The sequence below is a fragment of the Heptranchias perlo genome, chromosome 7 (genome assembly GCF_035084215.1).
Source record: "Heptranchias perlo isolate sHepPer1 chromosome 7, sHepPer1.hap1, whole genome shotgun sequence".
Classification (NCBI taxonomy): domain Eukaryota; kingdom Metazoa; phylum Chordata; class Chondrichthyes; order Hexanchiformes; family Hexanchidae; genus Heptranchias; species Heptranchias perlo.
In genome coordinates, this window is record NC_090331.1 from 97,679,294 (window position 1) to 97,823,472 (window position 144,179).

At 45.3% G+C, this 144,179-nt stretch overlaps 1 protein-coding gene across 1 annotated transcript; it reads right to left on the reverse strand.

Annotated features, from left to right (window-relative positions):
• Positions 1-205: 205 nt before the first annotated feature.
• lancl1 (LanC antibiotic synthetase component C-like 1 (bacterial)) lies at positions 206-59,083 on the reverse strand. Its single transcript, XM_067988155.1, has 9 exons — positions 58,803-59,083; positions 54,529-54,646; positions 48,002-48,209; positions 43,170-43,317; positions 39,233-39,376; positions 23,812-23,994; positions 6,129-6,305; positions 5,103-5,175; positions 206-379 (listed from the first exon to the last, which is right to left on the reverse strand). The coding sequence occupies exons 1-9, from the start codon at positions 58,884-58,886 to the stop codon at positions 303-305; spliced, it is 1,212 nt and encodes a 403-aa protein (XP_067844256.1). The 5' UTR covers positions 58,887-59,083; the 3' UTR covers positions 206-302.
• Positions 59,084-144,179: the final 85,096 nt, after the last annotated feature.

The window sequence follows — 144,179 nt, forward strand, 5'->3', positions numbered from 1 at the left end:
CTCTGGTTTCAGAATAAAGCCTTGCACTGGATTTACAATGCAATAATACATGCAAGACACTGTTTGCTGGTACGGGAGAAAACAGATTTCTTTCACTGACATTCCTCTTACAAAAACCTCAGACACTGCAATGTAGCACTTACTGAAGTAGCAGCACTACTGGTAGGTTAAGTGAAGCTACTCGTCACAAACAACCTCTCCAGCAGCATCTTCTTATACATCCGTAGTTGAAAACAGAAACATGCATTAGCTGGTTTACTGGAGAGAGCGATGCCTTAGTGTGCACTGATACCATCCTTGAATTATACTTCAAACGCAGGGAACTTAGCCTTTGTGGGCTGCAGCAAGTCAGCAAGGAAGTAAATAGTTCCTGCCATTCCTTAAATGAAATTAACAAAGATTATTTAAATTTAGTAACTGATAATCAGAAATGAAACTGCACACATTTACCGCCTTTGTACACTTGGTCTTGGCCACTCAGGCTTGAGGTTAACAAAATCACTTGCAAATATTAGTGAAAGGAAACATTCATCTCAATTCCTTGGACTACAGATGAACCCAGCTTTCTCTCTTTCATCCGAGTGGGTCACATTGCAAAATGTATTGAAAACTCCTGTTAGGCTCGGTCTTTGGCCAAAACCATTATAAAAGTGTCAACATTTAGCTGCAGTAGCTGTTAAATCTATCATTGGTGCTGTGATTGCAATTTATAATGTTGCAGAACCTGTCACTATAATACCCAGCACTGGAACTGTATCACTGCCCTTAGAGTCAGCATGTGTTCACAGGCAGTTCTAAAGAAAAGCCGTTGGGCAGCAGTGCAGAACAAATGTTCATATTGAAGCATCTCTTCATGGTATCAGGAATTTTACATTAAACCTCGGAGGACATCCTGAGAGACAGCACTTCAGCACCCCCTCCAACCCTGCACCTAGACACCTCTCTATAGGGCGGGCAGTCAATACTCTAGTGTAGTGTGTAGTCTGTATAGCGGGCAGTCTGTATGGGTAGTTTGTATATTGGTTTCTGTATAGTGTGTAGTTGGCATAATGTGGTCGGTAGTCTGGTGTAGTCGGAGTAGTGTAGTTGGTAGTCTATTGTAGTCGGAGTAGTGTAGTTGGTAGTCTAGTGTAGTCGGAGTAATGTAATTGGTAGTCTAGTGTAGTCGGTAGTCTAGTGTAGTCAGAGTAGTCTAGTGTAGTCGGAGAAGTGTAGTCGGTGTAGTGTAGTTGGTAGTCTAGTGTAGTCGGAGTAATGTAGTTGGTAGTCTAGTGTAGTTGGAATAGTGTAAATGGTAGTCTAGTGTAGTCGGAGTAGTGTAGTTCATAGTCTAGTGTAGTCGGAGTAGTGTAAATGGTAGTCTAGTGTAGTCGGAGTAGTGTAGTCGGTAGTCTAGTGTAGTTGGAATAGTGTAAATGGTAGTCTAGTGTAGTCGGAGTAGTGTAGTTGGTAGTCTAGTGTAGTTGGAGTAGTGTAGTTGGTAGTCTAGTGTAGTTGGAGTAGTGTAGTCGGTAGTCTAGTGTAGTTGGAGTAGTGTAGTCGGTAGTCTAGTGTAGTCGGAATAGTGTAGTCGGTAGTCTAGTGTAGTTGGAGTAGTGTAGTCGGAGTAGTGTAGTTGGTAGTCTAGTGTAATCGGAGTAGTGTAGTCGGTAGTCTAGTGTAGTCGGTAGTCTAGTGTAGTTGGAGTAGTGTAGTCGGAGTAGTGTAGTTGGTAGTCTAGTGTAATCGGAGTAGTGTAGTCGGTAGTCTAGTGTAGTCGGTAGTCTAGCGTAGTCGGAGTAGTGTAGTTGGTAGTCTAGTGTAGTCAGTGTAGTCGGCGTAGTGTAGTCGGCGTAGTGTAGTCGGTAGTCTAGTGTAGTCAGAGTAGTGTAGTTGGAGTAGTGTAGTTGGTAGTCTAGTGTAGTCGGCGTAGTGTAGTCGGCGTAGTGTAGTCGGCGTAGTGTAGTCGGCGTAGTGTAGTCGGTAGTCTAGTGTAGTCAGAGTAATGTAGTCGGTATAGTGTAGTCGGAGTAGTGTGGTCGGTAGTCCAGTGTAATCGGAGCAGTGTAGTCGGTAGTCTAGTGCAGTCGGAGCAGTGTAGTTGGTAGTCTAGTGTAGTCTGTAGTCTAGTGTAGTCGGGGTAGTGTAGTCGGTAGTCTAGTGTAGTCGGAGTAGTGTAGTCGGTAGTCTAGTGTAGTCAGAGTAGTGTAGTTGGAGTAGTGTAGTTGGTAGTCTAGCGTAGTCGGAGTAGTGTAGTCGGTAGTCTAGTGTAGTCGGAGCAGTGTAGTTGGTAGTCTAGTGTAGTCGGTAGTCTAGTGTAGTCGGAGTAGTGTAGTCGGAGTAGTGTAGTTGGTAGTCTAGTGTAGTCGGAGCAGTGTAGTTGGTAGTCTAGCGTAGTCGGAGCAGTGTAGTCGGTAGTCTAGTGTAGTCGGAGTAGTGTAGTCGGTAGTCTAGTGTAGTCGGAGCAGTGTAGTCGGTAGTCTAGTGTAGTCGGAGCAGTGTAGTTGGTAGTCTAGTGTAGTCGGTAGTCTAGTGTAGTCGGAGCAGTGTAGTTGGTAGTCTAGTGTAGTCGGTAGTCTAGTGTAGTCGGGGTAGTGTAGTCGGTAGTCTAGAGTAGTCGGAGTAGTGTAGTCGGTAGTCTAGTGTAGTCGGAGTAGTGTAGTTGGTAGTCCAGTGTAATCGGAGTAGTGTAGTCGGTAGTCTAGTGTAGTCGGAGCAGTGTAGTTGGTAGTCTAGCGTAGTCGGAGTAGTGTAGTCGGTAGTCTAGCGTAGTCGGAGTAGTGTAGTTGGTAGTCTAGTGTAGTTGGTAGTCTAGTGTAGTCGGAGCAGTGCAGTTGGTAGTCTAGTGTAGTCGGTAGTCTAGTGTAGTCGGAGCAGTGTAGTCGGTAGTCTAGTGTAGTCGGAGCAGTGTAGTCGGTAGTCTAGTGTAGTTGGTAGTCTAGTGTAGTCGGAGCAGTGCAGTTGGTAGTCTAGTGTAGTCGGAGCAGTGTAGTCGGTAGTCTAGTGTAGTTGGTAGTCTAGTGTAGTCGGAGCAGTGCAGTTGGTAGTCTAGTGTAGTTGGTAGTCTAGTGTAGTTGGTAGTCTAGTGTAGTCGGAGCAGTGCAGTTGGTAGTCTAGTGTAGTCGGAGCAGTGTAGTCGGTCGTCTAGTGTAGTCGGAGCAGTGTAGTCGGTAGTCTAGTGTAGTTGGTAGTCTAGTGTAATCGGAGTAGTGTAGTCGGTAGTCTAGTGTAGTCGGTAGTCTAGCGTAGTCGGAGTAGTGTAGTTGGTAGTCTAGTGTAGTCAGTGTAGTCGGCGTAGTGTAGTCGGCGTAGTGTAGTCGGTAGTCTAGTGTAGTCAGAGTAGTGTAGTTGGAGTAGTGTAGTTGGTAGTCTAGTGTAGTCGGCGTAGTGTAGTCGGCGTAGTGTAGTCGGCGTAGTGTAGTCGGCGTAGTGTAGTCGGTAGTCTAGTGTAGTCAGAGTAATGTAGTCGGTATAGTGTAGTCGGAGTAGTGTGGTCGGTAGTCCAGTGTAATCGGAGCAGTGTAGTCGGTAGTCTAGTGCAGTCGGAGCAGTGTAGTTGGTAGTCTAGTGTAGTCTGTAGTCTAGTGTAGTCGGGGTAGTGTAGTCGGTAGTCTAGTGTAGTCGGAGTAGTGTAGTCGGTAGTCTAGTGTAGTCAGAGTAGTGTAGTTGGAGTAGTGTAGTTGGTAGTCTAGCGTAGTCGGAGTAGTGTAGTCGGTAGTCTAGTGTAGTCGGAGCAGTGTAGTTGGTAGTCTAGTGTAGTCGGTAGTCTAGTGTAGTCGGAGTAGTGTAGTCGGAGTAGTGTAGTTGGTAGTCTAGTGTAGTCGGAGCAGTGTAGTTGGTAGTCTAGCGTAGTCGGAGCAGTGTAGTCGGTAGTCTAGTGTAGTCGGAGTAGTGTAGTCGGTAGTCTAGTGTAGTCGGAGCAGTGTAGTCGGTAGTCTAGTGTAGTCGGAGCAGTGTAGTTGGTAGTCTAGTGTAGTCGGTAGTCTAGTGTAGTCGGAGCAGTGTAGTTGGTAGTCTAGTGTAGTCGGTAGTCTAGTGTAGTCGGGGTAGTGTAGTCGGTAGTCTAGAGTAGTCGGAGTAGTGTAGTCGGTAGTCTAGTGTAGTCGGAGTAGTGTAGTTGGTAGTCCAGTGTAATCGGAGTAGTGTAGTCGGTAGTCTAGTGTAGTCGGAGCAGTGTAGTTGGTAGTCTAGCGTAGTCGGAGTAGTGTAGTCGGTAGTCTAGCGTAGTCGGAGTAGTGTAGTTGGTAGTCTAGTGTAGTTGGTAGTCTAGTGTAGTCGGAGCAGTGCAGTTGGTAGTCTAGTGTAGTCGGTAGTCTAGTGTAGTCGGAGCAGTGTAGTCGGTAGTCTAGTGTAGTCGGAGCAGTGTAGTCGGTAGTCTAGTGTAGTTGGTAGTCTAGTGTAGTCGGAGCAGTGCAGTTGGTAGTCTAGTGTAGTCGGAGCAGTGTAGTCGGTAGTCTAGTGTAGTTGGTAGTCTAGTGTAGTCGGAGCAGTGCAGTTGGTAGTCTAGTGTAGTTGGTAGTCTAGTGTAGTTGGTAGTCTAGTGTAGTCGGAGCAGTGCAGTTGGTAGTCTAGTGTAGTCGGAGCAGTGTAGTCGGTCGTCTAGTGTAGTCGGAGCAGTGTAGTCGGTAGTCTAGTGTAGTTGGTAGTCTAGTGTAGTCAGAGCAGTGCAGTTGGTAGTCTAGTGTAGTCAGAGCAGTGTAGTCGGAGCAGTGTAGTCGGAGCAGTGTAGTCGGTAGTCTAGTGTAGTCGGAGCAGTGTAGTCGGTAGTCTAGTGTAGTCGGAGTAGTGTAGTCTGCAGTAGAACTCCCTGGGCTATTTGACTAACACTAACTCAATTAGCCAACTGAGCCATTAGGGGAGCCAAACCTAGCTGTCATGTTGTTAGGTTAGTGACTGGTGCTTTGGTTAACTTTCAACAGCAACAATTACCAGTTTATATGTGACAGAATACCAAATGGTGAGTATTGTGCAATATTCTAATTTCATTGAACATTTCATGATGAGTATAAAGTGCTACAGAAACATTCATTTACAAAACTGAAAAAAGAAAAAATGTAGCCACAACACACTGTACCCAGTTTCATTCCATCTTTCAACTAAAAGTGATTTTAAATGCTGGTTACCTTCAAAGAGAGAGAAAGGAGTGTCTGGTGTTCTACAGCCATGCTTCCCATAATCAAGGCACCACTCTGCAAACTTAAAGCCAAATATCATCAGTAAAAATCTAATTCTACCTTCGTACTCCATGGGGCATATTAGTCTTAAAGAGCCCACTGGTTTAAACCAGAACCAAAGGAATCAGAGTTATACTGGTACCACTGACAATACTTACTCTTGGAGGCAGTTACCAGATCCTTTAACAATATGAAAAACAGAAAATGATTTTTCTGAAAGTGCTTTGTTATCACTCATATACCAGCATTCTCGCCATTCCCAGGACTGGATCAGGAAACCCAGGCAGCAATTCACGCAATGTGCAGGAGGTGCAGTGTTGGACGAGATGTGTTGGAGGATGTTGTGCTGCACCAAATCACTTAGACTATCAATATGTTACTCGGACTTCACCAGTGACAGTTACTTTAATAAAAGTGTGCCGATGTAAAAGAACATTCCAGGCTTAATGCAAAGCAGAACCACGTGATGCTTTTACAGCAGGCCACATGAAAAGGGGCATTTTCACTGGTTAACCGTATTATGCCCCAGAATTTAAAGGCATTTTATCTTTTCCCAATTTATGTCTCCCCATACCACACCATACTCTGCGACTGATGAAAACAGGTAACCTGATCCCAGGCACCTCAAGGACTGGGGTGGTTTGCCTGCCCTCTTTCCCTCCTATAGAAAAGCATCTAGGCTTCCAGTCCAAAGAGACCCATTCTCACGGAGTCCGACTGGAACACTTTACGCTTTAGGAAGCAGGCCGAAGTGTGCCAACTGTCTATTACAGCCACCTGACAACACATTAAGATTGGGACTCTGCATCTGAGAATAAAAGCAACGTCACAGGATTTAATTCATGTCCAATTCCAACATGGTTCACACTGGGCTGCATATTAACTTGTTTATATTGACTTTACATTTTCTTTAATAAAATGTACTGGGTATTGCTAATAGGGTTTCCCCACCAATATATGGACGCTATCACCTACCTTGCAAGCTCTGTACAAATACTTCTTATCTTGAGTAAGATTGTACATGGCTAGAAATCCATAAGCATTCCCGGAAGGCCCGTGGCACAGTCCGTACCCTTTCTTTAACAGCCCTCGGTGCCAAATTACTTCTGCACAGTCAGAAGCATCTTTCAGATATTTTTCTTCCTTGAAAATCTATTGCCAACAGAAAGGAACAGGTTTAACAAAGCACATTCTAGGCTCAATGCAAAGCAGAACCATGGGATGCTTTTACAGCAGGTCATAAGAAAAGGAGCATTTTCATTGGTTAACCACAAAGCCTGGTCACATTAATGGTGTAGGAAATTAGGCATTTTAGCTCCTTTATAGTCTGAGACATTTCCTTTGGATGTTTGAGCACCTCTGTTCCTTTTACTGCCGGTGTTGTTCCCTTCTAATTTTCCTGATTTGCTATTGTAAAACATATGACAATGACAGACAGGAAAAGACCCACTGGTCCATCCAGCCCATCCCACACAACTGCAATGTCTTGTGCATCACAATATATATACTTCCCACCTTCCATCTTGATGCTGCATTTTCATGTCTGGGTCCTGCTGGGCAGGCAGCACTGCTCTGATAGATGGCTGCGGTCACTACCTTCTGCTGGGCAGGCAGCACTGCTCCGATAGATGGCTGAGGTCACTACCTTCTGCTGGGCAGGCAGCACTGCTCCGATAGATGGCTGAGGTCACTACCTTCTGCTGGGCAGGCAGCACTGCTCCGATAGATGGCTGAGGTCACTACCTTCTGCTGGGCAGGCAGCATTGCTCAGCTGGATGGCCATAAGAGATAGGAGCAGGAGTAGGCCATTCGGCCCCTCGAGCCTGGTTTGCCATTTAATGAGATCATGGGTGATCTGATTTTTACCTCAACTCCACATTCCCACCCTTTCCCCTTATCCTTTGACTTCCTTGCTGATCAAATGTTTGTCTAACTCAGCCTTGAATGTATTCAATGACTCAGCCTCCACAGCTTTTTGGGGTAAAGAATTCCAAAGATTGACGACACTCTGGGACAAGAAATTCCTCCTCATTTCCGTCTTAAACGGGTGACCCCTTATTCTGAGACTATGCCCCCTAGTTTTGGGTTCCCCCATGAGGGGTAACATCCTCTCAGCATCTACCCTATCGAGTCCCCTCAGAATCTTATATGTTTCAATAAGATCTCCTCTCATTCTTCTAAACTCCAATGAGTATAGACCCAACCTGTTCAATCTTTCCTCATAAGACAACCCTTCCATACCCGGAATCAACCTAATGAACATTCTCTGAACTGCCTCCAATGCAAATATGTCCTTCCTTAAATAAGGGCACCAGACTGTACACAGTACTCCAGGTGTGGTCTCACCAGCACCCTGTACAGTTGTAGCATGATTTCCCTGCTTTTATACTCCATCCCCCTAGAAATAAAGGCCAATATTCCATTTGCCTTCCGGATTACCTGCTGCACCTGTATGATGACTTGTTGTGTTTCATGTATGAGGACACCCAGATCCCTCTGTACCGCAGCATTTTGTAGTGTTTCTCCATTCAAATAATATTTTGCTTTTTTATTTTTCCTCCCAAAGTGGATGACTTCACATTTTCCCACATTATATTCCATCTGCCAAATTTTTGCCTATTCACTTAACCTGTCAATATCCCTTTGCAGACACTTTGTGTCCTCATCACAACTTGCTTTTTCACCTATCTTTGTATCAGCAGCAAATTTGGCCACAAGACACTCTGTTCCTTCATCCAAGTCATTGATATATATTGTAAATAGTTGAGGCCCCAGCACTGATCCCTGCGGCACCCCACTAGTTACAGATTGCCATTTTGAAAATGACCCTTTTATCCCGACTCTTTGTTTTTTGTTAGTTAGCCAATCCTTTATCCATGCCAGTATATTACCCCCAACACCATGAGCTCTTATCTTGTGCAGTAACCTTTTATGTGGCACCTTATCGAATGCCTTTTGGAAATCAAAATATACTGGTTCCTGTTTATCTACCCTGCCCGTTACTTCCTCAAAGAACTCTAATAAATTTGTCAGATATGATTTCCCCATCATAAAACCATGTTGACTCTCCTTGATTGTATTATGAGTCTCCAAATGTCCTTAATAATGGATTCTAGCATTTTCCCAATGACAGATGTTAGGCTAACTGGTCTATAGTTACCTGCTTTCTGTCTCACTCGCTTCTTGAATAGGGGTGTTACGTTTGTGGTTTTCCAATCCGCTGGGACCTGGCTGAGGTCACTATCTTCTGTCTTGCTTCTATCACCATTTTTAAGGAGGTGATAGAAGACATTCTTGACTTTAATTGTTTGTATAATAGCAAACCTGACAAGTTTTTTTCTCTTCATTCTTTGTCTTTTCTGCAGCATGCACCATTCCCCAGCTAAGAGGTTAAGCAGTGGACCTAGATCCAAGTTTCTGTTTAGGCCACTTTTAAGGCTGTTGCTAGGAGGTAAAGTGGTGTATAGAGAAAGACTTGTCTGTCATTTGCCCTCTTTCACCGTGGACAAGTGCTGCATTTTCATTCTGCACCTGTCCCCAACATCACATGCAAGTTCAGGAGCTTGGCACAAGGACATAAATCCTTGGCTCACCCAGTGTCAGTAACGACAGTACTGGAAACGCTGCACCATCAGGATATCACAATCAGTTTCATGCAAATCTTTCTGAAAGTGTACTAAAACACACAGCAAAAATGTTCTCCAGACTTATACTTTACATAGAATTTAAAGCACAGAATCAGGCCATTTGGTTGATGCTCTACATGAACCTCCTCCTACCCTACTTCATCTACCCCTATCTGCATACCCTTCTATTCCTTTCTCCCTCATGTACTTATCTAGCTTCCCCCTTAAATGCATCGATGCTTTCTAATGTGAACACAGTTTACCGGAACTATGTGGTCATAAGACTGGTGAAGATGAAGGTAGCCCGTTGGCCCATTTGATCTCCTCCTACAATACCAGCAACTGTTTTCTCATTACATCATCTTCAAAGGTTACAAGAGACCATAAAACAAAACAAAAATTAGCAAAGTTTCTGAAACTATAACTTTGAAAGGAAAATGTGAAGTATCAGAATGGGCCTGGCACATTACCCCCCCTGAGGCTTTCCTTTTTAGTTGGTGCTTGATGTTATCAGGTTATGAAACATTGATGTTTAATAGGGAGGCTGCCCCATACCCTAGGATATTTTTGAGAGTAACTGATAACAATGATACAATCTGATTTTACTGAAACTAAAAATGACAAAGCAAAGTGTCACGGTACAGAGTGTTCAGCAGAATCCAGTGTTTTTCTATTAACACTGGATTCTGCTTCTGTAACATTTGACTCAGAAGTAGGTAATAAATTAATATAAACACTAATGTTTTCCAAACACTTTAGATAGGGGTAGGTGAAGTAGGGTGGGAGGAGGCTAGTGTGGAGCATAAACACTCCTGTTGAAGTGATACAAATTGTAACTATATAAAGTCACTGTTTGAAACTGTGGACAGGATCAGTGTTAGGTATTGCACACCTTAGCTTTCACTTCATGGCTGTATTTTCTAAATATGATCAATCAGGACTACAAAGAAATTAATTTTAAATCTGTGCTGCAAGAGTTTTTCTAAAATGTTTCTTATTTGGTATAAATTCGACAAAACAGAATTATTTGAAAAAACTTAATTGGAATTGCAACTTTTGAACGTCTGTTGCACCAAAGAGTTTGAACTTTGAGCAGATAGCATCTAATCCATTTCATAGAATCATAGAAAGGTTACAGCTCGGAAGGAGCTCGAGTCCGCGCCAAATTCACCAGCGTTCTAATTAGTATTTAGATCTGTACCGCCCTTCTAGGCTATTAAGGTATAAAGAATGTACATAGAAGTGAGCTCTGAACAGAAATTAAATTAAAATGAGAAAACAGAAAAAAGCCATTACACCTTGCCTTATCCTTTTTGGTTTCGGTGAAATCAAATCATAACATAGTCATCAGTAATTCACAAAAACTACCCTAAAAAGCATCTCTATCGAACATCATAGCCACTTGGGTCGTTCTGCCATTCTATTAGATCATAGTTAATCTGTACCTCAACTTCATTACCTGTCTTTGATCCAGATTTCCAATCTCCTTTGTGAGAAAAGATACTTCCTGATTTCACTGCTGGACGGCCCGGCTCTAATTTTAAGATTATGTCCCTTTGTTCCAGATTCCCCCACCAGAGGAAATAGTTTCTCTGTATCTACACTATCGAATCCCTTGATCATTTTAAACACCTCGATTCGATCACCCCTCAACCTTCTAAACTTTTTGCAACCTGTCCTCATAATTTAACCCTTTTAGCCCCAGTATCATTCTGGTAAATCTGCACTGTACCCTCTCCAAGACCAATATATGCTTCCTGAGGCCCAAAGCTGAACGCAGTACTTTAGATGGAGTCTGGCCAAGACTCTAAAGAACTGATGTATAACTTCCTCCCCTTTACATTCCAGCCCCCTTGAGATAAAAGCCAACATTCCATTCGCCTTTTTGATTGTTTTTTTGAGTGATTTGTGTACATGAACACCCAAATCTCTTTGTTCCTCTACAGTTCCTAGTTTCTCACCATTAAGAAAATATTACGATTTGTCTCTAACTCCATCATTAAGGTATCATAACGTGAAAACACCAAATATCACAGTGAGAGGAGCCGAGCCGAGCGGAGGGAGCGTCCGATAAAAGGCGGGATTTCAGAGCGCTGAGAGGAGCCGAGCCGAGCGGAGGGAGCGTCCGATAAAAGGCGGGATTTCAGAGCGCTGAGAACAGCTGAGAGGAGCCGAGCCGAGCGGAGGGAGCGTCCGATAAAAGGCGGGATTTCAGAGCGCTGAGAGGAGCCGAGCCGAGCGGAGGGAGCGTCCGATAAAAGGCGGGATTTCAGAGCGCTGAGAACAGCTGAGAGGAGCCGAGCCGAGCGGAGGGAGCGTCCGATAAAAGGCGGGATTTCAGAGCGCTGAGAACAGCTGAGAGGAGCCGAGCCGAGCGGAGCTGCGACCGAGTTCGAAGCGACGTCAGGAATCAGATCGGGACGCGACACAGGGGAGGCACCTGATTGGTGAGTAGGTTCAGGTGAGTATTTCTCCTTATCTGCAGTAACTGAAGTAAAAGGAAAGGGAAGGTCTGCAGGTCTTATAGGAAGTAGCGTTTATTTTTTAGTGAATCAAGGTCCCTAGTGTAGTTAACATTCTCGAAATTGAGAACAATTTAAAGGAGTAAACTCCTTAAAGGGAGTGGTAAGTAGTTTTTCTTTCCTTTTTTTTCTCTTGACATTGTAGTTGTTCTTAAGCTAATTTAAGGGTTAAGTCATGGCAGGAGATCCCAGCGCCGTGTCATGTTCCTCTTGTGGGATGTGGGAATTCAGGGCTCCTTCCTGTATCCCTGATTCCTTCACCTGCGGGAAGTGTGTCCAGCTGCAGCTATTGTTTGACCGCTTGACGGCTCTGGAGCTGCGGATGGACTCACTTTGGAGCATCCGCGATGCTGAGAAAGTCGTGGATAGCACGTTCAGTGAGTTGGTCACACCGCAGATAAAAATTACTGAGGGAGATAGTGAATGGGTGACCAACAGACAGAGGAAGAGTAGGAAGGCAGTGCAGGGGTCCCCTGCGGTCATCTCCCTCCAAAACAGGTATACCGTTTTGGATACTGTTGGCGGAGATGGCTCACCAGGGGAAGGTGGCAGTGGCCAGGTTCATGGCACCGTGGCTGGCTCTGCTGCACAGGAGGGCAGGAAAAAGAGTGGCAGAGCTATAGTGATAGGGGACTCGATTGTAAGGGGAATAGACAGGCGTTTCTGCGGACGCAACCGATACTCCAGGATGGTATGTTGCCTCCCTGGTGCAAGGGTCAAGGATGTCTCGGAGCGGCTGCAGGACATTCTGGAGGGGGAGGGTGATCAGCCAGTTGTCGTGGTGCATATAGGCACCAACGATATAGGTAAAAAACAGGATGAGGTCCAACAAGCTGAATTTAGGGAGTTAGGAGTTAAACTAAAGAGTAGGACCTCAAAGGTAGTAATCTCAGGATTGCTACCAGTGCCACGGGTTAGTCAGAGTAGGAATGACAGGATAGCTAAGATGAATACGTGGCTTGAGAGATGGTGCAAGCTGGAGGGATTCAAATTCCTGGGCCATTGGAACCGGTTCTGGGGGAGGTGGGACCAGTACAAATTGGACGGTCTGCATCTGGGCAGGACTGGAACCAATGTCCTGGGGGTGTTTTTGCCAGTGCTGTTGGGGAGGGTTTAAACTAATGTGGCAGGGGGATGGGAACCAATGCAGGAAGTCAGTGGGAAATAAAGTGGTGACAGAAACAAAAGGCAGTAAGGGAGAGTGTACAGAACATGACCGGACAGATGGTCTGAGAAAGCAGGGCAAAGACCAAGGGAAGTCTAGATTAAACTGCATTTATTTCAATGCAAGAAGTCTGATGGGCAAGACAGATGAACTCAGGGCATGGATGGGTACATGGGACTGGGATGTTATAGCTATTACTGAAACATGGCTAAGGGAGGGGCAGGACTGGCAGCTCAATGTTCCAGGGTACAGATGCTATAGGAAAGATAGAGCAGGAGGTAAGAGAGGAGGGGGAGTTGCGTTCTTGATTAGGGAGAACATCACGGCAGTAGTGAGAGGGGATATATCCGAGGGTTCGCCCACTGAGTCCATATGGGTAGAACTGAAAAATAAGAAGGGAGAGATCACTTTGATAGGATTGTACTACAGACCCCCAAATAGTCAACGGGAAATTGAGGAGCAAATATGTAAGGAGATTACAGACAGCTGCAAGAAAAATAGGGTGGTAATAGTAGGGGACTTTAACTTTCCCAACATTGACTGGGACAGCCATAGCATTAGGGGCTTGGATGGAGAGAAATTTGTTGAGTGTATTCAGGAGGAATTTCTCATTCAGTATGTGGATGGCCCGACTAGAGAGGGGGCAAAACTTGACCTCCTCTTGGGAAATAAGGAAGGGCAGGTGACAGAAGTGTTAGTGAGGGATCACTTTGGGACCAGTGATCATAATTCCATTAGTTTTAAGATAGCTATGGAGAAGGATAGGTCTGGCCCAAAAGTTAAAATTCTAAATTGGGGAAAGGCCAATTTTGATGGTATTAGACAGGAACTTTCAGAAGTTGATTGGGAGAGTCTGTTGGCAGGCAAAGGGACGTCTGGTAAGTGGGAGGCTTTCAAAAGTGTGTTAACCAGGGTTCAGGGTAAGCACATTCCTTATAAAGTGAAGGGCAAGGCTGGTAGAAGTAGGGAACCTTGGATGACTCGGGAGATTGAGGCACTAGTCAAAAATAAGAAGGAGGCATATGACATGCATAGGCAGCTGGGATCAAGTGGATCCCTTGAAGAGTATAGAGATTGCCGGAGTAGAGTTAAGAGAGAAATCAGGAGGGCAAAAAGGGGATATGAGATTGCTTTGGCAGATCAGGCAAAGGTGAATCCAAAGAGCTTCTACAAATACATAAAGGGCAAAAGGGTAACTAGGGAGAGAGTAGGGCCTCTTAAGGATCAACAAGGTCATCTATGTGCGGAACCACAAGAGATGGGTGAGATCCTGAATGAATATTTCACATCGGTATTTACGGTTGAGAAAGGCATGGATGTTAGGGAACTTGGGGAAATAAATAGTGATGTCTTGAGGAGTGTACATATTACAGAGAGGGAGGTGCTGGAAGTCTTAACGCGCAAGATTTATCAAGGTAGATAAATCTCCGGGACCTGATGAAATGTATCCCAGGACGTTATGGGAGGTTAGGGAGGAAATTGCGGGTCCCCTAGCAGAGATATTTGAATCATCCACCGCTACAGGTGAGGTGCCTGAAGATTGGAGGGTAGCAAATGTTGTGCCTTTGTTTAAGAAGGGCGGCAGGGAAAAGCCTGGGAACTACAGACCAGTGAGCCTGACATCTGTAGTGGGTAAGTTGTTAGAGGGTATTCTGAGGGACAGAATCTACAGGCATTTGGAGAGGCAGGGACTAATTAGGAACAGTCAGCATGGTTTTGTGAGAGGAAAATCATGTCTCACGAATTTGATTGAGTTTTTTGAAGGGGTAACCAAGAAGATAGATGAGGGCTGTGCAGTAGACGTGGTCTACATGGACTTCAGCAAAGCATTTGACAAGGTACCGCATGGTAGGTTGTTACATAAGGCTAAATCTCATGGGATCCAAGGTGAGGTAGCCAATTGGATACAAAATTGGCTTGACGACAGAAGACAGAGGGTGGTTGTCGAGGGTTGTTTTTCAAACTGGATGCCTGTGTCCAGCGGTGTGCCTCAGGGATCGGTGCTGGGTCCGCTGTTATTTGTTATTTATATTAATGATTTGGATGAGAATTTAGGAGGCATGGTTAGTAAGTTTGCAGATGACACCAAGATTGGTGGCATTGTGGACAGTGAAGAAGGTTATCTAGGATTGCAACGGGATCTTGATAAATTGGGCCAGTGGGCCGATGAATGGCAGATGGAGTTTAATTTAGATAAATGTGAGGTGATGCATTTTGGTAGATCGAATCGGGCCAGGACCTACTCCGTTAATGGTAGGGCGTTGGGGAGAGTTATAGAACAAAGAGATCTAGGAGTACAGATTCATAGCTCCTTGAAAGTGGAGTCACAGGTGGATAGGGTGGTGAAGAAGGCATTCAGCATGCTTGGTTTCATTGGTCAGAACATTGAATGCAGGAGTTGGGATGTCTTGTTGAAGTTGTACAGGGCATTGGTGAGGCCACACTTGGAGTACTGTGTACAGTTCTGGTCACCCTATTATAGAAAGGATATTATTAAACTAGAAAGAGTGCAGAAAAGATTTACTAGGATGCTACTGGGACTTGATGGTTTGACTTACAGGGAGAGGTTAGACAGACTGGGACTTTATTCCCTGGAGAGTAGGAGGTTAAGGGGTGATCTTATAGAAGTCTATAAAATAATGAGGGGCATAGATAAGGTCGATAGTCAAAATCTTTTCCCAAAGGTAGGGGAGTCTATAACAAGGGGGCACAGATTTAAGGTGAGAGGGGAGAGATACAAAAGGATGCAGAGGGGCAATTTTTTCACTCAAAGGGTGGTGAGTGTCTGGAACGAGCTGCCAGAGGCAGTAGTAGAGGCGGGTACAATTTTGTCTTTTAAAAAGCATTTGGACAGTTACATGGGGAAGATGGGTATCGAGGGATATGGGCCAAGTGCAGGCAATTGGGACTAGCTTAGTGGTATAAACTGGGCGACATGGACATGTTGGGCCGAAGGGCCTGTTTCCATGTTGTAACTTCTATGATTCTAGTGCAGCAGCACATCAGTAAGTAGCATCTAATGATGTACAGCTCTGCCACAAACAGTGCATGGTACATTCAGCCTAAAGACTATGTACAGGTGTGGCAGTATTGGTACCAATAGTAGGAAATATTGTCTACAAGTTAATACACATCAATGTGTAGCAATATGCATCTCATTTGCTCCTTTTAACTCACCCCTCAAACAGTTCCCAACACTATAGTGACATTCAGGTGAAGAAGTCTTCTCCAGACACAACCCAAAGGGCAAAATCTATCATTGTACTGATGGGTTTTTATCTCTGTTCTAGGACATAGGGACATAGGAACAGGAGTAGGCCATTCAGCCCGTCGTGCCTGGTCCGCCATTCGATAAGCTCATGGCTGATCTGTGATCTAACTCCATATACCTGCCTTTGGCCCATATCCCTTAATACCTTTGGTTGCCAAAAAGCTACCTATCTCAGATTTAAATTTAACAATTCAGCTCGCATCAATTGCCATTTGCGGAAGAGAGTTCCAAACTTCTACCACACTTTGTGTGTAGAAATGTTTTCTAATCTCGCTCCTGAAAGGTCTGGCTCTAATTTTTAGACTGTGCCCCCTACTCCTAAAATCCCCAACCAGTGGAAGTAGTTTCTCTCCATCCACCCTATCCGTTCCCCTTAATATCTTATAAACTTCGATCAGATCACCCCATAACCTTCGAAACTCTAGAGAATACAACCCCAATTTGTGTAATCTCTCCTCGTAACTTAATCCTTGAAGTCCGGGTATCATTCTAGTAAACCTACGCTGCACTCCCTCCAAGGCCAATATGTCCTCCCGAAGGTGCGGTGCCCAGAACTGCTCACAGTACTCCAGGTGCGGTCTAACCAGGCTTTTATATAGCTGCAGCATAACTTCTGCCCCCTTGTACTCTAGTCCTCTAGATATAAAGGCCAGCATTCCATTCACCTTATTGATTATTTTCTGCACCTGTTCATGACACTTCAATGATCTATGTACCTGAACCCCTAAGTCCCTTTGGACATCCACTGTTTTTAACTTTTTACCATTTAGAAAGTACCCTAAGGATATAGTATGAAAATTTCACAAACCCTTTATTGCACTTCATAGAAATACAAGTGACAACAATGCAATCACATCTCTACTTGTTAATGTTGAATAATGGACTTCAGACCATTACTATCTGTGCCAGCCAAATTACAGTAATACAAGTCAAGTTTAAAAACAAACAGGAAATGTATTAGTGAAAAGGGTTAATTAATTGACCACTTCCCATATTAGTAGAATTAAGCAACACCTTTTCGCTGAAGTTGTGTCTTTCCAACAGTCGAGGCTGTTACTCATTCTAGATCAGGTTTCTGAGTGAGAAATGCTTCAGGGGAAACCCGTGACCTCTGAGCAGACAGGATGGAACGAAGGGCCTCCTTCTGTGCTATAATCTCCTGTTTTTTTTTGTAATGTCTATTGGGCGCACTGGCCAACACTGGTTGGCATCTTGCACTGCCCCCGAAGACAACACCGATTCTGGATGCTGTTGGAGTTCACCTTCTTTTGCTGCCAGATGATAATCTAAGTGGATGTACAGAATGGGTGCCATTTGAGGACTGATTATCAGCATACTCAAAATTTGGCCCAACCAGTCTGTGTTTGTGTTTATCCGGCAGACGTGAAATATTCCTAATCCCATGTGCTTGCCCTGATCCAGTGTCCTTTTTATTCCCCCTTTTCCTTCAACCAACTATCTAACCTATTCTTAAATGTTGATATAGAGTCTATGTCAATCACTAACTACAGTACTGTATTCCACAGCCTTAAATCCTCTGTGTGAAAAAGGTTCCTCCTGTTCTCTATCCTAAATCTCTTACATTTAATCTTGTATCTATGTCCCCTTATTTTAGACCCCAGAACCTCTGGAAACACTCAGTGTCTATCTATTCTCTCCATCCCTTCACAATTTTAAACACCTCTATCAAATTACCCTTTAATCTCCTGTTCTAATGAAAATAGCCTCAATTTGTCAAGCCTTTCTGCAATTTAAATGATGTTGCTGAATGCCATATCGCAGGGTATAACTGTTTTATGAAAGAGAGGTCAAAAAGGAGGTGGTGTAGCCTTAATTGTCAGAAATAATCTGCCTGCTGTGGCAAAAGATCTTAGTACAGGAGTAGTTGAAGCTGTTTGGATTCGATTAGTCCAAGCCAATGGCCCCAAGTTTATGATTGGCACCTGTTATAGGCCTCGAGGACAGGCATCCCTAGCTGATGAGGGACTTTGTTCAAATTGCTAAGACTTCTAGCCTGGGCCCAATTTGCATTACGGGAGGCTTCAACCTTCCTTGTATTAAATGGTCCAATGGTGAACCATCTACTGTAGTGGGGAGAGTAGCTGAGACTTCTATAAATGATTGTTTCCTTACACAGCATGTTGGTGAGGTAACTAGGGATGAACAAATTCTAGAGGTGGTTTTTAGCAGTGACCCTGGTGCTGTATCAAATCTCCATGTGGGGGAACACCTGGACAGCTCTGCTCATAATAGCACTAGGTTTAATCTTATTGCCCAATCCAAGGCTGCAGCCAATCTAATGCTGGTCTTAGATTTTATGAGGGCTAACGTTACAAAAATGGCTGAAGATCTGGCAAAAGTTGACTGGTCAACTTTACTAGATAAGCAATGAAGTACTGAGGACAAATGGGTTCTATTTAAAAACATTCTCAAACAGAACAAAGCCATGGTTAAAAGAAGGCACATGGTAAAACAAAACCATTATGGTTGACGAGGAATGTAAGGGGCAAATTCGATTGAAACAGAAGGCATTCTACACACTTAAGGCATTTAACTCACAGGAGAATGCAATGTAATGGATCCAAAATTGGCCAAGGGGCAGAAAGCAGAGAGTAGTGGTGAACGGTTGTTTTTCAGACTGGAGGGAAGTAAAGAGTGGTGTTTCCCAGGGAAGGGGTTAGGGTCACTGTTCTTTTTGATACATATTAATGACCTGGACTTAGGTATAGAGGGTATAATTTCAAAGTTTGCAGATGACACGAAACTCGGAAATGTAGTAAACAGTGAGGAGGATAGTAACTCTGGAGGACACAGACAGACTGGTGAAATGGGCAGACACATAACAGATGCAATTTAACGCAGAGAAGTGTGAAGGTGGAAAGAATGAGGAGAGGCAATATAAACTAAATGGTACAATTTTAAAGGGGGTGCAGGAACAGAGAGACCTGGGGATGTATGTACACAAATCTTTGAAGATGGCAGGACAAGTTGAGAAGGCTGTTAAAAAAGCATATGGGATCCTGGGCTTTATTAACAGAAGCATAAAGTACAAAAACAAGGAAGTTATGCTAAACCTTTATAAAACACTGGTTAGGCCTCAGCTTACATATTGTGTTCAATTCTGGGCAACAACAACATACATTTATATAGCGCCTTTAACATAGTAAAATGTCCCAAGGCGCTTCACAGGAGCGATCATCAAACAAAATTTTACAACAAGCCACATAAGGAGATATTAGGACAGGTGAGCAAACACTTGGTCAAAGAGGTAGGTTTTAAAGAGTGTCTTAAAGGAGGAGAGAGAGGTAGCGAGATGGAGAGTTAAGGGAGGGAATTCCAGAGCTTAGGGCCTAGGCAGGTGAAGGCACGGCCGCCAACGGTGGAGTGATTAAAATCGGGGATTCGCAAGAGGCAAGAATTCGAGGAGCGCAGAGATCTCAGAGGGTTGTAGAGCTGGAGGAGGTTATAGAGATAGGGAGGGGCGAGGTCATGGAGGGATTTGAAAACGAGGATGAGAATTTTAAAATCGAGGCATTGGTGGACCAGGAGCCAATGTAGGTCAGTGAGTACAGGGGTGATGGGAGAACGGGACTTGGTGCAAGTTAGGATATGGCAGGAGAGTTTTGGATGAGTTCAAGTTTATGGAAGATGGAAGATGGGAGGTCAGCCAGGAGACCACTGGAATTGTCCAGTCTGGAGGTAACAAAGGCATGGATGAGGGTTTCAGCAGCAGATGAGCTGAGGCAGGGGCGGAGACGGACAATGTTACGGGAGGTGGAAGTAGGTAGTCTTGGTGATGGAGAGGATATGTGGTTGGAAACTCATCTCAGGGTCAAATAGGACGCCAAGGTTGCGAATGGTCTGGTTCAGCCTTGGTCAGTGGCCAGGGAGAGATGGAGTCGGTGGCTAGGGAATGGAGTTTGCAGCAGGAACCAAAGACAATGGTTTCGGTCTTCCCAATATTTAGTACCACACTTTAGGAAGGATGGCAAGGCCTCTGAGAATGTGCAGAAGAGATTTACTAGAATGGAACCAGGGATGAGGGTACTTCAGTTATGTGGAGAGACTGGAGAAGCTGGGGTTGTTCTCCTTAGAGCAGAGAAGGTTAAGAGATTAGACAGGGGTGTTCAAAATCATGAAGGGTTTTTTTCTATTCGTTCATGGGATGTGGGCATCACTGGCAAAGCCAGCATTTATTGCTCATCCCTAATTGCCCTTGAAAAGGTGGTGGTGAGCCGCCTTCTTGAACTGCTGCAGTCCGTGTGGTGAAGGTTCTCCCACAGTGCTGTTAGGTAGGGAGTTCCAGGATTTTGACCCAGCGATGATGAAGGAATGGCGATATATTTCCAAGTCAGGATGGTGTGTGACTTGGAGGGGAACGTGCAGGTGGTGTTGTTCCCATGTGCCTGCTGCTCTTGTCCTTCTAGGTGGTAGAGGTCGTGGGTTTGGGAGGTGCTGTTGAAGAAGCCTTGGCGAGTTTCTGCAATGCATCCTGTGGATGGTACACACTGCAGCCACAGCGCGCCGGTGGTGAAGGGAGTGAATGTTTAGGGTGGTGGATGGGGTGCCAATCAAGCGGGCTGCTTTGTCCTGGATGGTGTCGAGCTTTGTTGGAGCTGCACTCATCCAGGCAAGTGGAGAGTATTCCATCACACTCCTGACTTGTGCCTTGTAGATGGTGGAAAGGCTTTGGGGAGTCAGGAGCTGAGTCACTCGCCGCAGAATACCCAGCCTCTGACCTGCTCTTGTAGCCACAGTATTTATATGGCTGGTCCAGTTAAGTTTCTGGTCAATGGTGACCCCCAGGATGTTGATGGTTGTGGATTCGATGATGGTAATGCTGTTGAATGTCATGGGGAGGTGGTTAGACACTCTTATGTTGGAGATGGTCATTGCCTGGCACTTGTATGGCGCAAATGTTACTTGCCACATATCAGCCCAAGCCTGGATGTTGTCCAGGTCTTGCTGCATGCGGGCACAGACTGCTTCATTATCTGAGGGGTTGCGAATAAGAACATAAGAACATAAGAAATTGGAGCAGGAGTAGGCCAATCGGCCCCTCGAGCCTGCTCCGCCATTCAATAAGATCATGGCTGATCTGATCCCAACCACAAATCTAAAGAACACAAGAAGTCGGAGCAGGACTCGGCCACATAGCCCCTGGGCCCTCTCCGCCACCCACAGGGCATTGACCGATCCGAACTCAGCTTCATGTCCAATTTCCTGCCCGCTCCCCATAACCCCTAATTCCCTTTACTTCTAGGAAACTGTCTATTTCTGTTTTAAATTTATCTAATGATGTAGCTTCCACAGCTTCCTGGGGCAGCAAATTCCACAGACCTACCACCCTCTGAGTGAAGAAGTTTCTCCTCATCTCAGTTTTGAAAGAGCAGCCCCTTATTCTAAGATTATGCCCCCTAGTTCTAGTTTCACCCATCTTTGGGAACATCCTTACTGAACAGTGTGCAATCATCAGCGAACATCCCCATTTCTGACCTTATGATGGAGGGAAGGTCATTGATGAAGCAGCTGAAGATGGTTGGGCCTCAGACACTGCCCTGAGGAACCCCTGCAGCAATGTTGATAGAATAAATAAGGAGAAAATGTTTCCAGTGGCAGAAGGGTCGGTAGCCAGGGGACACAGATTTAAGGTGATTGGCAAAAGTATTAGAGGCGACATGAAGAAACATTTTTTTTTACCCAGATGAGGGGTGTTTAGTATTGAAAAGCATTATTAATATTAAAATAGATAGTAATGTCATCTGGGATAGATTAGGAAAGCTCAAAATTGATAGAGCTTCAGGTCCGGATAATATTCATCCAAGGGTGATTAAAGAGATGGGACAGGTGCTCTATGTACCCCTTGCCCGTATCTTCAATAGTTCAATAGAGTCAGGGATAGTTCCCTTAGTCTGGAAGTTCGCTCATTCAGTTGCTATTTTCAAAAAAGGGGACAGATCAGAGCAGGGGAACTACAGGCCTATCAGCCTGACATCAATTATTGGGAAGATGCTTGAAGAGATCATAAGAGTTGCTCTTTATGATCACTGGGAGAGGGAAAGGACCCATTAGAAATTCACAACACGAAAAAATAGAATGTGCCTAACAAATTTGATCGTTTTCTGAGGAAGTTACTAGGGTAGTGGATGAGGGTAATCTGGTTGACATTGTCTACCTGGACTTTCAGAAAGCCTTTGATAAGGTACCTCACACTAGGTTATTTCACAAGATAGAAATAACCAGTAGAAATTTAAAACACTAGATTAGGAATTAGCTAAATTTCTGCAGCCAAAAAGTTGTAGTTAACGGATGTGGTTCAGTTTGGAGACATGTTACTCGTGGTGTCCCCCAGGGATCAGTCCTGGGCTCGCTAGTCTTCAGTCTTTATTAATGACCTAGACATGATGTTGGGAGTATGGTAAGTAAATTTGCACAGATGGTAGAGGAGTGCAATCAAATCCAAAAAGATTTAGATGTGCTAGGGGAGCGGGTTACATATTGGCAAATGGAGTTTAATTTAGATAAATGTAGTGCCAAGCGTGTTGGTAGGGCCAACACAGAATATACATATCATTTGCAGGGAACAATACTGAAAGAAGTTGAGAGAGAGAAAGATCTTGGTGTTATTGTACACAGATCACTAGAGATTCATGACCAATGTAGAGAAACTATAGCCAAAGCTGACATGATATTGGGTTGTATTAATAGAACCACACAGTATAAATCAAAGGGCACCATTCTGACACTATACAGGCCACTGGTCAGACCACATCTGCCCAGTTTTGGTTCCCCAACATGTGCGTGATATAGTAGCCTTGGAAAAGGTCCTGAGGAGAGCTACAAGAATGATTCCTCACTTAAAGAACCTCAGCTACTCAGATAGGCTCAAGGACCTTGGTCTATTTACTTTAGAGCAGTGTAGACTTAGAGGTGACCTGAAAGAGGTCTATAAAATAATTAAAGGGCTGGATAGTGTCCCTGTTGAGAGATTATTCCAGTTTAACAGGTGGGAAGGACCAGGGGACATGAGTTTAAACTATCGAAGAGTAGGAATAGACTGGGTGTTGGGCGGTTCTTCTTTTCCCAGAGAGTAGTGAGCCTCTAGAATGTGTTGCCGGCTGGTATGGTGGGTGCTGACTTTCTGTTCGTCTTCATGAGGGAGCGGGACCAGTTCCTGACTGGGGCAGAGATCGCATCACATAGAAGGTAAGTATCTTTTACATATAACACTTGATCCGTATGATCTCCTAGACTGGTTTCGACTGCCTGAGGGGGTTGGAGAGGAATTTTACAAAGTATTTTTTCCCTCATTGTCCCTGGGTTTTATTTGCCTCTCCCGGGAGATCACAAGGCTGTGGGGGTGGGAGGTCGGGGGAGGGAAGACGTGTTTAGCCATGATGGTATGGGGCAGGCTTGATCGACTAGCTGGTCTTTTTCTGCCCGTGAATTTCTTATGTTTGTATTTATATTTCCTCAGACCAGGCAGCTTCCCAGTGAATCTGTTCTGTACCCTCTCTACTGCCTCAACATCCTTCCTATAGTGTGGAGCCCAAAACTGCACACAGTCCTCCAACTGTGGTCTTAGTGAGGCTTTTTACAGAGTCACCATTACTTCTGGACCCTTGTATCCTATACCTCGTCACATAACCCAGGATTCCATTAGCTTTTTTTATGACCTCATCCAATGGAGGTACTGCTTTTAATGTCTCGTAAACCTGAGCCCCCAAATCCACATCTGCTCTTCCACATCACCCAATCTTCCACATCACCCAATCTTCCCCATTAGTACTTAGTAATGGGAAAGTACTAATTACGTCTAATTAGTACTTTTTTTTTAAACCAAAACATACCAACATAAAACCACCAATGAAGTCCCCATCAAATCGTTTCTTGTCACTATGGCTTTTTTTGAGGCATGGTATTAGTTTTTAATCAGCAGATTGAAGCAGTGATGTTAAATCAAGGCTTGTGCACATTTCAGGCCTGCTTTTCTCCATTGTGCAAACAGCATTGAGAATAATCAACAAGACAGACTTAATCCATAATACTTGTCCACAGACACAAACAAGAGTACCTTATAAGCTTGTATGAGCATGTAAATCACTCCAGGTGACCCATGACACCAGTGAACCAGGTTATCTCTGGATTCACCTACACATGGAGGATAATTTCCTGATGAAAACTTCAGGTGACAAACATAGTCCACACTGGGTTTCACCAGCTTGAGAACTGCATCTTGGTCAACGCCAAACTCTGGCTAAAGGAGAAAAAGACAAAAAGAGCATAAGAATGTTGCTGCTAAAGTGACAAACTAGAATGGAAATATCCAAGTCTGATTTTCAAGGCCGTATATGTAATTCAGGACTCTGCCAAAAAAATTGGATTGCTAAATCTTTACCCGTCGATTAACCAAGTAAACAGTTGCCAGCACAGATTCAGAAAGGGAAGATCCTGGAATTTTCTGAGTAAGTGACATGCCAAGAGCACTGTGGAAATCTCGAATACATCGCACACCTTGACTTCCAAAATACATCTGACAAAGTTCCACATGAAAAGCAGTGGGAATTCAAGGCAATTGGCTGCAAGTTAGGAATCAGCGGGTATTTATTAGCGGGTGTATGGCAGGATGGGGAGAGCGCTGAGTGGAGCAACTCAGCTACTGCTTTAATTTACATTAACAGGCTCAATGCAAACTGGTCAACTTTGTGAATAAAGGACAGTTGAATCTGAGGAAGCGGCTTGGGAACTACAAAATGAGTTAGACAAAATATATAGGCAGGCGGAACAAAGGCAGATGTAGCTTAATATGGACTAGTGTGAAATATTGTGCACAGAAAGAAAGAAAATGGGTGACACTCTACGAATGGTGTTGAAATGCATTAAGTTGAAAGAGAGCCAAGGGTTTTAGTAGACTTAACGCCTTGAAAAGAGGTGACTGAGAGGTGAGCTTAAAGGGATATATAAAGTAGTAAATGGTATAGTATGGAAAAGATAGCTTTGAAAGACTACCAGCTAAACCATTACAGTAGCAAATGACAAATTTAGGGCTGATCTCGGGAAGCTGTTCTTCACACTAAAAGTGATCAATACAAGGAATGGGCTTCCAAGTGGCACAGTGGAGGCAAAAAACCGAAATAACTAAAAGTGCAGTTGGATGGATTACTGCAGGGTCTTAGTCAATGGTTCAGTTAAGGTGGGGCTGAGTGGCCGCCTTCACCTCTACCTTTGTTGTGATCTTTTTGTGAGCTCACCCTATTAATCATCTCAAACAATATTTTCTACTCTTGCATTTCTTTTTACCATTAGATTTACAACTGGCAAACACCATCTTGATTTAATTATCCCAATAAACTTATGCTCCACTGTAATTTAGTGAGACAGTGTCCTGTGCTAAGTTTACCATTTAGAAAGACAATAGTGATGTCTGTGCATGACGTTCCTAATTGAACAGCAAAGAAGTCACATTCTGCGCTAAACAGTGACAAGCTGAACAAGGCAGGTCACACCTAGGAAACACATACTTTTAATCCGCAAACATAAAAAAAAATCAGAGAGCAAGTTATTATCTTAATGGCAAGAGACTGGAAAGTACTGCAGTACAAAGGGATCTGGGGGTCCTAGTGCAAGAAAATCAAAAAGTTAGTATGCAGGTGATCAAGAAGGCCAACGGAATGTTGGCTTTTATTGCTAGGGGGATAGAATATAAAAACAGGGAGGTATTGGTGAGACCGCACCTGGAATACTGCATACAGTTTTGGTCTCCATACTTAAGAAAAGACTTGCTCTCGAGGCAGTACAAAGAAGGTTCACTCGGTTAATCCCGGGGATGAGGGGGCAGACATATGAGGAGAGGTTGAGTAGATTGGGACTCTACTCATTGGAGTTCAGAAGAATGAGAGGCGATCTTATTGAAACATATAAGATTGTGAAGGGGCTTGATCGGGTGGATGCGGTAAGGATGTTCCCAAGGATGGGTGAAACTAGAACTAGGGGGCATAATCTTAGAATAAGGGGCTGCTCCTTCAAAACTGAGATGAGGGGAAACTTCTTCACTCAGAGGGTAGTAGGTCTGTGGAATTTGCTGCCCCAGGAAGCTGTGGAAGCTACATCATTGAATAAATTTAAAACAGAAATAGACAGTTTCCTAGAAGTAAAGGGAATTAGGGGTTACGGGGAGCGGGCAGGAAATTGGACATGAATTTAGATTTGAGGTTAGGATCAGATCAGCCATGATCTTATTAAATGGCGGAGCAGGCTCGAAGGGCCGATTGGCCTACTCCTGCTCCTATTTCTTATAAGAACAAGCTGCAAATGCTGGAAACTGAAATAAAACCAAAAGATGCTGAAAATACATAGGTGAACCGTAAGCAGCTGAAAAGAGAAAAGATGCATCAGTGAAAACCAGTGACTGCGGAGATGTCCACAAACTGGGCCATACATGGGTTTATTTGAGCACGGTGTCAAAATTGATCTCTCAAGCTTGTTTTGTGGACCAACTGCATTATTCCCAACAGCTGAACATCACAAAGCACTAGCAACAGTATCTTAAAGCAAAATAGCTCCTTTAAAATTGGTTTGCGTACCTCATCAGTAAAGGAACCACCCAATCCAATAAGCCATACAGACCGGAAGTTCAATTCTCTGGCTGTACTGAGATAGCTGATTTCAGCAAGAAGTGGCAGTAAGAACAGTGCAATTGGTGTCTTCACCCCTGGGATAGGGAGGGAAAACTCAGCCATGGTTGCTGCTCTGGATTGTTTGCAGTGACTCTGACTTTAAAGTGTGCATACATGGATGTCAGGTGAGTTTGGGCTTGGCTATGATACTAGAGGGCTGCCAGCTGCTGCAGAACCGTACTCCAGTAACACTCAGCGAGAAGGGAAAAAACTGGCAAAAGAAAGGAGGCACCCATATTTTTCGGCCTCTTGATTTAAAGGTTAAACTCAATAATCACCCTGAAAGGTGAATTCCAAAGTTAGGGATAGGCCCAATAAAACCTGGAATCAGAGTTGCAATGCTTTAGTTCTCTTCAGACGTATACAGCACTTGGCCCATTTGTTGCACATAGCATTTCATTTTCTCTCCGAACGAACAGGCAGTATCTATGTAGCGCACACCCTCTGCTGCCGATGATTGAACAAAGGTCCATTAGGGAGGAGGCACTGAGGATGCAGCTGTTGATGAATGTCACCTCCTTTCAACATTATACTTTGTGAAGACTGTTGTAAACACCTATTTACTCTAACTATTTTATTTATTCCTTCCAAAATGGTTTTACTCATTAACCCATAAAAGCACACATGCACTGAGTTAATTTCATATAATTTTATGATCCAAAATCAGGAAAAAAAAAGATAAAATCCAAATATCAAAAATATAATTATATTGCATTTATATTATGGTAGTAGTTGCTAATGATGAACTATTATCACACTTGTATATGAATACATTAAATCAACTAACTCTCTAGGTTTTTTTTGCTGTGAACTTCCTGTGTATTTCCACTTTCTTCTGCAGGCTCAATCTTTTTCAATGCAATTCTCTTTTTAATGCTTAAACTCAATTGGTATTTAATGCACTAGATGGCAGTCTATTCCACAACTCTTGTGATTAATTGTAAACATAGGAATATAGGAACAGGAGTAGGCCATTTAGCCTCTCGAGCCTGTTACGTCATTCAAAGAGGTCATGGCTGATCTGTGACCTACCTCCATAGAATCATAACAGCACAGGAGGCAGCCATTCGGTCCATTGAGCCCATGCTGGCTTTTTGTAAGAGCCATCCAGTTAGTCCCATTCCTCCGCTCTTTCCCTGTAGCCCTGCAATTTTTTTCCCTTCGAGTATTTATCTAATTCCTTTTTGAAAGCCACGATTGAATCTGCTTCCACCACCCTTTCAGGCACTGCATTCCAGGTCATAACCACTCGCTGCATAAAAAAGTTTTTCTTCATGTCACCTTTGGTTCTTTGGCCAATCACCTTAAATCTATGTCCTCTGGTTCTCGACCCTCTACCAATGGGCACAGTTTCTCTTTATTTACTTTATCTAAACCCTCCATGATTTTGAAAACTACTATCAAATCTCCTCTCAACCTTCTCTGCTCTAAGGACTGGAGGGCTGCTAACGTTGTACCATTGTTTAAAAAGGGAGAAAGGGATAGGCCGAGTGATTATAGGCCAGTCAGTCTAACCTCGGTGGTGGGCAAATTATTGGAATCAATTCTGAGGGATAACATAAATCATCATTTAGAAAGGCACGGGTTAATCAAGGACAGTCAGCATGGATTTGTTAAGGAAGCTCGTGTCTGACTAACTTGATTGAATTTTTTGAGGAGGTAACAAGGAGGGTCGATGAAGGTAACGCATTTGATGTAGTCGACATGAATTTTAGCAAGGCTTTTGACAAGGTTCCACATGGCAGACTGGTCAAGAAAGTAAAAGCCCATGGGATCCAAGGGAAAGTGGCTAGTTGGATCCAAAATTGGCTCAGTGGCAGGAAGCAGAGGGTAATGGTTGATAGGTGTTTTTGCGACTGTAAGGCTGTTTCCAGTGGGGTTCCACAAGGCTCGGTTCTAGGTCCCTTTCTTTTTGTGGTATATATTAATGATTTGGACTTGAATGTGGAAGGGCTTGATCAAGAAGTTTGCAGATGATACAAAAATTGGCCGTGTGGTTGATAGTGAGGATGAAAGCTATAGACTGCAGGAAGATATCAATGGACTGGTCAGGTGGGCAGAAAAGTAGCAAATGGAATTCAATCCGGAGAAGTGTGAGGAAATGCATTTGGGGAGGGCAAACAAGGCAAGGGAATACACAATAAATGGGAGGATATTGACAGCTATAGAGGAAGTGAGGAACCTTGAAGTGCATGTCCAGAGATCCCTGAAGGTTGGTAAGGTGGTTAAAAAAGCATACAGGATACTTTCCTTTATCAGCCAAGGCATAGAATATAAGAGCAGGGAGGTTATGCTTGAACTGTATAAAACGTTGGTTAGGCCACAGCTTGAGTACTGCGTACAGTTCTGGTCACCACATTACAGGAAGGATGCGATTGCACTAGACACGGTTCAGAGGAGATTTACGAGGATGTTGCCAGGACTGGAAAATTCTGTGTCCAGTTCTGGGCACCGTACTTTAGGAAGGATGTGAAGGATGAGGGTGCAGAAAAGATTTACTAGAATGGTTCCAGTGATGAGGGACTTCAGTTAAGTGGGATGGATCGGCTGGGGTTGTTTTCATTGGAACAGAGGAGGCTGAGAGGTAATTTAATTGAGGTGTATAAAATTATGAGGGGCCTAGATAGAATGGATAGGGAGGACCTATTTCCTTTAGCAGAGGGGTCAATAACCAGGGGGCATAGATTTAAAGTAATTGGTAGAAGGATTAGAGGGGAGCTGAGAAGAAATGTTTTCACCCAGAGGGTGGTGGGGGTCTGGAACTCACTGCCTGAAAGGGTGGTAGAGGCAGAAACCCTCAACTCATTTTAAAAGTACTTGGATGTACGCTTGAATTGCTGTAACCTACAGGGCTACGGGCCAAGTGCTGGAAAGTGGGAATGAGCTGGATAGCTTTTTTTGGGTCGGCACAGACACAATGGGCCGAATGGCCTCCTTCTGTGCCGTAACTTTCTATGATTCTAAGGAGAAAAATCCCAGCTTCTCCAGTCTATCCACTTAACTGAAGTCCTTCATCCCTGGAATCATTCTAGTAAATCTTTTCTGCACCCTCATCCTTCACATCCTTCCTAAAGTACGGTGCCCAGAACTGGACACAATACTCCAGTTGCGGCCGAACCTGTGTTTTATAAAGATTCAACATGACTTCCTTGCTTTTGTGCTCTATGCCTCTATTTATAAAGCCCAAGATCCCGTATGCTTTTTTAACCGCTTTCTCAACCTATCCTGCCACCTTCAAAGATTTGTGTACATATACCCCCAGATCTCTCTGTTCCTGCACCCACTTTAGAATTGTACCATTTAGTTTATATTGCCTCTCCTCATTCTTCCTGCCAAAATTTATCACCTCACACTTTTCTGCATTAAATTTCATCTGCTCCGTTTCCGCCCATTCCGCCAGCCTGTCTATCTCCTCTTGAAGTCTATCATTATCCTCCTCACTGTTTACTAAACTTCCAAGTTCTGTGTCACCAGCAAATTTTGAAATTGTGCCCTGTACACCCAAGTCCAAGTCATTAATATATATTAAAAAAAAGTGGTCCCAGCACCGACCCCTGGGGAACACCACTGTACAACTTCTTCTAATCCGAAAAACAACCGTTCACCACTACTCTCTGTTTCCTATCTCTTAGTCAATTTCCTATCCACACTGCCACTGCCCCTTTTATTCCATGGGCTTCAATTTTGCTGACAAGCCTATTAGGTGACACTTTATCAAATGCCTTTTGAAAGTTCCATATACACAACATCAAACGCATTGCCCTCATCAACCCTCTCTGTTACTCATCAAAAAACTCAATCAAGTTAGTTAAAAATGACTTTCCTTTAATAAATCCGTGCTGGCTTTCCTTTATTAATCCACACTTGTCCAAGTGACTATTAATTTTGTCCTGGATTATCGTTTCTAAAAGCTTCCCCATCACCGAGGTTAAACTGACAGGCGGGTTTGTCCTTACACTTTTTTGGACAAGGGTGTAACATTTGCAACTCTCCAGTCCTCTGGCACCACCCCCGTATCTAATGAGGATTGGAAGATTATGGCCAGCACCTCTGCAATTTTCACTCTTATTTCCCTCAGCAACCTAGGATGCATCCCATGTGACTTATTTACTTTAAGTACAGCCAGCGTTTCTAGTACATCCTCGATCAACTTTCAGCCCATCCAGTTTCTCAACTACCTCCTCTTTTACTGTGACTCTGGCAGCATCTTCCTTGGTAAAGACAGATGCAAAGTACTCATTTAGTACCTCAGCCATGCCCTCTGCCTCCATGCATAGATCTCCTTTTTGGTCCCTAATCAGCCCCACCTCTCCTTTTACTACCCGTTTACTATTTACATGCCGATAGAAGACTTTTGGATTCCCTTTTATGTTGGCCGCCAGTCTATTCTCATACTCTCTCTTTGCCCCTCTTATTTCCTTTTTCACTTCCCCTCTGAACTTTCGATATTCTGCCTGGTTCTCACTTGTGTTATCAACCTGACATCCATCATATGCCCCTTTTTCTGCTTCATCTTACTCTCTATCTCTTTTGTCATCCAGGGAGCTCTGGCTTTGGTTGCCCTACCTTTCTGCCTCATGGGAATGTACCTGGACTGTACCTGAACCATCTCCTCTTTAAAGACCGCCCATTGTTCGATTACAGTTTTGCCTGCCAATCTTTGATTCCAATTTACCCGGGCCAGATCCATTCTCAACCCACTGAAATTGGCCCTCCTCCAATAGTATTGGCCCTCCTCGAGTATTTTTACTCGATTGCTTCTTTTCCATAACTATTCTAAACCTTATGATACTATGATCACTGTGCCCTAAATATTCCCCCACTGACACTTGCTCCACTTGACCCATCTCATTCCCCAGAACTAGATCCAGCAATGCCTCCTTCCTCGTTGGGCCTGAAACATCCTGATCAAGAAAGTTCTCCTGAACACACTTCAGAAATTCCTCCCCCTCTTTGCCCTGCACACTATTACTATCCCAGTCTATATTAGGATAGTTGAAGTCCCCCATTATCACTACTCTATGGCTTTTGCACCTCTGTAAATTTCCCTGCAAATTTGTTCCCCTATATCCTTCCCACTCATTGGTGGCCTATAGAATACACCCAGTAGTGTAATGGCACCTCTATTGTTTCTTAACTCTAACCAAATAGATTCTGTCCTTGACCCCTCCAGGACATCCTCTCTTTCCAGCACTGCAATATTCTCATTAATCAATACTGCCATCCACCCCCTCCTTTTTTCCCTTCCTTATCTTTCCTGAACACCTTGTATACAGGAATATTTATTCTTTTTTGAGCCAGGTCTCAGTTATTGCCACAACATCATATTCCCATGTGGTAATTTGCACCTGCAGCTCACCAACCTTATTTACCACACTGCGTGCATTTACACACATGCACTGCAAACCAGTCTTAAGACCTTCTCGTATTCTCTCTTAGTTTCATCCCATCCAATACTGTGCTATTTCTTACTCTAGTGCTGTCTGTCTCTCCCAATCCTTTGTGCCCCTTGTTTCTCCTTTCTAATCTAAGGCCCATCCCTCTGCCAAATTAGTTTAAACCCTCCCCCACAGCACTAGTGATCCTCCCCGTGAGGGCATTGGTCCCAGCTCTGTTGAGGTGCAACCCGTCCATCTTGAACAGGTCCCTCCTGCCCCAGAACTGGTCCCAGTGCCCCAGGAATCTGAAGCCCTTCCTCCTGCACCATGTCTCTAGCCACGCATTAACCTGCCTTATCTTCCTACATCTATATTCACTAGCGCATGGCACTGGGAGTAATCCAGAGATTACTACCTTTGAGGTCCTGCTTTTTAACTTCTTCCCTAGCTCCTGAAACTCTGACCACAGAACCTTATCCCTTTTCTTCCTTATGTCGTCGGTTCCCACATGGACCACGAGTTCTGGCTGTTCCCCTTCCCCCCACAGAATGTTCTGCACCCTCTCCGTGATATCCTTTACCCTGGCACCAGGGAGGCAGCACACCATGCAGGATTCACGTCAACGGTCACAGAAACACGTCTGTTCTCCTGACTATCGAACCCCTATGACTACTGCATTTCTACACTTCACTGTGCCCTCCTGTGCAGTCCTTTGCCCCATGTTGCCATGCTCAGGACTGCATTCCTTCGAGGTGTCATCACCCTCACTGGTATTCAATGCTGAATACCGGTTTGAGTGTGCCACACACCCAGAAGATTCCTGCACTGCCAGCCTCTTCTTACCCTTTCGGATGGCCATCCACTTGCTGTCCTGAACTCTCTATGGCTGTGGAATGTACGATCCAGGAAACCTTCAGCCTCCTTTATGCTCTGCAGTGACTCCAGCTGCCCCTCAAGCTCAGAAACCCTTAGCTTGAGGTTGAGCAACTGGAGGCATTTCCTGCACATGTGGCCCTCCAGGATACACTGGTCAGAAAAATAAAAGCCCATGGGATCCAAGGGAAAGTGGCAAGTTGGCTCAGTGACAGGAAGCAAAGGGTAATGGTCAATGGGTGTTTGTGTGACTGGAAGGCTGTTTCCAGTCAGGGCTCAGTACTAGGTCCCTTATTTTTGTGGTATATGTCAATGATTTGGACTTAAATGTAGGGTGTACGATAAAGAAGTTTGCAGATGATACAAAAATTGGCTGTGTGGTTGATAGTGAGGAAGAAAGCTGTAGACTGCAAGAAGATATCAATGGACTGGTCAGGTGGGCAGAAAAGTGGCAAATGGAATTTAAGAAGAGTGAGGTAATGCATTTGGGGAGGGCAAACAAGGCAAGGGAATACACAATAAAAGGTAGGATACTGAGAGGTATAGAGGAAGTGAGGGACCTTGGAGTGCATGTCCACAGATCCATGAAGGTAGCAGGACAGGTGGATAAGGTGGCTAAGAAGGCACCGCTTCTGTCGACTAAATAATCTATTTATTTATAGGTAATTACTTTTTAGTCTGTTTTGGTTTTTTTTTTGCTTTTCTAAATTAAATTTAGCACCTCCTTCCCCTTCTGCACCTAATTCCCACTCTCACCAAATTCTCACGTTCCCACTCAGTTCACGATCCACTCTCTGCTTTAGCCCACTCCATATAAAGAAGTTATTCCTAAACCAGAAAGGAAAACAATTGCAAATGTTGGAAAACTGAAATTTAAACAGAAAATGTTAGAAACACAGGTCAGTCGGCATGTGCAAAGAGAAAAAATAGGCTAACACTTTTAGTGTGGGCCCTTCATTCTGCCTGAAACTTGCCTTTTCTCTTTACAGATGCTGATGAACCTGCTACTTATTTACACACGCCTCTTCCTAAACTAAGTTGGGCTTGTGGTTATTTTAATTTGTAGGTTTCCAAACTGGGGTCCCCAGGCCACTCGTCTTCCCAAGGGGTCTCCTAACCTCATCAGATTTCTGTATTTGTAGAATTACTAGCGCATTATTTCTGTTGCTGAATACTAAAAAAATGTTTTTTGCAATGCCAGAAGTTATTCTTTAGGTACGTGGCATAGAACCATAGAAAGATACAGCACAGAAGGGGGCCATTCGGCCCATCGTGTCTGCGCCAGCTCAAAGAACAACCAGGTGCCCATTCTAATCCCACCTTCCCGCACCCGGTCCATAGCCCTGCAGCTTACAGCACTTTAGGTGCAGGTCCAGGTACTTTTTTTTTATAGAAGAGTTGAGAGTCCCTGCCTCTACCACCAATTCGGGCAGCGAATTCCATACACCCACCGCCCTCTGGGTAAAAGAAGTTTTTCCTCATGTCCCCTCTAATCCTTCCGCCAATCAGCTTAAATCTATGTCCTCTAGTTCTTGAACTCTCCGCTAGGGGAAACAGGTACTTCCTGGCTACTCTATCTAGGCCCCTCATATTTTTGTACACCTCAATCAAGTCTCCCCTCAGCCTCCTCTGCTTCAAGGAAAACAACCGCAGCCTATCCAATCGCTCCTCGTAGCTGCAATTTTCAAGCCCTGGCAACATTCTTGTAAATCTTCTCTGCACTCTCTCCAGAGCAATTACGTCCTTCCTGTAATGTGGTGACCAGAACTGCACACAATACTCCAGCTGTGGCCTTACCAGCGTTTTATACAGTTCCATCATTACATCCCTGCTTTTGTATTCTATACCTCGGCTAATAACGGACAGCATTCCGTATACCTTCTTCACAACCTTATCTACCTGAACTGCCACCTTCAGGGACCTGTGCACATGCACTCCAAGGTCTCTCACTTCGTCTACCCCTCTCAATATATTCCCGTTTACTGTTTGCCCTCCCTAAGTGCATTACCTCACACTTCTCCGGGTTGAACTCCATCTGCCACTTTTCCGCCCACTCCACCAACCCATTGATATCTTCTTGGAGTCCATAGCTATCCTCTTCACCATCAACTACATGGCCAATTTTTGTGTCGTCTGCAAATTTGCCAATCATGCCCCCTACATTCAAGTCCAAATCATTAATATATACCACAAACAGCAAGGAACCCAACACTGAGTCCTGTGGCACACCACTGGAAACGGATTTCCATTCGCAAAGACATCCATCGACTTTTACCCTTTGTTTCCTGTTACTGAGCCAATTTTGGATCCAATTCGCCACATTTCCCTGTATCCCATGGGCTTTTACCTTTCTGACCAGTCTGCCATGTGGGACCTTGTCAAATGCCTTACTAAAATCCATGTAGACAACATCCACTGCACTACCCTCATCAATCCTCCTTGTCACTTCCTCAAAGAATTCAATCAGATTTGTAAGGCATGACCTTCCCTGAACAAATCCATGCTGACTATCCCTGATTAACCCATGCCTTTCCAAGTGACAGTTTATCCTTTCTCTCAGTATTGATTCTAATAGTTTGCCCACCACCGAGGTAAGACTGACCGGCCTATAATTGTTCGGCCTTTCCCTCGTACCCTTTTTAAACAATGGTACTACGTTTGCAGTCTTCCAGTTCTCCGGTACCTCCCCTGTATCTACTGAGGATTGGAAAATGATCCTCAGAGCATCCGCTATTTCCTCCCTGGCTTCCTTCAATAGCCTAGGAAACAATCCATCCGGCCCTGGTGATGTATCAACTTTCAAGGATTCCAGTCCCTCTAGTACTTCCTCTCTCGTTATGTTTACCTTATCCAATATTTCACACCTCTCCTCTTTAACTATTGTGTCTGGATCATCCCTTTCCTTTGTGAATACGGAGACAAAATATTCATTTAAAACCCTACCCACATCCTCTGCTTTTACACACAAGTTACCCTTACCATCCCTGATAGGTCCCACTTTTTCCTTAGCTATCCTCTTGTTCTTAATGTACTGATAAAAACATCTTTGGGTTTTCTTTAATCTTACCAGCTAATATTTTTTCATGCCCTCTCTTTGCTTTCCTTACTTCTTTTTTTACATCATCCCTGTACTTTCTATACTCCTCTAGGCTTTCTGCAGTATTTAGTTTTCTGTGACAGTCATAAGCTTTTTTTTTCTGCTTTATCTTGCCCCGTATACTTCTAGACAACCAGGGGGCTCTAAATTTGGCAGTGCCATCCTTTTTCTTTGAGAGGATGTGTCTGCATTGTACCTGTAGAATTTCACTTTTTAGCACTTCCCACTGGCTTGCCACTGATTTCTCTTCAAGTAGTTGTGTCCAGTCCACTTCTGCCAAATCACCTCTTAGTTCTGTAAAATTTGCCTTCCCCCAATTTAAAACGTTTACTCCTGATTTAACTGTCCTTTTCTATAATAATGCTAAAACTAACTGAATTGTGGTCACTATCCCCAATATGGTCACCCACTGTCACTTCACCCACTTGCCCATCTTCATTTCCCAGGACTAAATCTAGAATTGTATCCCCTCTTGTTGGGCTTGTCACGTACTGGCTAAAAAAGTTCTCCTGGACACCAATCAAGAATTTTGCGCCCTCTGTGCCCCTCACACTGTTTGAATCCCAGTTGATGTTAGGATAGTTGAAGTCCCCTACTATTATTGCCCTCTTATTTTTGCACTCAGAAATTTGCCTACATATTTGTTCTTCTATCTCCCTTTCGCTATTCGGGGGTCTATAGTACACTCCTAGTAGTGTGACTGCTCCTTTTTTATTTCTTAGCTCAACCCATATGGCCTCGATTGATGATCTATTTAGCATATCATCCCTTTTCACAACTGTCATTGATTCTTTCACCAATAATGCTACCCCCCCTCCTTTTTTTATCACCCACTCTATCCTGCCTGAAAACTCTATATCCAGGAATATTGAGCTGTCAATTATCCCCCAATTTAAGCCATGGTCTTTTGAATACTTTCGTGGGTCCCTGGGAACTGTGTGAGATTTGGTAGGGGTCCCCTACAGGTTTGAAAACTACTGCTTTAGCTTACAAGTTATCTTCGTCTTCTAGGCTAATTTTGAATAAATTACCAGTCCACAGCTACCCGACGAGATCCTTATAACCTTCTAAAAGTAATGTGAGATAGGGAGTCTCACCAAATTTGGATCTTATTCTTTTTCTGAATTCAGGCTAAAATAAAATGGGTGAAGTTACTTGCAAGCAAATCTGTGCTTTTTCTGATCAAATATAAACAAAGTGTATCAGAAAATTTCAGGTCCAATCAGCAAAGTAATAAATAAAATACTTAATAAATAATAAATGTTTACAACTGGTTTCACAAAGTATACTGTTAATATTCATGATTAGCTGCATTCTCAGTGCATCCTTCTCTTGTCCCGTGGAAACAAGCTCATCAATACGGAGAAAATGAAGCGTTCCCTCACTAAACAGTGCAACTGGCTAAATGCATCAGCTAAGAACTGCAGTATGCTGACGCCGATATTTTTAGCTTTGATTAGGTTAACCCTATTTTTGGAATCAATCTTGCTGGAAGGTAATTAGCAGCTTTGATTGCATTTAACCCCAAAATTAGTGGGGATTATTATAATGCTTCATTGCATTGGTGTCACTTTGTTAAATTTACATTCCATGAATCTACTGAAACATCATGATTCTTTACTTGCCTTTATAACTAAGAGTTTTGATGATGATTAAACATTATGGAGTTTTCCCCTTTTTAAAAAGCAAACTTCAGGCTTCCCCTGATAAGGATTTTTGGCTCACTTTGGCCTTGGCTAGGCCTAGAGATTCAGGGCAGGCTGGGACCTCTGGGGATCTGGTCTAGCTCCGTATACCTTTTTGGATCCCCAGAGCCACCAAGACTTATTGATAATTCTGGATTAGAATTTTTTGATCACTATTCCCCCCACCCCCATAATGAGTGTCCAGTGAATTTTGTTGCAATAAACTCAATGTTTTCAGGATTTGTTATAGTGTTGCATTTATTTTAACTGATGGAACTGTTTTTTTTTGCTCTATTTGTTGCATTGTGTTGATTGCTACTTTCATTTTATCTGTAAAATGTTTGCATGTACAAAGTCTTTTAAAAAGTAACAAATGGCCCCCACAGGTTTAGTTCGTTAAGGCAGAGATTAGATGAGCCGAAAGAAACAGCAAGATTCCAGATTTTATCCTGGACTGTGTCAGGTTATCTCTTAGCCATTGGGGAGGAGGGGGCAAGGGAGGAAACATATGAAGAGCAGTAGGGGTGCTACAACTGGCTTCACTTTTCTTGAATTAAAGAGGGAGAATCCAGCCAGAGCCTGCGCTCGATTGTTAACCAGTGACACTTGAAGTGTGCCAATATCAGGTGAGGGTAAGATTAAGCTCAGCTGCAATGCCCCAGTGGTGAAACAGCCCATTGACAATTGCTGTCCAAACTTATAAAGAATGGCGAGGTATTGGAGGGCTACCAGTACATGCCCAGCAAGAGTGCACACCTTCAGAATGGAAAAACAGCAGATAAAGGAGAAAATAAATGGCAAACCCATAGTCTGCTAAAAGTAAGTTCAGACATTGACGCATTATGTCAAGTAGCTGTTGGCAATCATTGCAGAGCTAAGATAAATCAATCATACTTGTTATCTTATGGTCAACTGGAACATATTCACTTGAGGGGGGAAAAATGCAAAACACCTCAGATCCTGGACATCTGAAAACAAAACCAGAAAAAGCTGGAAATACTCAGGAGGTTAGGCAGGGCCTGAGGAAGGGCCATCAGACCGGAAAAGTCGACTGACTGACTTTTATTTCCCCACAGATGCTGATCTTGCAAGTATTTTCAGCCTTTTCTGTTCTTGTTTTTGTATTCATTTAAAACTTATGTTTATAAAGCGCAACATAAATACTTTTGTTTTTCTTTTCACTGTGCAAAGGGAGTGATAAAGATAAATTAGCTCCAGGTACTATCAATTGGAGGAAAGTGCAACATGAGTTTAAATCCAGAGTTTGCATTGTGAAAGAGATTCATGGGATTAAAATCCCATTACACTGTACTCCATCTATAGAGGACAGGGTTTGGACAAAAAGAGTTTTCCCAAACCAACTCCATTAACTGTATGTTACAGTGTATTGACTGTAGTTCCAGGAAATCTATGTAAGTTAGTCACAATTTGACTGTATTGCAATTATTGGCCTTTCTGGCAGTAATGAAATGGTGCACTTAACTGTACTTATTCCAGACTTTAAGGTTCATAATCCGAATCCAACGTAGTAATCTACCAATTCAGCTGTAAAGATAAATCAAATGCAAGCAGCTGGAGATCAATCAGAAAATTATGATGGGTGGCAAGATTGTCGATTTACTGCTTGCAGTCTGCTGTGAAATAGCATTAGGTTGAAGGAGATGTGTTACAGGTGGCTTGCACTGTATTGTCACATCTTTAGTTGGCTGAAAGTGACAATGGGAATCCAATTAAGAACAGAACTGAGTGCTCAGTAACATCACAAAGTCAGGATTTAACTACTTACCTGCATCAAGAAATAATAGATTCCAGCTAAGCCATGAGCTGCTCCAACATAATACTCCTGGTACCACTCATACATCAGTGGACTTTTGGAGGAACTTTTTTTGCTGCCTAGTTTTTCTCCAGAAGTTATAGTAGAATTGCAAATCTTGAAACACAAAAATAAAACAGCTTTACAATGTAATTTCTAATTAGATATGTTTGCACAAGCAAACAGTTTAGTGGAAAGAATACAATCAAGGAAGTAAAACTTTTGCTTAGATGTTTAATGCTGAAACAGATTGGAGGCTACTGTTCATCGTCTAATAGCTACCTGGAGAATGACACTGGCAAATGCTTCCTGTAGATGGTGCATGACGTGTCAATCAGGACCCCTAATATCTTTCATTTTCCACACACATTATTTTCCTTCCATTTAAGTAATGGTCCCCGAGGTTTTTTGTCCCCAACACTCCAGTTCAGTACTTGTTTAAATCCCTCATCTCCTCCCTTCTCTGTAATCTCCTCCAACCCTAAAACCACCCCCCCCCCCCCGCAAACTCTCCGCTCCTCTGTCTCTGGCCTCTTGTACATCTCTCCTGTCCCTTCGCCCCACCATTGGCAGCTGTGCCTGCAGCCAACTAGGCCCACACTCTAGAATTCCTTCTCTAAAACTTTCTGTTTCCCCACCTCCCGCGGTTCCTTTAAGACCTTCCTTAAATCCCACCTTTTTGGCCAAGCCTTTGGTCACCCCTCCTAATATCTCCTTCTTTGGCTGAGCATCTATTTTCGTGATTATGTCTGTGATACATCTTAGGATGTTTTTCTACTTTAAATGAGCAATATAAATGAAAGTTGTTGTTGATGCTGCACTGATGACTAAGTGGGTAAATTTACTGCAGGGTTTACTGAGTCAAAGAAGGTCCAAGCGTGGTCTGTTAACCAACTTGAACTAGGCTAATACTAATGGCCTTAGTTCCCTGAGTTTGGGGGAGGCACTAGGAAAAAGCAGAGGAAAAAATGAGCTGGGGTTCTTACTGTTGACTGTTACAACAACAACTTGCATTTATATAGTGCCTTTAACGTAGTAAAACATCCCACGCAGTTTCACAGGACTGTAATCAGACAAAAACTGACACCGAGCCAAAGAAGGAAACATTAGGACAAATGACTAAAAATTTGGTCAAAGAGGTAGGTTTTAAGGAGCGTCTTAAAAGGAGGATAGAGACGTAGAGAGGTTTAAGGAGGGAATTCCAGAGCTGAGGTCCTAGATGTAAGAAGGCACAGCCACCAATGATAGGGTGAAGGAATTGGGGAACGTACAAAAGATCACAATTGGAGGAGCGCAGAGATCTCGGAGGGCTGTAGGGCAGGAGGAGGTTACAGAGATAGGGAGGGGTGAGGCCATGGAGAGATTTGAACACAAGGATGAGAATTTTAAAATCGAGGCTTTCCCGGACCGGGAGCCAATGTAGGTCAGCGAGCACAGGGGTGATGGGGGAACGGGACTTGGCGTGAATTAGGATACGGGCAGCAGAGTTTTGGATGAGCTGAAGTTTACGGAGGGTGGAAGGTGGGAGGCCGGCCAGGAGAGCATTGGAATAGTCCAGTCTAGAGGTAACAAAAGGCATGGATGAGGGTTTCAGCAGCAGATGGGCTGAGGCAGGGTTAAATAGGACGCAAAGGTTGCAAACAGTCTGGTTCAGCCTCAGTGGCCAGGGAGGGGGATGGAATTGATGGCTAGGGAATGCAGTTCGTAGCAGGGGCCGAAGACAATGGCTTCAGTCTTTCCAATGTTTAATTAGAGGAAACTTTGGCTCATCCAGGACCAGATGTCGGATAAGTAGCTTGACAACGCAGAGGCAGTGGAGGGGTCCGCTGAGGTGGTGGTGAGGTAGAGCTGGCTGTCATCATTTAAACGCGGAACCTGACGTCGTATTTTCAGATGATGTTGCCAATGGGCAACATGTGGATGAGAAATAGAAGGAGACCAAGGATATAGGAACATGGGAACAGGAAGAGGTTATTCAGCCCCTTGAGCCTGTTCCGCCATTTAGTTAAATCATGGCTGATCTGTACCTTAGGTCCATCTACCAGCCTTGGTTCCGTAGATAGATGCTTGGGTGAAAGTGCGGGAGCGGGAAGGGAAGCCACTGCAGGAGAGTCTCTGGCTACGACTGGATAGATAAGAATGGAACCAGGCGAGCGCAGTCCCACCAGCTGGACAACGGAGGAGAGGCATTGGAGGAGGATGGTGTGGTCAACCGTGTCAAAGGCTGCAGACAGATTGAGGATGAGAAGCAATAGTGCATCACTGTCGCTGTCACTTAAGATGTCATTTGTGACTTTGATTAGAATCCTCTCATTGATGTGGCAGGGGCAGAAACCTGATTGGAAAGGTTCAAATCCGGAGTTGTGGGAAAGATGGAAATGGATTTGAGAGGCGACAGCACGTTCAAGGACTTTGAGAGATTGGATAGGCTGGGGTTGTTTTCCTTGGAGCAGAGGAGGCTGAGCGGAGACTTGATTGAGGCGTACAAAATTATGAGGGGCCTAGATAGACAGGAAGTACCTGTTTCCCCTAGCGGAGAGTTCAAGAGCTAGAGGACATAGATTTAAGCTGATTGGCGGAAGGATTAGAGGGGACATGAGGAAAAACTTTTTTACCCAGAGGGTGGCGGGTGTATGGAATTCGCTGCCCGAATTGGTGGTAGAGGCAGGGACCATCAACTCTTTTAAAAAGTACCTGGACCTGCACCTAAAGTGCTGTCAGCTGCAGGGCTACGGACCGGGTGCTGGAAGGTGGGATTAGAATGGGCACCTGGCTGTTCTTCGAGCTGGCGTGGACACGATGGGCCGAATGGCCCCCTTCTGTGCTGTATCTTTTCTATGGTTCTAGTTCTATGGAGAGGAAAGGGAGTTTGGAGATGGGGGGGTGGGGGGGGGCGTAGTTTGCAAGGACAGAGGGGTCAAAGGTAGTTTTTTTTTTGAGGATGGTGGCGATGATGGCAGATTTGAAAGGGAGGGGGACAATACCTGATGAGAGGGCACCATATCATTGGCATGAGGGCCAGGAAAGGAAGTTGTGTGGTCAGCAGTTTAGTGTTATCCATTGACTCCTGCTGGAAAATGGATGCTTGGTGTGTAAAGTATTGGCCATAGATGTAATACACCCCACAGTTAAATAATATCAACATTCATTGTTCAGGTTGATGCATGAAGAATAGTCCTTAAGTGAAACACTGGAGGGATGGCAGTGCCTGATCATGAATTACCGTTTTCGGGAGAGAAAGAGTAAAGAGAAAAAGATCTGAATTAAGTTTCTTGCTGATATCCATATTTGGCAGAGAATAAAGGGGTTAAATCTTTAAACAACATCTGGGATCAGTGGTGACAAACTCTTCACCCTGGTTTTTATCAACAAACCTTCAGTTATTGCACATGCTTTCTACAGTAAATAAAACTAGATTTCTAAGACCCAAAGGTTACAATGCTGGTAAACATTCAGCCAAAGCATACATAATAGGTGCTCTACAAAGTAGTGGATGGCCGAGGAAATAATTCTAGTCACGTTTTGGAAATACATTGCAAGTTCTATGTATTTCCAAAACATGACATTATTTCCTTGTCCATCCATTACTATGTAGAACACCTATTAGGAATGCTTTGTCTGAAGGTTACCAGCATTTCATCACAGCAAAGGGGGTGCACAGAAAAGGAGGCTGTCAGGAATGTAAACTGTCACAGGTTAGACAGCACAAAGAACAACTGACATAAGAGCTGAGATTTTTATTTATTTGTGGACATTATATATTGAAAATAACAAGAAAATAACTTGTAAATCCCAACATCAATAATATGAGGTGTACAAGGATACCATTTTCAGAAAGCATGTAGAGTGGGGGGGGAAAAATAAAATGTTATAATATTACAAAATAACCATTAGAATAGAAAGACATTACCTCTTTCATATACTGCAATGGTATCCTCTCATGGCGAAACTGGTCATTAACAAATAATAATGCATATAGATATCCCATCCGGCCATAGAGCATCTCATCTGGCAGCCTTGAATTCAGTTTCACTACAGATGGATGGAGACGGAGAAGCCTGTAAGAAATACATTTTAAAAATTGCAATATTTGCAAATTGGAATTTGAAAATAGGACTGATTTTTGGACCTTATTAAATCCAAAATCAAAAACAAACCTCCTTCTCTTGCACTTATGTAAACATGGCACAGTCCTTAAATACATTTTCTGCCTTTCTTTTTTAAAAAAAATTGATCATTGGACCAGACTCTATCATTCAAATGAATGGTAGAGTTCTAGATCTAGTTCTGGGGAATGAAGTGGGGCAGGTGGAGCATGTTTCAGTGGAAGAACATTTGGGAAACAGTGTTCATACTATTAGGTTTAGAACAGTTATGGAAAAGGAGCAGGAAAAATCAAATGTGAAAATACTCAACTGAAGGTCAAATTTCAGTGATCTGGCCCAGGTGGATTGGAATCAAAGACTGGCAGGTAAAACAGTAAATGAGCAATAGGAGGCCTTTAGAGAGGAGTTGGTTCGGGTACAGAGTAGACACATTCCCACGAAGGGGAAATGAAGGACATCCAGAGCTAGAGTTCCCTGGATGACTAAAGATATGGAGATTAAAATGAAACAGAAAAAGGAGGCTTATGATAAATGTCAGGTTGCTAATCCAGTGGAGAATCAAGCTGCATACAAAATGTTTCATTCAAAGGTCAGCACCTCTAACAGTGTAGCACTCCCTCAATACTGCATTGAAGTGTCAGCCTAGATTATGCGTTCAAGTCTCATAGAACAGAAAAAGGAAATAAGAGGGGCAAAGAGAGTGTATGAAAATAGATTAGCAGGTAACATAAAAAGGAAACTGAAAGTCTTTTATAAACATATAAATAGTAAAAGGGTAGTCAAAGGAAGGGCTGGGCCAATTAGGGACCATAAAGGAAATCTTCTTGTGGAGGCTGAGGTACTAAATGAGTACTTTGCCTCTGTTTCACTAAAGAGGATGCTGTTAATGTCATTCTCCTTAGAACAGAGAAGGTTAAGGGGAAGATTTGATAGAAATGTTCAAAATCATGAAGGATTTTGATAGAGTAAATAAGAAATATTTTCCATTGGCAGAAAAATTGAGAACTAGAGGACACAGATTTAAAATGACTGGCAAAAGAACCAGAAGCGACATGAGGAAAAAAAATTTGACGCAGTGAGTTGTGATGATCTGGAATGCGCTGCCTGAAAAGGTGGTGGAAGCAGATTCAATAGTAACTTTCAAAAGGGAATTAAATAAACATTTGAAGGGGAAAAATTTGCAGGGCTATGGGGAAACAGCAAGGGAATGGGACTAAATTGATAGCTCGATGAGTGCAATGGGCCAAATGGTCTCCTTTTGTGTATCATTCTATGATTCTAGAGCACAAGAATATACAATTTTCTGAAAGCAGGAAAGTAAAACGACACCATATTAGAAGTTCAAAAAATTGGGAATAAAATTTCTTCCCCTGCACTGGATATGGATTAGGAGCGGAAACCCAGCCCGATGCTTCTCTGAGTGCTCAGTAAACACTGGGAACCCAATCTGAGCTGCCATGTATGCCGTGTAATAAAATTTCCAAGCTGCATAAAAACAACCAGGGCCCCAATATTTACTCGGAGCCGGGAAGAGTGCGGAGGGGGAGGTTCATTGGACATGAAACCCAGAAGTGTAGTTAGCGGGTCGGAATCTGCGATCGCAACTCAATTGAAGGATTGAATTTTTACTTTGGGTTTCGTGCATGGCAGCCAGCCAGATTGATAGGTGTGTTTGGAGGGATCGGAGTCCTTGGGGTTTGTATTGGCCGGGGGTGGGAAGAAAAAGTCGGACACCGCGGCGGACGAGGATCGGACACCGCGGGAGAGGGGCGCGAATCGGACATCTCGGGTGGGGTGGGGTGGAAGGACAGTCGGGCACGGCGGGAGGGGCGCGGAAGGACAGTCGGGCACGGCGGGGGGGGAGGGGGCGGAAGGACAGTCGGGCACCGCGGGGGCAGAAGGACAGTCGGGCACGGCGGGGGGAGGGGGCGGAAGGACAGTCGGGCACCGCGGGGGGAGGGGGCGGAAGGACAGTCGGGCACCGCGGGGGGGGGGGGGAGGGGGCCGAAGGACAGTCGGGCACCGCGGGGGGGGGGGGGAGGGGGCCGAAGGACAGTCGGGCACCGCGGGGGTGGGGGCCGAAGGACAGTCGGGCACCGCGGGGGGGATGGGGGCCGAAGGACAGTCTGGCACCGCGGGGGGATGGGGCCGAAGGACAGTCGGGAACCGCGGGGAGGGGAGGGGGCCGAAGGAGTGTCAGACACCGTGGGGGGGGGGGGGGGGGCGGGGGGGAGGAGGGAGTTGGACATCACAGGGTGGGGGAAGGTTCGGCCAACCATGTGGTATATAAAAGGTAAGCTTACTGAGCCCAGGGAAGCACTCCTGCTCCTCCAGGCCCACAAGCAGTGCAATATAGGCACTCACCTTATGATCCAGCCCTTCTTGCTTCCGTTTCACTGCTGGAGTGATTCACGAGCCCCGGGAAACCCGCGATGGAGGTGTAATCTTAAAATCAATTTTAAAAGACCTATTTAACGTCTCGCATTGACGTTAATTGCTCCGATAACTACCCACCCGCCCTAATTAGGGACCCGCCTCTGGAAAGTAGGGTCCTCGCACGCATCCAAACGTGCCTCTGTTAAACCTGGAAGTGGGCGTGTTGGAGCCAGGTTACAATCGCACTGGAAAAATCATTCATTTTAACTTCCCAACCGTCCCCAACTCACTCGTTCTTGGGGCTTAAAATTTCCCCCCAGGTCTCCAGAAAAGATGAAAATAAAACCGACATGGGAGATTTTTATTTATTGGTGTACATTATATATTGATGGGTTGTGGAGGGAGAAGGAAGTACTTTACACTGAAATGAATCCCTTACTCTCCCCTTTAATAGTGCTACATTGCTGAATTGTTCCAAATTTCAAATGAACAAAGTACAATGACCGAAAAGGTAGTGTGCAGAAGACCGAACGTAATGATGTTGTACAATCGATGTTTCTCAGAAACTAAAGCCAGCTTTGACCCTTTATTAAATCAGAAAGCTTTGAACCATTCATATTGCACCACTGCTATGAAAGATTAACCAAAGAACACACAACTACGCAACTGTTGTAACTGAACAGTCAACATTTGTAAGGATTAAAATCAAATAAGAACCAGCTTTTAAAAAAAAATTCCAGCCTTTAATTCATCAAAAATAATTGAGTGTGTGAACTGCATTATATACAAGCAGCTTGTAATGTACATGAAGATACAAAAACAAGCTGATAATGTCACGGCGATTACAGGAATGTTCTTTATAACGGCCACCATGGTTTCCAACAAAATAAAGTAAAATGTTTGTAATATTTCACTGTGATACAGTTTCCTTAGTAATTTACTAAAAGTTGTTTTTTTTTTTAAAAGTAAAGGGCAGACTTAAAGTATATTTTGGATGTGGTAAATTTTCCATAGTATGAAATATACAACATTAAGAAGCCTTCTTAATGGCGAAGTGTTACAAAATGGTAGGATTGTACCTATCAATTCCCCCATACTTCCCTCCCATCCCACGGAAAGTTCCCAATATCAGCCATGTTGTCAGCGTAAGGCACTAATCTAGCACCCAGACCAAGCCCATTCCTTTCCTACAGGGCTGTTTTGGAAGCAACACTGACAGAAGTTGTCCTGTCACCAGGGCGGGATTCCAAAGAGGAGAAACTAAAAATAACTTTTCCCTTCTGATGGAGAAATAATAACAACTTGCATTTATATAATGCCTTTAAGCATCCCAGGGTGCTTCATAGAAGCGATTATCAAACAAAATTTGACACCGAGCCACATAAGGAGATATTAGTGCAGGTGACCAAAAGCTTAGTCAAAGAGGCAGGTTTTAAGGAACGTCTTCAAGGGGAAGAGGGGTGTAGAGAGTTAGAGAGGTTTAGGGAGGGAATTCCAGAGCTTAGGGCCTAGGTAGCTGAAGGCACGGCCGCCAACGGTGGAGTGATGAAAATTGGAGATGCGCAAGAGGCCAGAATTGGAGGAGCGCAGAGATCTCGGAGGGTTGTAGGGCTGGAGGAGGTTACAGAGATAGGGAGGGGCAAGGCCATGGAGGGATTTGAAAACAAGGATGTGGGTTTTAAAATCTAAGCTCTTCTTTGGTATGGAAACCCATTGTGAGGATCACAAATGCAATTCAACAACTTTCATTTACGTAGCACCTTTAATGTACAAAAGCATCCCATGATGCTTCAGAACTACAATCAGACAAAAATGGACACCGTAACAAAGAAGGAGATAGTAGGAGGGGTAGCCAAAAGCTTGGTCAAAGAGATGGGTTATAAGCAGGGCCTTAACAAAGGAGGGGGAGGTAGAGGGGTTTATGGAGGGAATAGACGGCTGATGGCTGGCCCACCAATGGTGGAGGGAAGAGAGATGCACGAGGCCAAATTCAGAGGTGCGGAGAGTTCAGGAGGGTTTGGTTGTAAGACTGGAGGAGGTTACAGAAATAGGGAGAGGCAAAACCATGAGGGATTTAAACACGAGGATGGCAATTTTAAATTTGAGGCATTGGGGGACCGGGATTCAATGTTGCTCAGCAAGCACAGGGGTGCTGGGCGAACAGGACTTGGTGCAGGTTAGGATAGAGTAGAGATGTTGGGGCTGGAGAAAGAAAACAGACAAAAGTTCAATACAGTTAGGTGATCTTACTTTTACTTACTGGCTGATAAAATTGTCCGATTCTTGAGTTTGCTGCAACTTATGGTACACCACTGAAGCTATAGCCAGCGGGCCTGCATCACCACACAGGAATGTCACTACACGCCCAGTAAGACATTTCAGGCTTTTATTTACATACTGCAGAGCTTTCTGCAGAAAGGATTGATCTCCATAAACATTGTGCAGATGCAGATACAGTAAAGCAATCCCTGAAGGAATACAAATGCATTGTTATAGGCATGCAGTCAGGAGACATTTCCACTGTTAAATGAGCAGGCAAAAGCTATTCCTATCTCAGGAGTCATTCTTTTATAAAGAAATAATATGTTGTTTGTTAACCCTTATTAATCCACAGACAAGTGATCTCATTCAAAGACAATAGGCTCCCTGGGCCACTAACAAGATCACTTGTTCCAAACCAGACTTTCCTTGTTTGAGACATAAAAAGACATCAAAGAATGGACTTACTGCAACTTTGACACATCAATCTTGACTGGTTGAAAATATTTACAGTTGGTTTTTGGCTAATTAAACCTGACACCTTCTTTGACTTTATGGCTCAGCTACTCACTAGATAAACCTGCTGAGCAACCTTGGGAACTATTGTATTTTAAATGATTATAACCTTAATTCTATATCACAAAAAAGTTATATCTGTCATCTGAGTTGCTTTATTAGTGTAATTATACTATTTGTTTTAGTGTCAGTGAATGAGCTGAAGATTTGAAGACAAACTGCTATCCTAACAAAGTTGGAAGTTCCCAGCTATCAGTCTAAAAACTCATTTAACTGCTGTTAGTGCATTTACATTATCATTGAATACAAATATAAGGTCGCGTCTACTACCAACACCACGGTGGCAGTAACACATTTTAGTATTGCCCCCGACAGGATGTGGGAGGACAATATACACCCAACCTGCTGTCTGGAATGTGTCATTTGATCTCGTCATTGTAAGGCAGGCAGCAAAGGTCGAGGGGGTGGCCGTGAATATGGGTGGGGGAGTTTATATGGACGGAGAGATTAAGGGAGGATAGGACGGCAGAGAACTCAGAGGAGAGAGAGCATGATGAGTTGAGACGGAGGTTGAAATCACTGAGGATGAGAGGTCGCTCGGTGCGGAGGCTGAGGGAGGAAAGCAGTGAAGATATCTCAGTGAGAAACTTGGCGTGGTACTTGGGTGGATAGCAAAGAACGAGGATTTTAAAGGGGAGGTGAGAGGGGTGGAACAAGGTGAGATGCTCAAAGGAGGAGAAGGTGCCAGAGGAGTAGGGGGACAGACCAAGGTGTGATTTGGTGATAAGGGCCACACCACCACTGCAGCGGTCTGGGCAGGGGAAGTGTTGGAAGATATAGCCAGGCGGAGAGACTTCATTAAGGGGGAAGGTGTCATCACCCCTCAGCCAGGTTTCCACCAAGGCCATGATATCGATGTAATTATCCTCAATAAGCTCATGGATGGCAAAGGCCTTGTTCACAAGTGAACGGGCATTCTGGAGGGAGACGCAGAGAGGGGAGGTTACAGCTGATCTACTGGCAGAGTCCACAGGGTCAGCGCTGGGAGGGGTGAGTGGGACAGGAAGGAGATTGGCAAGATTAGACCCCAGCGAGCGCGCTGGGCGGGAATGTCAGTGAGAGTACGATGGGGCAGTTGGGGTTTCTGCTCGTAAGGAGGCAGCAATGAGAGCCTTGATCAAACCTTCAGGAGAAGCAGGAGAGAGGCACAGAGGGAAGCTGTAGGCTTATCTAAGAGGGAGTCAAAACTGGGACAGTGGCAGGAGAGTAGGAAGGTCGAGGAGTGCTGAAGGGTTGGGGTAAGAGGCAGAGTACTCGAAAGGGGAGAAATGAAAGGAGGCATGACGACAGGAGAGAGGGGCCTTGGAGGGTAAGGAGGAAAGAAGAAAAAAAGCGAAATAGAAGCAATGGGCTCGGGTCCAGAGTGACAGCCAAAATGCGCATGTGAATGAACACAGGGAAGCTCAAGTTACATAGGCGTGGTTACATAGCAAGATTAGGATTGATAGATCCTGGTAATAAACAGGGAATAGAGAGGAGACAATAGGAGGGAGTCCAGAGTTATAGTCAGAGGTTCCGTGGTGGGATAAGGTTGACGTAAATGGAGTGGCGTCAGTCTGGAGCATCGACGAACTGATGTCCAGGTTCGGAGACAGGTGTGGAGGGCGAACCAATAGGTTGCCTCCAATTCCATGTTCTCTTATTTTTAACAATCTCTCGTGGAACCTTGTCAAATGCTACCAGGTCTGTAAAAACTCCCGTCCTCTGGAGGAGTGAGACCTCCACATTGAGCAGCCTCCCACCTCGCTTTGACCCTGAAAACACTCCATCCCAGGCCAACCCAGCAATTGACTTGTGGGCCCCTTCAAATATGTGGCCCCATGAACAGGCACTGCAAGATCATGTGGGGGACTGTAGCCGTTTCTCTGCGAGGCTGAATTTGACAAATCTACAGCATTGACTATTTTACATAGTATGAGCTGCAAGGTTAGTTTAGTGAGGGCGCATTTCATTCACCGAGAACGGGTGGGGTGACGTCCCTGGAAACGAGGTCACGAGTGGAGCCGGAGCTTTTTAGCATGTGCTGAGAGTGATGTCATCGGGAGGCCCAGCGCAGGTACAGGGGGACATCATGGGATCGTAAACCGGAAATACGCACACTGTCACTAATCACCGTCAAACTAAACACTGTGGGGGAAGAGAGCTGCAGTGACTGATGGGACATTGTGTGTGGGTCATGGATTGTGTTCAGGTTTATTGGGTAGTAAGTGGGGGGTGGGGCGGTCACCTTTTACATTACAACGTGAACAGTGACGCTGCGTCCGATGACCTCATTCGCCGCGCATGTGCCAGGCTTTCCGAGAAATCAACAGCAAAGGAATAGATAATTGAACATTGATTTGTGCAGGATTCCCACGAACTCTAGAACTAGCAGACACAGCTTGAAGATAGCTGACAGGCAGGTTAGATTTAACTACTCTATCTACTAGTAAGGAGGACAGTAACAGACTTCAGAAGGATATAGACACACTAGTGAAATGAGCAGACACATGGCAGATGAAATTTAATGCCGAGAAGTGTAAAGTGATACATTTTGGAAGGTAAAATGAGGACACACAATTTTAAAGGGGATGCAGGGACAGAGAGACCTGGGGGTATACGTACACAAATCTTTGAAGGTGGCAGGACAATTTGATAAGGCTGTTAAAAAAAGCATACAGATCCGTGGCTTTATAAATAGAGGCATAGGGTACAAAAGCAAGTAAGTTATGTTAAACTTTTATAAATAAGGTCTCAGCTGGAGTATTGTGTCTAATTCTGGCACAGTAATTCCACACTTTAGGCAGGGCCTTGGAGAGGCCAGCATTTATTGCCCATCCCTAATTGCCCTTGAGAAGGTGGTGGTGAGCCGCCTTCTTGAACTGCTGCAGTCCGTGTGGTGAAGGTTCTCCCACAGTGCTGTTAGGAAGGGAGTTCCAGGATTTTGACCCAGCGATGATGAAGGAACGGCGATATATTTCCAAGTCGGGATGGTGTGTGACTTGGAGGAGAACGTGCAGGTGGTGTTGTTCCCATGTGCCTGCTGCCCTTGTCCTTCTAGGTGGTAGAGGTGACGGGTTTGGGAGGTGCTGTCGAAGAAGCCTTGGCGAGTTGCCGCAGTGCATCCTGTGGATGGTACACACTGCAGCCACAGTGCACCGGTGGTGAAGGGAGTGAATGGGGTGCCAATCAAGCGGGCTGCTGTGTCCTGGACGGTGTCGAGCTTTGAGTATTGTTGGAGCTGCACTCATCCAGGCAAGTGGAGAGCATTCCATCACACTCCTGACTTGTGGCTTGTAGATGGTGGAAAGGCTTTGGGGAGTCAGGAGGTGAGTCACTCGCCACAGAATACCCAGCCTCTGACCTGCTCTTGTAGCCACAGTATTTATATGGCTGGTCCAGTTAAGTTTCTGGTCACTGGTGACCCCCAGGATGTTGACGGTGGGGGATTCGGCGATGGTAATGCCGTTGAATGTCATGGGGAGGTGGTTAGAACCTCTCTTGCTAGAGATTGTCTGGTGCGAATGTTACTTGCCACTTATGAGCCCAAGCCTGGATGTTGTCCAGGTCTTGTTGCATGCAGGCTCGGACTGCTTCATTAACTGAGGGGTTGCGAATGGAACTGAACACTGTGCAATCATCAGCGAACATCCCCATTTCTGACCTTATGATGGAGGGAAGGTCATTGATGAAGCAGCTGAAGATGGTTGGGCCTAGGACACTGCAGGAGAGATACTAGAATGGTACCTAGGACACTGCAGAGGAGATATACTAGAATGGTACCTAGGACACTGCAGGGGAGATATACTAGAATGGTACCTAGGACACTGCAGAGGAGATATACTAGAATGGTACCTAGGACACTGCAGAGGAGATATACTGGAATGGTACCAGGGATGAGGGACTGAAGTCATCACTTCTTTGCAATAAGTAATATTGTTGAAAATGTTGGATGCCCCGACCATCTTGAGTAATGGTTGTGTTGGGAGCTGGAAATTGATTTGATAGAGGTATTCAAAATCATGAAGGGTCTAGACAGAGTAGATAGAGAAACTGTTCCCATTGGCAGAAGGGTCAAGGACCAGAGGACATAGATTTAAGATGATTGGCAAAAGAACCAAACGTGACATGAGGGGGTGGTGGAGGCAGATTCAATCATGGTCTTCAAAAGGGAACTGGATAAGTACTTGAAAGGAAAAAATTTGCAGGGCTGTGGGGACAGGGCGGGGGAGTGGGACTAGCTGGATTGATCTTGCATAGAGCCGGCGTGGACTCGATGGGCAGAATGTATTGTAACCTATGCACTTGTAAGAAGCTAAAATGAAGAATTGTATCCAGAAAAAAAGTTTGTCAGATTCTGCATTTCATCTGCTTTCATTGATGGTTTATAAACTACAGTCTAGCAGTCATTGCGTTGTGACAACCATTACATTCTGTGAAATAATAGATATGGGAAGAGTGAATTAGGATAAGACATCAGCCAAGGTAACTAATTCAGTGTTTCAGCTGTGTTTAAATATACACTGCATTGGATCCAAACAGTTTCAGTGATATCAAACAGCCACTGACCTACAGCACTGGAAATTAAATCTGTACTGAAAATAATTGTATTTTTACAATCCGTATACTTGAAATCATCTCTTGACGTCTATAAGTCCAGTGTATAACCACAGTTTAGTCAATGGCTGTTGATCAATTTTGTCACAAACCAATTCCAAGGTTATCACAAATGCAGATTACGCAATAAGGACAAATTGACCCCAGCTTGGAGGTTATCTGAAACCTACAGTAAATAAATATGACAAAAGCAGTTATTAACACTGGGCCAGACTGCACTATTTCCAACGTGTTCCCTCAAGTCCAGTCAAATCTCAATGCCGTCACTACCACTGTCATTACCCAGGTCACTGCTACCTACTCTTCCATATAATCACAATCAACTAAAAAAAAATCTCAAAATCAGCAACTCCTATGAACACCTACGTAAACAGCACTAGGACAAACAAAACTGCCATGTTCCTAAACAAATGTATTTTACCTGAAAATCAATGCTGGAAAATTCCCTTTATCAAGTTGAGTTCTGCATGCTGCACTCTGGTGACGCCCATCTACATCCAACTGTTTCTTGTGCACTATACCTAAGCAGTCAATCAGCTACCAGCCAACATTTCTTTGTCCCCTTTCATTGGAGTAGAATTCCACAGGCTCGATTACCTCATACAAATACCCATTCTTCACTAGTGAGCATTGAAAGCTATTCAACTGTAGGGCCATCAGTGCACAGCCAAATCCTGGTTTTAGTTCATCTTAATTTTTTTTAAAACTCATTTATCAAATTCTATATCGCTTTATCCTGTCTTTAGCCAGAAACATAACCAGATGCCTCGACACTATTTACGCCATTTGGCTGAATGACTTTTCTCTGGTAAATTTCTCGGGCCAAAACCCATAATGCAGGACACTACCAAGGTACAAGGCAAGGGCAATCAGGAGTACTCATCAGGTGACACGAAGCATTGGTTTTAAAAGGCAGTAGGCAGAAAACATTGAGGGCGATAAGGGTTTTTAAAAGAGTTTCTGGTCTGGAGAATGTGAACTGCAATAAGTCTTGATTTCAACAAGGTGAGGGTGTACGGAGGAGGAAGAGCATGTAAGCCAGCTGTGTATTATGATTTGCATGAAATAGTTCTATCAGAACTCCTAATTGTTTCTAATTTCTAAAATTATATGTTCCCTAGTTTTTGAATCCTTTGAGAGTGTGAATAATTTATCTGGATCAATTTTACCATTTAGAAAACTTCAATGAGGTCACCTTGAAATCTTCTTTTCAATCAGAACAAGTCCAACTTTTGTCATATTTAAATCACAAAGTGATGTCCTACAAGAAGCTATTTTCAGAATTTAAATATACAAACTTTATTTTCTGGGCTTGCACAGTAATTAGTTTTTTTAGTTGCGCAGTGCTAACATTACCTGCCCATCCAGTGTAGCTGGTGCAGTCAGTTTGATCAGCTTTTATCAGCCCATTTTCCATGTGTTGCAGTAACTCACTGATCTTGCTCTGCAGGTGCTGAATCAAGCCACTGCTTAGCTGTAAAGAATTAAGAAAGTAAGATGTTTCTTCTTTCAGGGTAAGATCATTAGGAATGAAGAGAGTCATCAAGTCCCTCAGCTCACCCCATTGTTCAAGTTCACAAACACAAACCGTTCCGACCATTTTCATCTCTTGCCGTCTTGACAGGAAGCTCGCAACATAATTGAACCATTTCTGTAAATGTGAAAGTAATGGCAAAGAGCCATCTCAAAAATGCAATCTCACTCACTCCAATAATTGACAGCACCAGCTCCACAGCTAAAAATGCTGACGGTTATTGTGAGTTTTCACTCTTCAGTGACCCAGAATCAGAATGTGTGGATTGGAAAATGGTGAGATTTCATAAACTACATTTATATTGTTTTATCTATGGATCTGCTAAAGGGATTATACTTTAACTGAACCATTCAAGACTAGAAGCTCCCAGGTTTGATACTTGCAGATGACAAGAGTTATGGGGAGAGGGCAATGAGATCAGTCTCAGATTGCTCTAGCAAAAAGTCAGCACAGACACAATGGACTGACTGGTATCCTTGTTAGCTGTTCATTTCTGTGGTTCTATCGTCTGTGCTAAGGCAGCTGATTTCACCCGAGGTGGCAGTAGAGGTGCTCAGAGCACCTGAGCTATGGGGGGGGGGGGGGGTGGGTGGGCGCGGAGGAAGAGGAAGAAGTCAGCCTGCTCCCACTATCCCTATATGTGTGAAGAATCTTACAACACCAGGTTATAGTCCAACAATTTTATTTGAAAATCACAAGCTTTCGGAGATTATCTCCTTCGTCAGGTGAGTGTGGGATTCCTTGAACGTTTCGCATTTATATTCAGAGAACAATACCTGGTGATTACAGATAATCTTTCCAACTGCCCGTTGTCAAGGCAATCAAAGTGTTCAGACAGAGAGGTGTTACCTACAGGACCACCGAATATACAAACGGCCAGAACACAAGACACAGAGAAAGAGGGAGAAACATCCGAAAGGAAGAGAAAGACAGACTGACCCGTTGTATTAAAAACAGATAACTTTTATTCGCTGGTGGGGTTACGTGTAGCGTGACATGAACCCAAGATCCCGGTTGAGGCCGTCCTCATGGGTGCGGAACTTGGCTATCAATTTCTGCACGACGATTTTGCGTTGTCGTGTGTCTCGAAGGCCGCCTTGGAGAACGCTTACCCGAAGATCGGTGGCTGAATGTCCTCGACTGCTGAAGTGTTCCCCGACTGGGAGGGAACCCTCCTGTCTGGCGATTGTTGCGCGGTGTCCGTTCATCCGTTGTCGCAGTGTCTGCATGGTCTCGCCAATGTACCATGCTCTGGGGCATCCTTTCCTGCAACGTATGAGGTAGACAACGTTGGCCGAGTCACAAGAGTATGAACCATGTACCTGGTGGGTGGTGTCCTCTCGTGTGATGGTGGTATCTGTGTCGATGATTTGGCATGTCTTGCAGAGGTTGCCGTGGCAGGGTTGCGTGGTGTCGTGGACGCTGTTCTCCTGAAAGCTGGGTAATTTGCTGCGAACGATGGTCCGTTTGAGGTTGGGTGGCTGTTTGAAGGTGAGTAGTGGAGGTGTGGGGATGGCCTTAGCGAGGTGTTCGTCATCATCGATGACATGTTGAAGGCTGCGGAGAACATGGCGTAGTTTCTCCGCTCCGGGGAAGTACTGGACGACGAAGGGTACTCTGTTGGTTGCGTCCCGTGTTAGTCTTCTGAGGAGGTCTATGCGATTTTTCGCTGTGGCCCGTCGGAACTGTCGATTGACGAGTCGAGCGTCATATCCCGTTCTTACGAGGGCGTCTTTCAGCGTCTGTAGGTGTCCATCGCGTTCCTCCTTGTCTGAGCAGATCCTGTGTATTCGCAGGGCCTGTCCATAGGGGATGGCCTCTTTGACGTGGTTAGGGTGGAAGCTGGAAAAGTGGAGCATCGTGAGGTTGTCCGTGGGCTTGCGGTAGAGTGAGGTGCTGAGGTGCCCGTCTTTGATGGAGATTCGTGTGTCCAAGAAAGAAACTGATTCTGAGGAGTAGTCCATGGTGAGCTTGATGATGGGATGGAACTTCTTGATGTTATCGTGTAGTCTCTTCAGTGATTCTTCGCCGTGGGTCCATAGAAAGAAAATGTCGTCGATGTATCTGGTGTATAGCGTTGGTTGGAGGTCCTGTGCAGTGAAGAAGTCCTGCTCGAACTTGTGCATGAAAATGTTGGCGTACTGGGGTGCGAATTTGGTCCCCATGGCTGTTCCGTGTGTTTGGGTAAAGAACTGGTTATCGAAGGTGAAGACATTGTGATCCAGGATGAAGCGGATGAGTTGTAAGATGGTGTCTGGAGATTGGCTGTTGTTGGTGTTGAGTACTGATGCTGTTGCAGCGATGCCGTCATCGTGGGGGATACTGGTGTGGAGTGCCGAGACGTCCATCGTGGTGAGAAGTGTTCCTGGTTCAACTGGTCCGTGGGTACTGAGTTTTTGTAGGAATCCCACACTCACCTGACGAAGGAGATAATCTCCGAAAGCTTGTGATTTTCAAATAAAATTGTTGGACTGTAACCTGGTGTTGTAAGATTCTTTACATTTGTCAACCCCAGTCCATCAATGGCATCTCCACATCAGGCCTATATGTGTGATCATTGAAGTCAGGAGTGGACTTGCCTGGGATGCTCCTAATAGTTCAACAGCCTGCCACCACACACTGTCTAGACTCACAAACCAACAACAGTCACTTGAGTGAGGTACCAGGGTACAAAACAAAATATTCATAAGATGTAATTTTGCATCAAAGTATCAGGTGCAACTGACACAAGAACGGCCCTGCATGTTACAAAACGATCCAACGTAGTTCACATGCCAGCGCTCCCTACTCCAGAAACCACACATTCAGAACACAATACATCTTTGGCTGTTTATTGCAGAAGTTTTCATGGGACGTCATTAATAACTAAATTTTTAAGGATTCACAACCTTCAGCCCATAATTTTTTGGGAAATAATTGAAACCCAACTTCCTGACAAATTTTCATCAATCCCAGACTTCTGCCCCCTCCAACAATCTCTGTACCACTAAATTTATAAGACAAGAGCAGTTTTGCATATAACAAAGATTTTTTTTTAAGACCAATTGTGCGAACCAAAATCTGCAGCACATGAAACCCTACAACATATGCTAGCTCAACACATGCTGCTGGCTTCATTATAGCATAAAACAAAGATTGGTGATTGGGCAATGAGGATTGCTGTATCATATACACACTCTGTGACATATCCATGTCTTTCGTGTTTTGGGAAACAGTGTCAGGTTGTGTGCAGATAAAGCTCAAATCCTCGAATAGAGACAGTAGAATCTGCAAGATCCACCAGTGCATCATTTTAAAGGTGGCTGAGTAAACGGCACACTTTACCCTCTGAAGATCAGGGAGCAGTTAATTCCTGTGCACGTTCCCTGGGAGTCCTCAACATTGAATCCTGACCCCATGAAGTCTCATGGCATCAGGTCAAACATGGGCAAGGAAACCACCTGCTGATTACCACCTACCGCCCTCCCTCAGCTGATGAATCAGCACCAAGCGTAGCAAGGGTAAAAAAGGTACTCTGGGTGGCGAACTTCAATGTCCATCACCAAGAGTGGCTTGCCAGTACCACCACGGACCGAGCTGGCTGAGTCCTGAAGGAGATAGCTGCCAGACTGGGCCTGCGGCAGGAGGTGAGAGAAATAAATGAGGAAATAACCTACTTGTCCTCATCCTGACCAATCTACCTCCATGAGGTTCTCTGGGCCAAAAGGGAGAAAGGGATAGACCGAGTAATTATAAAAATACCTCACACTCCCGACTTGTGTCTCCCTCTCTCCCCCACATCCTCTCCTTCCTCCCTCCGCCCTCTCACTTCCCCCACCCTCTCCTCCCTCTTTCCCATCCTATCCTCCCATCTCTCTCTCTCTCCCCTCCCACCCACTCCTTCCTCGCACCCTCACCTCCCCACCTTCCTTTCGCCCCCCTCCTTCCTTTCTCCCCCTCCACCAACTCCCTCCCCCAACCCCGTCCGTCCCTCCCCCAACCCTCCCGCCTCCCCCTCTCCTTCCTTTCTCCCCCTCCAACCCCCTCCCCCAACCCTCTCTCCTCCCCTTCCTCTTCCCCCAACCCCCTCCTTCTCTCCACCACCACCCCCACTCACATTGCCCGCCGAGTCGAACAGCTCCTCGGTGGAGGCCGGGCCCTCATAGTCCCGGTAAGGGTTTTTGAAGGCTCGCGAATCCATCCGTTCCCCAGGTTGCCGCTATCACGCCCGGTTCAGCTCAATTTACCAGGCCTCTACCACAGCCAGGGACTTGCCGAGTGCGGCGGCAGGAACCCGAGACACCGCCAGCGGGGAGCAAGGCCTCAAACCGCGGTAACCACAGCAACGGGGCTCTCGCTGCCGAGCCCGCCAACGGTCCACCAACCTGTCAATCACAGTTAGACCCGCCCCTTCAGGCAGCGTAACCTCCTGTCAATCACAGTTAGACCCGCCCCTTCAGGCAGCGTAACCTCCTGTCAATCACAGTTAGACCCGCCCCTTCAGGCAGCGTAACCTCCTGTCAATCACAATTAGACCCGCCCCTTCAGGCAGTGTAACCTCCTGTCAATAACAGTTAGACCCGCCCCTTCAGGCAGCGTAACCTCCTGTCAATCACAATTAGACCCGCCCCTTCAGGCAGTGTAACCTCCTGTCAATCACAATTAGACCCGCCCCTTCAGGCAGTGTAACCTCCTGTCAATCACAGTTAGACCCGCCCCTTCAGGCAGTGTCACCTCCTGTCAATCACAGTTAGACCCGCCCCTTCAGGCAGTGTCACCTCCTGTCAATCACTGTTAGACCCGCCCCTACAGGCAGTGTCACCTCCTGTCAATCACTGTTAGACCCGCCCCTTCAGACCGTGGAATCACCTCTCCCTCGCCCGTCCTCTCTCTTCCCGGTCTGAAGGGGCGGATCTAACACTGATCAACAGGTGATTACGCTACATGAAGAGGCGGGTCGAAATTTGTGATTGACAGGTGGTTACATGGCCTGAAGGGGCGGATCTAACTCTGTAATTTACAGTTGGCTTCTTGGACTGAAGGGGCGGATCTAACCGTGTGATTGACAGGAGGTTACACTGAATGAAGGGGCGGGTCTAACCGTGTGATTGACAGGAGGTTACACTGACTGAAGGGGCGGATCTAACCGTGTGATTGACAGGAGGTTACACTGAATGAAGGGGCGGGTCTAACCGTGTGATTGACAGGAGGTTACACTGAATGAAGGGGGCGGGTCTAATCGTGTGATTGACAGGTGGTAACACTGAATGAAGGGGCGGGTCTAATCGTGTGATTGACAGGTGGTAACACTGAATGAAGGGGCGGGTCTAATCGTGTGATTGACAGGAGGTTCACACTGCCTGAAGGGGCGGGTCTAATCCTGTGATTGACAGGTGGTAACACTGAATGAAGGGGCGGGTCTAATCGTGTGATTGACAGGTGGTTACACTGACTGAAGGGGCGGGTCTAACCCTGTGATTGACAGGAGGTTACACTGAATAAAGGGGCGGGTCTAACCGTGTGATTGACAGGAGGTTACACTGAATGAAGGGGCGGGTCTAACCGTGTGATTAACAGGAGGTTCACACTGCCTGAAGGGGCGGGTCTAATCGTGTGATTGGCAGGTGGTCACACTGACTGAAGGGGCGGATCTAATCCTGTGATTGACAGGTGGTAACACTGAATGAAGGGGCGGGTCTAACCGTGTGATTGACAGGTGGTTACACGGAATGAAGGGGCGGGTCTAACCGTGTGATTGACAGGTGGTTACACTGACTGAAGGGGCGGGTCTAACCATGTGATTGACAGGTGGTTACACTGCCTGAAGGGGCGGGTCTAACCATGTGATTGACAGGAGGTCACACTGATTGAAGGGGCGGGTCTAACCATGTGATTGACAGGAGGTTCACACTGCCTGAAGGGGCGGGTCTAACCATGTGATTGGCAGGTGGTCACACTGACTGAAGGGGCGGATCTAACTGTGTGATTGACAGGTGGTTACACTGACTGAAGGGGCGGGTCTAACTGTGTGATTGACAGGAGGTCACACTGAATGAAGGGGCGGGTCTAACCGTGTGATTGACAGGTGGTTACACTGATTGAAGGGGCGGGTCTAACCATGTGATTGACAGGAGGTCACACTGATTGAAGGGGCGGGTCTAACCTTGTGATTGACAGGAGGTTCACACTGCCTGAAGGGGCGGGTCTAACCGTGTGATTGGCAGGTGGTCACACTGACTGAAGGGGCGGATCTAACTGTGTGATTGACAGGTGGTTACACTGACTGAAGGGGCGGGTCTAACCATGTGATTGACAGGAGGTCACACTGATTGAAGGGGCGGGTCTAACCATGTGATTGACAGGAGGTTCACACTGCCTGAAGGGGCGGGTCTAACCGTGTGATTGGCAGGTGGTCACACTGATTGAAGGGGCGGGTCTAACCGTGTGATTGACAGGAGGTCACACTGACTGAAGGGGCGGGTCTAATCCTGTGATTGACAGGAGGTCACACTGACTGAAGAGGCGGGTCGAACTCTGTGATTGACAGGCGGTTACATTGACTGAAGGGGCGGGTCTAACCGTGTGATTGACAGGAGGTTACACTGATTGAAGGGGGTGGGTCTAACCGTGTGATTGACAGGAGGTTACACTGACTGAAGAGGCGGGTCTAACCGTGTGATTGACAGGAGGTTACACTGACTGAAGGGGCGGGTCTAACTCTGTGATTGACAGGAGGTTACACTGACTGAAGAGGCGGGTCTAACCGTGTGATTGACAGGAGGTTACACTGACTGAAGGGGCGGGTCTAACCGTGTGATTGACAGGAGGTTACACTGACTGAAGGGGGCGGGTCTAACCCTGTGATTGACAGGAGTTTACACTGACTGAAGGGGCGGGTCTAACCGTGTGATTGACAGGAGGTTACATTGACTGAAGGGGCGGGTCTAACTCTGTGATTGACAGGCGGTTACACTGACTGAAGGGGCGGGTCTAACTCTGTGATTGACAGGAGGTTACACTGACTGAAGGGGCGGGTCTAACCGTGTGATTGACAGGAGGTTACACTGACTGAAGGGGGCGGGTCTAACCCTGTGATTGACAGGAGTTTACACTGACTGAAGGGGCGGGTCTAACCGTCTGATTGACAGGAGGTTACACTGACTGAAGGGGCGGGTCTAACTCTGTGATTGACAGGCGGTTGCACTGACTGAAGGGGCGGGTCTAACTCTGTGATTGACAGGAGGTTACACTGACTGAAGGGGCGGGTCTAACTCTGTGATTGACAGGCGGTTACACTGACTGAAGGGGCGGGTCTAACTCTGTGATTGACAGGAGGTTCTGTGGATGGACTGGAGAAGCTGGGGTTGTTCTCCTGAGAACAGAGAAGGTTGAGAGGAGATTTGATAGAGGTATTCAAAATCATGAAAGGTCCAGATAAAATATTTGAAGAGAAACTGTTCCCATTGATGCAAGGATCAAGGACCAGGGATAATAGATATAAGGTGATTGGCAAAAGAGCCAATGAGGAAAAACTTTTTTACACAGCGAGTGATTATGATCTGGAATGCACTGCCCAAGGGGATGGTGGAGGCAGATTCAATAATGGCCTTCAAAAGGGAACTGGATAAATAATTGAAAGCAAAAATTTGCAGGGCTACGGGGAAAGGGCGGGGGAGTGGAACTAGCTCTTGCATAGTGGGACTTACTCTTGCATAGAGCTGGCGTGGACTCAATGGGCTGTGCAGTAACCTTTCTAAGATTCTATAAATAGAAAATGCTGGAAGCCCTCTGCAGATCAGACAGCATTTGTGGAGAGAACAGAGAAATTAACATATTGGGTGCGGATGCTGCCACGCTATGGTAGTGAGACGGACAGTCATACTGTGGTAGTGAGAGGGACAGTCATACTATGGTAGTGAGAGGGACAGTCATACTATGGTAGTGAGAGGGACAGTCATACTATGGGAGTGTGAGGGACAGTCATACAATGGGAGTGAGAGGGACAGTCATACTATGGTAGTGAGAGGGACAGTCATACTATGGTAGTGAGAGGGACAGTCATACAATGGGAGTGAGAGGGACAGTCATAGTATGGGAGTGAGAGGGACAGTCATACTATGGTAGTGAGAGGGACAGTCCGACTATGGGAGTGAGAGGGACAGTCATACTATGGTAGTGAGAGGGACAGTCATACTATGGGAGTGAGAGGGACAGTCCGACTATGGGAGTGAGAGGGACAGTCCGACTATGGGAGTGTGAGGGACTGTCATACAATGGGAGTGAGAGGGACAGTCATACTATGTAGTGAGAGGGACAGTCGTACTATGGTAGTGAGAGGGACAGTCATACTATGGGAGTGAGAGGGACAGTCATACTATGGTAGTGAGAGGGACAGTCCGACTATGGGAGTGAGAGGGACAGTCATACTATGGTAGTGAGAGGGACAGTCATACGATGGGAGTGAGAGGGACAGTCATACTATGGTAGTGAGAGGGACAGTCCGACTATGGGAGTGAGAGGGACAGTCATACTATGTAGTGAGAGGGACAGTCGTACTATGGGAGTGAGAGGGACAGTCATACAATGGTAGGGAGAGGGAGAGTCATGCTATGTCGTCAGAGTGTCAGTCATATATGGTAGTGAGAGGGACAGTCTTATTATGGGAGTGTGAGGGACTGTCATACTATGGGAGTGTGAGGGACTGTCATACTATGGGAGTGAGAGGGACAGTCATACAATGGGAGTGAGAGGGACAGTCATACTGTGCGAGTGAGAGGGACAGTCATACCATGGGAGTGAGAGGGACAGTCATACCATGGGAGTGAGAGGGACAGTCAGACTATGGGAGTGAGACAGTCAGTCATACTTTGGGAGTGAGACGAAAAGTCATATTATGGTAGTGAGAGGGACTGTCTACTATTGGAGTGAGAGGGACAGTCATACTATGGGAGTGAGAGGGACAGACATGCTATGGGAGTGATAGGGGCTGTCATGGTATGGTAGTGAGAGAGACAGTCATATTATGGGAGTGAGAGGGACAGTCATACTATGGGAGTGAGAAGGACAGTCATACTATGGTAGTGAGAGCGACAGTCATACTATGGTAGTGAGAGGGACAGTAATACTGTGGGAGTGAGAAGGACAGTCATACTATGGTAGTGAGAGCGACAGTCATACTATGGGAGTGAGAGGGACCGTCATACTATGGGAGTGAGAGTGACAGTCATACTATGGGAGTGAGAGGGACAGTCCGACTATGGGAGTGAGAGGGACAGTCATACTATGGTAGTGAGAGGGACAGTCATACTATGGGAGTGAGAGGGACAGTCATACTATGGTAGTGAGAGGGACAGTCCGACTATGGGAGTGAGAGGGACAGTCATACTATGTAGTGAGAGGGACAGTCGTACTATGGGAGTGAGAGGGACAGTCATACAATGGTAGGGAGAGGGAGAGTCATGCTATGTCGTCAGAGTGTCAGTCATATATGGTAGTGAGAGGGACAGTCTTATTATGGGAGTGTGAGGGACTGTCATACTATGGGAGTGTGAGGGACTGTCATACTATGGGAGTGAGAGGGACAGTCATACAATGGGAGTGAGAGGGACAGTCATACTGTGCGAGTGAGAGGGACAGTCATACCATGGGAGTGAGAGGGACAGTCATACCATTGGAGTGAGAGGGACAGTCATACTATGGTAGTGAGAGGGACAGTCATACTATGGGAGTGTGAGGGACAGTCATACAATGGGAGTGAGAGGGACAGTCATACTATGGTAGTGAGAGGGACAGTCATACTATGGTAGTGAGAGGGACAGTCATACAATGGGAGTGAGAGGGACAGTCATAGTATGGGAGTGAGAGGGACAGTCATACTATGGTAGTGAGAGGGACAGTCCGACTATGGGAGTGAGAGGGACAGTCATACTATGGTAGTGAGAGGGACAGTCATACTATGGGAGTGAGAGGGACAGTCCGACTATGGGAGTGTGAGGGACTGTCATACTATGGGAGTGTGAGGGACTGTCATACTATGGGAGTGAGAGGGACAGTCATACAATGGGAGTGAGAGGGACAGTCATACTGTGCGAGTGAGAGGGACAGTCATACCATGGGAGTGAGAGGGACAGTCATACCATGGGAGTGAGAGGGACAGTCAGACTATGGGAGTGAGACAGTCAGTCATACTTTGGGAGTGAGACGAAAAGTCATATTATGGTAGTGAGAGGGACTGTCTACTATTGGAGTGAGAGGGACAGTCATACTATGGGAGTGAGAGGGACAGACATGCTATGGGAGTGATAGGGGCTGTCATGGTATGGTAGTGAGAGAGACAGTCATATTATGGGAGTGAGAGGGACAGTCATACTATGGGAGTGAGAAGGACAGTCATACTATGGTAGTGAGAGCGACAGTCATACTATGGTAGTGAGAGGGACAGTAATACTGTGGGAGTGAGAAGGACAGTCATACTATGGTAGTGAGAGCGACAGTCATACTATGGGAGTGAGAGGGACAGTCATACTATGGGAGTGAGAGTGACAGTCATACTATGGGAGTGAGAGGGACAGTCATACTATGGGAGTGAGAACGATAGTCATACTATGGTAGTGAGAGTGACAGTCATACTATGGTAGTGAGAGCGACTGTCATACTATGTAGTGAGAGGGACAGTCATACTATGGGAGTGAGAGGGACAGTCATACTATGGTAGTGAGTGGAAAAGTCATACTCTGGTAGTGAGAGGGACTGTCTACTATGGGAGTGAGAGGGATAGACATGCTACGGGATTGAGAGGGGCTGTCATGGTATGGTATTGAGAGAGACAGTCATATTATGGGAGTGAGAGGGACAGTCATACTATGGGAGTGAGAAGGACAGTCATACTATGGTAGTGAGAGGGACAGTCAGATTATGTAGTGAGAGGGACAGTCTCACTATGGTAGTGAGAGGGACAGTCATATTTTGGGAGTGAGAGCGACAGTCACACTATGGGAGTGAGAAGAACAGTCATACTATAGTAGTGAGAGGGACAGTCATACTATGTAGTGAGAGGGACAGTCATACTATGGGAGTGAGAGGGACAGTCATACTATGGTAGTGAGAGGGACAGTCATGCTGCAGTAGTGAGAGGGACAGCCATACTATGTAGTTAGATGGACAGTCATGCTATGGTAGTGAGAGGGACAGTCATAATATGGGAGTGAGAGGGACAGTCATAATATGGGAGTGAGAGGGACAGTCATAATATGGGAGTGAGAGGGACAGTCATAATATGGGAGTGAGAGGGACAGTCCTACTATGGGAGTGAGAGGGACAGTCCTACTATGGGAGTGAGAGGGACAGTCATAATATGGGAGTGAGAGGGACAGTCATACTATGGGAGTGAGAGGGACAGTCATACTATGGGAGTGAGAGGGACAGTCATATTATGGGAGTGAGAGGGACAGTCCTAATATGGTAGTGAGATGGACAGTCATACTATGGGAGTGAGAGGGACAGTCATACTATGGTAGTGAGATGGACAGTCATACTATGGGAGTGTGAGGGACAGTCCTAATATGGGAGTGAGATGGACAGTAATAATATGGGAGTGAGAGGGACAGACATTCTATGGGAGTGAGAGGGACAGTCATACTATGGGAGTGAGAGGGACAGTCCTAATATGGGAGTGAGAGGGACAGTCATACTATGGGAGTGTGAAGGACAGTAATACTATGGGAGTGAGAGGGACAGTCATAATATGGGAGTGAGAGGGACAGTCATACTATGGGAGTGAGAGGGACAGTCATACTATGTAGTTAGATGGACAGTCATGCTATGGTAGTGAGAGGGACAGTCATACTATGGGAGAGAGAGCGACAGTCATAATATGGGAGTGAGAGGGACAGTCATAATATGGGAGTGAGAGGGACAGTCATAATATGGGAGTGAGAGGGACAGTCCTACTATGGGAGTGAGAGGGACAGTCCTACTATGGGAGTGAGAGGGACAGTCCTACTATGGGAGTGAGAGGGACAGTCATAATATGGGAGTGAGAGGGACAGTCATACTATGGGAGTGAGAGGGACAGTCATACTATGGGAGTGAGAGGGACAGTCATATTATGGGAGTGAGAGGGACAGTCCTAATATGGTAGTGAGATGGACAGTCATACTATAGGAGTGTGAGGGACAGTCCTAATATGGGAGTGAGATGGACAGTAATAATATGGGAGTGAGAGGGACAGACCTAATATGGGAGTGAGAGGGACAGTCATACTATGGGAGTGTGAAGGACAGTAATACTATGGGAGTGAGAGGGACAGACATTCTATGGGAATGAGAGGGACAGTCATACTATGGTAGTGAGAGGGACAGTCATATTATGGGAGTGAGATGGACAGCCATACTATGGGAGTGAGAGGGACAATCATATTATGGGAGTGAGAGGGACAGTCATACTATGGGAGTGTGAGGGACAGTAATACTATGGGAGTGAGAGGGACAGTCATACTATGGGAGTGAGAGGGACAGTCATATTGTGGGAGTGAGAGGAACAGTCATATTGTGGGAGTGAGAGGAACAGTCATACTATGGGAGTGTGAGGGACAGTCATACTATGGGAGTGAGAGGAACAGTCATATTGTGGGAGTGAGAGGAACAGTCATATTATGGGAGTGAGAGGGACAGTCATATTATGGGAGTGAGAGGGACAGTCATAGTATGGGAGTGAGAGGGACAGACATTCTATGGGAGTGAGAGGGACAGTCATATTGTGGGAGTGAGAGGAACAGTCATACTATGGGAGTGTGAGGGACAGTCATACTATGGGAGTGAGAGGGACAGTCATATTGTGGGAGTGAGAGGAACAGTCATATTATGGGAGTGAGAGGGACAGTCATATTATGGGAGTGAGAGGGACAGTCATAGTATGGGAGTGAGAGCGACAGTCAGAATCTGGGAATGTGAGGGTTAGTCATACTATGGGAGTGAGAGGAAAAGTCACATTATGGTAGTGAGAGGGATGTCTACTATGAGAGTGAGAGGGACAGTCATACTATGGGAGTGAGAGGGACAGACATTCTATGGGAGTGAGAGGGACACTCATATTGTGGGAGTGAGAGGAACAGTCATACTATGGGAGTGAGAGGGACAGTCATATTGTGGGAGTGAGAGGAACAGTCATATTATGGGAGTGAGAGGGACAGTCATATTATGGGAGTGAGAGGGACAGTCATAGTATGGGAGTGAGAGCGACAGTCAGAATCTGGGAATGTGAGGGTTAGTCATACTATGGGAGTCAGAGGAAAAGTCACATTATGGTCGTGAGAGGGATGTCTACTATGGGAGTGAGAGGGACAGTCATGCTATGGGAGTGAGAGGGACAGACATGCTACGGGATTGAGAGGGGCTGTCATGGTATGGTAGTGAGAGAGACAGTCATATTATGGGAGTGAGAGGGACAGTCCTACTATGGGAGTGAGTGGGACAGTCAAACTATGGGAGTTAAGGACAGTCATACTTTGGGAGTGAGAGGGACAGTCATAGTATGGGAGTGAGAGGGACAGACATTCTATGGGAGTGAGAGGGACAGTCATATTGTGGGAGTGAGAGGGACAGTCCTACTATGGGAGTGAGTGGGACAGTCAAACTATGGGAGTTAAGGACAGTCATACTATGGGAGTGAGAGGGACATAGAAACATCGAAAATAGAAGCAGGAGTAGGCCATTCGGCCCTACGAGCCTGCTGCACCATTCAATATGATCATGGCTGATCCTCTATCTCAATACCATATTCCCGCTCTCTCCCCATACCCCTTGATGCCTTTTGTGTCTAGAAATCTATCTAGCTCCTTCTTAAATATATTCAGTGACTTGGCCTCCACAGCCTTCTGTGGTAGAGAATTCCACAGGTTCACCACCCTCTGAGTGAAGAAATTTCTCCTCATCTCAGTCCTAAATGTCCTACCCCGTATCCTGAGACTGTGACCCCTCATTCTGGACCCCCCAGCCAGGGGAAACATCCTCCCTGCATCCAGTCTGTCCAGCCCTGTCAGAACTTTATTTTTTTTATTATTCGTTCATGGGATGTGGGCGTCGCTGGCGAGGCCGGCATTTATTGCCCATCCCTAATTGCCCTTGAGAAGGTGGTGGTGAGCCGCCTTCTTGAACCGCTGCAGTCCGTGTGGTGACGGTTCTCCCACAGTGCTGTTAGGAAGGGAGTTCCAGGATTTTGACCCAGCGACAATGAAGGAACGATGATATATTTCCAAGTCGGGATGGTGTGTGACTTGGAGGGGAATGTGCAGCTGGTGTTGTTCCCATGTGCCTGCTGCTCTTGTCCTTCTAGGTGGTAGAGGTCGTGGGTTTGGGAGGTGCTGTCGAAGAAGCCTTGGTGAGTTGCTGCAGTGCATCCTGTGATTGGTACACACTGCAGCCACATTGCGTCGGTGGTGAAGGGAGTGAATGTTCAGGGTGGTGGATGGGGTGCCAATCAAGCGGGCTGCTTTGTCCTGGACCGTGTTGAGCTTCTTGAGAGTTGTTGGAGCTGCACTCATCCAGGCAAGTGGAGAGTATTCCATCACACTCCTGACTTGTGCCTTGTAGATGGTGGAAAGGCTTTGGGGATTTAGGAGGTGAGTCACTTGCCGCAGAATACCCAGCCTCTGAACTGCTCTTGTAGCCACAGTATTTATATGGCTGGTCCAGTTAAGTTCCTGGTCAATGGTGACCCTCAGGATGTGGATGGTGGGGGATTCGGTGATGGTAATGCCGTTGAATGTCAAAGGGAGGTGGTTAGACTCTCTCTTGTTGGAGATGGTCATTGCCTGGCACTTGTCTGGCGCGAATATTACTTGCCACTTATGAGCCCAAGCCTGGATGTTGTCCAGGTCTTGCTGCATGTGGGCATGGACTGATTCATTATCTGAGGGGTTGCGAATGGAACTGAACACTGTGCAATCATCAGCGAACATCCCCATTTCTGACATTATGATGGAGGGAAGGTCATTGATGAAGCAGCTGAAGATGGTTGGGCCTTGGACACTGCCCTGAGGAACTCCTGCAGCAATGTCCTGGGGCTGAGATGATTGGCCTCCAACAACCACTACCATCTTCCTTTGTGCTAGGGATGACTCCAGCCACTGGAGAGTTTTCCCCCTGATTCCCAGTGACTTCAATTTTGTTAGGGCTCCTTGGTGCCACACTCGGTCAAATGCTGCCTTGATGTCACCTCACTTCTGGAATTCAGCTCTTTTGTCCATGTTTGGACCAAGGCTGTAATGAGGTCTGGAGCCGAGTGGTGCTGGTGGAACCCAAACTGAGCATCGGTGAGCAGGTTATTGGTGAGTAAGTGCTGCTTGATAGCACTGTCGATGACACCTTCCGCTACGTCCACTGGTTCCCCTTTATCCACCCTGTACATAACGTACAGGGTGGATAAAGGGGAACCAGTGGACGTAGTGTATTTAGACTTCCAGAAGGCATTCGACAAGGCGCCACATAAAAGATTATTGCTCAAGATAAAGAATCACTGGAGTGGGGGTAATATTCTGGCATGGGTGGAGGATTGGTTATCTAACAGGAAGCAGAGAGTTGGGATAAATGGTTCATTCTCGGACTGGCAACCAGTAGCCAGTGGTGTTCCGCAGGGGTCGGTGCTGGGTCCCCAACTCTTTACAATCTATATTAACGATTTGGAGGAGGGGACCGAGTGTAACATATCAAAGTTTGCAGATGATACAAAGATGGGAGGGAAAGTAGAGAGTGAGTAGGACATAAAAAACCTACAAGGGGATATAGACAGGCTGGGTGAGTGGGCGGAGATTTGGCAGATGCAATACAATATTGGAAAATGTGAGGCTATGTACTTTGGCAGGAAAAATCAGAGAGCAAGTTATTATCTTAATGGCGAGAGACTGGAAAGTACTGCAGTACAAAGGGATCTGGGGGTCCTAGTGCAAGAAAATCAAAAAGTTAGTTTGCAGGTGCAGCAGGTGATCAAGAAGGCCAACGGAATGTTGGCTTTTATTGCTAGGGGGATAGAATATAAAAACAGGGAGGTATTGCTGCAGTTATATAAGGTATTGGTGAGACTGCACCTGGAATACTGCATACTTAAGAGAAGACATACTTGCTCTCGAGGCAGTACAAAGAAGGTTCACTCGGTTAATCCCGGGGATGAGGGGGTGGACATACGAAGAGAGGTTGAGTAGATTGGGACTCTACTCATTGGAGTTCAGAAGAATGAGAGGCGATCTTATTGAAACATATAAGATTGTGAGGGGGCTTGATCGGGTGGATGTGGTGAGGATGTTCCCAAGGATGGGTGAAACTAGAACTAGGGGGCATAATCTTAGAATAAGGGGCTGCTCTTTCAAAACTGAGATGAGGAGAAACTTCTTCACTCAGAGGGTAGTAGGTCTGTGGAATTTGCTGCCCCAGGAAGCTGTGGAAGCTACATCATTAAATAAATTTAAAACAGAAATAGACAGTTTCCTAGAAGTAAAGGGAATTAGGGGTTACGGGGAGCGGGCAGGAAATTGGACATGAATTTAGATTTGAGGTTAGGATCAGATCAGCCATGATCTTATTGAATGGTGGAGCAGGCTCGAAGGGCTGATTGGCCTACTCCTGCTCCTATTTCTTATGTTCTTATGTTCCATCACTTTGCTGATGATTGAGAGTAGGCTGATGGGGCGGTAATTGGCTGGATTGGATTTGTCCTGCTTTTTCTCGGCGGGACATACCTGGGCAATTTTTTCACATTGTCAGGTAGATGCCAGTGTTGTAGCTGTACTGGAACAGTTTGGCTGGAGGTGCAGCTAGTTCTGGAGCACAAGTCTTCAGCACTACAGCCGGGACGTTGTTGGGGCCCATAGCCTTTGCTGTATCCAGTGCACTCAGCCGTTTCTTGATACCACATGGAGTGAATCGAATTGGCTGAAGACTGGCTTCTGTGATGGTGGGGATATCGGGAGGAGGCCGAGATAGATCATCCACTTGTCACTTCTGGCTGAAGATGGTTGCAAACGCTTCAGCCTTGTCTTTTATATGTTTCAATGAGATCACCTCTCGTTTTTCTTAACTTGGGTGAATACAGGCCGAGTCGATCCAATCTCTCCTCATATGACAGTCCTGCCATCCCAGGAATCAGTCTGGTGAACCTTCGCTGCACTCCCTCTATGGCAAGTATATCCTTTCTTAGGTAAGGAGACCAAAACTGCAGGTGTGGTCTCACCAAGGCCCTGTATAACTGCAGTAAGACATCCTTGCTCCTGTACTCAAATTCTCTTGCAATGAAGGCCAACATACCATTTGCCTTCCTAACTGCTTGCTGCACCTGCATGTTTGCTTTCAGTGACTGGTGTACAAGGACACCCAGATCCCTTTGTACATCAACATTCCTCAATCTATCACCATTTAAATAATACTCTGCCTTTCTGTTTTTCCTTCTGAAGTGGATAACTTCACATTTATCCACATTATACTGCATCTGCCATGTATTTGCCCACTCACTCAACTTGTCTAAATTGCCTTGCATCCTCCTCACACCTCACGATCTGACCAAGTTTTGTGTCGTCAGCAAACTTGGAAATATTACATTTGGTTCCCTCATCCAAATCATTGATATATATTGTGAATAGCTGGGGCCCAAGCACTGATCCCTGCGGTACCCCACTAGTCACTGCCTGCCACCCCGAAAAAGTACCATTTATTCCTGCTCTCTGTTTCTGCCTGTTTACCAATTTTCAATCCATGCCAGTATATTACCCGCATCCCATGTGCTTCAATTTTGCACACTAACCTTTTGTGTGGGACCTTATCAAAGGCCTTCTGAAAATCCAAATAAAGCACATCCACTGGTTCTCTCTTATCTATTCTACCAGTTACATCCTCAAAAAACTCCAGTAGGTTTGTCAAACATGATTTCCCTTTCATAAATCCATGTTGACTTTGTCTAATCCCATTGATATTTTCTAAGTGTCCTGTTAAATCATCCTTTATAATAGACTCCAGCATTTTCCCTACTACTGATGTTGGGCTAACCGGTCTGTAGTTCCCTGTTTTCTCTCTCCCTCCTTTTTTATAGAATCATAGAATCATAGAAGTTACAACATGGAAACAGGCCCTTCGGCCCAACATGTCCATGTCGCCCAGTTTATACCACTAAGCTAGTCCCAATTGCCTGCACTTGGCCCATATCCCTCGATACCCATCTTCCCCATGTAACTGTCCAAATGCTTTTTAAAAGACAAAATTGTACCCGCCTCTACTACTGCCTCTGGCAGCTCGTTCCAGACACTCACCACCCTTTGAGTGAAAAAATTGCCCCTCTGGATCCTTTTGTATCTCTCCCCTCTCACCTTAAATCTGTGCCCCCTCGTTATAGACTCCCCTACCTTTGGGAAAAGATTTTGACTATCGACCTTATCTATGCCCCTCATTATTTTATAGACTTCTATAAGATCACCCCTTAACCTCCTACTCTCCAGGGAATAAAGTCCCAGTCTGTCTAACCTCTCCCTGTAAGTCAAACCATCAAGTCCCGGTAGCATCCTAGTAAATCTTTTCTGCACTCTTTCTAGTTTAATAATATCCTTTCTATAATAGGGTGACCAGAACTGTACACAGTACTCCAAGTGTGGCCTCACCAATGCCCTGTACAACTTCAACAAGACATCCCAACTCCTGCATTCAATGTTCTGACCAATGAAACCAAGCATGCTGAATGCCTTCTTCACCACCCTATCCACCTGTGACTCCACTTTCAAGGAGCTATGAATCTGTACTCCCAGATCTCTTTGTTCTATAACTCTCCCCAACGCCCTACCATTAACGGAGTAGGTCCTGGCCCGATTCGATCTACCAAAATGCATCACCTCACATTTATCTAAATTAAACTCCATCTGCCATTCATCGGCCCACTGGCCCAATTTATCAAGATCCCGTTGCAATCCCAGATAACCTTCTTCACTGTCCACAATGCCACCAATCTTGGTGTCATCTGCAAACTTACTAACCATGCCTCCTAAATTCTCATCCAAATCATTAATATAAATAACAAATAACAGCGGACCCAGCACCGATCCCTGAGGCACACCGCTGGACACAGGCATCCAGTTTGAAAAACAACCCTCGACAACCACCCTCTGTCTTCTGTCGTCAAGCCAATTTTGTATCCAATTGGCTACCTCACCTTGGATCCCATGAGATTTAACCTTATGTAACAACCTACCATGCGGTACCTTGTCAAATGCTTTGCTGAAGTCCATGTAGACCACGTCTACTGCACAGCCCTCATCTATCTTCTTGGTTACCCCTTCAAAAAACTCAATCAAATTCGTGAGACATGATTTTCCTCTCACAAAACCATGCTGACTGTTCCTAATTAGTCCCTGCCTCTCCAAATGCCTGTAGATTCTGTCCCTCAGAATACCCTCTAACAACTTACCCACTACAGATGTCAGGCTCACTGGTCTGTAGTTCCCAGGCTTTTCCCTGCCGCCCTTCTTAAACAAAGGCACAACATTTGCTACCCTCCAATCTTCAGGCACCTCACCTGTAGCGGTGGATGATTCAAATATCTCTGCTAGGGGACCCGCAATTTCCTCCCTAACCTCCCATAACGTCCTGGGATACATTTCATCAGGTCCCGGAGATTTATCTACCTTGATGCGCGTTAAGACTTCCAGCACCTCCCTCTCTGTAATATGTACACTCCTCAAGACATCACTATTTATTTCCCCAAGTTCCCTAACATCCATGCCTTTCTCAACCGTAAATACCGATGTGAAATATTCATTCAGGATCTCACCCATCTCTTGTGGTTCCGCACATAGATGACCTTGTTGATCCTTAAGAGGCCCTACTCTCTCCCTTGTTACCCTTTTGCCCTTTATGTATTTGTAGAAGCTCTTTGGATTCACCTTTGCCTGATCTGCCAAAGCAATCTCATATCCCCTTTTTGCCCTCCTGATTTCTCTCTTAACTCTACTCCGGCAATCTCTATACTCTTCAAGGGATCCACTTGATCCCAGCTGCCTATGCATGTCATATGCCTCCTTCTTATTTTTGACTAGTGCCTCAATCTCCCGAGTCATCCAAGGTTCCCTACTTCTACCAGCCTTGCCCTTCACTTTATAAGGAATGTGCTTACCCTGAACCCTGGTTAACACACTTTTGAAAGCCTCCCACTTACCAGACGTCCCTTTGCCTGCCAACAGACTCTCCCAATCAACTTCTGAAAGTTCCTGTCTAATACCATCAAAATTGGCCTTTCCCCAATTTAGAATTTTAACTTTTGGGCCAGACCTATCCTTCTCCATAGCTATCTTAAAACTAATGGAATTATGATCACTGGTCCCAAAGTGATCCCTCACTAACACTTCTGTCACCTGCCCTTCCTTATTTCCCAAGAGGAGGTCAAGTTTTGCCCCCTCTCTAGTCGGGCCATCCACATACTGAATGAGAAATTCCTCCTGAATACACTCAACAAATTTCTCTCCATCCAAGCCCCTAATGCTATGGCTGTCCCAGTCAATGTTGGGAAAGTTAAAGTCCCCTACTATTACCACCCTATTTTTCTTGCAGCTGTCTGTAATCTCCTTACATATTTGCTCCTCAATTTCCCGTTGACTATTTGGGGGTCTGTAGTACAATCCTATCAAAGTGATCTCTCCCTTCTTATTTTTCAGTTCTACCCATATGGACTCAGTGGGCGAACCCTCGGATATATCCCCTCTCACTACTGCCGTGATGTTCTCCCTAATCAAGAACGCAACTCCCCCTCCTCTCTTACCTCCTGCTCTATCTTTCCTATAGCATCTGTACCCTGGAACATTGAGCTGCCAGTCCTGCCCCTCCCTTAGCCATGTTTCAGTAATAGCTATAACATCCCAGTCCCATGTACCCATCCATGCCCTGAGTTCATCTGCCTTGCCCATCAGACTTCTTGCATTGAAATAAATGCAGTTTAATCTAGTCTTCCCTTGGTCTTTGCCCTGCTTTCTCAGACCATCTGTCCGGTCATGTTCTGTACACTCTCCCTTACTGCCTTTTGTTTCTGTCACCACTTTATTTCCCACTGACTTCCTGCATCGGTTCCCATCCCCCTGCCACATTAGTTTAAACCCTCCCCAACAGCACTAGCAAACACTCCCCCTAGGACATTGGTTCCAGTCCTGCCCAGATGCAGACCGTCCAATTTGTACTGGTCCCACCTCCCCCAGAACCGGTTCCAATGGCCCAGGAATTTGAATCCCTCCCTCTTGCACCATCTCTCAAGCCACGTATTCATCTTAGCTATCCTGTCATTCCTACTCTGACTAGCCCGTGGCACTGGTAGCAATCCTGAGATTACTACCTTTGAGGTCCTACTCTTTAGTTTAACTCCTAACTCCCTAAATTCAGCTTGTAGGACCTCATCCTGTTTTTTACCTATATCGTTGGTGCCTATATGCACCACGACAACTGGCTGTTCACCCTCCCCCTCCAGAATGTCCTGCAGCCGCTCCGAGACATCCTTGACCCTTGCACCAGGGAGGCAACATACCATCCTGGAGTCTCGGTTGCGTCCGCAGAAACGCCTGTCTATTCCCCTTACAATCGAGTCCCCTATCACTATAGCTCTGCCACTCTTTTTCCTGCCCTCCTGTGCAGCAGAGCCAGCCACGGTGCCATGAACCTGGCCACTGCCACCTTCCCCTGGTGAGCCATCTCCGCCAACAGTATCCAAAACGGTATACCTGTTTTGGAGGGAGATGACCGCAGGGGACCCCTGCACTGCCTTCCTACTCTTTTAAATAGTGGGGTTACATTTGCCACCCTCCAATCTGTAGGAACTGTTCTATAATCTATAGAATTTTGGCAGATGACAACTAATGCATCCACTATTTCCATGGCTACCTCTTTTAGTACTCTGGGATGCAGATTATCAGGTCCTGGGGATTTATCGGCTTTCAGTCCCATTAATTTCTCCAGCACTATTTTTTTACTAATACCAATTTCCTTTAATTTCCTTTTCACTAGACCTTTGTTTCCCTAGCATTTCTGGGAAGTTATTTGTGTCCTCTTCCGTGAAGTATTTGTTTAATTGCTCTGCCATTTCCTTGTTCCCCATTATAAATTCTCCCGTTTCTGATTGTAAGGCACCTACATTTGTCTTCACTAATCTTTTTCTTTTTACATACTTGTAGAAGCTTTTACAGTCCACTTTTATGTTCCTTGCAAGTTTACTCTTATTCTCTATTTTTCCCCTCTTACTCAATCTCTTGGTCCTTTTTTGCTGAATTCTAAACTGCTCCCATTCCTCAGGCTTGCTACTTTTTCTGGAAACTTTATATGACTCCTCTTTGGATCTAATACTATCCTTAATTTGTTTTGTTAACCATGGTTGGGCTGCTTTTCCTTTTGTGTTTTTGTGACAGAAAGGAATATATAATTGTTGCAATTCATTCCTTAAATGTTAGCCATTGCCTATCCACCGTCATGCCTTTCAATGAAGCTTCCCAATCTATCATAGCCAACTCACTCCTCACACCTTTGTAGAATCCTTTGTTGAGAATTGGTTGAGAAAGGCATGGATGTTAGGGAACTTGGGGAAATAAATAGTGATGTCTTGAGGAGTGTACATATTACAGAGAGGGAGGTGCTGGAAGTCTTAACGCGCATCAAGGTAGATAAATCTCCGGGACCTGATGAAATGTATCCCAGGACGTTATGGGAGGTTAGGGAGGAAATTGTGGGTCCCCTAGCAGAGATATTTGAATCATCCACTGCTACAGGTGAGGTGCCTGAAGATTGGAGGGTAGCAAATGTTGTGCCTTTGTTTAAGAAGGGCGGCAGGGAAAAGCCTGGGAACTACAGACCGGTGAGCCTGACATCTGTAGTGGGTAAGTTGTTCGAGGGTATTCTGAGAGACAGGATCTACAGGCATTTGGAGAGGCAGGGACTGATTAGGAACAGTCAGCATGGTTTTGTGAGAGGAAAATCATGTCTCACGAATTTGATTGAGTTTTTTGAAGGGGTAACCAAGAAGATAGATGAGGGCTGTGCAGTAGACGTGGTCTACATGGACTTTAGCAAAGCCTTTGACAAGGTACCGCATGGTAGGTTGTTACGTAAGGTTAAATCTCACGGGATCCAAGGTGAGGTAGCCAATTGGATACAAAATTGGCTTGACGACAGAAGACAGAGGGTGGTTGTAGAGGGTTGTTTTTCAAACTGGAGGCCTGTGTCCAGCGGTGTGCCTCAGGGATCGGTGCTGGGTCCGCTGTTATTTGTTATTTATATTAATGATTTGGATGAGAATTTAGGAGGCATGGTTAGTAAGTTTGCAGATGACACCAGATTGGTGGCATTGTGGACAGTGAAGAAGGTTATCTAGGATTGCAACGGGATCTTGATAAATTGGGCCAGTGGGCCGATGAATGGTAGATGGAGTTTAATTTAGATAAATGTGAGGTGATGCATTTTGGTAGATCGAATCGGGCCAGGACCTACTCCGTTAATGGTAGGGCGTTGGGGAGAGTTATAGAACAAAGAGATCTAGGAGTACAGGTTCATAGCTCCTTGAAAGTGGAGTCACAGGTGGATAGGGTGGTGAAGAAGGCATTCGGCATGCTTGGTTTCATTGGTCAGAACATTGAATACAGGAGTTGGGATGTCTTGTTGAAGTTGTACAAGACATTAGTAAGACCACACTTGGAATACTGTGTACAGTTCTGGTCACCCTACTATAGAAAGGATATTATTAAACTAGAAAGAGTGCAGAAAAGATTTACTAGGATGCTACCGGGACTTGATGGTTTGACTTATAGGGAGAGGTTAGACAGACTGGGACTTTTTTCCCTGGAGAGTAGGAGGTTAAGGGGTGATCTTATAGAAGTCTCTAAAATAATGAGGGGCATAGATAAGGTAGATAGTCAAAATCATTTCCCAAAGGTAGGGGAGTCTATAAAGAGGCGACATAGATTTAAGGTGAGAGGGGAGAGATACAAAAGGGTCCAGAGGGGCAATTTTTTCACTCAAAGGGTGGTGAGTGTCTGGAACGAGCTGCCAGAGGCAGTAGTAGAGGCGGGTACAATTTTGTCTTTTAAAAAGCATTTGGACAGTTACATGGGTAAGATGGGTATAGAGGGATATGGGCCAAGTGCAGGCAATTGGGACTAGCTTAGTGGTATAAACTGGGCGACATGGACATGTTGGGCCGAAGGGCCTGTTTCCATGTTGTAAACTTCTATGATTCTATGATTCTAAATTCAGGACCCTAGTTTCAGATTTTTTTTTTTATTCGTTCACGGGATGTGGGCGTCGCTGGCAAGGCCGGCATTTATTGCCCATCCCTAATTGCCCTTGAGAAGGTGGTGGTGAGCCGCCTTCTTGAACCGCTGCAGTCCGTGTGGTGACGGTTCTCCCACAGTGCTGTTAGGAAGGGAGTTCCAGGATTTTGACCCAGCGACAATGAAGGAACGGCGATATATTTCCAAGTCGGGATGGTGTGTGACTTGGAGGGGAACGTGCAGGTGGTGTTGTTCCCATGCGCCTGCTGCCCTTGTCCTTCTAGGTGGTAGAGGTCGCGGGTTTGGGAGGTGCTGTCGAAGAAGCCTTGGCGAGTTGCTGCAGTGCATCCTGTGGATGGTGCACACTGCAGCCACAGTGCGCCGGTGGTGAAGGGAGTGAATGTTTAGGGTGGTGGATGGGGTGCCAATCAAGCGGGCTGCTTTATCTTGGATGGTGTCGAGCTTCTTGAGTGTTGTTGGAGCTGCACTCATCCAGGCAAGTGGAGAGTATTCCATCACACTCCTGACTTGTGCCTTGTAGATGGTGGAAAGGCTTTGGGGAGTCAGGAGGTGAGTCACTCGCCGCAGAATACCCAGCCTCTGACTTGCTCTCGTAGCCACAGTATTTATATGGCTGGTCCAGTTAAGTTTCTGGTCAATGGTGACCCCCAGGATGTTGATGGTGGGGGATTCGGCGATGGTAATGCCGTTGAATGTCAAGGGGAGGTGGTTAGACTCTCTCTTGTTGGAGATGGTCATTGCCTGGCACTTATCTGGCGCGAATGTTACTTGCCACTTATCAGCCCAAGCCTGGATGTTGTCCAGGTCTTGCTGCATGCGGGCTCGGACTGCTTCATTATCTGAGGGGTTGCGAATGGAACTGAACACTGTGCAATCATCAGCGAACATCCCCATTTCTGACATTATGATGGAGGGAAGGTCATTGATGAAGCAGCTGAAGATGGTTGGGCCTTGGACACTGCCCTGAGGAACTCCTGCAGCAATGCCCTCGGGCTGAGATGCTTGGCCTCCAACAACCACTACCATCTTCCTTTGTGCTAGGTATGACTCCAGCCACTGGAGAGTTTTCCCCCTGATTCCCATTGACTTCAATTTTATGAGGGCTCCTTGGTGCCACACTCGGTCAAATGCTGCCTTGATGTCAAGGGCAGTCACTCTCACCTCACCTCTGGAATTCAGCTCTTTTGTCCATGTTTGGACCAAGGCTGTAATGAGGTCTGGAGCCGAGTGGTCCTGGCGGAACCCAAACTGAGCATCGGTGAGCAGGTTATTGGTGAGTAAGTGCCGCTTGATAGCACTGTCGACGACACCTTCCATCACTTTGCTGATGATTGAGAGTAGACTGATGGGGCGGTAATTGGCCGGATTGGATTTGTCCTGCTTTTTGTGGACAGGACATACCTGGGCAATTTTCCACATTGTCGGGTGGATGCCAGTGTTGTAGCTGTACTGGAACAGCTTGGCTCGAGGCGCAGCTAGTTCTGGAGCACAAGTCTTCATTGGACTACTTCACTTTCCATCTTAATGAAGAATTCTATCATGTTATGGTCAATCTTCCCTAAAGGACCCCGCACAACAAGATTCTTAATTAACTCCTTCTCATCGCACAATACCCAATCTAGGATAGCCTGTTCCCTGGTTGGCTCCTCAATGTACTGGTCTAAAAAACCATTTTGTGCACACTCCAGGAATTCATCCTCCATGGTATTATTGCTAATTTGGTTTGGTCAGTCTATATGTCGATTAAAGTCACCCATGATTACTGTAGTACCCTTGTTACATGCATCTCTAATTTCCTGTTTGATGCCATCCCCTACATTACCACTACTGTTTGGAAGCCTGTAAACAACTCCCACCAGTGTTTTCTGCCCCTTGGTGCTGCTTAACTCCACCCAGACTGATTCTACATCTTGATTTTCTGAGCCAATATCCTTTCTCACTATTGCTCTGATTTCATTCTTTACTAACAACACCACCCCACCTCCTTTTCCTTTTTGCCTGTCCTTCCTAAATATCGAATACCCTTGGATATTCAGCTCCCAGCCTTAGTCACACCGCAGTCATGTAATCACAATTATATCGTATCCGTTTACATCTATTTGTGCTGTTAATTCGCCTATCTTATTACGAATGCTTCATGCATTCAGATACAGTACCTTTAGATTTGTCTTTTTCACATTTTTAGACATCTTAACTTTTTTTTGTGCTATGGTCCTATTTGTCTTATTACCATTTTTTCTTAACCGTACTATGAGAGGGATAGTCATACTATGGGAGTGAGAGGGACAGTCATACCATGGGAGTGAGAGGGACAGTCATACTATGGGAGTGAGAAGGACAGTCATACCATGGGAGTGAGAGGGACAGTCATACTATGGGAGTGAAAGGAACAGTCATAGTATGGGAGTGAGAGGGACAGTCATAATATGGGAGTGAGTGGGACAGTCATAATATGGGAGTGAGAGGGACAGTCCTACTATGGGAGTGAGAGGGACAGTCCTACTATGGGAGTGAGAGGGACAGTCCTACTATGGGAGTGAGAGGGACAGTCCTACTATGGGAGTGAGAGGGACAGTCATAATATGGGAGTGAGAGGGACAGTCATACTATGGGAGTGAGAGGGACAGTCATACTATGGGAGTGAGAGGGACAGTCATACTATGGGAGTGAGAGGGACAGTCATAATATGGGAGTGAGAGGGACAGTCATACTATGGGAGTGAGAAGGACAGTCATACCATGGGAGTGAGAGGGACAGTCATACCATGGGAGTGAGAGGGACAGTCATACTATGGGAGTGAGAGGGACAGTCATACTATGGGAGTGAAAGGAACAGTCATAGTATGGGAGTGAGAGGGACAGTCATAATATGGGAGTGAGAGGGACAGTCATACTATGGGAGTGAGAGGGACAGTCCTACTATGGGAGTGAGAGGGACAGTCATACTATGGGAGTGAGAGGGACAGTCATACTATGGGAGTGAGTCCCTCGTGCCTGGGTCTATACTTTGAATTGATGATTTTTAATAACTTGTAAACTGGTTACTTGACTTTTTCCCATCCTTGCTACCCGACCATGTGTTGTTCAGCTATCAAACACAAGAGAGGGAATGCCCAGCCATTTTAATTCCCAAGCCTCATTTGAATTGGTTTGAAATGTCTCCTGCCCGAATCCGGTGGGAATACCATCATGGTGATCGGGTGTGAGCCGGGATTGTGCCAGGAGCTGGATGGAATACCATCGTAGTGATCGGGTGTGAGCTGGGATTGTGCCAGCAGCTGGATGGAATACCATCGTAGTGATCGGGTGTGAGCTGGGATTGTGCCAGGAGCTGGATGGAATACCATTGTGGTGATCGGGTGTGAGCTGGGATTGTGCCAGCAGCTGGATGGAATACCATCGTAGTGATCGGGTGTGAGCTGGGATTGTGCCAGCAGCTGGATGGAATACCATCGTAGTGATCGGGTGTGAGCTGGGATTGTGCCAGCAGCTGGATAGAATACCATCATGGTGATCGGGTGTGAGCTGGGATTGTGCCAAGAGCTGGATGGAATACCATCATGGTGATCGGGTGTGAGCTGGGATTGTGCCAAGAGCTGGATGGAATACCATCGTAGTGATCGGGTGTGAGCTGGGATTGTGCTAGGAGCTGGATGGAATACCATCGTGGTGATCGGGTGTGAGCTGGGATTGTGCCAGCAGCTGGATGGAATCTCATCGTAGTGATCGGGTGTGAGCTGGGATTGTGCCGGGGACCGTAGCAGAACCTTTATGACTGGTGTTGTGGTCGGGGAACAGATGTGAGGATTGAAGCTTTAGGAATGTCAGATCTTAGGTTTGATAGAGATCCATTCTGTATATGGCACCTCCCAACCCCACCACCTCCACCACCTAGAAGGACAAAGACATCAGGTGCATGGGATCACCATCACCTCCATGTTCTCCTCCAAGTCACACACCATCCCGACTTGGAAATATATCGCCGTTCCTTCATAGTCGCTGGGTCAAAATCCTGGAACTCCCTTCCTAACAGCACAGTGGGAGAACCTTCACCACACGGACTGCAGCGGTTCAAGAAGGCGGCTCACCACCACCTTCTCAAGGGCAATTAGGGATGGGCAATAAATGCCGGCCTTGCCAGCGACGCCCACATCCCAAGAATGAATAAATAATATATAATAAAACACAGTGTACCTGCTACCAACATTATGTGTGAGTTCGACGGATTATTCAAGAATATGAGTAAGACTCAGAGAGAATCACACTGTATAAATTATTCTGCAATATATACAGAAACTGCACAGTTGTATTCTGAGATGCAAACTGTAACTGAAAAAACAAGTGATGCAATCGATAGGCCAATTGCCAGCTTTGTCCCACCAGGGGTCTATGTTAGGACCACTGCTTTTTACTATTTTCATAAATGACCTGGATATAGGCATTGGGAATGATCCACAAGTTTGCGGACAATTAAAAATTTGTGAGTGTTAGGAATGTGAGTGTTAGGAACATTGGAATATAGGAACACAGGAAATAGGAACACAGGAACACAGGAAATAGGAACACAGGAAGTTGGAACATGGGAACACAGGAACATAGGAAATAGGAACACAGGAACATAGGAAATAGGAACACAGGAACACAGGAAATAGGAACACAGGAAGTAGGAATGCAGGAACACAGGAACATAGGAAATAGGAACACAGGAACATAGGAAATAGGAACACAGGAACACAGGAAATAGGAACACAGGAACATAGGAAATAGGAACACAGGAACATAGGAAATAGGAACACAGGAACATAGGAAATAGGAACACAGGAACACAGCAATGTAGGAACACAGGAACATAGGAACATGGGAACATAGGAACATAGGAACACAGGAAATAGGAACATGGGAACATAGGAACACAGGAACACAGGAACGTAGGACTCACACTGCACATATACATGACACACACTGCATATAAACATGAGTCATAGAGTCATAGAGTCATAGAGTTATACAGCACGGATAGAGGCCCTTCGGCCCATCGTGTCCGCGCCGGCCATCAGCCCTGTCTACTCTAATCCCATATTCCAGCATTTGGTCCGTAGCCTTGTATGCTATGGCATTTCAAGTGCTCATCCAAATGCTTCTTGAATGTTGTGAGGGTTCCTGCCTCCACAACCCTTTCAGGCAATGAGTTCCAGACTCCAACCACCCTCTGGATGAAAAAGTTCTTTCTCAAATCCCCTCTAAACCTCCCGCCTTTTACCTTGAATCTATGTCCCCTTGTTATAGAACCCTCAACGAAGGGAAAAAGCTCCTTAGTATCCATCCTATCTGTGCCCCTCATAATTTTGTACACCTCAATCATGTCCCCCCTCAGCCTCCTCTGCTCCAAGGAAAACAAACCCAATCTTCCCAGTCTCTCTTCATAGCTGAAGCGCTCCAGCCCTGGTAACATCCTGGTGAATCTCCTCTGCACCCTCTCCAAAGCGATCACATCCTTCCTGTAGTGTGGCGACCAGAACTGCACACAGTACTCCAGCTGTGGCCTAACCAGTGTTTTATACAGCTCCATCATAACCTCCTTGCTCTTATATTCTATGCCTCGGCTAATAAAGGCAAGTATCCCATATGCCTTCTTTACCACCTTATCTACCTGTTCCGCCGCCTTCAGGGATCTGTGAACTTGCACACCAAGATCCCTCTGACCCTCTGTCTTGCCTAGGGTCCTCCCATTCATTGTGTATTCCCTTGCCTTGTTAGTCCCTCCAAAATGCATCACCTCGCACTTTTCCGGGTTAAATTCCATTTGTCACTGTTCCGCCCATCTGACCAACCCATCTATATCGTCCTGCAGACTGAGGCTATCCTCCTCGCTATTTACCACCCTACCAATTTTTGTATCATCAGCGAACTTACTGATCATACCTTTTACATTCATATCCAAGTCATTAATGTAGACCACAAACAGCAAGGGACCCAGCACCGATCCCTGTGGTACCCCACTGGCCACAGGCTTCCAGTCACAAAAACAACCTTCGACCATCACCCTCTGCCTTCTGCCACTAAGCCAGTTTTGTATCCAAAGTGCCAAGGCACCCTGGATTCCATGGGCTCGTACCTTCTTGACCAGTCTCCTGTGGGGGACTTTATCGAAGGCCTTACTGAAATCCATGTATACCACATCCACTGCGTTACCCTCATCCACACGCTTAGTCACCCCCTCAAAAAATTCAATCAAATTAGTCAGACATGATCTTCCCTTGACAAAGCCATGTTGACTATCCCTGATTAATCCTTGCTTCTCCAAGTGGAGACTAATTTTGTCCTTCAGAATTTTTTCCAATAATTTTCCTACCACTGATGTTAGGCTCACTGGCCTGTAGTTCCCCGGTTTTTCCCTACTCCCCTTCTTGAATAATGGTATCACATTAGCGGTTCTCCAGTCCTCTGGCACATCCCCTGTGGCCAGAGAGGTTCTGAATATGTGTGTCAGAGCCCCCGCAATCTCCTCCTTTGCCTCACACAGTAGCCTGGGATACATTTCGTCCGGGCCTGGGGATTTATCCATTTTTAGGCCTGCTAAAACCGCCAATACCTCCTCCCGCTCGATGTTAATATGTTCGAGTATATCACAGTCCCCCTGCCGTATTTCTATGTCTACATCGTCCTTCTCCACAGTGAAAACAGATGCAAAAAATTCATTTAGAACCCCTCCTACATCTGCCGGCTCCACACACAGATTGCCATTTTTGTCCCTAATGGGCCCTATTTTTTCCCTAGTCATCCTCTTACCCTTAATATACTTATAAAACATCTTAGGATTTTCCTTTATTTTGCTCGCCAGTGTTATTTCATGGCCCCTCCTTGATCTCCTAATTTCTTTTTTAAGTATCCCCCTGCACATATACATAAAATACGGACTCCACTAGGCCGCAGACATTACATGCGACCTGGGAGTCCGTGAAGATACTTAAGAATCTATTGTCCACATCCACTCGGTACAATCCTCTCTACCCCAGTTCCCCAGTGGTGCAGGGAAAGACTCTCCCATGCCTAAGTAAGATGGAGGTGGTCCTTCTTTTCCCAGAGGATGATGGACCTCTGGAACAAGTTGCCGGCTGGTGCAGTGAGCGCTGATTCTCTGCAAACCTTCAAAACAGTTCCTGACTGGGACTAAGATCACACCTTATAAAAGGTAGGTGGAATACCAGGCAATATAAGCATAGTCAGTGTGGTCTCTTGGACTCAATTTCAACGGCCTAAGGGAATCGGAGAGGAATTTCTCAAAACTTTTCTCCATAATTGACCTTGAGTTTTGATCTGTTTTCTTGTCTCTGTCAGGAGATTCCATGGCCACTGGTGTAGTGGGTGTCTAATCATAATACTTCAAGCATCATGACTGTGGAGCAAGCATGATAAAGCAGATGGTCTTTTCCTGCTCCTCCTTTTTATATGTCCATATGTACACGTCAGGGCCAATCTTGAGTTGGCAGCTTTTTGGGGCGGGGTGAGCTTGTTTATTTGAAGTTGTTGGTCAGCTTTTGCTGTTTTTCCAGGTTGAACATGTATGATTAATATTAATTACCCACAGGGCATGCTTTGGAATTCCATCAGGCAACAGTTAATGTTGTTTGGCATCACTTACCAAGTTAACAATGCATATTCCAGCTCAGTGGAGATGAAAGAGTGATGGATGGTGAGTAAACGTCTGATGGTCAGATAGAAGAGGTCATATTAACCTGACCAGCTGGGCGGGATCAGAATGGCTGACTATTTTACAGCACGCCTGACTTTACTCTCCACTGCCGGTCGATGACCTCATCCATGCCTTTGCTACCTCTCGACTGGACTAATCCAATGCTCTCCTGACCGGCCTCTCATCTTCCACTCTCCGTAAACTTGAGCTCATCCAAAACTCTGCTGCCCATATCCTAATTCACACCAAGTCCCGTTCTCCCATCACCCCTGTGCTCGCTGACCTACATTGGTTCCCGGTCCGGGAACACCTCGATTTTAAAATTCACATCCTTGTCTTCACATTCCTCCAAGGCCTCGCCCCTCCTCCAGCCCTACAACCTTCTGAGATCTCTACGTTCCTCCAATTCTCTTGTGCATCCCCAGATTTTAATCGCTCCACCATTGGCGGCCATGCCTTCAGCTGCCTAGACCCTAAGCTCAGGAATTCTCTCCCTAAACCTCTCCTCCTCTCCATCTCTCTTTCTTCCTTTAAGACTCTCCTTAAAACCTACCTCTTTGACCAAGCTCTTGGTCACCTGTCCTAATACCTCCTTATGTGGCTTGGTGTCAAATTTTGTTTGATAATGCACCTGTGAAGCACCTTGGGACATTTTACTATGTTAAAGGGGCTATAGAAATGTTATTATTGTTAGTGTAGAACGGGCGGCCAATCCACCAGGTGGGTTAGGTTAAACATGACCCCAGGGTTTCCTGTCTCTGTGACCTTAAATACAACTTCCTGATTTGTATGGGTAAAGCACTCATTGGATGAACTCTGAACCATTGCAGAAGCTGTGTTTGGAATGTTACTGTAAGTTGGAGTTAGCTTCAGAGATCTGCCTGGGAGAGTGTCCAAGCCACCAATCCTCAGACTACTTCAAGTGTTAGGACAATGCTTGAATGCAAAGCTTGAAGGCAAGGGTTTGCCAGAATGTAGGGTTTCAGAGAATACAGGAGAATAAACTAGCCTGAAGCTATTACAAATAACAAGAAGAAAAACTGCAAATGCCAGGAATCTGAAATAAGAACAGAAAATGCTGGAAATAAACCGCAGGCCAGCTAAACTCTGTCAGGAGAAAAGGCAGGTTAACAGACTCTTCTTCAGAACTCTGAAAGCGATACAGTTGGGTATCCATTAAAAACAACTGTCGATGGCTGAGGAAAGAAATGTACACAAATCATTCGCTGTTCTAATCAGAAAGTGGCCTTCACTCCCTTCACTAACTGTTCCCGGGAGTGATTGTTGGGATGATGCTTCAATAAGATGGTCTGAGCTCACTCAGGGCCACAATGTGTACATTGGAACTGATTGTTTCAGGACCATCATCCCATAGAATCATAGAATGATATGGCTCAGAAGGAGGCCATTCGGCCCATCATGCCTGTGCCAGCTCTTTGAAAGAGCGATCCAATAAGTCCCACTCCCTTGCTCATTCTCCCTAGCCCTGCTAATTTTTCATTTTCAAGTATTTATCCAATTTCCTTTTGGAAGTTATTATTGAATCTAGTTCCCACCACTTTTCAGGCAGTGCAGTGGATGTTATTGGGAAGTATCTCGACATTGAGCAAACTCAGCACAGACTCTGAATTGATCTACAGGCCTTCGGTCCTGTTAAACATCAACTTTTAGGATGTGGGACCCAGACATGAAGAGGAAGATGACATTGCAAGCTCCCCCCCCCACCACCCACCCCATGGCTTAGCAGCAGCTCAGCAGCTATAGGCATTGGGAGCTGAGTCACACAGAGCAGACACATACCAGGTATTGATAGCTGAGTCACACAGAGCAGACATATACCAGGTATTGATAGCTGAGTCACACAGAGCAGACATATACCAGGTATTGGTAGCTGAGTCACACAGAGCAGACATATACCAGGTATTGATAGCTGAGTCACACAGAGCAGACACATACCAGGTATTGATAGCTGAGTCACACAGAGCAGACATATACCAGGTATTGATAGCTGAGTCACACAGAGCAGACATATACCAGGTATTGGTAGCTGAGTCACACAGAGCAGACATATACCAGGTATTGATAGCTGAGTCACACAGAGCAGACACATACCAGGTATTGATAGCTGAGTCACACAGAGCAGACATATACCAGGTATTGATAGCTGAGTCACACAGAGCAGACATATACCAGGTATTGGTAGCTGAGTCACACAGAGCAGACATATACCAGGTATTGATAGCTGAGTCACACAGAGCAGACATATACCAGGTATTGATAGCTGAGTCACACAGAGCAGACAGATACCAGGTATTGATAGCTGAGTCACACAGAGCAGACATATACCAGGTATTGATAGCTGAGTCACACAGAGCAGACATATACCAGGTGCAGTCCTCAGGCTGAACTGACTTAGCTCAGCTCAGCTGGGTCCCAGTAGGGGTATTACAATTGTCTCCAGGATAAGGGAGAGGAAAATCGGTCAGGATTCCCCCCACCAATTGCTTACTCAGTGGCTCCTGCTGGAAAAGACAAGTGTGTGAAAGGCTGATGAATACAAGGTCGGTCTTGGCTGTCATGTCCCCATAATCGAATAGCTAATATGTCCTGTCTCGATTCACAAAATCCCACCAACACACCAACACACCATCACACCAACACACCAACACACCATCACACCAACACACCAACACACCAACACACCATCACACCAACACACCATCACACCAACACACCATCACACCATCACACCAGCACACCAACACACGATCACACCAGCATACCAACACACGATCACACCAACACACCAACACACCAACACACGATCACACCAGCACACCAACACACGATCACACCAACACACCAACACACCAACTCACCAACACACCAGCACACCAACACACCAGCACACCAACACACGATCACACCATCACACCAACACACCAACACACCATCACACCAACACACCATCACACCAACACACCAGCACACCAACACACCATCACACCAACACACCATCACACCAACACACCAACACACCAACACACCATCACACCAACACACCAGCACACCAGCACACCAACACACCATCACACCAACACACCAACACACCAACACACCAACACACCATCACACCATCACACCAACACACCATCACACCAACACACCAACACACGATCACACCAACACACCATCACACCAACACACCAACTCACCAACTCACCAACACACCAACACACCAGCACACCATCACACCAGCACACCAACACACCATCACACCATCACACCAGCACACCATCACACCAACACACCAACACACCAGCACACCATCACACCATCACACCAACACACCATCACACCAACACACCAACACACGATCACACCAACACACGATCACACCAACACACCATCACACCAACACACCAGCACACCAGCACACCATCACACCAGCACACCAACACACCATCACACCAACACACCAACACACCAGCACACCAACACACCATCACACCAACACACCAACACACCATCACACCAGCACACCAACACACGATCACACCAGCACACCAACACACGATCACACCAACACACCAACACACCAACTCACCAACACACCATCACACCAACACACCAGCACACCAACACACGATCACACCATCACACCAACACACCAACACACCATCACACCAACACACCATCACACCAACACACCAGCACACCAACACACCATCACACCAACACACCATCACACCAACACACCAACACACCAACACACCAACACACCATCACACCAACACACCAGCACACCAGCACACCATCACACCAACACACCAGCACACCAACACACGATCACACCAGCACACCAACACACGATCACACCAACACACCAACACACCAACTCACCAACACACCATCACACCAACACACCAGCACACCAACACACGATCACACCATCACACCAACACACCAACACACCATCACACCATCACACCAACACACCAGCACACCAACACACCATCACACCAACACACCAACACACGATCACACCAACACACGATCACACCAACACACCATCACACCAACACACCAGCACACCAGCACACCATCACACCAGCACACCAACACACCATCACACCAACACACCAACACACCAGCACACCAACACACCATCACACCAACACACCAACACACCATCACACCAGCACACCCTCACACCAACACACCAACACACCATCACACCATCACACCAACACACCATCACACCAACACACCAACACACGATCACACCAACACACCAACACACCAACTCACCAACACACCATCACACCAACACACCATCACACCAACACACCAACACACCCTCACACCAACACACCAGCACACCAGCACACCATCACACCAGCACACCAACACACCATCACACCAACACACCAGCACACCATCACACCAACACACCAACACACCAGCACACCATCACACCATCACACCAACACACCAACACACCATCACCTCCAATCATTCAACCAACAACAACAACTTGCATTTATATAGTGCCTTTAATGTAGTAAAACTTCCCAAGGCCCTTCACAGGAGCGATTATCAAACAAAATTTGACACCGAACACAAAAGCTTGGTCAAAGAGGTAGGTTTTAAGGAGCGTTTTAAATGAGGAGAGAGAGGTGGAGAGGTTTAGGGAGGGAATTCCAGAGCTTAGGGCCGAGACAGCTGAAGGCACGGCCGCCAATGGTGGAGCGATTAAAATCAGGGATGCACAAGAGGGAAGAATTGGAGGAGCGCAGAGATCTCGGAGGGTTGTAGGGCTGGAGGAGGTTACAGAGATAGGGAGGGGCGAGGCCATGGAGAGATTTGAACACAAGGATGAGAATTTTAAAATCGAGGCGTTCCCGGACCGGGAGCCAATGTAGGTCAGCGAGCACAGGGGTGATGGGAGAACGGGACTTGGTGCGAGTTAGGATACGGGCAGCAGAGTTTTGGATGAGCTCAAGTTTATGGAGGGTGGAAGATGGGAGGCCGGTCTGGAAAGCATTGGAATAGTCCAGTCTGGAGATAATAAATACATGGATGAGGGTTTCAGTAGCAGATGAGCTAAGGCGGGGGTGGAGACGGGCGATGTTATAGAGGTGGAAGTAGGTGGTCTTGATGATGGAGAGGATATGTGGTCGGAAGCTCATCTCAGGGTCAGATAGGACGCCAAGGTTGCGAACGGTCTGGTTCAGCCTCAGACAGTGGCCATGGAGAGGGATGGAGTCAGTGGCTAGGGAATGGAGTTTGTGGCGGGGACTGAAGACAATGGCTTCGGTCTTCCCAATATATAATTGAAGGAAGTTTCTGCTTATCCAATACTGGCTGTCGGACATACAGTGTAACAAAGGAGAGACCGTGGAGGATTCAAGAGAGGTGGTGGTGAGGTAGAGCTGGGTGACGTCAGCGAACATGTGGAACCTGATATTGTGTTTTTGGATGATGTCACCGAGGGGCAGCCTGTAGATGAGAAATAGGAGAGGGTCAAGGATGGATCCTTGGGGGACTCGAGGTGACGGTGTGGGAGCAGGAAGAGAAGCCATTACAGGAGATTCTCTGGCTATGACTGGATAGATAGGAATGGAACCAGGCGAGCGCAGACCCACCCAGCTGGATGATGGAGGAGAGGTGTTGGAGGAGGATGGTGTGGTCAACCATGTCAAAGGCTGCAGACAGGTCGAGAAGGATGAGGAGGGATAGCTTACCATGATCACAGTCCTAGGATGTCATTTGTGACTTTGATAAGGGCCGTTTCAATGCTGTGGCGTGGCAGAAACCTGATTGGAGGGATTCAAATATGGAATTGTGGGAAAGATGGGCACGGATTTGAGAGGCGAAAAGACGTTCAAGGACTTTGGAGAGGAAAGGGAGGCTGGAGATGGGGCGGTAGTTTGCAAGGACAGAGGGTTCAAAGGTGGGTTTTTTGAGGAGGGTGATGATGGCAGATTTGAAGAGGAGGAGGGCAGTACCTGAGGAGAGGGAACCGTTAACATGGGGACCAGGAAGGGAAGTTGGGTGGTCAGCAGTTTAGTGGGAATAGGATCGAGGGAGCAGGAGGTGGGTCTCATGGTCAAAATGAGCTCGGAGTGGGGATGAAAAAGCAGTCGGTCCAGTAGGACAGTCATAAGCTCAGCAGGTAACAGCAGCAGTGGGGGATGTAGACTGGACAAAGTTACCTTAAAACTTAAGTAACTGAATGGCAGGTCAGAGTCACATCAGCTGAGATTTGCAGTGTAGTCCAGTGGAGAAGCGTGTTCCTGACGGCCGAGAAGTCCAGGAATTTGAAGCCAAATGTGAGCAAAGATCCAGTGCTGACTGATGAAAACAAAGAGTCAGGGAAGGGCAGTGGGCCCAGGTAACTTTAATCTTGTAGTCTGAACTTGTAGTTAGGGCTAAAATGCCAGGGTATTAGAGCTAGGGGAACTTGTGGGGGACCAGGGGGACAGTGGAAGAGAGGAGATTGGGGGAGAAAGGGTAAAGGATGGTAACAGATGGCCAAGGATAAAGTTACACAGTAAAGGAGCCATCATGCACCAGCACCTTCAATCAGTAAACCAACACGTACCAGCACCTCAAACCATTCAATGGATGTGTATCAGAACATACGATCACTCAAAGATTTGAGTTTAGAAATTAAGCCTAAAAATGCGTTTGGTGGTGTGATCACGCTGGAGGTGCCAGAAATGGCGGAGGATGATACATTGAATGTGCAGGCTGGTGGGGTGGAAGGTGAGGACAAGGGGGAAGGGAAGGGGTGAGGGCAGAAGTTTTTTTTTATTTGTTCACGGGATGTGGGCGTCGCTGGTGAGGCCGGCATTTATTGCCCATCCCTAATTGCCCTTGAGAAGGTGATGGTGAGCCGCCTTCTTGAACCGCTGCAGTCCGTGTGGTGAAGGTTCTCCCACAGTGCTGTTAGGAAGGGAGTTCCAGGATTTTGACCCAGCGACGATGAAGGAACGGCGATATATTTCCAATTTGGGATGGTGTGTGACTTGGAGGGGAACGTGCAGGTGGTGTTGTTCCCATGTGCCTGCTGCTCTTGTCCTTCTAGGTGGTGGAGGATTGGGAGGTGCTGTCGAAGAAGCCTTGGCGAGTTTCTGCAGTGCATCCTGTGGATGGTACACACTGCAGCCACAGTGCGCCGGTGGTGAAGGGAGTGAATGTTTTGGGTGGTGGATGGGGTGCCAATCAAGCGGGCTGCTTTGTCCTGGATGGTGTCGAGCTTCTTGAGTGTTGTTGGAGCTACACTCATCCAGGCAAGTGGAGAGTATTCCATCACACTCCTGACTTGTGCCTTGTATATGGTGGAAAGGCTTTGGGGAGTCAGGAGCTGAGTCACTCGCCGCAGAATACCCAGCCTCTGACCTGCTCTCGTAGCCACAGTATTTACGTGGCTGGTCCAGTTAACTTTCTGGTCAATGGTGACCCCCAGGATGTTGATGGTGGGGGATTCAGCAATGGTAATGCCGTTAGACACTCTCTTGTTGGAGATGATCATTGCCTGGCACTTGTCTGGCGTGAATGTTACTTGTCACTTATCAGCCCAAGCCTGGATGTTGTCCAGGTCTTGCTCCATGCGGGATCGGACTGCTTCATTATCTGAGGGGTTGCGAATGGAACTGAACACTGTGCAATCATCAGCGAACATCCCCATTTCTGACCTTATGATGGAGGGAAGGTCATTGATGAAGCAGCTGAAGATGGTTGTGCCTAGGACACTGCCCTGAGGAACTCCTGCAGCAATGCCCTGGGGCTGAGATGATTGGCCTCCAACAACCACTACCATCTTCCTTTGTGCTAGGTATGACTCCAGCCACTGGAGAGTTTTACCCCTGATTCCCATTGACTTCAATTTTACTTGGGCTCCTTGATACCATACTCGGCCAAATGCTGCCTTGATGTCAAGGGCAGTCACTCTCACCTCACCTCTGGAATTCAGCTCTTTTGTCCATGTTTGGACCAAGGCTGTAATGAGGTCTGGAGCCGAGTGGTCCTGGCGGAACCCAAACTGAGCATCGGTGAGCAGGTTATTGGTGAGTAAGTGCCGCTTGATAGCACTGTCGACGACACCTTCCATCACTTTGCTGATGATTGAGAGTAGACTGATGGGGCGGTTATTGGCCGGATTGGATTTGTCCTGCTCTTTGTAAACAGGACCTACCTGGGCACTACAGCCGGGATGTTGTCAGGGCCCATAGCCTTTTCTGTATCCAGTGCACTCAGCCGTTTCTTGATATCATGTGGAGTGAATCAAATTGGCTGAAGACTGGCTTCTGTGATGGTGGGGACATCGGGAGGAGGCCGCGATGGATCATCCACTTGGCACTTCAGGCTGAAGATGGTTGCAAATGCTTCAGCCTTGTCTTTTGCACTCACGTGCTGGACTCCGCCATCATTGAGGATGGGATGTTTACAGAGCCTCCTCCTCCCGTCAGTTGTTTAATTGTCCACCACCATTCACGACTGGATGTGGCAGGACTGCAGAGCTGCGGGAAATAGGATGGACACGGTCGAGGTTTTTGTCCACTACAATTGAGGGGAATCCTCGGTTGAGGGAAAAGGAAGACATATCGGAAGCACTGGTGTGAAAAGTGGGCATTGTCAGAACAGAGACAGGAGACGGAGAAACTGGGAGAAGGGAAGAGAGTCCTTACAGGAAGCGGGATGGGAGGAAGTGTCATCAAGGTAGCTGTGGGAGTCTGTGGGTTTATAACAGATATTGGTGGACAGCCTATCCCCAGCTTTATACTTTTATAATAATTTTGAATTCTTTCAATGTTTGATTTCCTAGTTAATTGTAAATAGATGTATCCTTCTAATTTGTAGCTGTTAAAGATATTAATGTTAATAATTCTAATAACTTCCATAATGAAGAGAATCCTGGGTGAATATTGGATAAATGTGAACCTTGTTCGTACACGTGTGATTTAACAATACCCTCACATTGGGAATAAAGATGTCGAACTGTAGGAATGTTGTGGGTGGAGATTACTCTCTCTTAGACTGAGGTTGGCTTCAGATAGGAGATTGCTGGTTTGCTGTGCGATGAAGAGATGTCTTGTGTAAGACTTTGTTCTCTGCGATTTCTGTCAGATAATCGGAAGGACAATGTTTGAGGTTCCAATCTTTGTTATTACTGTGATAATGGACTGAGCAGAAATGAATGTATCCATTTCATTTTGTGACTGTCGAAGCATATCCATTAAATTCCAGAGACTTGAGATGAATAAAGTTTAACTTGAGTGTGTTTGTAATATCTAACAGCTTGAACGCACCACAGAACAAACAGGCAGTCCTTGACAGGATTACCGACAATACGTAATCTCTTTCATGGCAAACTACACACTTTGTCAATATTTGTAGTGAACCAGCTTTCAAAAATCTTCCACTACCCCTGTACCTTTTGCAGGGCATTCACGTGGCAGGGTAATACTGACATGACCACAATCACTGGTACTCAGGGGAAAGGGCTGCTCTTGCCAACCTTACCTTCCCTGTTGCCACTTTGGGGAGGCAGAGGGGGTGACATCAGACACAGAATGATCAATGGGTGTTTGAGGCATGAAGAGAGGGAGGGTGACTCAGAGGACAAGGTACCGAACAAGAGGGAGAATGTAGAAGCACATGGACATGGTGTAAAGACCAGTGGGTAGAAATCGTACAAACACAATCGTATGATAACCTTGTGTTTCTTATTTTAACAGAGAACCAGCCAATTTATTTTAAACAGGTTAACAGCACGGTTAAAATAGCAGATGCATGAATTTCATATGAACATGTCAATCTGTTCATTATTAATATTGCACAGTGGGATTTCAACCCAAAAGGGACAATTTACTCTGTTCTCACAATTCTAAATATACAAAGAATATATATCGAGACATTTACTGATACCTCAGCAAAAGCTTGTTATAATTTGTCTGGATATCGTGATGTTTAACTCGTTCCATAATGAGCAGCAGGGATGGGCCAGCAGCCCCAGTTTTGTCTCCATGTTCCCCGTGCTGATTCTTGCTGAGGTCTGGTCCTGGAACCTTGTGACAAGTAACCATTCATCACATGGGAGTTGAGGTTGACTGTGGCCATCCCCCACCCCCAACACCCAAAACCAGTGGCTGCCCCACCTGGGATCAGCTCAGGCCAAGGATCTGGGACCCTCTGGTCTGTAAGACAGCTCCACACCAATGGGACGGGAGAGTTTCCATCTCCACACCAATGGGACGGGAGAGTTTCCATCTCCACACCAATGGGACGGGAGAGTTTCTATCTCCACACCAATGGGACGGGAGAGTTTCCATCTCCACACCCATGGGACGGGAGAGTTTCCATCTCCACACCAATGGGACGGGAGAGTTTCTATCTCCACACCAATGGGACGGGAGAGTTTTTATCTCCACACCAATGGAATGGGAGAGTTTCTATCTCCACACCAATGGGACGGGAGAGTTTCTATCTCCACACCAATGGGACGGGAGAGTTTCCATCTCCACACCCATGGGACGGGAGAGTTTCCATCTCCACACCAATGGGACGGGAGAGTTTCTACCTCCACACCCATGGGACGGGAGAGTTTCCATCTCCACACCAATGGGACGGGAGAGTTTCCATCTCCACACCCATGGGACGGGAGAGTTTCTATCTCCACACCAATGGGACGGGAGAGTTTCCATCTCCACACCAATGGGACGGGAGAGTTTCTAGCCCCACACCAATGGGACGGGAGAGTTTCTATCTCCACACCCATGGGACGGGAGAGTTTCCATCTCCACACCAATGGAATGGGAGAGTTTCTATCTCCACACCAATGGGACGGGAGAGTTTCTATCTCCACACCAATGGGACGGGAGAGTTTCTATCTCCACACCCATGGGACGGGAGAGTTTCCATCTCCACACCAATGGGACGGGAGAGTTTCCATCTCCACACCAATGGGACGGGAGAGTTTCCATCTCCACACCAATGGGACGGGAGAGTTTCCATCTCCACACCAATGGAATGGGAGAGTTTCCATCTCCACACCCATGGGACGGGAGAGTTTCCATCTCCACACCAATGGGACGGGAGAGTTTCTACCTCCACACCCATGGGACGGGAGAGTTTCTATCTCCACACCAATGGGACGGGAGAGTTTCCATCTCCACACCAATGGGATGGGAGAGTTTCCATCTCCACACCAATGGGACGGGAGAGTTTCTATCTCCACACCAATGGGACGGGAGAGTTTCCATCTCCACACCAATGGGACGGGAGAGTTTCCATCTCCACACCAATGGGATGGGAGAGTTTCCATCTCCACACCAATGGGATGGGAGAGTTTCTATCTCCACACCAATGGGACGGGAGAGTTTCCATCTCCACACCAATGGGACGGGAGAGTTTCCATCTCCACACCAATGGGACGGGAGAGTTTCCATCTCCACACCAATGGGACGGGAGAGTTTCTAGCCCCACACCAATGGGACGGGAGAGTTTCTATCTCCACACCCATGGGACGGGAGAGTTTCCATCTCCACACCAATGGAATGGGAGAGTTTCTTTCTCCACACCAATGGGACGGGAGAGTTTCTTTCTCCACACCAATGGGACGGGAGAGTTTCTATCTCCACACCAATGGGACGGGAGAGTTTCTATCTCCACACCAATGGGACGGGAGAGTTTCTATCTCCACACCAATGGAATGGGAGAGTTTCTATCTCCACACCAATGGGACGGGAGAGTTTCTATCTCCACACCAATGGGACGGGAGAGTTTCTATCTCCACACCAATGGAACGGGAGAGTTTCTATCTCCACACCAATGGGACGGGAGAGTTTCTATCTCCACACCAATGGGACGGGAGAGTTTCTATCTCCACACCAATGGAACGGGAGAGTTTCTATCTCCACACCAATGGGACGGGAGAGTTTCTATCTCCACACCAATGGGACGGGAGAGTTTCCATCTCCACACGAATGGGACGGGAGAGTTTCTATCTCCACACCAATGGGACGGGAGAGTTTCCATCTCCACACCCATGGGACGGGAGAGTTTCTAGCCCCACACCAATGGGACGGGAGAGTTTCCATCTCCACACCAATGGGACGGGAGAGTTTCCATCTCCACACCCATGGGACGGGAGAGTTTCCATCTCCACACCAATGGGACGGGAGAGTTTCTATCTCCACACCAATGGGACGGGAGAGTTTCTAGCCCCACACCAATGGGACGGGAGAGTTTCCATCCCCACACCAATGGGACGGGAGAGTTTCCATCTCCACACCAATGGGACGGGAGAGTTTCTAGCTCCACACCAATGGGACGGGAGAGTTTCTAGCCCCACACCAACGGGACGGGAGAGTTTCCATCTCCACACCAATGGGACGGGAGAGTTTCTATCTCCACACCAATGGAATGGGAGAGTTTCTATCTCCACACCAATGGAACGGGAGAGTTTCTATCTCCACACCAATGGGACGGGAGAGTTTCTATCTCCACACCAATGGGACAGGAGAGTTTCCATCTCCACACCAATGGGACAGGAGAGTTTCCATCTCCACACCAATGGGACGGGAGAGTTTCTAGCTCCACACCAATGGGACGGGAGAGTTTCCATCTCCACACCAATGGGACGGGAGAGTTTCTATCTCCACACCAACGGGACGGGAGAGTTTCTATCTCCACACCAATGGGACGGGAGAGTTTCTATCTCCACACCAATGGGACGGGAGAGTTTCTATCTCCACACCAATGGGACGGGAGAGTTACTATCTCCACACCAATGGGACGGGAGAGTTTCTATAAGGCAGTTGGACAGAATATTTCATGCAATGTCAAATTGGCAGCTAATTGTTAGATCTGATTAATTGTACAAGAAATAATCTCACAGCCTCTCCCACAGCAGTGACATCAACGGGGGCTGAAGACAAAGGCACTTGGACCCTGAATTCCTCTCCAACACTGGTACCCAATTTTCTTCATAATGTGATTCCTTAATTCAGTGGCCCTCTTGACCTTACTAGCTGGAGCTCCCTCTATAACCCCACCCCTTGCTACTTTCCTCTCCACCTTTAAAAGCCTCCTGAAAACCAACAACAACAACTTGCATTTATATAGTCCCTTTAACATAGTAAAATGACCCAAGGCATTTCACAGGAACGATTATCAAACAAAATTTGACATCGAGGCACATAAGGAGATATTAGGACAGGTGACCAAAAGCTTGGTCAAAGAGGTAGGTTTTAAGAAATGTCTTTAAGGAGGAGGGAGGTAGAGAGGTGGAGAGGTTTAGGGAGAGAATTCTAGAGCTTAGGGCCTTGGCAGCTGAAGGCACGGCTGCAAATAGTGGAATGATGGAAATCGGGGATGTGCAAGAGGCCAGAATTGGAGGAGCGCAGAGATCTCGGAGGGTTTCAGGCCTAGAGGAGGTTACAGAGATGGGGAGGGGCGAGGCCATGGAGGGATTTGACCATGCCTTAGGTCATCTTTCTTAACTCTCAACGTCTTTCTCTTCTGTGAAGCGGATTGTGACATTTACGATGCTAATGGTGTAATTTGTCACGGTTGTCAATCAATTGTTGACATCTAAGACTGGGGCTGAAATGCTCCACAAATGTACACGTCCTGCTGTTCAAGGAGACAGCAACATTTCCCCTCCAATTTCTCCCAATCTCTCCTGAAGACGTGACTCTTGTTGGGATATGGTTCCACAGGCACCAGCAGATCTCCAGTATTTTACTGGTGGACATTCTTCACATATAAGCCAAGATTGTGTGTACAAGCAGGCTATTTGACTTTGTGGAGCATCACAGCTGAGCTCAGTCCTGTCCTCTCGCTTGTTCCAGCATGTGTCACTGGAAAGGGAGTGGGAGGATATTGCCTCAGCAGCAAGGGTATAGAGTACAGTGTAAAACCAAATTATTTTGGCCACATTGCCCATCCTAGGCGCCGATATTAGCTGGGAGGCGGGGTGGCAGCGGGCAGGGGGTGGCAATTGGGCACGTGGGTAACCCACCCAGCAAAATCCGTCCATTCCCACATGATCGCGGGTAAATTGAAGCCACTTAACGTGGTTTCCAGGTTTGCCGTCCGAAACCTGCGCAGCGGGCGGCCTGCGCACCTACATCACAGGCTGTCAGCTGGAGGAGCTCTATTTAAAGGGGCAGTCCTCCAATGCTGCTCCTGGAGCAAACCCCCAAATAGCACTTTGGAGCAGTCCAGGGGAAAGGCTGCTCCCAGATTTACCGATGCCTCACTCCAGGTCCTACAGGGGTGAGGAGGAGGAGGGATATTTTCTACCCGGCGGACGGGGGGGAAGTGCCCTGCCTCTGCCACCAAGAAGGCCTGGCTCGAGGTGGCAGAGGAGGTCACCAGCAGCAGCAACATCTCCCACACCTGGATCCAGTGCAGGAAGCGCTTCAATGACCTAACCAGGTCAGTCAAAGTGAGTACACTTACTCATTCTCCTACACTCCGTCTTCCACATCACCGCCCCCACCCCACAACTCATTCTGCACTGCCCACACTACTCTATCACATCACTCCTCACACCCACTCAAACCTCATCCTCAACTTACCTGCACTTCCTCACCTCCCCAGTACTCATCCCACCACTACCACTCAACCCAATCCTCATACAATCTCATGCCTCTGTCTCATACTCACCCTCTGATGCATCTCTTTCACGGTCAGCCTCACCCAAACCAATGCATTCAGCGGTTGGCCACGTCACCATCACTCACTCGTGCCTCTCTACTTTCTCCCCTTATAGGAGAGGAGAGCCCAGAATGCACGGGAGAGGGTGAAGACCGGAGGGGGGGCCGTAACATCAGGTCATCCCTCACCGACGCGGAGCAGGAGGCTCTTGAAGTGAGCCGCACCCTTGAGTGCCTGTCCGTCGGGGACGCCGAGACTGCCACCCGACAAACGGCTGGTGACAGAACTTTAACATTCAGCACTCACAATACCAAATGATGTTAACATGCCTCGCCATCTTCAGCACCTCAACATCTGTCATCATGCTTAATATTGCCTTCTGTTCTCTTACAGGGCCTTCAGCGACCGCCGTGACGGCGGAGGGCGATTCCTCAGAGGACCTGCCGGCCTCTGTGGGGGCACCGTCACATCTGAGTGAGCCATCCACCAGTGCAGATACACACACCTCGGTGGGTCCCCGTTCGCCGTTAGTTGGGGTTGCACCTGGTGAGTCACCACATGTGAGCACGAGCAGACACTGGTGGCAGGGGCAGCTGTGGAGAGTCAGCGTCAGTGGGAGCACTCCTCTCCAGGCTCTGCTCAGCTGCACACAGATGCTGAACACTGGGGACCATCCTTTAAAGGGAGAATGATCGAGGGGCAGCAGCACATTTGCGAGGTGCTGGAACAGGTGCCACGCGCACTCTCCACAATCGCGCAGAGGATGGAGAAGTCCAACTCCTGCATGGGTGGAATGGTGACACAGGTACAGGAGGGAATCTCTGAGATACTGTCACAGGGACGTGAGGGAATCTCTGAGATAGTGTCGTGGGTAAGTGCGGGAATGTCTGCGATGAAGGGAAGGCTAGCCTCCATCGAGCTTCAAGCACGGCTCACCAATGAGTCCATCCAGGCCCTGACAACGGCCCTTCGGACTCAGGGTGAGCAACATTCAGCCGCCTTAAACATGCAGGCAGATACACTAGCACTGGCCTTACAAGGCTTCACACGTGTTCTCCAAACTGTTGTCCAGCAGGGTGGTAGGAGTGATGTGGGCCTGGCCTAGGGGAGGGATGATGGTGAAAGGGGACATGGAAGTGGGGACACCACTCAAAGCACTCCCATGTCTCACCCGTTGCCCCTTCCTAAACCAGTACCCACAATGCTGCTTCCTCTCCAGGTGGCCGAGTCTGCCCCTGCACAGGTGCAGGTGGAGCAGTCCTTGGAGGGACCCTCACGGGCACCGAAACCCAGAGGGCATAGGCCCAAAGCATCTAATCGGTCAGGGCATGAACAAGAGCAACCTGCCACTACCTCTGCTGTAGCCACAGGGGAGGCACTACGTAGGAGTACTTGTCAGTGAAAGGCGAAGGTTTTGTGAGCACAAAGGGGATGCACAGGGTGTTTGACAGACTGTCATGTTTTTTATTTATATTTGCTTTTTGTTAATGGCACATTAAATATTATTATTGTCACCACTACTGTCACGTCTTGGCCATTCTTGACTGGCTTGTGTAATAAGTCCCTTTCATGCGGTTCACCATGAACTCCCACACTTGATGCCACCCATTGGGTCACCCTACAGTGGGTGTATGTGTAGTTGCACATTTATCTTGTGCAGGGTGGGGGAGGGGGCAGTGTGGCCGCTGCTCTCTCCAGGTGGTGTGAGGACTGGACTCTTCACACTGTCTGATGTTAGGAGAACCGTTCAGATATCAGTGACTCCCTGGACACACGAGCAGCCAGGTGAGCCGCTGTTCTGCCCATGGGTTCATCCTCCTCCTCTGCCTCTTCCTCCTCCTCCGACTCCTCCTCCTCAATGTGGGTGGCAGATGTGGATGGGGCCTCCTCAAGTGGCACACCTCTCTGTTGTGTCATGACGTGACATGACTATAATGCGTCCCACTCTGTCTGGTGCGTATTGAAGCCCTCCCCCAGAACGATCAAGGCACCTGAAGCACATCTTGAGCAGCCCTATAACATGCTCAATTGTAGACCTGGTAGCGATGTGGCTGTCGTTGTATCGACGCTGTTGCTCGGTGATGGGGTTCCTCAGAGGTGTCATGAGCCACGTGTTCAGGGGGTATCCCTTGTCCCCGAGGAGCCAGCCCTTGCGGGTGTTGGGTGCGTGGAAGAGGGGCGGGATGTTGGATTCCCGGAGGATGAAGGAATCGTGGCAGCTGCCAGGGTATCTGACGCACACGTGAAGGAATCTCTTACGGTGGTCACAAACAAGCTGAGTGTTGATGGAGTGATAGCCCTTCTTGTTGATGAACAGTCCTGGCTCATGTGGAGGTGTTCGTATTGCTATATGGGTGTAATCGATTACACCCTGCACCCGTGGGAAGCCAGACACAGCGTGGAATCCCACTGCCCTCTCCGTCTGGCTGAGGTCGTCCATGGGGAAGTTGACGTATTGCGAGGCCCTGCGAAACAAGCCGTCGGTGACCTGCCTTATGCACTAGTGTGCAGACGACTGAGAGACCCCGGCGATGTCACCGGTGGCACCCTGGAATGATCCAGAGGCAAAGAAGTTGAGGGCAGTGATGACTTTGACAGCGACAGGTAAGGAGACGCTTGGCCCGGCCGGGAGCAGCTCGGTATGAAGGAGGCTGCAGGTGTCTGCGACTACCTGGCGACTTGGACTCTGAGCCTCTGTATGCACTGCTCCTCAGAGAGGTCCAGGAAGCTGAGCCTCGGTCTGTAGACCTTGTGACGAGGGTAGTGCCTCCTGCGACATCGCTCTCTCTGTTGTTGCCCTCCCTGCTCTTGTGCAGGTCCCTGTGATGCAGCACTGTGTTGTGGAGCTCCACGTGGCGGAGGTGGACGGCGTGCCTGGCGAGGCTGGTGATGTTGCTCTTCCTCGGATGAAGTGGTGAATGCAGCCATGGTGTTCCCCCCATTCTGACGGTGCGAGTTTGAGGGGGTCCGCAGAGTAGGTAAATATACTTGCACAGCAGAGTTTTGGGTGGAAAGTAAGAATTTTGAGTGGGAAGACAAAGGTGTTGCAGCCAAAACTTTGCCTGAAGTGACAGAGTGCCCTGCTGCAATAAATGAGGTTTCCCCCCCATCTGTCAAATAATCCTTTGCATCTCCCACTGGCTGCTGGCTGAAACACGTCTGTTCCAACAGGGAGTGTGTCCCACAGCACGGGAAACACACTGAGGATCCTTCAAAATCACACTCCTGCCGAAATGTCTACTCAATCAAGTATCTCAAGTACTTTAATTATGTGTATCAGCGTGTCAATGATCATCCCGACGGCTTTATTTGCCGATGGGAGTCCCGCATTCGGGAGCTGCGCGCACCCGAATGCGTCACTGGGGAACCCGGAAGTCAGCGGGTTGGAGCCGGGCTCTGAACCTGCTCCAGGATTTCTACGATTTTAGGAGCCTCCCCTGCCCTTAACGCACCTGCCCCGCCATCCGAAAATCGGCCCTCTAGAGTATTCCATTCTTTGATTTCAGAGCTGTGGTTTTAAAACTTTTATCTGTGTTCGACCCCCTGTGAATATTGAGACAATCCCAGGAACCCCTACAAATATTGTCACATGCCTGGGAACCATCTGGTATTACTGGCACATTCCTACGGCCCACTTATAAACATTGATACACTCTTGGAGACTTCATGCAAATATTGTCAGACTTCTGGACGCCATTACAACTATTATTACATGACTGGGGACCCTTTACAAATATTGGAACACTCCAGGGGACCCTTTACAAATATTGGAACAGTCCTGAGAACCCATTACAAATATTGGTACATTCCTGGGGACAATTTACAAATATTGGCTCACTCCTCGGGAACCTTTACAGATATTGGAACTATCCTGGGGACCCATTACAATTATTAGTGCTCTCCTGAGGACCCTTTTCAAATATTAGTACACTACTGGGCACCCTTTACAAATATTAGCACACTCTTGGGGACCCTCTAAAATTATCAGTACACTCCTCGGGACATTTTACAAATATTAGTACACTTCAAGGGACCTTTTACACATTATGGTACACTCCTGGGGACCATTCACAAATATTAGTACACTACTGGGAACCCGTTACAAATATTGGTACACACCTGGGGACCATTCACAAATATTAGTACACTCCTGAGGACCCTTTACAAATATTAGTACACTACTAGAGACCCATTACAAATATTGGTACACACCTGAGGTCACGATACAAATACTGGTACACTCCTGGGGACACTTTACAAATATTGGTACACTTCAAGGGACCTTTTACACATTATGGTACACTCCTGCGGACCATTTACAAATACTGGAAAACTCTTGGGCACCCTTTAAAAATATTAGTGGACTCCTTGGGACCCTTTAAAAATATCGGAACAATTCTGGGGATACTTTACAAATATTAGTACACTACTGGGTATCCTTTACACATGATTGTACACTCCTGCAGACCCGTTACAAATATTAATACACTTCTCAGGACCCTTTACAAATATTAGTACACTCCTTGGGACATTTTACAAATATTGGTACACTCCTGGGGACCCTTTAGAAATATAGGTACACTCCTGGGGACAATTTACAAATATTAGTACACTCCTGGGGACACTTTACAGATATTAGTATGCTCCTGGGGACCCTTTACAAATATTTGTGTACTTCAAGGGACCCTTTACACATTATGGTACACTCCTGAGGACACTTTACAAATATTAGTACACTCCAGGGGCCTTTGACAAATATTAGCACACTCCTGGGGACCATTTACAAATATGAGTACACACCTGGGGTTCCCATTACAAATATTGGAACACTCTAGGGGACACTTGACAAATATTAGTACACTCCTGAGGACCCTTTATAAATATAGGTACACTCCTGGGGACCCTTTATAAATATAGGTACACTTTCGGGGAACCCTTTACAAATATTAGTACACTCCTGAGGACCCTTTAGAAATATTAGTACACTCCTGAGGACCCTTTACAAATATAGGTACACTCCTGGGGACCCTTTAGAAATATTAGTACACTCCTGAGGACCCTTTACAAATATTAGTACACTCCTGAGGACCCTTTAGAAATATAGGTACACTCCTGGGGTCCCTTTACAAATATTAGTACACTTCAAGGGACCCTTTACACATTATGGTGCACTCCTGAGGACACATTACAAATATTGGAACACTCCAGGGGACCCTTTCCAAATATTGGAACAGTCCTGGGGACCCATTACAAATATTAGGGTACGGTAGCATAGTGGTTATGTTACTGGACTAGTAATCCAGAAGGCCTGGACTAAAAAAATCCAGGGTCATGAGTTCAAATCCCGCCACGGCAGCTGACGAATTTAAAATTCAATTAATTAAATTAAATTAAAATCTGGAATTAAAATATTTGTATCAGTAATGGCGGCCATGAAACGACCGGATTGTCATAAAAACCCATCTGGTTCACTAATGTCCTTTAGGGAAGGAAACCTGCCGTCCTTACCCGGTCTGGCCTATATGTGACTTCAGACCCACAGCAATGTGGTTGATTCTTAATTGCCCTCTGAAATGGCCCAGCAAGCCACTCAGTTGTAAAATCTCGCTACAAAAAGTCATAATAAGAATAAAACCGGACGGACCACCCGGCATCGGACCACTAGGCACCGGACACGATGATGGCAAACCAAGCCCAGTCGACCATGCAAAGTCCTCCTCACTAACATCTGGGGACTTGTGCCAAAATTGGGAGAGCTGTCCCACAGACTAGTCAAGCAACAGCCTGATATAACCATACTCACAGAATCATACCTTTCAGCCAATGTCCCAGACTCTTCCATCACCATCCCTGGGTATGTCCTGTCCCACCGGCAGGGCAGACCCACCAGAGGTGGCGGTACAGTGATAGACAGTCAGGGGGGGAGTGGCCCTGGGAGTCCTCAACATTGACTCTGGACCCCATGAAATCTCATGGCATCAGGTCAAAGATGGGCAAGGAAACCTCCTGCTGATTACCACCTACCGTCCTCCCTCAGCTGATGAATCAGTCCTCCTCCATGTTGAGCACCACTTGGAAGAAGCACTGAGGGTAGCAAGGGCACAGAATGTACTCTGGGTGGGGGACTTCAATGTCCATCACCAAGAGTGGCTCGGCAGCACCACTACTGACCGAGTTGGCCGAGTCCTGAAGGACATAACTGCCAGACTGGGCCTGCGGCAGGTGGTGAGCGAACCAACACGAGGGAAAAACTTACTTGACCTCGTCCTCACCAATCTACCTGTCGCAAATGCATCTGTCCATGACAGTATTGGTAGGAGTGACCACCGCACAGTCCTCGTGGAGACGAAGTCCCGTCTTCGCACTGAGGACACCATCCAACGTGTTGTATGGCACTACCACCGTGCTAAATGGGATAGATTCAGAACAGATCTAGCAGCTCAAAACTGAGCATCCATGAGGCGCTGTGGGCCATCAGCAGCAGCAGAATTGTATTCCAGCACAATCTGTAACCTCATGGCCCGGCATATTCCTCACTCTACCATTACCAACAAGCCAGGGGATCAACCCTGGTTCAATGAGGAGTGTAGAAGAGCATGCCAGGAGCACCACCAGGCGTACCTAAAAATGAGGTGCCAACCTGGTGAAGCTACAACTCAGGACGACATGCATGCTAAACAGCGGAAGCAACATGCTATAGACAGAGCTAAGCGATTCCACAACCAACGGATCAGATCAAAGCTCTACAGTGCTGCCACATCCAGTCGTGAATGGTGGTGGACAATTAAACAACTAACGGGAGGAGGAGGCTCTGCAAACATCCCCATCCTCAATGATGGCGGAGTCCAGCACGTGAGTGCAAAAGACAAGGCTGAAGCGTTTGCAACCATCTTCAGCCAGAAGTGCCGAGTGGATAATCCATCTCGGCCTCCTCCCGATATCCCCACCAACACAGAAGCCAGTCTTCAGCCAATTCGATTCACTCCACGTGATATCAAGAAACGGCTGAGTGCACTGGATACAGCAAAGGCTATGGGCCCCGACAACATCCCAGCTGTAGTGCTGAAGACTTGTGCTCCAGAACTAGCTGCGCCTCTAGCCAAGCTGTTCCAGTACAGCTATAACAATGGCATCTACCCGACAATGTGGAAAATTGCCCAGGTATGTCCTGTCCACAAAAAGCAGGACAAATCCAATCCGGCCAATTACCGCCCCATCAGTCTACTCTCAATCATCAGCAAAGTGATGGAAGGTTTTGTCGACAGTGCTATCAAGCGGCACTTACTCACCAATAACCTGCTCACCGATGCTCAGTTTGGGTTCCGCCAGGATCACTCAGCTCCAGACCTCATTACAGCCTTGGTCCAAACATGGACAAAAGAGCTGAATTCCAGAGGTGAGGTGAGAGTGACTGCCCTTGACATCAAGGCAGCATTTGACCGAGTGTGGCACCAAGGAGCCCTAGTAAAATTGAAGTCAATGGGAATCAGGGGTAAAACTCTCCAGTGGCTGGAGTCATACCTAGCATAAAGGAAGATGGTAGCGGTTGTTGGAGGCCAATCATCTCAGCCCCAGGGCATTGCTGCAGGAGTTCCTCAGGGCAGTGTCCTAGGCCCAACCATCTTCAGCTGCTTCATCAATGACCTTCCCTCCATCATAAGGTCAGAAATGGGGATGTTCGCTGATGATTGCACAGTGTTCAGTTCCATTCGCAACCCCTCAAATAATGAAGCAGTCCGAGCCCGCATGCAGCAAGACCTGGACAACATCCAGGCTTGGGCTCATAAGTGGCAAGTAACATTCGTGCCAGATAAGTGCCAGGCAATGACCATCTCCAACAAGAGAGAGTCTAACCACCTCCCCTTGACATTCAACGGCATTACCATCGCCGAATCCCCCACCATCAACATCCTGGGGGTCACCATTGACCAGAAACTGAACTGGACCAGCCATATAAATACTGTGGCTACGAGAGCAGGTCAGAGGCTGGGTATTCTGTGGCGAGTGACTCACCTCCTGACTCCCCAAAGCCTTTCCACCATCTACAAGGCACAAGTCAGGAGTGTGATGGAATACTCTCCACTTGCTTGGATGAGTGCAGCTCCAACAACACTCAAGAAGATCAACACCATCCAAGATAAAGCAGCCCGCTTGATTGGCACCCCATCCACCACCCTAAACATTCACTCCCTTCACCACCGGCGCACTGTGGCTGCAGTGTGTACCATCCACAGGATGCACTGCAGCAACTCGCCAAGGCTTCTTCGACAGCACCTCCCAAACCCGCGACCTCTACCACCTAGAAGGACAAGAGCAGCAGGCACATGGGAAAAACACCACCTGCACGTTCCCCTCCAAGTCACACACCATCCTGACTTGGAAATATATCGCCGTTCCTTCATCGTCGCTGGGTCAAAATCCTGGAACTCCCTTCCTAACAGCACTGTGGGAGAACCTTCACCACACGGACTGCAGCGGTTCAAGAAGGCGGCTCACCACCACCTTCTCAAGGGCAATTAGGGATGGGCAATAAATGCCGACCTCGCCAGCGACGCCCACATCCCATGAACGAATTAAAAAATAATTGGTACACTCCTGGGGACACTTTACAAATATTAGTACACCTCAAGGGAGCCTATCGGCATTATGGTACATTCCTGTGGACCTTTTGCAAACATTGGTTCTCTTCTGGGGACCCGTTACAAATATTAGTACACTTCTTGGGATCCTTTACAAATATTGGTTCACTCCTGAGAACCCTTTACAAATATTAGTGCAATCCTCGGGAACCTTTACAGATATTGGAACAATCCTGGGGACCCTTTTCAAATATTAGTACACTCCTGGGGATCCTTTACAAATATTACCACACTCTTGGGGACCCTCTAAAATTATTAGTACACTCCTCGGAATATTTTACAAATATTGGTACACTCCTGGGGACACTTTATAAATATTAGTACACTTCAAGGGACCTTTTACACATTATGGTACACTCCTGGGGACCATTTACAAATATGAGTACACACCTGGGTTTCCCTTTACAAATATTGGAACACTCCTGGGGCCCCTTTGCAAATATTACTACATTTCAAGGGACCCTTTACACATTATGGTGCACTCCTCAGGACCCTTTACAAACATTGGTACACTCCTGGGGAACACATTACAAATATTAGTACATTCTTGGTTATCCTTAACACATGTTGGTACACTCCTGGGGACACTTTACAGATATTAGTATACTTCCAGGGACCCTTTACACATTATGATACACTCCTGAGGACACATTACAAATATTAGTACACTCCAGGGGCCTTTGACAAATATTAGTACACTCCTGGGGACCATTTACAAATATGAGTACACACCTGGGGTCACTTTACAAGTATTGATACACACCTGGGAAACCCTTTACAAATATTGGAACACTCCAGGGGACCATTTCCAAATATTGGAACAGTCCTGGGGACCCGTTACAAATGTTGGTACACTCCCGGGGACACTTTACTAGTATACTTCAAGGGACCCTTTACACATTATGGTACACTCCTAAGGACACTTTACAAATATTAGTACACTCCAGGGGCCTTTGACAAATATTAGCACAATCCTGGGGACCATTTACAAATATGAGTACACACCTGGGGTTCCCATTACAAATATTGGAACACTCTAGGGGACACTTGACAAATATTAGTAAACTTCTGGGGACATTTTACAAATATTGGTACACTCCTGAGGACTCTTTACAAATATTAGTACACTCCTGTGGACACAGTACAAATATTGGTACACTCCTGGGGACCCTTTACAAATATTAGTACACTCCTTGGGACATTTTACAAATATTGGTACACTCCTGGGGACACTTTACAAACATTAGTACACTCCTGGGGACACAGTACAAATATTGGTACACTCCTGGGGACCCTTTACAAATATTAGTACACTCCTTGGGGCATTTTACAAATATTGGTACACACCTGGGGACCCTTTACAAATATTAGTACACTCCTTGGGGCATTTTACAAATATTGGTACACTCCTGGGGACCCTTTGCAAATATTACTACATTTCAAGGGACCCTTTACACATTATGGTGCATTCCTTGGGACCCTTTACAAACATTGATACATTCCTGGGCACACATTACAAATATTAGTACATTCCTGGTTACCGTTTACAAATGTTGGTTCACTCCTGGGGACACTTTATAGATATTAGTACACTCCTGGGGCCCCTTTACAAATATTAGTGTACTTCAAGGGACCCTTTACACATTATGGTACACTCCTGGGGACCCTTTACAAATATTAGTATACTTCAAGGGACCCTTTACACATTATGGTACACTCTTTACAAACATTGATACACTCCTTGGGACATTTTACAAACATTGGTACGCTCCTGGGGACCCTTTAAATTGTTGGTACACTCCTGGGGATAATTTACAAATATTGGTACATTCCTGGGGACACTTTACAGATAATAGAACGCTCCTGGGCCCCCTTGACAAATATTAGTATACTTCAAGGGACCCTTTTCACATTATGGTACACTCCTGAGGACATAGTACAAATATTAGTGCACTCCAGGGGCCTTTGACAAATATTGGTACACTCCTGGGGACCATTTACAAATATGAGTACTCACCTGGGGTCACGTTACAAGTATTGATATACACCTGGGAAACCCTTTACAAATATTGGAACACTTTCCAAATATTGGAAAAGTCGTGGGGACCCATTACAAATATTAGTTCACTCCTGGGGACACTTTACAAACATTAGTACACTCCTGGGGACACTTTACAAATATTAATACACCTCAAGGGAGCCTTTAGGCATTATGGTAAACTCCCACGGACCTTTTGTAAACATTAGTACTCTTCTGGGGACCCTTTTCAAAAATTAATACACTACTGGGGACCCTTTACAAATATTAGCACACTCTTAGGGACCCTCTAAAATTATTAGTACACTCCTCGGGACATTTTACAAATATTGGTACACTCCTGGGGACATTTTATAAATATTAGTACACTTCAAGGGACTTTTTACACATTATGGTACACTCCTGGTGACATTTCACAAATATTAGTACACTACTAGGACCCATTACAAATATTGGTACACACCTGGGGACACGTTACAAATACTGGTACACTCCTGGGGACACTTTAAAAATATTAGTAGACTCCTTGGGACCCTTTACAAATATCGGAACAATTATGGGGATACTTTACAAATATTAGTACACTCCTGGGACTATTTACAAATATTAGTACACTCCTGGGGACCCTTAACAAATATTAGTACATGTCTCGGGACATTTTACAAATATTACGACACACCTGTGGACCCTTTACAAATGTTGGTACACTCCTGTGGACCCTTTACAAATATTGGTACACACCTGGGGACTCTTGACGAATATTTGTTCACTCCTCGGACCATTAAAATGTTTGTACAATCCTCGGGAAACTTTAAAAATATTAGTACACTGTTGTGGTCCCTCTACAAATATTAGTACACTCCTCGGGACATTTTACAAATATTAGTACACTCCTGGGGACCATTTACAAATATTAGAACACTCCTGGGGACTCTTTACAAATATTAGTACACTCCTGGGGAACATTTACAAATATTAGTACACTCCTGGGGACTCTTTACAAATATTAGTACACTCCTGGGGACTCTTTACAAATATTAGTACACTCCTGGGGATTCTTTACAAATATTAGTACACTCCTGGGGACATTTTACAAACACTGGTACAATCCTGGGGACAAGTGCCAGGCAATGACCATCTCCAACAAGAGAGAATCTAACCACCTCCCCTTGACATTCAACGAAATTACCATCGCCGAATCCCCCACCATCAACATCCTGGGGGTCACCATTGACCAGAAACTTAACTGGACCAGCCACATAAATACTGTGGCTACAAGAGCAGGTCAGAGGCTGGATATTCTGCGGTGAGTGACTCACCTCCTGACTCTCCAAAACCTTCCCACCATCTACAAGGCACAAGTCAGGAGTGTGATGGAATACTCACCACTTGCCTGGATGAGTGCAGCTCCAACAACACTCAAGAAGCTCGACACCATCCAGGACAAAGCAGCCCGCTTGATTGGCACCCCATCCACCACCCTAAACATTCACTCCCTTCACCACCAGTGCACCGTGGCTGCAGTGTGTACAATCCACAGGATGCACTGCAGTAACTTGCCAAGGCTTCTTCGACAGCACCTCCCAAACCCGCGACCTCTACCACCTAGAAGGACAAGAGCAGCATACACATGGGAACAATACCACCTGCACGTTCTCCTCCAAGTCACACACCATCCCGACTTGGAAATATATCGCTGTTCCTTCATCGTCGCTGGGTCAAAATCCTGGAACTCCCTTCCTAACAGCACTGTGGGAGAACCTTCACCACATGGATTGCAGCGGTTCAAGAAGGCAGCTCACCACCACCTTCTCAAGGGCAATTAGGGATGGCCAATAAATGCTGGCCTCGCCAGCGATGCCCACATCCCATGAATGAATAAAAAAAAATATTGGTACACTCCTGGGGACCCTTTACAAATATTAACACACTCCTCGGGACCCTTTTACACATTAAGGTACACTCCTGGGGACCCTTTACAAATATTATTACACTTCTCGGGACTATTTACAAATGTTGCTACTCTCCAGGGGACACTTTATAAATGTTGGGACACATCAGGGGACACTTTTCAAATGTTAGTACACTCCTCGGGACCCTTTACAAATATTGGTACACTCCTGGGGACCCTTTACAATATTGGTACTCTCCTGCGGAAGGTTTACAAATATTAGTACACTCCTGGGGACCCTTTACAATATTGGTACACTCCTGGGGATCCTTTAAAAATATTAGTACTCTCCTGGGTATTCTTTACAAATGTTGCTACACTCCTTGGGACCCATTACAAATATTGATACACTCCTGGGGACCCATTACAAATATTTCTACACTCCTGGGGACCCATTACAAATATTTCTACACTCCTGGGGACCCATTACAAATATTACTACACTCTTGAGGACCCATTACAAATATTGATACACTCCTGGGGACCCATTACAAATATTTCTACACTCTTGAGGACCCTTTACAAATATTGGTACACACCTGCCAATCCTTTACAAATGGTAGTACGCTCCTGGGGACACTTTGCAAATTTTAATACACTCCTCAGGACCCTTTACAAATATTGGTACACTCCTCGGGACACTTTGGGGTCAATTTTCGGATGGCCGAGCGAGTCCGTTTGTGGCGGGGCGGGGAGGGCTCCTAAAATTGGTATTCCCAGAGCGGGTCTGGAGCCCGGCTCCAACCCGCCCACTTCCGGGTTCCCCAATGACGTGAATCGGTGCGCGCGCAGCCCCCGCATGCGAGAGTCCCATCGGCAATCAAAGCCAGCGGGATCCCACTTAAGATCATTATCTGGGTACTTGAGGTCATTTACAGACCTCATTCGTTGGAGATTTTAGGAAGATTTGGATTTTGGACTACCCAGACCGTGTTTCCCATGCTGGGGGAAACACTTCCTGTTTAAACAGACGTGTTGCAGCCAGCAGCCAGTGGCAGCTGCAAAGGTCCATTTGACAGGTGCGGAGTAAACCCTCATTCATTGCAGCAGGGCACTCTGTCACCTCAGACAAAGTTGTGTCTGCCACACCATTGTCTCCACACTCCAAACTATTAAATCATACCCTGAACTCTGCTGTCCAAAGACATTTACCTACTTTGTGGACCCCCTCACACTCACACCGTCAGGATGGGGTGAGGTGGGGGGGTCCATTGCTGCATTCATCACTCCATTGGAGGACGAGTAACATCACCAGCCTCGCCAGGCATGCCGTCCACCTCCGTGAACCCTTAACAAATATTAGTACACTGCAGGGGACCCTTTAAAAATATTGGTACACTCCTGGGGACCCTTGACAAATATTGTGACATGCTTGGAGACCCTTTAGTAATATTAGTACACTCCTGAGGATTCTTTACAAATACTAGTACACTCCTCGGGACCCTTTACATGTATTGGTGTAATCCTGGGAACACTTTACAAATCTTGGTACACTCCTGGGAACCCTTAACAAATATTAGTACATTCCGGGGGGGCCCTTTACAAATATCAGTACAGTCCTAGAGACCCTTTACAAATATTGCTACTCTCCTGGGGACCCTTTACAAATATTGGTACTCCTGGGTCCCTTTAATAATATTAGTATACTCCAAGGGAGCCTTTACACATTATGATACATTCCTGGGGATCCTTTACAAATATTGGTACATGCCTGGGGACCTTTACAAATATTAGTACACTCATGAGGACCCATTACAAATATCGGTACACTCCTGGGGACCCTTTACAAATATTAGTACACCTCTCAGAATCCTTAACATATATTGGCAAACACCTGGGCCCTGATATTACCAGGGAGGTGGGATGGCAGCGGCGGGGGGGGACTGGACGTGTGCGTATCCCACCCAGTAAAATCCGTCCGTTCCCCACACGATCGCGGGTAAATTGAAGCCGCTTCGGGTTTCCTGTCGTCAACCTGCGCAGTGGGCGACCTGTGCACCCGCATCACGGGCTGTCAGCTGGAGGAGCCCTATTTAAAGGGGCAGTCCTCCAATGCTGCTCCTGGAGCAAACAACCAAAAGTACAGAATGGAGCAGACCGGGTGAAAGGCTGCTCCCAGATTTACTGATGCCTCACTCCAGGTCCTACTGGATGGGGTGAGGAGGAGGAGGGATGTCTTCTACCCAGAAGATGGGAGGAAGTGCCCTGCCTCTGCCACCAAGAAGGCCTGGCTTGAGGTGGCTTAGGAGGTCAGCAGCAGCAGCAACATCTCCCACACCTGGATCCAGTGCAGGAAGCGCTTCAATGACCTAACCAGGTCAGTCAAAGTGAGTACACTTACTCATTCTCCCACACTCCGTCTTCCACATCACCGCCCCCACCCCACAACTCATTCTGCACTGCCCACACTACTCTATCACATCACTCCTCACACCTACTCAAACCTCATCCTCAAGTTACCTGCACTTCCTCACCTCCCCAGTACTCATCCCACCACTACCACTCAACCCAATCCTCATACAATCTCATGCCTATGTCTCATATTCACCCTCTGATGCATCTCTTTCACGGTCAGCCTCACCCAAACCAATGCATTCAGCGGTTGGCCTCGTCACCATCCCTCACTCGTGCCTCTCTACTTTCTCCCCTAATAGGGGAAGAGAGCCCAGAATGCACGGGAGAGGGCGAGGACCGGAGGGGGGGCCGTAACATCAGGTTGTCCCTCACGGACGCGGAGCAGGAGGCTCTTGAAGTGAGCCGCACCCTCGAGTGCCTGTCCGTCGGGGACGCCGAGACTGCCACCCGACAAACGTCTGGTGACAGAACTTTAACTTTCAGCACTCACAATTGCAAATGATGTTAACATGCCTCGCCATCTTCAGCACCTCAACATCTGTCATCATGTTTAATATTGCCTTCTGTTCTCTTACAGGGCCTTCAGTGACGGCGGAGGACAACGGAGGGCGATTCCTCAGAGGACCTGCCGGCCTCTGTGGGGGCACCGTCACATCTGAGCGAGCCATCCACCAGCGCAGATACTCACACCTCGGCGGGTCCCCGACCTCAGTTAATTGGGGTTGCACCTGGTGAGTCACCACATGTGAGCACGAGCAGACACTGGTGGCAGGGGAAGCTGTTGAGAGTCCACGTCGGTGGGAGCACTCTTCTCCAGGCTCTGCTCAGCTGGACACAGATGCTGAACACTGGGGAGTCATCTTCTAAAAGGAGAATGATCGAGGGGCAGCAGCACATTTGCGAGGTGCTGGAACAGGTGCCACGCGCACTCTCCACAATCGCGCAGAGGATGGAGGAGTCCAACTCCTGCATGAGTGGAATGGTGACACAGGTACAGGAGGGAATCTCTGAGATAGTGTCACAGGGACGTGAGGGAATCTCTGAGATACTGTCACAGGGACGTGAGGGAATCTCTGAGATAGTGTCACAGGGACGTGAGGGAATCTCTGAGATAGTGTCGTGGGTAAGTGCGGGAGTGTCTGCGATGGAGGGAAGGCTAGCCTCCATCGAGCTTCAAGCACGGCTCAAATGAGTCCATTCAGGCCCTGACAACGGCCCTTCGGACTCAGGGTGAGCAACATTCTGCCACCTTAAACAGGCAGGCAGATACACTAGCACTGGCCTTACAAGGCTTCACACATGTCCTCCAAACTGTCATCCAGCAGGGTGGTAGGAGTGATGTGGGCCTGGCCCAGGAGAGGGATGATGGCGAAAGGGGACATGGAAGTGGGGACGCCACTCAAAGCATTCCCACGTCTCACCCGTTGCCCCTTCCTAAACCAGTACCCACAATGCTGCCTCCTCTCCAGGTGGCCGAGTCTGGCCCTGCACAGGTGCAGGTGGAGCAGTCTTTGGAGGGGCCCTCACGGGCACCGAAACCCAGAGGGCGTAGGCCCAAAGCATCTAATCGGTCAGGGCATGAACAAGAGCAACCTGCCACTACCTCTGCTGCAGCCACAGGGGATGCACCATGTAGGAATGCTCGTAATCGTAAGGCGAAGGTTTTGTGAGCACAAAGGGGATGCACAGGGTGTTTGACGGTTTGTCATGTTTTTTATTTATATTTGATTCTTGTTAATGGCACATTAAATATTATTATTATCACCACTACTCTCACGTCTTGCCCATTCTTGACTGGCTTGTGTAATAGGGCCCTTTCATGAGGTTCACCATGAACACCCACACTTGATGCCACCCATTGGGTCACCCTACAGTGGGTGTATGTGTAGTTGCACGACTATTTTGTGCAGGTGCCTGTGGCGCAGCGCTGTGTTGTGGAGCTCCACGTGGCAGAGGTGGACGGCCTGCCTGGCGAGGCTGGTGATGTTGCTCGTCCTCGGATGAAGTGATGAATGCAGCCATGGTGCCCCCCCCATCCTGACGGTGTGAGTTTGAGGGGGTCCGCAAAGTAGGTAAATGTGTTTGCACAGCAGAGTTTAGGGTATAAATTAATAATTTTGAGTGGAAAGATAAAGGTGTTGCAGCCAAAACTTTGCCTGAAGTGACAGAGTGCCCTGCTGCAATAAATGAGGTGTTTCCCCATCTGTCAAATAATCCTTTACATCTCCCACTGGCTGCTGGCTGAAACACGTCTGCTCCAACAGGGAGTGTTTCCCACAGCACGGGAAACACGCTGAGGATCCTTCAAAATTGCACCTCTGCCAAAATCTCCAGTCAATGAGGTCTGTCAAGTATCTTAATTATCTAAATAACCGTGTAAAGTAGCATCCCGCCGGCTTTAATTGCTGGTGGGAGTCCCGCATGCGGGAGCTGTGCGCGCACCCGAACGCATCACTGGGGAACACGGAAGTCAGCGGATTGGAGCTGGGCTCCAAACCCGCTCTGGGATTCCGCCATTTTAGGAGCCCCCCTGCCCTCATCGCACCCGATCGGCCATCCAAAAACCGGCCCCCTGGGGACACTTTACACATAGTAGTACGCACCTAGGGACATTTTACAAATATTAGTAGACTCCTCGGGACCCTTTACAAATATTGGTACACTCCTGGGGACACTTTACAAATATTGGTACACTCCTGGGGACACTTTACAAATATTGGTACACTCCTGGGGACACTTTACAAATATTGGTACACTCCGGGGGACACTTTACAAATATTAGTAGACTCCTCGGGACCCTTTACAAATATTGGTACACTCCTCGGGACCCTTTACAAATATTGGTACACTCCTCGGGACCCTTTACAAATATTGGTACACTCCTTGCGACCCTTTGCAAATATTGGTACACTCCTCGGGACCCTTTACAAATATTGGTACACTCCTTGCGACCCTTTGCAAATATTGGTACACTCCTCGGGACCCTTTACAAATATTGGTACACTCCTGGGGACACTTTGCAAATATTGGTACATTTCTGGGGACACTTTACAAATATTAGCACACTGTGGGCGACCTTTTTGAAATATTGGTACACGCCCGGGGATCATTTATAAATATTGGTACACTCCTCAGGACCCTTTACAAATATCGGTACACTCCTGGGTCCCTTAAAAAATATTAGTTTACTCCACGGGAGCCTTCACATATTATGGTACATTCCTGGGGACCCTTTACAAATATTGGAACGTTCCTGGGACCCTTTACAAAATTGGTACACCCCCCGGGATCCTTAACATAGATTGGTTCTGTCCTGGGGATGCTTTACAAATATTAGTACACTCCTTGTGACCCTTTACAAATATTAGTACACTCCTTGTGACCCTTTACAAATATTAGTACACTCCTTGTGACCCTTTACTAATATTAGTACACTCCTTGTGACCCTTTACTAATATTAGTACACTCCTTGTGACCCTTTACTAATATTAGTACACTCCTTGTGACCCTTTACTAATATTAGTACACTCCTTGTGACCCTTTACTAATATTAGTACACTCCTTGTGACCCTTTACAAATATTAGTACACTCCTTGTGACCCTTTACTAATATTAGCACGCTCGTGGGGACCCTTTACAAATATTGGTACACCTTTAAAAATATTAGTACTCTCCTGGGTATTCTTTACCAATATTACTACACTCCATGGGACCCTTTACAAATATTGGTACACTCCTGGGGACGCTTTACAAATATTAGTACAATCCTCGGGACTCTCTACAAATATTAGTATACTCCTTGGGGACCCTTTACAAATATTAGTACACCCCTCGGGACTCTCTACAAATATTGGTTCACTCCTGGGGATTCTTTATAAATATTCGTACACACCGAGGGACACTTTACAAATTTGTTACGCTCCTCGGGACCCAATATGAATATTGGAACACTCCTGTCAACCCATTACAAATATTGATGTACTCCTGGGGATCCTTTATAAATATTAGTACACTTCTTGGGTCACTTTACAATTATGAGTACACTCCTGTGGCTCCTTTGCCAATACTGGTACACTCCTGGGAACCCTTTTCAAATATTGGTTCACTCCTGGGGACGCTTTTCAAATATTGGTACGCTCCTGGTGACCCTTTGAATATATTAGTGCAGTCCACGGGAGCCTTTAGACTTTATGGTACACTCCTCGGAACCCTTTACAAATATTGGTACACTCCTGGGGACCCGTTACAAATAGTAATACGTTCCTCGGGACCATTGCAAATATTGGATCACTCCTGCAGACGCATTACATATATTGTTACACTTCTGGGGACACTTCACAAATATTGGAACAGTCCTGGGGTCCATTTACAAATATTAGGACACTCCCAGGGATGTTTTACAAATATTGGTACACAATCCTGGGGACCCATTAAAACATTGGTAAACTCATGGGGACACTTTACAAACATTGGTACACTCCTGGGGACACTTTACAAATATTGGTACACTCCTGGGGACACTTTACAAATATTGGTACACTCCTGGGGACACTTTACAAATATTGGTACACTCCTGGGGACACTTTACAAATATTGATACTCTCCTGGGGACCTATTACAAATATTAGCACACTCCTGGGCCCTGATATTAGGAGGGAGGCGGGTTGGCAGCGGGTAACGTGCCCAGTGAATTTGGGGTGCTCCGCACGGGATCGCAACCTAATTGAAGGCACTTACGCATGCTTCCGGGTTTCCTGTTCCAGACCTGCGCAGTGGTCGGCCTGCGCACCCGCATCACAGGCTATCAGCAGGAGGAGCCCTATTTAAAGGGGCAGTCCTCCAATGCTCCTCCTGCAGCAAAGAACCAAGTTGGCAGCATGGAGCAGGCCAGAGGCAAGGCTGCTCCAAGGTTCTCAGACTCCTCACTCCAGGTGCTGCTCGATGGGGTCAGGAGGAGGAGGGAAATGTTTTTCCCAGCGGTCGGGAGGAAGTGGCCTGCCTCTGCCACCAAGAAGGTCTGGCTTGAGGTGGCAGAGGAGGTCACCAGCAGCAGTAACATCTCCATAACCTGGGTCCAGTGCAGGAAGAGATTTAATGACCTAACCAGGTCAGCCAAAGTGAGTATACTTACGCATTCTCCCACACTCCATCTTCCACATCACCTCCACCACCACACAACCCCTTCTGCACTGCCACCACAACACTCTCGCATCACTCCTCACATCCACTCAACCATCATCCTCACCTTGCCTGCACTTACTTACCGCCCCAGTTCCCATTCGAGCACTGCCACGCAACCTAATCCTCATACAATCTCGTGGCTATGTCTCACACGCACCCTCCCATGCATCTCCCTCACGCTCACCCCCACCCACACCAATGCATGCAGCGGCTCACCATGCAACCATCACTCAATCATGCCTCTGTATTTTGCCTTGATAGGAGAAGAGATGCCAGAATGCCCGGGAGAGGGCAAGGACTGGAGGGGGCCCGCCACACCAGGTGGTCCTCACCGACGCAGAGCAGCAGGCACTGGAATTACGCTGGACGCTGGAGTGCCTGTCCATGGTGGATGCCGAGACTGGGAGCGCACAAGCGGCTGGTGACACAAAATCTAACACTCAGAACTCATGATAGCGAATGATCTTAACATCACTTGGCATCTGCGGGACTCAACATCTGTCCACGTGCTTAATATTGCTTTCTGTTCTCTTGCAGGGCCATCTGCGACCGCAGAGACTGCGGAGGGCGATTCCTCAGAGGACCTGCCGGCCTCTGAGGGGGCATCGTCACATTTGAGCAAGCCATCCACCAGCGCAGATACACACACCTCGGTGGGTCCCCGTCCTCAGTTAGTTGGGGTTGCACATGGTGAGTCACCACGCACCTGGTGGCAGGGGAAGCCGTGGAGAGTCCGCGTCGGTGGGAGCACTCTTCTCCAGGCTTTGCTCACCTGGTCCCAGGTGCTGAACCCTGGGGGCCAGCCATGAAAAGGAGAGTCATCGAGGGGCATCAGCACATCGCCGAGGTACTGGAACAGTTGCCACGCGCACTCTCCACAATCACGCAGAGGATGGAGGAGTCCAACTCCTGCATGAGTGGAATACTGTCACAGGGACATGACGGCGTCCCTGAGATAGTGTCGCGGGTAGGTGCGGGAATGTCTGCGATGGAGGAAAGGCTAGCCTCCATCGAGCGTCAAGCACGGCTCATCAATGAGTCCATTCAGGCCCTGACAACGGTCGTTCAGATTCAGGGTGAGCAACATTCTGTTGCCTTAAACAGGCAGGCAGATACGTTACGACTGGCCTTCCAATGGTTCACACAAGTCCTCCAAACTGTCGTCCAGCAGGGTGGTCGGAGTGGTGTGGGCCTGGCCCAGGAGAGGGATGATGGCGAAAGGGGACATGGAAGTGGGGACGCCACTCAAAGCGCTCCCACGTCTCACCCGTTGCCCCCCTCTCAACCAGTACCCACAATGCTGCCTCCTCTCCAGGTGGCCGAGTCTGCCCCTGCACAGGTGCAGGTGGAGCAGTCCTTGGAGGGGCCCTCACGGGCACCGAAACCCAGAGGGCGTAGGCCCAAAGCATCTAATCGGTCAGGGCATGAACAAGAGCAACCTGCCACTTCCTCTGCTGAAGCCACAGGGGATGCACCATGTAGGGGTTCCCGGAAACGCAAGGCGAAGGTTTTGTGAGCACAAAGGGGATGCGCAAGGGTGTAAGACAAAATGTCATGTTTTTCATTTAGATTTGTTTCTTTTGCCACTCACATTAAATGTTGTTATCACCACTACTGCCACGTCTTTGCAAATCTTTTCTGGTTTGTGTAATAATGCCCTTTCCTGAGCATCACCATGAAGACCCACACCTGATGCCACCCATTGTGTCACTGCAGAGTGGGTGTAGGTGTATTTGCAGGGCTCTTTTGTGCAGACGACCGAGAGACACCAGCGATGTCCCCGGTGGCACCCTGGAAGGATGCGGAGGAGAAGTTGTTGAGGGCAGTGATGACTTTGACAGCGACAGGTAAGAAGATGGTGCTCGGGTCAGCCGGGAGCAGCTCGGCATGAAGGAGGCTGCAGGTGTCCACGACTACATGTCGAGTGACTCTGAGCCTCCGTGTGCACTGCTGCTCAGAGAGGTCCAGGAAGCTGAGCCTCGGTCTGTGGACCCTGTGGCGAGGGTAGTCCCTTCTGTGAAGCATCTCTCTCTGCGGTTGCTCCCCCTCCTGCTGTGCAGGTGGATGTGTCACAGCACTCTGTTGTGGAGTTCCACGTGTCAGAGGAGGACGGTGTGGCCGGCGAGGCTGGTGATGCTGTTCGCCCTCCGATGAGGTCATGACTGCAGCTATGGCGGCCCCCATCTGGAAGATGTACATCTGAGGGGGTCTGCAAGGTAGGTAAATGTGTCTGCACACCGGGGTTGAGGTTCCAAGTTGGTGAATTTTATTGTCAGGAGGAGGGTGGTGTAGGCCAAACTTTGTCCCAAGTGACAGAGTGGCCTCCTGCAATGAGGGAGGGTCTCCCCCCCCAACCTGTCAAATGGACCTTTGCAGCTCCCTCTGGCTGGTGGCTGCAACACGTCCATTTCAACTGGGAGTGTTTCCCCCAGTACGGGAAACACACTCTGTTGAGATGAAAATCCCACCCCTCCTAAAATATCATGTCAAGCAGGTCTGCAAACGACCTGAACTATCGAAATAATTGCTTTAAGTGGGATCCCGCCGGCTTTAATTGCTGGCTCCAGACCCGCTCCGGGATTCCCCGATTTTAGCAAACCCCCCGCCACAAACGCACCTGTTTGGCCATCCTAAAATTGACCCCCTGGTGTCCCATTACAAATATTGGTACACTCCTGGGATCCCTTTACAAATATTAGTACACTCCTAGGGACCATTTACAAATATTGGTACATTCCTGGTGTCCCATTACAAATATTAGTACACTCCTAGGGACCCTTTACAAATATTGGTACATTCCTGGTGTCCCATTACAAATATTGATACACTCCTGGCGACCCTTTACAAATATTAGTACACTCCTCGGGACCCTTTGCAAATAGTAGTACACTCCTGGGATCCCTTTACAAATATTAGTACACTTCTAGGGACCGTTTACAAATATTGGTACGTTCCTGGTGTCCCATTACAAATATTGGTTCACTCCTGGGATCCTTTTGCAAATATTAGTACACTCCTCGGGACTGTTTACAAATATTGGTACATTCCTGGGGACCCATTACAAATATTGGTACACTCCAGGGGACACTTTACAAATATTGGAACAATTCTAGGGAACCTTTACAAATATTAGTACACACCTGGGGACATTTTACAGATATTGGTACACGCATCGGAACCCTTTACAAATATTGGTACACTCCTGGGGAACCTATACAAATATTAATAAACTCCTCAGGACCCTTTTCAAATAATTGTACACTCCCGGATATTCTACATAAATATTAGTACACTCCCAGGGACCCTTTACAAATATTGGTACCGACCTGGCCACCCTTTACAAATATTGGTACACTCCTGCGGACGCATTGCATGTATTAGTATGATGTGGAGATGCCGGTGATGGACTGGGATGGACAAATGTAAGGAATCTTACAACACCAGGTTATAGTCCAACAGTTTTATTTGAAAATCACAAGCTTTCGGAGGCTTTCTCCTTCGTCAGGTGAAGGAACATATATTTCCGACTTGGAAATATATCTCCGTTCCTTCATCGTCACTGGGTCAAAGTCCTGGAACTCCCTACTGTGGGAGAACCTTTAACTCAAGGGCTGCAGCGGTTCAAGAAGGAGGCACACCACCATCTTCTCATGGGGAATTAGGGATGGGCAATGAATGCTGGCCTTGCCAGCGACGCCCACATCCCATGAACGAATAAGAAAAAACTCCTGTGGACCCATTACAAATATTTGTATGCTCCTGGGGACCCTTTATAAATATTAGTACACTCCGCAGGACCCTTTACAAATATTGGTACACTCCTGTTGACCCTTTACAAATATTAGTACACTCCTGTTGATCCTTTACTAATATAAGTACACTCCTAGGTACCCTTTACAAATATTAGTACACTCCTCAGGACCGTTTACAAATATTAGTACACTCCTGGGGACCCTTTACAAATATTAATACATTCCTCGGGACCCTTTTCAAACATTGGCAGGTTCCTGGGGATGCTTTTCAAATATTAGTACAGTCCTCAGGACCCTTTCCAAATTTTGGTACACTCCTGGAGCTTGGGAATGTGCTCTAACCCCGGCCAGTGCCCGGAAAGCAGCTCCCCCATTGTAAGTGGGCGTCAGTGTTTGTGGCCTGTCCATTCAGATCAGAGGGTGTGAGAGGGAGATGCCAACGCTCTCCTCCAACATCCGGGAAACTTTTTGTTTTTACAGCCCAGCAAGGAGGAAGGGAAGGAGTAGAGGTCGCCTGGCCTGTGTGGAGGATCAACATTCTGTACTAATTGAGCTGGTTTGATCTGGGGCAGCAGGCGGTGCGATCAGTGGCATCAATGCCCCGAGCTCAAGGGAACAGGGTGGGTGGAAATCAGCCTGGATTCCATTCCTGATAACTTCCAGTAACCCCTGCTGGACAGTGTGCATCCGAGGGGGACATTTCCACTGTGTGTTACATATATTAAATCCAAAACACGTTCTTCATAAATTGATTTACAGTTTCATTTCACAGAGCAGAGAGGAAATCTTCCAACTGAGTAGGAACAGGAGTGGGGTCAATTGTGATGCCCTAAATATTCAAAGAGCTGGCCGACACTCCGGTCTGGCATGGTGGGGCCTCCTCCAGCCCTACAGTGTGTCGCAGACCCCAGCAAATTCTCCGGGTCGGCCTAATTTAGCTTTTGGTCTGCCTGCAACAGCCTAAAGGCATCATCCTCCTCCAAGCCAGGGAAAAGAGTCAGGCAGATCCCGCACAATGTGCTGGTTGGGAGGGTGTGATTCAGTCAGTGTTGGGCCATTGAAGTTTAAAAATCCTTCGCCGGGCCCCAGCAACATTGGATGCCTGCTGTGCACAGGAGCACCTCTACCCAGCAACAAGAGAGAGTGTGATGCACCATGTCCCTTCCCTTAATGCCTTATTTTGGGCAGGAGCTTCCCACTAGAGTGAGGGTGGAAAATTACCCCTGAGGTCCACATTGCAGTGATCTGTGATCGGACTGACTGGGTTGGAAATGATGTCAGGGTGCATGGATTGCTGACCTGAGCTCTCGGTGGGAAAGGCCCCCATCAGGAGTGCAAATTGAAAAATTCCCCTGTCACATTTGCCTATGAATCAGCTGTCAGCATGGTCCAAAAATAATTCATGATGTGAAGCACGTTGATACCATCCAGCCTGCTGTACAGATAGAAATAGGAGTATTCTATTTGATGGTCACAGTTACAATTCCTTTACATTTATTACAATTTGATGCTTCGTGTGCTCGGGTTGTAAGGTCCCTCACTCTTTCCACACACGCAACAGCCAACATTCCCTGGACACCCTGGAATGTTTCCCAATCCTCCCCACTATATTCCGTGCACACAGTTTCAACATCAGGTGTGCCCTCAGGTTCAAAACAAGAGGTAACAAACCAATAACAACTATCAGTGTCTGATAACCTCGCCACAATTTAATCTCTACATGCGTAAATGATCAAAGGAAAACAAGTCCCCAGGCCTTCAATGGCTCGGCTGGTGAATGGACCACCCAGTATGGTACTGAGCTACTGACCAGGGAGGACCCTGCTCACTGCTCAGTGAGTGCCGAGTAGACTGATCACAGCTGGTGCAGGATTTTGACTGGGCATGTCAGGGAACATAAGAACATAAGAACATAAGAAATTGGAGCAGGAGTAGGCCAATCGGCCCCTCGAGCCTGCTCCGCCATTTAATAAGATCATGGCTGATCTGATCCCAACCACAAATCTAAAGAACACAAGAAGTCGGAGCAGGACCCGGCCACATAGCCCCTGGGCCCTCTCCGCCACCCACAGGGCATTGACCGATCCGAACTCAGCTTCATGTCCAATTTCCTGCCCGCTCCCCATAACCCCTAATTCCCTTTACTTCGAGGAAACTGTCTATTTCTGTTTTAAATTTATCTAATGATGTAGCTTCCACAGCTTCCTGGGGCAGCATATTCCACAGACCTACCACCCTCTGAGTGAAGAAGTTTCTCCTCATCTCAGTTTTGAAAGAGCAGCCCCTTATTCTAAGATTATGCCCCCTAGTTCTAGTTTCACCCATCTTTGGGAACATCCTTACTGCATCCACCCGATCAAGACCCCTCACAATCTTATATGTTTCAATAAGATCGCCTCTCATTCTTCTGAACTCCAATGAGTAGAGTCCCAATCTACTCAACCTCTCCTCATATGTGCGCCCCCTCATCCCCGGGATTAACCGAGTGAACCTTCTTTGTACTGCCTCGAGAGCAAGTATGTCTTTTCTTAAGTATGGAGACCAAAACTGTATGCAGTATTCCAGGTGCGGTCTCACCAATACCTTATATAACTGCAGCAATACCTCCCTGTTTTTATATTCTATCCCCCTAGCAATAAAAGCCAACATTCCGTTGGCTTTCTTGATCACCTGCTGCACCTGCATACCAACTTTTTGATTTTCTTGCACTAGGACCCCCAGATCCCTTTGTACTGCAGTACTTTCCAGTCTCTCGCCATTAAGAAAATAACTTGCTCTCTGATTTTTCCTGCCAAAGTGCATAACCTCACATTTTCCAATATTATATTGCATCTGCCAAATCTCCGCCCACTCACCCAGCCTGTCTATATCCCCTTGCAGGTTTTTTATGTCCTCCTCACTCTCTACTTTCCCTCCCATCTTTGTATCATCTGCAAATTTTGATATGTTGCACTCGGTCCCCTCCTCCAAATCGTTAATATAGATTGTAAAGAGTTGGGGACCCAGCACCGACCCCTGTGGAACACCACTGGTTACTGGTTGCCAGTCCGAAAATGAACCATTTATCCCAACTCTCTGCTTCCTGTTTGATAACCAATCCTCCACCCATGCCAGAATATTACCCCCAATCCCGTGATTTTTTATCTTAAGTAATAATCTTTCATGTGGCACCTTGTCGAATGCCTTCTGGAAGTCTAAATACACTACGTCCACTGGTTCCCCTTTATCCACCCTATACGTTATATCCTCGAAGAACTCAAGCAAATTTGTCAGACATGACTTCCCCTTTATGAAGCCATGCTGACTTTGTCCTATTAAATTATGCTTATCTAAATGTTCCGTTACTGTCTCCTTAATAATAGACTCCAAAATTTTACCCACCACAGATGTTAAGCTAACTGGCCTATAATTTCCAGCCTTCTGCCTACTACCCTTTTTAAATAACGGTGTTACATTAGCAGTTTTCCAATCTGCCGGGACCTCTCCTGAGTCCAGGGAATTTTGGAAAACTATCACCAAAGCATCCACAATCCCTACTGCCACTTCCCTCAAGACCCTAGGATGGAAGCCATCAGGTCCAGGGGATTTATCCGCCTTGAGTCCCATTATTTTACTGAGTACCATCTCCTGAGTGATTTTAATCGTATTTAGCTCCTCCCCCCCGAGAGTCCCCTGTTTGTCCAGTGTTGGGATATTCTTAGTGTCCTCTACTGTAAAGACTGAAACAAAATATTTGTTCAGCATTTTTGCCATCTCCATGTTTCCCACCATTAATTTCCCGGTCTCATCCTCTAAGGGACCTATGTTTGCCTTAGCCACCCTTTTTCTTTTTATATAACTATAGAAACTCTTGCTATCTGTTTTTATATTTTTTGCTAATTTCTTTTCATAATCTAACTTCCCTTTCTTAATCAATCCTTTAGTTACTTTTTGCTGTCTTTTGAAGAATTCCCAATCTTCTATCCTCCCACTAAGTTTGGCTACCTTATATGTCCTTGTTTTTAGTCGGATACTATCCTTGATTTCTTTACTTAGCCACGGGTGGCTGTCATTTCTTTTACACCCTTTTTTCCTCAGTGGAATATATTTATTTTGAAAGTTGTAAAATAACTCCCTAAATGAACACCACTGCTCATGTACCGTCTTACCCTTTAATCTATTTTCCCAGTCCACTTTAATCAATTCCGCTCTCATACCATCATAGTCTCCTTTATTCAAGCTCAGTACGCTTGTTTGAGAATCAACCTTCTCACCCTCTAATTGGATATGGAATTCAACCATGTTGTGGTCGCTCGTTCCAAGGGGATCCTTAACTAGGACATTATTAATTAATCCTGACTCATTACACAGGACCAGGTCCAAGGTTGCCTGCCCCCTTGTAGGATCAGTTACATACTGCTCAAGAAATCCATCCCTGATGCACTCAATGAACTCGTCCTCAAGGCTGCTCTGCCCAATTTGATTTGTCCAGTTAATATGATAATTAAAATCCCCCATAATTATGGCTGTTCCCTTATTACATGCCCCGACTATCTCCTGATTAATACTTCTTCCAGCAGAGTTGCAACTATTAGGAGGCCTATATACTACGCCCACTAATGTTTTTTTTCCCTTATTATTCCTTATCTCCACCCAAACTGTTTCATTATCTTGATGCTTTGTCCCAATATCATTTCTCTGTATTACAGTGATTCCTTCCTTTATTAACATAGCCACCCCACCTCCCCTTCCTTCCTGCCTGTCCTTCCTGATTGTTAAATACCCTGGCATATTTAATTCCCAGTCGTTGTCACCCTGCAGCCATGTTTCTGTAATGGCCACAAGATCATACCCATACGTAGTTATTTGTGCCGTTAACTCGTCCATTTTATTACGAATGCTACGTGCATTCAGATAAAGAACTTTCAAATCTGTTTTGTGACGCTTAGTTCCTGCTTTTTCCTTTTTTAACACTTTACCTATTACTCCATACCTTCTGTCCCTTCCTGTTACGCTTTCCTCTCTCTCCCTGCTCAGGTTCCCAACCCCCTGCCACTTTAGTTTAAACCCTCCCCAACAGCACTAGCAAACACTCCTCCCAGGACAGCGGTCCCGGCCCTGCCCAGGTGCAGACCGTCCGGTTTGTACTGGTCCCACCTCCCCCAGAACCGTTTCCAGTGTCCCAGGAATTTGAATCCCTCCCCCTTGCACCATTCCTCTAGCCACGTATTCATTTGAAATATCCTCCTATTTCTACTCTGACTAGCACGTGGCACTGGCAGCAATCCTGAGATTACTACCTTTGAGGTCCTATTTTTTAATTTACCTCCTAACTCCCTATATTCTGCTTTTAGGACCTCATCCCCTTTTTTACCTATATCGTTGGTGCCTATGTGCACCACGACAGCTGGCTGTTCGCCCTCCCCCTCCAAAATGTTCTGTAGCCGCTCCGAGACATCCTTGATCCTTGCACCAGGGAGGCAACACACCATCCTGGAGTCTCGGTTGCAGCCAGTGTTCCCGCATCTGCTGACTATCCAGGGAATCCTGGACTGGAAATGGGTGCATGTGGGCATCAGGTGGGGACAGGCTAAAGCTTGGTTGTGATGCGCCCCATGGTCAAATAGCCTGCTGATATTCTCTGTTCAGAAGAATGAGGGAGGTCCTGGAGGTACCCTCGTGCATTGAAAGCAAAGTTCAATGGAGGATCAGGCGACAAGAGATGGCACCCAATCTAAGCTGTGATTTTACAACCACAGTTTACACAATGTGCGGGATGGACAGAACAGTTCCAAAAATATATTCAAATACTATTCAACAAAACAATTCACGATCACGAACACACAATACGAACGTAGAAGTGATGTGCTGGTGATAAGCACCAAAGTGAGGAACACAGATCACTGATTTATCCAGCCACTGCAATTATGGAGACCGGGTGGGAAACAGGGCAACAATGTTTGGTACAGATTGGGGGCTGGCTCTAGGGGCACTGCCAGCAATATTGCAGGAAAATGTCTACACATTGTATAAATTGGTCAGAAGAATATCTACACACTGTATTAATTGGCGATTAGAATCTCTACATACTGTATTAATTGGCCATTAGAATGTCAACAAACTGTATTAATTGGCCATTAGAATGTCAACAAACTGCATTAATTGGCCAGAAGAATGTCGACACACTGTATTAATTAGCTAATAGAATCTCTACACACTGTATTAATTGGTCATGAGAATGTCAACAAACTGTATTAATTGGCATTAGAATGTCTACACACTGGATTAATTGGTCATTAGAATGTCAACAAACTGTATTAATTGTCCATTAGAATGTCTACACACTGGATTAATTGGCCATTAGAATGTCGACACACTGTATTAATTGTCCATTAGAATGTCTACACACTGTATTAATTGTCCATTAGAATGTCTACACACTGTATAAATTGGCATTAGAATGTCAACAAACTGTATTAATTGGCATTAGAATTTCTACACACTGGATTAATTGGTCATTAGAATGTCAACAAGCTGTATTAATTGGCCATTAGAATGTCAACAAACTGTATTAATTGTCCATTAGAATGTCTACACACTGGATTAATTGGCCATTAGAATGTCGACACACTGTATTAATTGTCCATTAGAATGTCTACACACTGTATTAATTGGCATTAGAATGTCTACACACTGGATTAATTGGTCATTAGAATGTCAACAAACTGTATTAATTGTCCATTAGAATGTCTACACACTGGATTAATTGGCCATTAGAATGTCGACACACTGTATTAATTGTCCATTAGAATGTCTACACACTGTATTAATTGTCCATTAGAATGTCTACACACTGTATTAATTGGCATTAGAATGTCAACAAACTGTATTAATTGGCATTAGAATTTCTACACACTGGATTAATTGGTCATTAGAATGTCAACAAGCTGTATTAATTGGCCATTAGAATGTCAACAAACTGTATTAATTGGCCATTAGAATATCTACACACTGTATTAATTGTCCATTAGAATGTCTACACACTGTATTAATTGGCATTAGAATGTCAACAAACTGTATTAATTGGCATTAGAATGTCTACACACTGGATTAATTGGTCATTAGAATGTCAACAAACTGTATTAATTGTCCATTAGAATGTCTACACACTGTATTAATTGTCCATTAGAATGTCTACACACTGTATTAATTGGCATTAGAATGTCAACAAACTGTATTAATTGGCATTAGAATGTCTACACACTGGATTAATTGGTCATTAGAATGTCAACAAACTGTATTAATTGGCCATTAGAATGTCAACAAACTGTATTAATTGTCCATTAGAATGTCTACACACTGTATTAATTGTCCATTAGAATGTCTACACACTGTATTAATTGGCATTAGAATGTCAACAAACTGTATTAATTGGCATTAGAATGTCTACACACTGGATTAATTGGTCATTAGAATGTCAACAAACTGTATTAATTGGCCATTAGAATGTCAACAAACTGTATTAATTGTCCATTAGAATGTCTACACACTGGATTAATTGGCCATTAGAATGTCGACACACTGTATTAATTGTCCATTAGAATGTCTACACACTGTATTAATTGGCATTAGAATGTCAACAAACTGTATTAATTGGCATTAGAATGTCTACACACTGGATTAATTGGTCATTAGAATGTCAACAAACTGTATTAATTGGCATTAGAATGTCTACACACTGGATTAATTGGTCATTAGAATGTCAACACACTGTATTAATTGGCATTAGAATGTCTACACACTGGATTAATTAGCGAATAGAATCTCTACACACTGCATTAATTGGCATTAGAATGTCTACACACTGGATCAATTGGTCATTAGAATGTCAACACACTGTATTAATTGGCATTAGAATGTCTACACACTGGATTAATTGGTCATTAGAATGTCAACAAACTGTATTAATTGGCATTAGAATGTCTACACACTGGATTAATTGGTCATTAGAATGTCAACAAACTGTATTAATTGGCATTAGAATGTCTACGCACTGGATTAATTAGCGAATAGAATCTGTACACACTGCATTAATTGGCATTAGAATGTCTACACACTGGATTAATTGGTCATTAGAATGTCAACACACTGTATTAATTGGCATTAGAATGTCTACACACTGGATTAATTGGTCATTAGAATGTCAACACACTGTATTAATTGGCCATTAGAATGTCAACAAACTGTATTAATTGGCATTAGAATGTCTACGCACTGGATTAATTAGCGAATAGAATCTCTACACACTGCATTAATTGGCATTAGAATGTCTACACACTGGATTAATTGGTCATTAGAATGTCAACACACTGTATTAATTGGCATTAGAATGTCTACACACTGGATTAATTGGTCATTAGAATGTCAACAAACTGTATTAATTGGCATTAGAATGTCTACACACTGGATTAATTGGTCATTAGAATGTCAACAAACGGTATTAATTGGCATTAGAATGTCTACGCACTGGATTAATTTGCGAATAGAATCTCTACACACTGCATTAATTGGCATTAGAATGTCTACACACTGTATTAATTGGTCATTAGAATATCTACACACTGCATTAATTGGTCATTAGAATGTCTACACACTGGATTAATTGGTCATTAGAATGTCAACACACTGTATTAATTGGCATTAGAATGTCTACACACTGGATTAATTGGTCATTAGAATGTCAACACACTGTATTAATTGGCCATTAGAATGTCAACAAACTGTATTAATTGGCATTAGAATGTCTACACACTGGATTAATTGGTCATTAGAATGTCAACACACTGTATTAATTGGCATTAGAATGTCTACACACTGGATTAATTGGTCATTAGAATGTCAACACACTGTATTAATTGGCCATTAGAATGTCAACAAACTGTATTAATTGGCATTAGAATGTCTACGCACTGGATTAATTAGCGAATAGAATCTCTACACACTGCATTAATTGGCATTAGAATGTCTACACACTGGATTAATTGGTCATTAGAATGTCAACACACTGTATTAATTGGCATTAGAATGTCTACACACTGGATTAATTGGTCATTAGAATGTCAACAAACTGTATTAATTGGCATTAGAATGTCTACACACTGGATTAATTGGTCATTAGAATGTCAACACACTGTATTAATTGGCCATTAGAATGTCAACAAACTGTATTAATTGGCATTAGAATGTCTACACACTGGATTAATTAGCGAATAGAATCTCTACACACTGCATTAATTGGCATTAGAATGTCTACACACTGGATTAATTGGTCATTAGAATGTCAACACACTGTATTAATTGGCATTAGAATGTCTACACACTGGATTAATTGTCCATTAGAATGTCAACAAACTGTATTAATTGGCATTAGAATGTCTACACACTGGATTAATTAGCGAATAGAATCTCTACACACTGCATTAATTGGCATTAGAATGTCTACACACTGGATTAATTGGTCATTAGAATGTCAACACACTGTATTAATTGGCCATTAGAATGTCAACAAACTGTATTAATTGTCCACTAGAATGTCTACACACTGGATTAATTGGCCATTAGAATGTCGACACACTGTATTAATTGCCATTAGAATGTCAACACACTGTATTAATTGGCCATTAGAATGTCAACAAACTGTATTAATTGTCCATTAGAATGTCTACACACTGGATTAATTGGCCATTAGAATGTCGACACACTGTATTAATTGCCATTAGAATGTCAACACACTGTATTAATTGGCCATTAGAATGTCAACAAACTGTATTAATTGCCATTAGAATGTCAACACACTGTATTAATTGGCCATTAGAATGTCAACACACTGTATTAATTGTCCATTAGAATGTCTACACACTGTATTAATTGTCCATTAGAATGTCTACACACTGTATTAATTGGCCATTAGAATGTCGACACACTGTATTAATTGCCATTAGAATGTCTACACACTGTATTAATTGGCCATTAGAATGTCAACAAACTGTATTAATTGTCCATTAGAATGTCTACACACTGGATTAATTGGTCATTAGAATGTCAACACACTGTATTAATTGGCCATTAGAATGTCAACAAACTGTATTAATTGGCCATTAGAATGTCTACACACTGTATAAATTGGCCATTAGAATGTCTACACACTGTATTAATTGTCCATTAGAATTTCTACACAGTGTATAAATTGTCCATCAGAATGTCAACACACTGTATTAATTGGCCATTAGAATGTCAACAAACTGTATTAATTGTCCATTAGAATGTCTACACACTGGATTAATTGGCCATTAGAATGTCGACACACTGTATTAATTGGCATTAGAATGTCAACACACTGTATTAATTGGCCATTAGAATGTCGACACACTGTATTAATTGTCCATTAGAATGTCTACACACTGTATTAATTGGCATTAGAATGTCAACAAACTGTATTAATTGGCATTAGAATGTCTACACACTGGATTAATTGGTCATTGGAATGTCAACAAACTGTATTAATTGGCATTAGAATGTCTACACACTGCATTAATTGTCCATTAGAATGTCTACACACTGTATTAATTGGCATTAGAATGTCTACACACTGTATGAATTGTCCATTAGAATGTCAACAAACTGTATTAATTGGCATTAGAATGTCTACACACTGGATTAATTAGCGAATAGAATCTCTACACACTGCATTAATTGGCATTAGAATGTCTACACACTGGATTAATTGATCATTAGAATGTCAACACACTGTATTAATTGGCCATTAGAATGTCAACAAACTGTATTAATTGTCCATTAGAATGTCAACAAACTGTATTAATTGTCCATTAGAATGTCTACACACTGTATTAATTGGCATTAGAATGTCTACACACTGTATTAATTGTGCATTAGAATGTCAACAAACTGTATTAATTGGCATTAGAATGTCTACACACTGGATTAATTAGCGAATAGAATCTCTACACACTGCATTAATTGGCATTAGAATGTCTACACACTGGATTAATTGATCATTAGAATGTCAACACACTGTATTAATTGGTCATTAGAATGTCAACACACTGTATTAATTGGCCATTAGAATGTCAACAAACTGTATTAATTGTCCATTAGAATGTCTACACACTGTATTAATTGGCATTAGAATGTCTACACACTGTATTAATTGTCCATTAGAATGTCAACAAACTGTATTAATTGGCATTAGAATGTCTACACACTGGATTAATTAGCGAATAGAATCTCTACACACTGCATTAATTGGCATTAGAATGTCTACACACTGGATTAATTGATCATTAGAATGTCAACACACTGTATTAATTGGCCATTAGAATGTCAACAAACTGTATTAATTGTCCATTAGAATGTCTACACACTGGATTAATTGGCCATTAGAATGTCGACACACTGTATTAATTGGCATTAGAATGTCAACACACTGTATTAATTGGCCATTAGAATGTCAACAAACTGTATTAATTGTCCATTAGAATGTCTACACACTGGATTAATTGGTCATTAGAATGTCAACACACTGTATTAATTGACCATTAGAATGTGAACAAACTGTATTAATTGTCCATTAGAATGTCTACACACTGTATTAATTGGCCATTAGAATGTCTACACACTGTATTAATTGTCCATTAGAATTTCTACACACTGTATAAATTGTCCATTAGAATGTCTACACACTGTATTAATTGTCCATTAGAATGTCTACACACTGTATTAATTGTCCATTAGAATGTCTACACACTGTATTAATTGTCCATTAGAATGTCTACACACTGTATTAATTAGCCATTAGAATATCTACACACTGTATTAATTGGCCATTAGAATGTCAACAAACTGTATTAATTGTCCATTAGAATGTCTACACACTGTATTAATTGTCCATTAGAATGTCTACACACTGTATTAATTGTCCATTAGAATGTCTACACACTGTATTAATTAGCCATTAGAATATCTACACACTGTATTAATTGGCCATTAGAATGTCAACAAACTGTATTAATTGTCCATTAGAATGTCTACACACTGTATTAATTGTCCATTAGAATGTCTACACACTGTATTAATTGTCCATTAGAATGTCTACACACTGTATTAATTGTCCATTAGAATGTCTACACACTGTATTAATTAGCCATTAGAATATCTACACACTGTATTAATTGTCCATTAGAATGTCTACACACTGTATTAATTGTCCATTAGAATGTCTACACACTGTATTAATTGTCCATTAGAATATCTACACACTGTATTAATTGGCCATTAGAATGTCTACACACTGTATTAATTGGCCATTAGAATGTCTACACACTGTATTAATTGTCCATTAGAATGTCTACACACTGTATTAATTGTCCATTAGAATGTCTACACACTGTATTAATTAGCCATTAGAATATCTACACACTGTATTAATTGGCCATTAGAATGTCAACAAACTGTATTAATTGTCCATTAGAATGTCTACACACTGTATTAATTGGCCATTAGAATGTCTACACACTGTATTAATTGTCCATTAGAATTTCTACACACTGTATAAATTGTCCATTAGAATGTCTACACACTGTATTAATTGTCCATTAGAATGTCTACACACTGTATTAATTGTCCATTAGAATTTCTAAACATTGTATTAATTGTCCATTAGAATGTCGACACACTGTATTAATTGTCCATTAGAATGTCTACACATTGTATTAATTGTCCATTAGAATGTCTACACACTGTATTAATTGTCCATTAGAATGTCGACACACTGTATTAATTGTCCATTAGAATATCTACACACTGTATTAATTGTCCATTAGAATGTCTACACACTGTATTAATTGGCCATTAGAATGTCTACACACTGTATTAATTGTCCATTAGAATGTCTACACATTGTATTAATTGTCCATTAGAATGTCTACACACTGTATTAATTGTCCATTAGAATGTCGACACACTGTATTAATTGTCCATTAGAATGTCTACACACTGTATTAATTGTCCATTAGAATGTCTACACATTGTATTAATTGTCCATTAGAATGTCTACACACTGTATTAATTGTCCATTAGAATGTCTACACACTGTATTAATTGTCCATTAGAATGTCTACACATTGTATTAATTGTCCATTAGAATGTCGACACACTGTATGAATTGTCCATTAGAATGTCTACACACTGTATTAATTGTCCATTAGAATGTCTGCACACTGTATTAATTGTCCATTAGAATGTCTACACACTGTATTAATTGTCCATTAGAATGTCTACACACTGTATTAATTGTCCATTAGAATGTCTACACATTGTATTAATTGTCCATTAGAATGTCTACACACTGTATTAATTGTCCATTAGAATATCTACACACTGTATTAATTGTCCATTAGAATGTCTGCACACTGTATTAATTGTCCATTAGAATGTCTACACACTGTATTAATTGTCCATTAGAATGTCTACACACTGTATTAATTGTCCATTAGAATGTCTACACATTGTATTAATTGTCCATTAGAATGTCGACACACTGTATGAATTGTCCATTAGAATGTCTACACACTGTATTAATTGTCCATTAGAATGTCTACACATTGTATTAATTGTCCATTAGAATGTCTACACACTGTATTAATTGGCCATTAGAATGTCTACACACTGTATTAATTGTCCATTAGAATGTCTACACACTGTATTAATTGTCCATTAGAATGTCTACACACTGTATTAATTGTCCATTAGAATGTCTACACACTGTATTAATTGTCCATTAGAATGTCTACACATTGTATTAATTGACCATTAGAATGTCTACACACTGTATTAATTGTCCATTAGAATGTCTACACACTGTATTAATTGTCCATTAGAATGTCTACACACTGTATTAATTGTCCATTAGAATGTCTACACACTGTATTAATTGTCCATTAGAATGTCTACACACTGTATTAATTGTCCATTAGAATGTCTACACATTGTATGAATTGTCCATTAGAATGTCTACACACTGTATTAATTGTCCATTAGAATGTCTGCACACTGTATTAATTGTCCATTAGAATGTCTACACACTGTATTAATTGTCCATTAGAATGTCTACACACTGTATTAATTGTCCATTAGAATGTCTACACATTGTATTAATTGTCCATTAGAATGTCGACACACTGTATGAATTGTCCATTAGAATGTCTACACACTGTATTAATTGTCCATTAGAATGTCTACACATTGTATTAATTGTCCATTAGAATGTCTACACACTGTATTAATTGTCCATTAGAATGTCTACACATTGTATTAATTGTCCATTAGAATGTCGACACACTGTATTAATTGTCCATTAGAATGTCGACACACTGTATTAATTGACCATTAGAATGTCTACACACTGTATTAATTGTCCATTAGAATGTCTACACACTGTATTAATTGTCCATTAGAATGTCTACACACTGTATTAATTGTCCATTAGAATGTCTACACACTGTATTAATTGGCCATTAGAATGTCTACACACTGTATTAATTGTCCATTAGAATGTCTGCACATTGTATTAATTGACCATTAGAATGTCTACACACTGTATTAATTGTCCATGAGAATGTCGACACATTGTATTAATTGTCCATTAGAATGTCTACACACTGTATTAATTGTCCATTAGAATGTCTACACATTGTATTAATTGTCCATTAGAATGTCGACACACTGTATTAATTGTCCATTAGAATGTCAACACACTGTATTAATTGACCATTAGAATGTCTACACACTGTATTAATTGTCCATTGGAATGTCTACACACTGTATTAATTGTCCATTAGAATGTCTACACACTGTGTTAATTGGCCATTAGAATGTCAACACACTGTATTAATTGACCATTAGAATGTCTACACACTGTATTAATTGTCCATTAGAATGTCTACACACTGTATTAATTGGCCATTAGAATGTCTACACACTGTATTAATTGGCCATTAGAATGTCTACACACTGTATTAATTGGCCATTAGAATGTCTACACACTGTATTAATTGACCATTAGAATGTCTACACACTGTATTAATTGTCCATTAGAATGTCTACACACTGTATTAATTGGCCATTAGAATGTCTACACACTGTATTAATTGGCCATTAGAATGTCTACACACTGTATTAATTGTCCATTAGAATGTCTACACACTGTATTAATTGACCATTAGAATGTCTACACACTGTATTAATTGTCCATTAGAATGTCTACACACTGTATTAATTGGCCATTAGAATGTCTACACACTGTATTAATTGTCCATTAGAATGTCTACACACTGTATTAATTGGTCATTAGAATGTCTACACACTGTATTAATTGTCCATTAGAATGTCTACACACTGTATTAATTGGCCATTAGAATGTCTACACACTGTATTAATTGACCATTAGAATGTCTACACACTGTATTAATTGTCCATTAGAATGTCTACATATTGTATTAATTGTCCATTAGAATGTCGACACACTGTATTAATTGTCCATTAGAATGTCGACACACTGTATTAATTGGCCATTATAATGTCTACACATTGTATTAATTGTCCATTAGAATGTCTACACACTGTATTAATTGTCCATTAGAATGTCTACACATTGTATTAATTGTCCATTAGAATGTCTACACACTGTATTAATTGTCCATTAGAATGTCTACACATTGTATTAATTGTCCATTAGAATGTCTACACACTGTATTAATTGTCCATTAGAATGTCTACACATTGTATTAATTGTTCATTAGAATGTCTACACATTGTATTAATTGTCCATTAGAATGTCTACACATTGTATTAATTGTCGATTAGAATGTCGACACACTGTATTAATTGTCCATTAGAATGTCTACACACTGTATTAATTGGCCATTAGAATGTCTACACATTGTATTAATTGTCCATTAGAATGTCTACACACTGTATTAATTGTCCATTAGAATGTCTACACACTGTATTAATTGGCCATTAGAATGTCTACACACTGTATTAATTGTCCATTAGAATGTCTACACATTGTATTAATTGTCCATTAGAATGTCGACACACTGTATTAATTGTCCATTAGAATGTCTACACACTGTATTAATTGTCCATTAGAATGTCTACACATTGTATTAATTGTCCATTAGAATGTCTACACATTGTATTAATTGTCCATTAGAATGTCTACACACTGTATTAATTGTCCATTAGAATGTCTACACATTGTATTAATTGTCCATTAGAATGTCTACACATTGTATTAATTGTCCATTAGAATGTCTACACACTGTATTATACACATTGTATTAATTGACCATTAGAATGTCTACACACTGTATTAATTGTCCATTAGAATGTCTACACACTATTAATTGGCCATTAGAATGTCTACACACTGTATTAATTGTCCATTAGAATGTCTACACACTGTATTAATTGGCCATTAGAATGTCTACACACTGTATTAATTGTCCATTAGAATATCTACACATTGTATTAATTGTCCATTAGAATGTCTACACATTGTATTAATTGTCCATTAGAATATCTACACATTGTATTAGTTGGCCATTAGAATGTCTACACACTGTATTAATTGGCCATTAGAATATCTACACATTGTATTAATTGGCCATTAGAATATCTACACATTGTATTAGTTGGCCATTAGAATGTCTACACACTGTATTAATTGGCCATTAGAATGTCTACACACTGTATTAATTGGCCATTAGAATATCTACACATTGTATTAATTGTCCATTAGAATGTCTACACATTGTATTAATTGTCCATTAGAATATCTACACATTGTATTAATTGTCCATTAGAATGTCTACACACTGTATTAATTGGCCATTAGAATATCTACACATTGTATTAATTGTCCATTAGAATGTCTACACATTGTATTAATTGTCCATTAGAATGTCTACACATTGTATTAATTGTCCATTAGAATATCTACACATTGTATTAGTTGGCCATTAGAATGTCTACACACTGTATTAATTGGCCATTAGAATATCTACACATTGTATTAATTGGCCATTAGAATATCTACACATTGTATTAGTTGGCCATTAGAATGTCTACACACTGTATTAATTGGCCATTAGAATGTCTACACACTGTATTAATTGGCCATTAGAATATCTACACATTGTATTAATTGACCATTAGAATGTCTACTCACTGTATTAATTGGCCATTAGAATATCTACACATTGTATTAATTGACCATTAGAATATCTACACACTGTTTTAATTGGCCATTAGAATGTCTACACACTGTATTAATTAGCCATTAGAATGTCTACACACTGTATTAATTGGCCATTAGAATGTCTACACACTGTATTAATTGGCCATTAGAATGTCTACACACTGTATTAATTGGCCATTAGAATATCTACACATTGTATTAATTGTCCATTAGAATGTCTACACATTGTATTAATTGTCCATTAGAATGTCTACACATTGTATTAATTGTCCATTAGAATATCTACACATTGTATTAGTTGGCCATTAGAATGTCTACACACTGTATTAATTGGCCATTAGAATATCTACACATTGTATTAATTGGCCATTAGAATATCTACACATTGTATTAGTTGGCCATTAGAATGTCTACACACTGTATTAATTGGCCATTAGAATGTCTACACACTGTATTAATTGGCCATTAGAATATCTACACATTGTATTAATTGACCATTAGAATGTCTACTCACTGTATTAATTGGCCATTAGAATATCTACACATTGTATTAATTGACCATTAGAATATCTACACACTGTTTTAATTGGCCATTAGAATGTCTACACACTGTATTAATTAGCCATTAGAATGTCTACACACTGTATTAATTAGCCATTAGAATGTCTACACACTATATTCTACACATTGTATTAATTGGCCATTAGAATGTCTACACACTGTATTAATTAGCCATTAGAATGTCTACACACTGTATTAATTAGCCATTAGAATGTCTACACACTGTATTAATTAGCCATTAGAACGTCTACACACTATATTCTACCCATTGTATTAATTGGCCATTAGAATGTCTACACATTGTATTAATTGACCATTAGAATATCTACACACTGTATTAATTGGCCATTAAAATGTCTACACACTGTATTAATTGGCCATTAGAATATCTACACATTGTATTAATTGACCATTAGAATATCTACACACTGTATTAATTGGCCATTAGAATGTCTACACACTGTATTAATTGCCCATTAGAATGTCTACACACTGTATTAATTGGCCATTAGAATATCTACACATTGTATTAAATGACCATTAGAATATCTACACATTGTATGAATTGGCCATTAGAATATCTACACATTGTATTAATTGACCATTAGAATATCTACACATTGTATTAATTAGCCATTAGAATATCTACACACTGTATTAATTATCCATTAGAATGTCTACACACTGTATTAATTGGCCATTAGAATATCTACAGATTGTATTAGTTGGCCATTAGAATGTCTACACACTATATTAATTGGCCATTAGAATATCTACACACTGGATTAATTGTCCATTAGAATATCTACACATTGTATTAGTTGGCCATTGGAATGTCTACACACTGTATTAATTGGCCATTAGAATAACTACACATTGTATTAATTGGCCATTAGAATATCTACACATTGTATTAGTTGGCCATTAGAATGTCTACACACTGTATTAATTAGCCATTAGAATGTCTACACACTGGATTAATTGTCCATTAGAATATCTACACATTGTATTAGTTGGCCATTAGAATGTCTACACACTGTATTAATTGGCCA

Bases quoted from the DNA above. Each gene is read 5' to 3' on its own strand.
- lancl1 (XM_067988155.1), bottom strand. From the start codon at position 58,886: ATGGATTCGCGAGCCTTCAAAAACCCTTACCGGGACTATGAGGGCCCG. The intron at 54,647-58,802 runs GTGAGTGGGGGT...AATTCTTTACAG, and splicing joins TGTTCGACTCGGCGGGCAAT to CTAAGCAGTGGCTTGATTCA. The intron at 5,176-6,128 runs GTAGGTGATAGC...TTTGGCTTTAAG, and splicing joins ATTTGTACAGAGCTTGCAAG to TTTGCAGAGTGGTGCCTTGA.